Source organism: Enoplosus armatus, chromosome 1 (genome assembly GCF_043641665.1).
Source record: "Enoplosus armatus isolate fEnoArm2 chromosome 1, fEnoArm2.hap1, whole genome shotgun sequence".
NCBI classification, from domain to species: domain Eukaryota; kingdom Metazoa; phylum Chordata; class Actinopteri; order Centrarchiformes; family Enoplosidae; genus Enoplosus; species Enoplosus armatus.
In genome coordinates this window covers 26,864,716-26,994,390 of record NC_092180.1, presented here as the reverse complement: position 1 = coordinate 26,994,390, position 129,675 = coordinate 26,864,716, and the positions used below count along the sequence as shown (strand labels likewise).

The window sequence follows — 129,675 nt, the reverse complement described above, 5'->3', positions numbered from 1 at the left end:
ATCTGCCTTATCCCCTACACTGTAATTTATGGAAATGTACCCTTTTAAAAACACAGGAACCATCCTGTTTTTATCCTTTGTCATGCTTCAGTTTTATGCATAACACCTTGTTTGTGTTACAGGCTATTTATACTTCTTCATACTTTCATACTAAAAGAAAAAAAAACTCACTTACAGTTCAGTCACTGCTGTAAGCATCACATCTTTTTGGTTAGCCATCCTAATTTATGTCCTAAAATGATCATAAGTTTACTTACATGCTTTGCAAGTAATTTTCCACTAATCTAATTGGGGGTCAGGAACTCCACCCTTTACAAACATCCTTAAAGCCTTTAAGTTCAGTTTGTTCTGATCATTCTGTGCCACCTCCAACCTCCCTCTCATTTTGCTCTGTCTATATTCTGTGCCTCTTCTCTGTATGGTCGGCAGGAGTGTCGTGCCTTGGAGGAACAGCCTGATGCTTCCCAACACCGCAGTCAGCGTATGGAATATCTGCTGATTAAATCTGTGTAATTGTACTGAATGTGCTAAAACAGTGTTACGGACAGAAGCACACTGAAGGATATGTATTTAATCTTAGTTCTATTAGCAGTGTGCGCTAATAAACTCTATAGGCATTGACCACTCAGCTGCACATTCAATGTACTAGAAATATTCTAACAATTAAAAAAGAAAAACAGTTACTCACTAGCCAATCATGATCATAAGGCCATGAAAACATTTGAACAGTTTCACCCACGTTACACCTTATTTTGGCCTCTATTAGGGTGCCTTGACCAAAGGCTTCACTAAAGGTCTCATGACATCATTACCACATTACCTGTGGCAAACCACATGTGATGGAGTCACTATGTTTCTGGACTCCCATCCACCTGTTTGAGTGACTGCTGACTCTTAGGGTTTGGCATTCCTAAACAAATAATAATGCTAAACCTAATTCTTCTTTTGTTCATTCGATGACTGGAAATGATCAAACCTGTGGCTATCCTATAATAATAATAATAATAATAATAATAATAATAATAATACTGTACGTATAGTAGCCATGTGGTGGCAAATTTGTTTTCCAGTGTATTTCTCTCAAGTCCCTCAAAGTCTGAAAATGCCCTCCATCACATTTTAGCGTCATTAAGGCCATAGAACCTTGTAATGATGAATGTTTGTTACCTACAACATTGGTTTCTTTCAACCTCGACCACATTCATACTGCAGCTAACAGCGGTCTCCCATGTTAAAGTCTTTTGTGTTCCCTACACTGCACCAGTCATCTTTATCGCTAAATTATTTGAGAAATGATTGGCTATTATGTTTTTAGTCAAAGTCATCATCGGTTTTGGGAGAGAATAACGATAAAATGGTGACTGTCCATTGACAAAAATGCTTTCTTGTTGTATTAACAAAGGTTGCATGTATGCATGTAGGTTAAACATATTTAACATATTTTTTTTCCGATAAACCCTACATAAAGCCAGACATTGTTGATACAGAGTTCTAAACATATTCTCTTAGCTGCAATAGTACGGTTATAATACCATTTACCTCCTCAGACATTCCCCCCAAACTTGCTATGCACTGTAGAGTTGGGGAACGTAAGCCTAAAAATAAGTCCTTCACTGTAACGTATAAAGCCCAAAACAAATTACAGAAAATTCAACCTCCGCACAATCGCACAGTCCCAAGCCTGTGGCGGTGAAGCCAGCCTGCTGTTGTGATATCACACTGATATTTGACAAAGTCACAGACACAGAGACACATCGCTCTGCACTGTATTACTGTCATTAATATTCAGCAGAGAGACTCCTCTCTACCTCTACCTGCCACCCACCCTCTAAACTAAAACCCTTTTTATTTCCATAATAACACACTCAAAAAGCATCCCAGAGCCCTTTAGGGAATATGTGGACCCAGCAATGGACCCTTCACATAAACTCTCTCAGCCTCCCTCCAGTCTCACACACATACATTCACTCAAGCACACACCGGGGACTCCTGGTGCATTTTTTTTTTCTTTCGTGAGAGTGTTGTGTTATTACAGAACCTGCTTGTGTGTGTTTTGGTGTGTGTGTGTTTGTGTGCAAAACCCCCTGCATTATTCATTAATCTCTTTGTTTTTACAGATCCTCCCATCAGACCACCAGTCTACTTGCATTAAGATAAGACTAAGGCTCGCACACACACACACACAACTCAGCAGGTATACATCTGAATCCCGGCTTCATTAGACAATTACTAATAGTTGTGGTAAAGGCGCAGTAATTAATGGCCTCCGGTGTGAGCACTGTGTGCCTGAGGGAGGTATGCGTACTGCCTGCTTGCCATTCACTTCATTATCAGGTAAATACATAGGTAGGTGTTTATTACTGATAAAACATGAGCGTCCCAAGTCCCAATGTTAAAACCCTATACACAGTTCCCTTTTGTGTGCTGCAGGTTAATGGTTAAGTTACTTTAATTTGGAGCTTCACACCAACACAAGATGTGTGTGACAACAGCATTTTATGCAAGTCAGGTATAATATTAGTCAGTTGTACACAGGTACCAGACCATCCAAAACAGATGCAAGCCATTAATAGTAAATTAGGTTACCAATTAACCTCACATGCCTCCATCCATCACTTTGCATTAGTGCATACCTGCATGGGCCTCATTGGAAATAAGTTCGCTTTATAATCCTCAAGGGTCGATGTCGGAAGGAGCAAGTGGGATAGTTGTCCTGGACCTTAAGCCTACAGTGTCCAAGCAGAGTGCGCTATCAGTCATGGAGCAATTATATTTATAAATCATAAACAGAGCCCAAATGTTACATTCTGCTATGGCTCCTGGGAAAACTAATATCTTAGTGACAGATGGTTCCCTTCCACCTCTTGTGTGCTGTGGCATACACATCTGCCCAAGTTCCAGCCAATGTACCATATATGTGAAGCAAGGTGCTGGCTTCAAGCAACACACATGAATCAACCAGCCGACCAACCAATCAATCAAGGGGAAAACACCCCTAGAAATAAAGTCAAATGTATGCTCAGCCTGAGCTCCACCAACCATGGTGGAACTTTTGGACTTCTTGCTCCAAAAACTGACACATAAATACAATAAAATACAATTTCCTTTTTACCTTTTTACCTTTTCACGTTTTGGTTTTGCGTTATTGTCGTCCTTTAATCATTGCAACTACGTAATTCATAGGATGGTGCAGAAATATCCCACACTATTGTGTTCCGGTAGCATGTGCTTCAAATAGCTCCATCTGTTAATGAATTATACACAAGTGAGTGCAGACAGGAGCTCTGTCAGCAGGTTCAATAAGTACAGAAAAGGTGAAACCAGATAATAGAATGGAATAGAGAGTGGCTACATTGAATTGCCACATTTACATGTAAAGCCCACATAACCCTGCCTGAGTGGAATCTGTATAATATTACACTTTTAATACAGAAACAAGTCGGTTATGCTGAGGTCATATTCTGTGTATTTTGTCTGGGAAAATGTATGTTTTAGAGATGGGAGTACAGTTTACAATCCATAATCAAAAGTTTAATGTTACTGGTGTTGGGAGAAAACAGTGTATCAACAAAATAAAAATGAAAAAGAAGAGGAAGAAGTTCAGAAAAGCTGTGGTTTTCAAGCTTGATGAAACTGCATTTTTGACATAATCCAGTGGGCTTTGATAAGGCTTTATGAACCTTTTAGATGAGCATGTGGAGATACAAGATTCTTTACTAGACAGAGATAACATGTTATGTTTATTATTTCTTATATAAGGCCATAATAATACTAACAACAATTTATATAGCACCTTTAAAAACAACTGACAGACAAAGCAGGAGCAGGATACTCAATATAACAACAGAAAGCGGAACTGTAAGGCCAAAAAGACGAACACATGAAAGCAAGTCTATAAAAATAAGAAGTGATTTAAAAGAAGTCTTTGGAAGACTTTGGAATGGCCAGAAGGGCCCCACCTGAGGATCAAAGGCTGCAAACTGGCTCATATGGGGTCAACATTTCTGCTATGTAGCTTGGGGCCAGGCCCAGATGTGATCAGTCAAATCAATTCTAAATCGAACAGGGAGCCAACGGAGAGAAGCCAGGATAGGTGTGACGTGATGTCTGTTAAAACCATTAAGAAGCCTGGCTGCTGCATTCTGAACTAGTTGGAGGCAAAAGAAGGGAGTTGCAGCAGTCAAGTCTAGAGAAAATATGTGCGTGAATGACTTTTTCCAGGTGTGAGAGCATTGGTTTAATTCTGGAGATAGTTCTTATTTGAAGGCAGCAGGACTGACCAACTTTTTTGACCTGTGGTTCAAACCTTAGATCTGAATCAAATAGTACTCCCAGATTTCTGGCAGCGAGCTTCACATTAGCTAACAAGGGACCAAGGCCGCTCTCAATGGGGCTGGTTTGGCGGACTGTGAATTCTCCTCCCCTTCCGCTATCTGCGCGTTACTGCTTTGCAAGGGCAGAGCGTTTTTTACTTCTATCCCTGAATGACAATGGGTTTAGCCAGACCTTGCTCCGAAGTGTGGAGGTCTGGCTATGATAGACTCGGGGGACTGAACAATAGGATTTCTGATTTTGAGTTATTGAATTGAAGAAAATGTCGTGCCACTTAACAGTTGACATCACTGCGACAATATAAAGCGGCAGCTAGGTTTTTTGGTTAACCAGGTCTCGGGGGAACTTATATCTGTGTGTCATCTGCATGGCAATGAAAAGATAAGTTGTGACATCGGATGATTTGACCAAGTGGAAGCATGTGGATAGAAAATAAAATTGGACCTAAAATTGAACCTTATGGTACACCACAGGTAATGTGAGTTGTACAAGATAAGTAATTACCTATAGTGACCAAGGAGGTTCATGTGCAACTAAGTGCAGTGTCCTTTATGCTGACCCAGGTTTTAAAATGGTCCATTCAAATGGCATGGACTATCGTGTCAAAAGCGGCACTTAGGTTGGAAAGAATTGCGCTCTCCCCCCTGTTGGCTGCTAAAAGGAGGTCATTTGTTACCTTGGGGAGGGCCATTTCTGTGCTATGTAAAGCTCTAAAACCTGACTGAAACTTCTCAAAGATGTTATTATGATAAAGCTAAATTTTTTTTTATTAAAACCTTTGAAATAAAGGTTATCATGCATGTATGAAAAATGTCCAGGACAATCTGCCTTCAAATGAAACATTTGCTGAAAATATATTTAAAATAATTCAATTAACAAATGAAACCTAAACAAACCAAAAATCAAGATATGATCAAATTAGCACAAATACCCACTAGAGGAACATAAAACGCCGTAAATGAAGACGGACCCTGCCTTGTCATACTTAAGAAACAAACTGGGGGGATTTTATCAATGAACTCTATTGACCAGTTTTCTGGGACTCAGTTCAGTGCAGTTATTTGGTTTGGTTGTGTGCAGTGTATTTCACCAGTGTGCAAAATGCCCTACAACCTATGCTAGGTCTACATCCTGATCAGCTAATCCATCCAAGTAGCTGTTGCAACAGCACCATGCAATTGAACATCCTATATGCCATTAAAATGATTGATTTAAGGGTTTTTACTTTTTAACATAAGAGAAATAAGGACTCATTTGCATGTAGTTTGGCTTATGTTTATTGGACTTGTGGTTGTGAAAGTCAGAAGTATCGATTAGCCAATAATTATACTTCGCACACATTTTAAGAGATTGGTGTTTGTTGTAGATTTATTTCTTGTATAAAAAAGAAATACCTCTCTATTGCATTTACAGTATCATGCATCTGAGGCCATTTTATAGGTCTGCACTACTGTAGTTGCTTTGTGTTTTTTCGTAGCACTGTCACTGTCAAGGTGCACCCCTGGTTTCTTTTCAGTGAGTAGGACGCGTTTTCTCCGCACAAAAGAACAAAAACATCCAAGGTTCCCTCTCTTGACGTTAAGCCAGGTGTCGTTCATCCGTTGTTCACGTGGCTTGAGTCCCACCCCGGGGGTTGGTGCCAGTATCCATGCAGGAAAACATAGCTACGACTATGTGGTTGCGTGGCAATTGTGCAGCTCTTTCCTTTGCTGAAATATGAACCTGCAGGGACTACTTTACTGTGTGACAGCGGCGCGGTGGATGATCCATTTTATTTCTCTTCTTAAATACTGGAAATTGCATTTAAATGTTGTAAATGGCATGGTTACAACATGTGTTTTTAAATGTTTGAAAATAATGAACATTTCCACAACATACAAACAAAAGGGATGTCACAGATACATTTTTGGATGGTTGTTTGTTTAGAGTTCACACATTGATCTAGGCCAATATTAGTTATGGCTAGACATAGGTCATAAAGTGTTCATGAACTTCTTAATTTTTTTCCATGTTATGACCAAACATTTACAATGAACAGAGTGATGAAGGCTGCATGGGTTGGACACGCTGGCTGCTTGCTAAACGTGCTGCCAGTGCATCATACCCCATTGACAACAAGCACACTGTGTTAGGATTCTGATTTAAAATGCAATTTGTGTTTGTGTTTCTGTCTAGATAAGGCTCATATGGCTGCCCTAGAGTCAGGATTTCATACTATGATTACATATGATGGATACTTCTGCATGCAGATTTCAATAAGAAGCCAAGTGACAGAGAGGGAGAGAGAAAGAGGTAGAAATAGAACAGAAAGATAAATAACCCCTTTCCCTTAACCGGAGACAGGAGAGACAAGTGATAATAAACTGCTTGTTGATTAATTGATTGTGATGTTTATGATGGCATTTTGCTCAATGATTTATCATTCGTCAAGATTGTCCCCATGTTTCTCTGGCAAACAGATGCTGAGATATTTCATGCTGATGAAGCTCATTTAAATTTGAGAAACAGAGAGAGAGAGAGAGGGAGAGAGAGAGAGAGAGAGCCAAGGGTTATCCGACATCTGCAGTGTGATTTTTAAACAAACACAGATCAACAGATCAGCCAGATGAAACAAATGTGAAAAAGATTCAGTCGCTGCGCACACTTGTATGTGTGTGTGTGTGTGTGTGTGTGTGCATTTTTGTCTTCACTTATCTTGCTTACGTGCGAACCAACTCTGAGCGCGTTCTGCTGAATCCCCATTTTCCTTTAATCTTCACTCGCAGTTTATGCTGAGATGAAGCATAATGCACATCAATCAGAAACACACACACACACACACACACACACACACCAATGCATATCAAAGATAAAATTAATGATATCAAACAGAGTTATAAATATGTAGATTATGTTTTTACCCGTTGCAGCCTGGAAACAAACGCACACAACAAAACACATTTTGACACCGGCACAAACTCTGAGACAAAAATCAAATCACATAGTTTTGAGCTCTACTTGAACTAGAGTAGGGTTTTTTAAAAAGTCCAGTAAAGTCCATTCCTGCAGGATTAAAGATGTCTGTGTCTTGTTTTTTTTTTTCTTTCTCCCAGACTAGTGCTTGTAAAACTCAATGGCATTCTAAAATATCTAATATTAGGCGGTCTCTGAGCTTGCAAAAAAGAAGTATTCCTGTGAATTCTTCTCGTATCATTACAGACATGGCAGATTTATTTAGGGATGCTACTTTATCACTTTGAACAGAGAAGGCGAGACCGTTACTTAGAAATCATAGTATCATACAAAAGCTTGAAGATGTTCCCTATGCGCATTGCATGGCAATGCTGGAGCCGTTTGACTGGAGTGTATTTATAAAGTCGCACTTACACTTTCTCTTTCTCTACCACACACACACACACACACACGCACACACACTTAATATGCCTGCCTCTTACAAGGACACAGAGCACAGCAGCCTCCACTGTAAAAACCCAGAGAGCTCTTACCTTTAAATGTGCTTCATAATTTACGTTTGTGGGTTGTTGTTTTTTTGTTAAACTGAGCAGGGTCCAAAAAAATTGGTAGGGGAACAGAGCTCATAAAATCTACCAGCTTTGACACAACAGAGGATATTAAAACAGTTATTGCACTACGTCTTGGGTGTTGTATTCTCTCATATTTAAAGGCATCCTTGGACAAATACGAGACTGCTTATGTGACAACAATGCAAGATGCATGGGAATGATAAAGAAATCGCAGTGTGTGAGAAAGAGGGGTAATTTAAATACATGAGAATAACTTGTACAGTATGCTTTATGTGCGCAAACTGCAGAAATGTCTGGTTTTTACGGGTGTTTCACCTGAAAATTCGGCCAACAGGACCTGAGATCATTGATAAATCATAAGCAGTTTAGCAACAAACTGTAACACCCTTGGACAACTTTCCTGGAGTACATTCAAGTCGACATTTCAACACCATTCACAAAAGTTTAAGGCAAAACCTCCAGCGAAACATATCTGTTAACTCATTAAATTTAAATAGGTAGGTAGAGTGTTCACCTTGTTTTATCTAAAACTGAATCTAAAATGGTGCTACGTCGAATGTAACTTTCGGGGACATGTTCAGTTATTTTGTCCTGTCTCAAGGGGTTGATGGCGTAGCTTGGAGGAATTACCAAAATACCGAAGCCTACCAATATTTACACAGTGGGAAAGTGGGTTGTGTACTGTTACACACGGAGGGCGATTTCCTCTTTTTGATGGCAGATGCTTGAACCCCAAGCCAGTCGAGTTGCCCTAACCACTCGGCGTGGTCGCCAGTTACCAACTTAGGATCTGTGGAGACCACTGGATGTTCTTGCATCGCCGGCTTTGGAAGGTCATGCAGTCAGCCAAGGCTCCCTCTTCCAAGCTCAGCATGATCTTGAGAAGTACTGGTAGCAGGTAGCCCCTCTTCCAGGTACACTGTGGTGACCAGATGTCCCGGTTTGTCCGTCATTGTTGATGACTCTGATGGTGACTATTTTGAAGGGCTATTAAGTTAAGGTGAAGTAATTTGATAGCTACAAAATTACCTAAAATGGCCCATCGTCATTGAAATCCATTCTATTTTGGCAGCCATCTTGAAAAAAATTCAGAACATGTCCACACTGACAGCCATAGCCATTTAAGATGTCAAAAAATGAGTTGTGATATAATTAGATTTACAATCAAACTACATGCATTTCACACACGTCACATCCATAACGCTGGTTTTACCTCAAAAGTGGCTATGGCAATGATATTTTGGGGTGAAATAATCAGCCTGAAAAGACATGAAAGCATTACATTCTTTCTATGTGTTTTACAGTTTGCTGTCCACTGCTTCTGTGGGCACTGCCTTTGTGGGCACCATGTTGTATGGGGAACATGTATGCTAGGGTCTCCTATTGCATGTAAGTCTATCAAGGCAAGGGGTCTATCCACAATTAAAATGATCATAACTGGCTGAAATGTCCAAAGGCATGCCAGAAATATATTTATGATACAGGATACATGGTTAAATCAAATACCACAATACTGACCAAATTCTAGTAACAGTAATATTTCTATAATATAATATTTAAAATGAATTTGCCCAACATAATTAGTTTCTAAGTATGGTCGTTTTTTCTTACTGCATTGTAAAATGACTGCTATGCTATAGCTGTGTTTATAATTTTGGAAATAGATGAAGATTTAATAAACAAAAACGACACAATTACAACAAATGCTAAAGTGAAAATTATATTTCTAACAGGCTTCATAAGTTTTTAACTACATTAACAGTGAAATATTCATATTTTGCTCATAGACATATAAGGTCAGGGTTGTGCAGAATAGCAGTGAAACAGTTAGGTGAGCAGATACACAGAAATTAACTCTAAATTTGTTATTTTCATTGAATTAGATTTTTGAAAGGGTTTGTTCACAATGAAACCAGATACGGTGTGTTGTGACATAAGCGGGTTTTCCAACATGAATGCGGCATCACACTAAGATTTGTAGCCAAGATGGACTTCAGCATGGCATGACCCTTTTACTGGCATATTGAAGTGCTGTCCAACGGCATCCAATATGTCACAGGAATCTCAGAAGCCAGCTGGCTAAACAGAATGGGCACAGAACATGTAACAGCAATTAACACAAGGTAGCTAAATACTCAGTTCCATTTGTTTTGAGAGTTTTCTTGAGTCAAGTCACAGTTAAACTCAATTTACACTCAACACGTGATGTTGCCTCAGCCCACTAAATCATATGTTGGCCCTGAGAGCTTAACGCACTGCAACCTAATAAAACACAGGCAGATAGACAAAACACAAGCACATGTGCAGCACTTGCTGCAAATACAGAAACGCACTGCAAACACAGAAACATGCTGCACAGACGATAACGGAAAGTGTTTCAAGAGGACACTGAAAAGTGTTGAACGCGGCTTGGACACGCTTGTTGCCGTGTGTGAGTTGTGACTCTTGAAGTTATTGAAGTTGGTTCCGTGTATCATGCATGCATTCAATCCAGAAAACAGTAAAAGCAGGTCAAAAATCAGGTTTTTGTGGTCTTTTAAAAAGGTAATCTAACAAACAAGTTTTCTTTTGAGGGTGATCTTTTCTCTAGACAAACCGGGGGACACTTTTCTGTTGAAAATGAATAATGAATAGATAGGTGATAGATGCAACAACATAAAACATAGATACAAAGTACAGAATGCATAGTGTGTTATTAGGATTAGTGAGCTATGGAATTTAGCATGGCTAGGGGAACAAAACTTCATACATACATACAAAATACATTAACAAACAGACAAACTGATGGATGTTTGAAGATGAAGGCTTTTGCCTTGTGTGTCCATGTAAGTCTTCCCACAGGCAGACTGACGAGCTGATCCAAACTAAGAGGGTGTTCCATAAGCAGATGGTATCGGTAGCTCAGGCTTTGGCCTTCTGGGACTCAGTTTGGCCCATGATTGGACCAATTAGTCTGAGCCACAAAACATGATCATGTTGTACAAATCTGCTCACAAAGAACCCAAAATTCCAGTAGAACTGACACATAGACGCCAGAAAGTTACAGAAAGAGGGAGATGCCCACAGAGGCAGATTAGAGTTTAAGATTAAGTTTAGTTTTCCAGTTTGTATCGACACAACCATTAACCGCAGTGTCTATTCTGTGCATTAATGTCAATTATTTTCTCATATTTCTATTCCTTTATTCCTGTCCTGGGCTGGACTGGGGTGGCACACACACACACACACACACACACACACACACACTTTAATACCTAACATTACAGTATCTTATAGTTTCTTACATTCCAGTGTTTCAGAAGATAAATATTCCTACCAGTCACAACACACCACATTAGTGGCAGCGTATTAAATCCTCAAACTGAAACTATACCTCCAAAAGTAGGCTGCATGCAAAAGAAAAAAAAATGCACATTCAAAAACACAAACGCAGTATAAAGTACCAACCAAATTGAAATAAATAAGCCTTTGTGGGCAAAATATTGTATTGACAAAATAGCGCAAAACTTAAAATGTTCAATACAAATATCTTACAGAAATTGTGCCATCAATCAATCAATCATTTGGGGGAGTGATAGTCACTGGTATTCATCTACTAAGCTGTTACCATTTACCAAACAAACAGTCGCTTATTTGCACATCTGAAAGTGCTGAGCTCTGTTTTCGGTCTCCACCAACTCCTGAGGGAAACATTTGGCTCCTTAGCTGCTAAATGCTCCGCCATGTTCACCAACTCGTCGCTAAATTTGTCTGTCGGCTGTTTGATGCGTTTCTTAGCGCACAGTGGGTTTTCAGAACACATCTGAGAGCGAATCAAAACATCGAAGTAAAGTACAACCACCGCTGAGAGCTGAGACATGCTAAAAAGCTCCACAGAGCCAAGCTGGGTTAGTAATTATCTACGGGTTTGTCACTAGTGACCCCTTTCACATACAAGTAGTACTGATAGTCTTTGTAACTGCGTGGCAGAGAAGACGGTCGAATGGGTTTCTCACAGAAGATTCCTATCAATCAAAACCATGTGACCTTCATTTTTAATATTATTCAGATCTTGAGCATTTCAACTGTTTCCTGAGGTGATGTCACTCAATAACAGGAAAAGAAAATGCATCTCTTTGCATGTAAAATCACAGAGACACATGTGTCTCTGGACTGCTCTCAAATTATGAGAGGACACAAAAGTGTCAGAAAACAGTAGGTCATTTGGACTGTAATATTATTAGGGTAGACGTAAAGAAATCACACAAGATTAACATCACTGACCAGGGCGTGGAAATAGTAAAACAACCCAATCCCCCTTCTTAAAAAGAAAAACATCTGCTCTTGCGCTCCAAACAGGCCGGAACCTGACATGGCCAGGGGGAACAGAGGGAGAAAAAAGAGGAAACTGGCAGCCATTCTGAAAAACTTGCAAGTACTGTAAATCAGAACTTCAGGCAGACAAGACTCACAGGTTACAAAGAAACAAAACAAACAAGACAGACGTGCAAAACTGACAGTGGGTGGACAGAGACGCTGCTTGCAACACTCTGAAGCCTTGAGAAGCAGCTGGGATGTAATCGGGGCGATGCAGATGCAGCTGGGGTTGAGACATCTCCAGGCAGACTCAGGAACTGTCAAGTGATGCAGAGAGCATGACATGACCATAGTAAATGTGGAAAAATAACTCTTGCTCTTTCAATCTAAGGAAGTGACACCAAAAGTCTGAAGTCTGTGTCTGTCTGGAAATACAGTCCATATTTGTCTCCAGATGAATATAAAAACAACCAAATATTGCCACGTGCACGGTTAGCAGCTAGGCGCAAGTTCTTTAAACTGCAAATTAAATTGCCTGGCAAGATTTCTGAATGTTTTTGGTTTTGGGGGCTTCAGAGGGCCAGACACAATCTGAACAGACAGGGCCAGACTTTATTTAAATGTCAGCTCGGTCTATGTTTTAGTATATTCAGTTTGAGTGTTGGTGTGTGTGTGTGTGTGTGAGAGAGAGAGAGTAAGGTCATGCATTGTGTATCTAAATCTTTGTGGGAGCTGGTGTGTCCAAAGTATTTATTTTTAGGCTTCTTTCCTCTTGTTTTGTTCTGACATGATTTATTAAGGAACTGGACCCGTCAGTCTCTCATTACATATTACACTTATTTAGTTGACGTTTTTTATCCAAAGTGACTTACAATGCAAACAGTGCATTCAACCATGTGGATACAACCTGAAAAGTTGCAAGAATCATGCAAGTACATCAACTTCATCAAATATGCTGAACTGCTTCAAGAATGGTTTGACCGTGTCCTGGATGTAGGACCGGAGCCATTTGCAGCCCGTTAGGCAAGTACTGATGTCTTGAATTGGAATCTAGCAGCCAACGGTAGCCAGTGCAAGATGTGGAGGAGCGGCGTAGTACGGGAGAGCTGCTGCATTCTGGATGAGGTTGGATGGCACATGCAGACACACCAGCCAGGAATGAGTTGCAGTAGTCTGGGCATGGGATGACAAGAACCTGGACCAGAACCTGCATCGCCTCCTGGGTAAGGAACAGACGTATCTTCCTGATGAATGAATCTGCAGGCGCGGGTTGTTGCAGTACTGTTGGACACCCAGGGTCCTTGCAGTCCGAGCTGGGGAGACCACAGAGTTCTCAATGGTAATGGAGTTGTCATGGACAGAAAATGTCTTCCCTGGAAGGAAGTCTTGTCGAGGTTGAGCTTCAGGTGGTGTGCAGACATCCACTGACACATGTCAGCCAGACACGCAGAGATTCGTGCTGTCAGGGTTTCAGACCGGGGAGAAGAGAGACTTAGTTGAGTTTCATCTGCATAGCTGTGGTAGGAAAAGCCATGTGAGAATAACAAAGTTTGTTGTTTTAGATCTGATCCTACAGTCTTATTTACGAAACTAACCTCCAAACACACTGTATAAAAGTTCCCTTTTAACTCAACATTTTTCCAACAGCATCTCACTGGAATTTGTCAAGCTAGGTGTTGATTTCATTTTTAGCCTTTCGTTAAGATGTATTTCACTGAGCCAAGTCCTCATTCCAAAACAACAAAACAGGCCATTTGTTTGTGCATTCCAAACAACAACATATGAGGGTTTTTGCTCTGCCACAACTCTATGATTCACGTTTGTGCAAACACCCACCCGCCCACCCAACAACTGTACTGTCCCCACTCCTCACCCTGATGCTGGCTCATTAAATCACAAAAATAGTATTTACTTGCAAACACACTATCATACACATGCTCTCTCTTACACGCACACACACTCTTTAACCACGTAATTGAATGAAAAACTGATCAGATGGATGTTCCAAACGTAGAGCCGCTCATCACTCGCTCATCATCATCAACAAATACGCTATAATGTAGGCTAGGTATTGAATCATGAATGTTAACGTGTACAAAGAGAGAAGCAGTCATCGATAGGGACAAAGGCTGTGATGGTGTCAGACGTATAACCGCTGCTTCCCACGCAAAAAAATTGTATTTATAAAAAGAAAAGATCATGTGGTGGGAATGTCAATTAAAGAAAAATGCACCTCAGGGAGTACACATGGTTCTCTACATCCAGTCGCTCATGATATGATGAGATGCAAATGAAAAATAAGGTGCATGAGTTACGTTTTGTGTGGTCAATCATGTGTAAAGTCTATTTTGACATGATGTCTGCAGACTAAATCATTGATACCCTCTCTGATGTTTTGATGATTGAAATGTCGCGGCTGATGATTGCGGGTACATGTGATGGATTCATGATAATGTTCCTGTTCTTTTCATTTAAAAGCTGGTAGGGCGGGCAGAAGTATTGAAATGCAAACGAGTGATTGAAGGCACGTCCAAACCAGGTTTATGCACATGCACATCCAGTTCCACAATGATGATGGTTTGTAAAGCAGACCCATACATATGCACAGCTTTATACATCTGACGCAAAGAGTAATCATATTCTGTCTTCAGTGATTAGTCTATTACTGTGTTAAGCAAGTATCCAAGTATCCAAAGTATCCAACGCAGCATGATGAAAACAGTAATGAAAGAGTGAAATACACTGATCAGTATTCATGACACACTGACCACGGTATCAAACGCAAATGCACTGATTAATGAGAGCCAATTAAGAACAACATGGCCAATCCTAGTTCCATGCTAACATGCAAACCAACCGTAACTGCTGAGTAAATCACCTCCATGATGATAACAAATAGCTCGCATCGTGTTCGTTCATGCGTGCATAACGAAAGGCGTTCAGGAAAAAAAAGAAAAAAAGGTTGTGTAGCTGACCCTTTGACCTCGGTGCAGTTCCTGTAAGGCAGTGGTTCCCAACTTTTTTCTTAAGGTACCCCTATTTTACCATTGTTTATACACTGATGACCCCCACCAGCCCCCATCCACATAAAAAAGGGGAAAAAGTAGCATACTTCTTTTGTAATATCTTTGTGTATTGCATTATATCCATTGCATTTCTTTCAATGTCACTATCATACATATGTTTTAGTACGTAGTCCAAGCACCCTGGTTTTATAATACAGAAATAAAGATACAAACTTACATTTTGTTCACGGAAATGAATTAAATGCATATATATATATTATATTTATATATATATATATTCTTACACCCTTAAAATCAGGAGGGCTTCACAAGAGCTTTGGCGACCCATGACGGGGGTCGGGACCTCCAGGTTGGGAACCACTGCTGTAAGGGATCATTCAAGTCCATTTGAATTCTCTGGAGAATTTAATTAATTCAAACAGTGTGCGTTAGTGCCTAGTAAGTCACGGAATACCTCTAATTTCAATAAATGTCACAATCCATTTCCTCAGCTCTCTTTTTGGCAGAACCTAGAGCCTGCAGCTCCTTAAACGTTCAGGTTATGGGACGCTCAAGGTTGCGGGCCGTTAAATTTCCTGCAGTGGAAAAGGCCACAGTTTGAAGAAAGATCCGGCTCCATTATTTCAAGCAAGTCACACAACAAGTTCTTCTCCAGTAGAGTTGAAGAATAAATACGAGATAAAAACTGGATGAATTAGGAAAAGCTGGAGTGATGCGAAAAATGGACATTGTAAAAAGTCATTTTTCTTCTTTTCTTTGTCCCCAGTCTCCATGTAAGAATATTTCACGAACGTTGTAGTGTATTTCTTTCTTTCCACTCTGACTTTCCACAATCAATAGAAAGCCGACTACCTCATGTGGGGATAATGTTATTCTGTAACATGTAAGCCCACTCGGCTTTAGCACGGCGCAAAATAATACTTATTAAAAAGATTGGACTGCTGCTGTCCCGGCATCGCATTTTGCGAAATGTCAGGGGTCCACAGGCTAGCTCCCCATTCAAAGCCGAGCCCACGGGTCGTTAATATAGCTGCCAGTTTCCTCCTGCCAAATCCTAGTTTACACATAATTACCAAAGCATGATTAGTACACGTGCAATGTCCCTGCTGCGCCATCTCCATCTACTGCCAGTGGTTGGTGTGTGTCATCCGATTGTTTTACATGGGGGTGTAGCATGTAATCAGAGGCATGACAGCCTGAATTTATGAATTTAGCATATTGAGATCCTGAACCACCAACAAATGTAAACACACAGTTATTTAATTATAGATTTCTTATTTGAATTTGAATCCCTTGTTTTGAACAAGTGCATGAACACACCACCTTTCATCTTTAATCAACACGCTGAAAAGAGCTAAAAGGAGGTCAATGTTTTAGTAGTATCTCAGCCTTTTGTGTGTGTGTGTGTGTGTGTGTGTGTGTGTGTGTGTGTGTCTGTGACACCACTTAACCCTTAAAGATTCCTCAAATGAACAGGTGCTCTTTCTCCCCCCTTCTCTGTGTCTTCATCTGCTGGTTTCCCCAGTGAGTGATTACAGGCAGATGAGGAGGATGCGGATCACCAGTCACCTTCTCTGAGGACGATTGCCGGCTCAACTGCCCTATAACTGCATTCTCGATATCGATCAATAGCGGGGGGCTGCAGCCATCGCGCACATGGACAGCATGTGTGCATCTGTAGGCAGGAAGAGGAGGCAGAGAGGTTGGGAATAAAGTGAGCAAACGATCTGGAAGGGGATGGAAGGATTGTTTATGCCTCAGTCTGTGTGTCAGTGTGTTTGCCGGAGTTGCGCTGGATGTAATTTGCTGCAGCGTTGCAGTGGTGTGGTGGGGAGTTGCTCTGAGACCAGCCATCTCACCTCACTCATTAGAGGGAGTAATGAATCGCTGACTATAGATCAGTGTCAAGGGGCTACTCCACTCTGCCCGCTGAATCAGTGTGCATTGTAGGTGTGTGTATTATCATGTGTTTGTGTTTTGTGTCTGTCAGCAGTGTGTGACTATATGTGTGTGTGTGTGTGTGTGTGTGTGTGTGTGTGTGTACCCTCCCACTTTACCCCAGATTAGTAAAAAATGTACAAATCTTTACGCAGTCCACTCACTTGACTGGGTTGGTGCATGTTCTGAACCACACAAATATTGTGTGTATCTGTCTGAAAGCATCATCCTAAAGAGGAGTTACCTTTCTCCCCCGGATACACACACACACACACACACGCTTCAGTCAGATACACAAACCCACTTTTTGTCTGACAGTGGTATACCCCTTAATTAGCTAGATTCTTCTCCGTTCCTGCCTCCCAACAGGAGTTAGGTCAACCAATCAGCTTTCTCGATTCCACAGGTTTGCCAATGCATTGTGTGAGACTCTGGAAGTGTGCCACACGCATAACACCATTACTGTTCATACATTTAGACCGAAAGCGGACGGAAAACCTGAGCAAGGTTTCAGCTTCCTTTATTGCTGCATATTTGACTGGTGAAATGTTTATTTGCAGACAAACAGCCATTTTATAGACTGTACAGACATAAGCTGTTGTTGAGTGTGACTCAGTGTGTGTGTGTGTGTGTGTTGTTCCCCTTCACTGTGTTTCATTCCATCCCTTGTCTCTCTCTGCGAGTTGAGTAGCTCGACTGGACCTGCCAGACCTGCCATAAGATCATGTACAGATAGTCTGTCTTGCTCCACGGGGGAGACCACACAGAGTTTAAATACGATGCAGAAATGTACTACTAATATAAAGCTTCACGAATACAAACTTGAGGCAACATTCATATTCTGTCCACCACATCATCACCCTCATGGCTTGCCAGTTCACCGAGAGGTTTTAAAGATTTTTATTGCCGTATTTCAACACAGCGATCCATACAGTCCTCTCCTCCAGTCTGACAGGCCTGAGAGTTTTTACGCAGGTCTCTGTCCAGCGTCTGCTGCACCCAGCGTAACATCACCTACTGTAGACTATAATGTTCTTCAGTGACTGTCACATCCCCTCGACCGCCTCTCCTCTCACTTTATGTCAAACCGTTGCCTCTTTACCTCTGTCACTGTACAGCTCTGCTATGAGGACGCTATGAGAACATTCGGGTCCCCTATATATACGACTAAACTCGCTATCTTTTAGCCTGCTGATTTCTGACAGCAGCACTTTGAAGCGCCGTGGTGGGAAACTCTTTCTTTATACTCTCTGGTAACAAAGTTCTGAATAAGACTTGGCCACAAATGGAGCAGAACACTTAGCCCCACGCAACAATTTCAGGACTGAATCTCATGAACATGCGGCTCCCTGTGAACAGGTGGAATTCATCAGGCTGGAAATGACAGCAGACAAATTTCCAATGTCGGAATGAAGTCATGAGAGTTTTCCTGGATCTGGGGCGCGCTCCCGTCATCTCGACTGTTTGATGTAAGGTGGTCATACAACTCGGTCTTAAGTCTTTTTCTCGTCTTGATGTTCCGGACGCTGGGAGCGAGTTGAGGCAACAAAATCTTCTTCTCTTATCTTTATGGATTATATTGATGCCGAATTGACCAGAAGACTGTCGACGTACAACGCACTTTAAGTTGTGTTTCTAGGGTTGTGTGTTTTTACAGACACGTAAGGAATTGTTAATACGCCAAATTTCTTAAAGGGAGTTTGCCGTAATATTTTCTCCGGAGAGTGCAGGGAGCTTTAGTTTAATTAAATCTGCTAATATGTATATTTTTTAACGTTGTGTCGCCACTACAGAAACACTAGGTAACTGCTTAAGTATGATAAGGTTGTATAACGTTCACTGCTGTTAGTTATTGGTTTGATTAATGGTTAAATAATGTGCGTTTTGATTACCAGCGGTGGCTGGTCAGGCTCATTATTTGCTAAGTGTACTCACTTTCTATATATATGCAATAACCCTAATATAAGCATTACGTGCAATATTCTACTGTCACTCACTGCTGAAAGAAGCAGAACACGTATTGGAAAAACAAATATTTGTATATATAATAGATATATAATAATATAATAAACACTGAAAGCAGCTTTATTGGTCCTGATCATAGACTGTAGACATACACACTTATGACACGTTGTCTTTAGATGTGAGGGGGTGTCAGACTTTAGTCTTTTCAAAGTCTTTCAAAGTCTTTTCAAAGTCTTTTCAAAGTCTTCTTGTGTATGGTAGCATTAAGGTTGATGAGAACCGCTGCGTTTGCCCAGCTCTGGCAAAAAAAAAAAAAAAAAAAAAAGCTCTTGGAGCTACTTCTGCTGTAGCTCAATGCTGTGTCATCAGGCAGCACACAACGCCGGCCAGTCGAATGTAACCTTTGGGTTAGCGTCCATCTGTCTGTCTTGATGGGTGTGTGTGTGTGTGGGGGGGTTGGGGGGGGGGCTGTTTGCGCATGTTGGGAGCCCCGTGACTCAGAATGCCGGAGATTTAATTTATGATCTCGATAAAGCTTCTTTTCAAGGGCAATCGTCAGCTTCAAAGCTTCTAATAGGTCGTCTCACTTGAATTCGTGGATTTCACACGCATCTCATTGGAATGACAGCTTCAGCCGCGGAGAGAGACATGGAGCTGGAATCAAAGGCATGGATCAATTATCCACAGTTACTACAAGAACACAGCTTCAAAGGATACATATCAGATCACAATCTCCGAGGGTTATGCTTTCTCCACCTCCTCTCAGATTTCACAAACACACATGCAGAGAGGGACAATACACAGAGAGCACATGCGAGTGAGGTGTGAAAACATTTAATTTCTACATCCCTGCATTGGATATCACTAATGTCATCAGAGAAGGGGGGACTTATTTGATGGATTAATCACGCTGGTGAATACTCTCATTCATAACGGCAGATGAAGTATTAGAAGTGGTTCATTAGTTTATGAATCTGACCCACTTACAGAGGGAAGAGACAGAGGGAAACAGAAACAGAGAGAATGAGGGTGCTACTATGCTGAAGCACCCTTGAAACCAAAATTAATGAACCATGTGGAAGCGAAGACACAGTGTCACACATGCAAAACCATGGAAGAAAGCGAGGCGTACTTCTGTCTGTGATGGAAATGTAAACTTATTCCAAGAAACAACAACGACAAAATGAAAGAAAAGACATGAATGGGGCCTGAGCAGTGAGGCGTCGAACTCTGGCTCTCGCTGCTGCCTCGGTTTCAGAGGAGAATAAACGAGGTTGAGAAAAGTGGGCCTCCAGATGTGACTCCTTGTTCTTACGCCCCCCTTGGCATCATCTTCTGAAGGCTGGAATGTGTTCAATTATATTCATGAATATAGGATAGTCTCACAGCTGACAAATATAGACTGGATTTGTATTATTTAAATGCAACCTGGGAGGAAAATTACAGCGTGAATATGCAAATGGGTTAAGAAGATTAAAAAGATCAGCAAAAAAAAAAAAAAAAAAGTAGGAGTGTATATGTGGCGTGGCAAAGGCTTCAAGATAATCGGGGTAGGAGGGGAAGAGAAAGAGTGAAAGGGTAAGGTGGGGGAAAAAAAGGAGAAGAGATGGAAGAGGAGAGGAGATTACGAGAGATGGGAGGAGAGAAGGGATCAGAGGAGAGTAGGGGTGTTTGAGAAGGGATCGGGATGGGACAAAAAAAAAAGGTGAATGGAGTTGAAACAGGACGAAAAAGAGGAGATAAAGGCGAGCAGAGGTGTTATCTGTAAAGAGGTGTAAGAGCATTATGTGCAAGGAATGACACTATTCAATGGGGCTGCAAAGCCCTTTTCTTAAAGAGCAGAGTGGGCCAGGCATGAAGACTGATGCGGATCTTTATTGTCCTTCCCTTGGAAGTCTTCAGACTTCAACCACATCACTGGCATCACATACACACACACACACACACACACACACACACTGGTTCACTCTGCTCCCCCAGTTAAGTACAATTAGTCTCATACTGTCATTCTGAGAATAAAAAATAAGAGGGGAAAAAAAGTCGTTTTGAAAAATCCTCTGAATAAATCATCGTGTGAGCCTTCCCCTCTTTCATTGTTTTATGTTTTTGAAATGAACTTCCCCCCCAAAAAATTATTTACAACTATTTCCAACTCTTACACAGCTAAAAGATAAGTTGCCATGGCGACGATTAATAAAATTCTCCCCTATCTTCTCTAAGTGTGGCTCCTCATTACCATGGTAATAAACATTGCAGTATTGTCTGGTCGTTATCACAGAGACAGATCGGCGGGAACAATATCTGTTCTTTTCCAAAAAAGCGGCAGCGGCGGCGGCGGTGGTGGTGGTTGGGGGCCGGGTGGGGAGGGGCGGGAGTAGGGTCGACTGAAGAAATGAGGATAGGCGGCGAGACAAAGGCTGCGGGGAGATGAAGCAGAAGATATGTAAGAAGAGAGAGGAGCTATGATGTTCAAACTGGGGCGTTCAAAGCTTTAAACAGTTGCTACCGCTATCCAGATGTCATCCCGTCGAGTCGTTTCATTTCAAATATGTTCAGCAGGTTCTCCAATCTGCACTGTGGATTTTAACTGTCTAAAAGTCGAAAAAAAATGAAAGTCTGTGATGTTAAATCTGCATTCCATTTTTGTTTTTTTAAGTGAAAGGAACACCGTTTCACAGTGCTGCAATCCATGTTTGTAACACAGAGATGCGTCTTCCAGGCTCACTGTTGGTTCAATTGACCTCTATGGACTAATTATGGTATATTTATGTATGCCCTTGCAGTCAGTTTAGAAATAAGTTCCAAGCATTTGAAAATGATTATTTTCCACTACATTGCACGGCCTGAGTATGCAACTAGAAAAAAATATGGGTTGAAATCCGGCACAGACTCGTTTGAAAGCAAAGATCAAGCAAACAGAAAACCCCTCTTCAAGATGAAGCCTTGTGATTTTGTCAATGCATTATAGGCTAAACTCTAAAGAGGTTGCCCCCCCCCCCCCCACCCCCCCATCCCCCAATTCTCATAATAAATCAATGTGTTGCTTCTTGTAATATTGTCTCAGAAGACTAAATTACCCATAGTGCCTGAACATCAAGAGAAAATACATCTATCCAAGAAATTATAACTCTCACAGATATATGAAACAGAGCACTACTAAGCTCCTAAAGCCTGTTTTAATGCTGTGATTCATGGAATTTTATTTTAACCTAATAAAAATCTGGGGGGGGGGGGTTGCTTAAAGTATGTCTTATAAACCCCAAAAGGCTCAATCACTATGCAGGCAGGTGCTGAGGTTTCTGGCTTTCAAAACTCCAATCTTACGACCGGTAATCAGTTTCGAAACAACGTGCGTCTCTCCTTCCAATTCCCTCTCTCTTTACCTAATTGTATTTTTAACTGCTCAGTGATTGAAGATGGCGCGACGAGCCATCAAGGGAGAGTCGAAACACACTTCAACAAAACAGAAAACACCCCAAAAACTTGGTTTTCAAGCCAAAACAGCAAATAACAAGAAGTATTTTGAGTTTTGACAAATTATCCCTTTTTTTTTTTCTATTTCTGTGGGAGTTGTGCTCTAATTAGTTGGCTCATTTGTCTCTATTGTGAAGCTGTGACTGTATCATTTGTGTCAATTACAGCTGTCGCTCGAGGAGAAAAGAGCTGCATGCGTGTGCGGGGGGGTGTATGATGATGAAGGCTGCTGTCACTGGTGACAGTGGACAGACGTCAACTGAGGTCATGTAAAGACCTGATCTGTCATGCCAATAAAGCGAGTTTGAGTTTGAAAGCTCGTGTCTCTGTGTCAATTAGTTATCTCTGAGTTCCAAAACATGTTTGAGTGTTTTTGGATTGGAATTCCTTTCGTTTGATGGCTCATTCTGAACTTGGTGGATACATGTATCCAATCAAATGTGAATTGGGGTGACCAACCAGCCCTGCCCATCCCCCTGACAATGCGGGACAGGGAGGTGTGTATGGAGGCTAACAGTCTTCTATAGCTCTGTATACCATTACCACTCCTCTATAGAGAGCCAACGTTATACCAGAACTTCCAGGTTCTGTTCAAAAACTAAGGACACCTCATTCAAAATCACATTAACATTTAGTAACAGAAATTACTAAAAAAAAAAAAAAGCAATTACTGAATTTGGGGCAAAGTAAATTTGGGTAAATTTATTGTTTCACTTGACCATTGGGGTAAAAAAAAAAAACAGCCAGAGAGTCAAAAATGGAAGGAGGTATTATAGATTATTAGCCGTGTTGCAGCATCTGTTATAACTTTTAGGACATAATGTTTGAATGATCCACTCAAATCTGCAGGATTTACCTCTCATACCATGCTTATACACATTCTGCTCCACTCAGAAATATGACACATCGCGGAATCGAAGCACCCTCTGACCATTTCACTGTGACTTCAGTGTGCTCGTTGATAAACCCTCTCCTGCCTTTGATTGACAGCCTATTCCAGAAAGCGCCCACCCAAAATGACATTAATAAACTGTAGGGGCAAGAAATGCTCATGATTTCAGGAAAACACATACAAAAGTTGATCTTCTGTTATCTCCAGAAAAAAAAAAAAAACCCAGAAGCTGAGGTGCCACACTGGACCAGTGTTTGGCTAAGATTTAGCACTGCAGAACGTCTGAACGTCTTGTGGTGATTTGGGTTTAATCTGTTAATGAAGGGTATTATGCAACATCATCAGGTAGAAAATGAAAAAGTTTCTAATCCCACCCACCCAAACTTCCTCATTGAAAAGAATCCGTGGAACTGATTGGGGGAATACATTGTGGGTGAGAGAGCCAATTGAATTTCCACCCCCTCCCTCCTCCCAAGGGGCCGTGCACAACTTCCCCCCTCCTTAAATGTTGTTGCATTTACAAATCCATTAAAAAAAATGTCCTAATTTTTATCTTTTAAATCAGTAATTGGAGATGCCAACTCCACACAGTGGCTTCTGCAGCAGCAGCTAGTTGATATAATTGCAATGTATGCGTGACTTTAGTATAATACCAATTAGCTGTGTTACCTCCTTGAAGAGCAAACTGTGTCCAAATAAACACATCCTAATTATGCCCGCAGAGAATAGGAGTTGGAGAACACACAATTAAAGTGGTTAATTAATTCAGTGTTTTATCATCACAGTTTTTCTTTCTTTTTTTTTTTTTTTTTCTTTAGCCTTCTTGCTTCACGCCAAGAATCATGCAACTAAAAGATTAATAAATTGTCCGTCCTCTCCACAGGATGTTGGGTCATCCTTTGTAGTTCACTGTCCTGGCAGCTGTTAGCCTCTATGGGCTTCAGAAAAGGGGGACCAGTGAAAAATGAAAAAAAAAAAAAAAAAAAAAAAGTGCCACTCTCACTGAATGTTTGCTGCAGTGGTTTTTAGTTCAATCTTAGCACTATATGTTCACTCTTCTCTTACTCTGCCTTCTGTTCCTTCATGCAACCGTCAACTGAGTTTGCGGAGCCTCAGAAAAAACTAGCATGGACACCTCGTCTTTGGCTTCAAGCAGTCCAGCCCCATGCTCAGCCTCCACTGAATTATCAACAGCCTCGGGCACCAAAGCATGCCGGAAGACTTGTGTGACAAGGTACCGGAGTGTCACTTTAGCTTACCAGAGTCACTTTAGAGGCTGACACAGCGGTGCAGTGGTTGGCACAGTTGGCCTGTGTGGGTTTCCTCCGGGTGCTCCGGTTTCTTCCCGCAATCCACAGACGTGCAGGTTGGTCTAATTGGCTTCACTCTAAATTGTCTGTAGGTGTGAATGTGAGCGTGAATGATTGTCTGTCTCTATGTGTCCGCCCTGTGATTGACTGGACGATCTGTCCAGGGTGTTTCCCGCCTCTCGCCCCAATGTCAGCTGAGATTGGCTCCAGCCCCAGACCCCCCCCCCCCCCCCCCAAATCTTTCTCCGAAGTGTGCAGATAGGTCTGGCCATGCGAGACTAATAAAGTATTAAACATCAGTATGAGACACATGTGATTGTACAGTAACTGCAGCGTAGCATAAGTGAGACAGTAACCAGACATTCCTTCAGCAGGAAAAGCCTCAGTCTGAGACGTCAGATATCTGTGAATAGGCTTACATCAGATCAGATACACAATTCACAGTAGGCCGAGGCTCAACCAGCGCAGTACAAATGCAGGTTCAAAGTGTCAGTCCCCAGAGTGTCAGCTGCGCTCTTGACAATAAGTTGTGAAGAGAAGTGGATCACATAGTGCGTCGATGAGCCTCCATGGCTTTGTGAAATATTGTAGTGAAAAAGCTTGCATCAGAGAGAGACCGTACACTCCGTGATGCAAGCTCTTGCATTATTTTATGTCAAGCAAAAATGCAAGGACAATGCAAGGAAGCACCACAGACAAACTAAAGCTGCCTTTTTACTCTTTTACACGAGACTCTTGATCTTATTATTATTCGGTCGTAATCTTTGTCTGTAAAGACATCTGACTCCATCTGGGTATCTTATCTGAATATTGGAATGAAGGGTGTAAATGCATGCACAATACATTGCAATGGGAAGGCGATCGCATAGACCAGACCACGATCTTGAGGGCTTCTGGCTCACACAGTGATGGGATCTCAGCCACGTGTAAATGCAGCTTGTACAGTGTGACCACCCAACACGTTGAGGGGTCTCGTAACTCGGCTTCTTCCCGCCATCTCAAGCTGCTGGTCGAAAGCTTGTCATTGTTACGCGCTCCCTCACCTTTCCTCCTTTCCTCTCCCTTTTTCTCAGGTGCTCCTGGTTGGCGATCATAACTAAGTTGTTGCTGTAAGAAACAAATCGGGCCGGGTTTGTTGTTTTCTTGTGTCTGCAGATTGCATCTCAAACGCCTCTGTTTTCTAATCTGTTACAGGACCAATTAGCCTAATCTTCACGGCTCTTCAGCTGCGGTAGTATCTCAAACAGAGATGCACTAAGGAGTGTAGTTTTTATAGTTCTATAGATCCTGGGATTACAGTATTTGGTCAAAAAGAGCTATAAGTAATATTAGCTTAGCACACCGCGGTCCCCTGCGAGCATCACCTCTCTGGATCTGACACACGTTTGTTGACAAAGGTCTGTCAACTCCATCTACCTCATTTACATATTGAGATCAGATTACAATATGTGCAGAATCAAGACATCAAGAACTTATTATTACACCAGGTTGTGAATGCAATGTTCAGATTGTCATTATCGAGGTCACATCTTCAGATACGGATCGCATGTTAACACCAAATGCTAATGGGGTCAAGATGACAAGTGCAAAATGTTTTTTTTGCCCCACAGCTGTTTTCTAGTTACCTAACTAAGCCTTGTGTGGCACTGCCCAACGGAGATACAGTATCCGTATGAAACACAAGACTCATGTGTGTGAAGGAGTAATATGTAAGAGGGAAATTAGGGAAGGTCACGTCATGTCACCTCCCACTAACAATAATTACAGTCCCTGAAGGAATTTCACAGTCTCACAGTCTCACTATGTTCAACTGATTGTAGACATCAGTGTTTAATACTTGCTTATGGAACAGATTCTTTTCTGATCAATGTTTTGAACTCTTTGCCTGATGCAACCTGTATGTTCGCCATTGTTATGCGTTGTCCTTTGCCTCCTCCCAGCAGCCTGGGTCTTTGTAGTTGGTCATGGACGGACAGCGAGGCAGCCGGGCAGGGAGAGCGGGAGCCTTTATTGATATGCTAATGCTGTCGTTCATTAGCTGTCTTTAATTAGCGAGTGAGCTTCTGGCTAACTGCAGCCACCAACACCAGACCACCACAACAGACACAGAGACACCCACCATTCCCAAACAGCCTAGGACAGAGAGAGAGAGAGATAGAGAGAGAGAGGTAATCATGCCATCATGAAAATATGTTGACGCAGAGCCAAGGTGGAAGAGGAGTTGGAAAGAGTGAAAAGGGAGTAGGAACAAAAGTGAATCATTTTGCGTGGGGAAGGCAGTATAGACTGAAACACAATTCTCTCTCATTCATTAGGAAACCCAGTCACATCCTTGGCACAGTTTGATCTGCTGCACAGCAACTTCTTCATTTTTGCATATTAACCAGGGCCATATGTGATGATTGATTTCCGAAACCAGTGATTCTCCACCATATGCAGTCAAAACATTGGCGGGCCCACCTATAACCAGACAGGGAAATCAGCTCCGTGGTGATTGGCTGAAATGAAAACCTGCACCCTGGTGGGTAACGACAAGGTTGGGATCCACACTCTCAAACATGGTTTTGTATTTTGCACTGATTTATGACCTTTTCCTTGCACTCTATTGAGTTATTGACTGGCTGTCTAGTCTTATCAACCAATGTTTGTAAATGTAAATGAGTGCAAAGAAAAGATAAATGTGCCACAAACGTGTAAAAAAATGTACGTGTAACTGCAGTGCTTATCCAGTGCTGCTGTGAGGTTTTTGTCCAAACCTGTAGTGTATCACGTTAGTGAATGTGAGAGTCAAGACAGACAATTTGATTTCCATTTTAGCTCCACTAATGTACTGCCATAGTTAGCTTTAGTTGTAGCCACCACACCTTCTCAAGAGCTTCGTGGTAGGCAGGGCTGGTATAATCCTTACAGTGGCCTGGGGCAAAAATGAGCACTGGGCCTCTCTGTTGTATGCAGGCTACACAATAACCTTCAACTGCCCATCGTACACAGTACACAGGGCAAACAAAGCATCACCACATTCATTATGTTTTGCCTGGAGCCCATATGCCAATATGTCAAATTAGTTAATAATAATTTGATTAAAACATACATTTACTGAGGTCCTGCCGCAGTACAGTTGCCTGCTTTGCCTGGTTGATAATCCAGACTTGAATGGATTTCAATATATTTTTACTTGTCAGATACAGATATCAATTTATTACACTAATATTGGTGCTAATGGTAGCACCTGTGAACTTGATGTTAATATTGGTGGTGTTTATGTTAAAATTTCAGTCCTGGTTGCTTTGGTGGCGCCTGTGGACACTGGTGGCAACAGCCAGCGCAGCAAACACTCCTTAAGCAACTGCTTTGTCAGGAATGCAACATCAGAGCGACTGGTGTATCTGTTTACAGCGCAGCGAAGCAAACTCGTGTTGTTTCAATGAAGTCAGTCAATAACTGGCCTTTTCCCATGACGCCATGCATTGACAAATGCATTGCTTCCTGTTACAGCTTCACAATAAAATCCAGCCTATATTTCGCCAATTGAATGCTTTTAATGTGGACTAGCAAAGGTTTGGTTTGCATTAGTAGTCACTTAATACAGCTCTGATATGGCTCTAGGAGAGTGAACAGTAAACAGCGAGGCTGTTGATAATGACATAACATTTACATGCTGCATGGTTTCCTGTGAATACGTTGTGAAGGCAGTTTGAATCCAGCGGGAGAAATGAAGAGAAAACAAATACATAGAGTAGAATTATTAGCCAAACTTGTAAAGATCCATCAAAGCTTCCAGACTGACTTCCCAGTTTAACTCTGACTGACTGCACTTACCGTAGTTGTAGTGCACCTATGGTTCTCCTGTGCAATGTGGGATTATTAATGACATTATGGGTGTGTTTAGATAACCTGACTAATTTATAGCCGCGTCCCCGCTTTCCTCGACTGCAGTGATTACTTTGGTGAGTACAGTGTCACCATAACAGACAAGGCCGATGGCCGGAGCTACAAAAATGAAACCCAAGTTGAAATAAAGCCCAGTTTTCCTTTTAAGCTTAAAGCGCAACTGATGTTGCTCAAAGTCTGACAAAGCGTCGGCGAGGCTGACGAAAGTGGAGCTGAGTCTGACGAGCTGACCCTGAGATGTCCCGCCAGGGCCACCGTACATGGTGCTCGTCGTTTGAAAGATTCTGTCAAAACTCCCAAATATTCAAGTTCAATATTCAAGTGTATCAGCGAACACTAGGCGGTTCATGTTCTGACATAAGTTATGCATATTTGTGTGTTTGTTGTCATCTCTCTCATCCCCGCGTCACTTTTCACAGATGTACTTTCTCGTATTGCTTTTGTCTTTGTCACTCACTCTGTTGTGGACATGCTGGGAAAGCATACAGCATGTCATTTACTGAGACAGGCTTTCCTCCGTCAAGCGTCTCTTCTTTCTTCCTCCTCTCCCGTCCCCACTCCTCCTCGAGGCCACTCGGTATGCAGACGAGGCGCTCTTGATGGTTTTTAGCTGTGAGCTGAGGTATTCTGTGATTTCAGATTTGGCTTCAGACGAAGAAGCCGCCATCCTCCCTGAAGCCTGACAGCCATGTTAGGGTATGATTAGAGCCTCAAAATGCAGCAAAGACTGACATTTTTCTGTCATCCTCTCAGACACCCAAACTCCAGACAGCCTTTTCATCTCCAGCAACCTTGCTTTGTTATTCTCTCCACTGATTTCCCCCATTCTTTCCCCCCCCCCCCCACACCCTCCCTCTATTTTCAATAATATATACATTTAAACATGAGATCTGCCTGATTCATTGTGAGGTCTCACAGTAGGCCACCTATCAGTGTGATAATCAAAACATGTCACTCTGTGGCCTTGTTGCTCCATGATTGGAATTACATTTCATCACAAGCAAAACCATTGAACTCTTTATCTTTCTTCCTCTCCCCACTTGTCCTCGGCCTCACTCTCTCTTTCTCCATACGCCGTCAATTTGTCCTCACGCTGAATCCGCTTTGGAAGTTTTATAAAGGTCTTGAATGGATGCTTTTAAGGAGGTCGCTGTCTCCAGTGGCTAACAGTTGATATGCATCACAGTGGCTCACAGTGAAATGAACATTTGCAAGACGTTTAATGAGACAGACGGCAAGAAAGTGAGAGCGTCGGAGGCAGTGCCAAGGTGGTTTTGGATAAAGAAAAGAAATACATGAAAATGTTTGATATTTTCTAGAGGCCAGATTCATACCCAGATCTATCAGATTATGCACTTGATAATATATGCATCGAGACGATCTCACAGTCAGATAAAGATGGAGATGAAGTCTCCCGATATTAAATTGCAGGATATAAGCAATAAACACTGCAAATGAAATACCAATAACTGGTGTTTAATGCATTTGTGTGGAGTGCAAAGATTATGGGCTGGTACCACTGTTTGTATTTGGCATCGCCCCATGAGCAGAGTTCTTTTTCATTGGTTCATCACTCAGTAAAGTGCCACGAACTGCTTCTGTGAGACTGTTCTCGACAGATAAACTTGAACTTACAGCCCCAAATGTGTAAGTTTTATGCATCTCCTCCATCAAATCCCCAATTTGTACAGCGGCACCACCCACGTCTGTGGCAAACTCCTTACTGCTGATGACTTGGCGGTCTTTTTGCCTGCATGTCTGGCACCCTTCAAGAGGTGGTCACACCAGTAGAAGTGTGACCCGAGGCAGATGTGTGCTGAAAGACAGACTCTCCCCACACCTTGTGGTAAACTGTGACAGCTGGTAATAGACACAGATCAGGTGATGCGGCTACACGTGTGCTACCTGTAAATATGATGTATCATTGTCTTTGACCTGTTGATTGATTTGAAAACGTCCACTTTATCATTCTCTGCTCGCCACGATAACCAGCCCCACATTCCAAAGTAGCTGCTCTAAAAGAGTATGTTTGCTTAAGAGTGATGCAATAAAGTTTATTTATACAGCACTTATCAAAACCAGCGTTGTAAAGCGTTGAACAAAACAAACGGAAAAGCTGCATATCACACGTAGAATAAAGGACTAAGACAGCAAAGAGTAAAAAGACATGAATTTTGAATCAGGTAAACGGTGAGATGTTCAAGGAGAAATACATATAAGTGCCAGGAAAATATGAAAGCATTTACAATATGTGAGAATCTAGAAATATGAATACAGTGACCAAGGGACATACCATATAGATACCAGTGAGAATAACACAACATGAAATAGAACACGAAACAACACACAAAACTCAAAGTAAAACAAGTGCAATACTCAAGGTGTGGAGTCAAAAACCTTCTAGACCAGCATGCAGGTGGACCAAGGGGCTTCTGTTCAGGTTGAGATGAAGGTGCTGTGCTGTGTGTTGGCAGGATGGTGGTGATATGGCTGTGATAAGGCACGTGAACAAAACTTAATCGAGTCAATGGACCGTAACAGGTTAATTGAAAACGCCTGTGTGGGTGTGGAGGGCCTTTCATTAAGTACTTCATTACTGTAGTTAGAAGTGTATTCATAGTTTGATGTGGTTATCAGCGGTGGTGTAAAGTAACCAACTCAACTCACTTAAATACATACAATATATTTGATCAGTTTGATAAATACTATCTATTGTTCTAGATTAAACCCCGCAGCTGTACATGTAGTTTGGGTTTTGCTACTTTTACTTACGTAAAGGGTCTGAAAACCTTGAGTAGCCTATTGTTCAGGCTTTGGTAATACTGTGTTGATTAAACTTTGTGGTCATTTTTTGAGCCTCATTCGGGGGTTTTGATGCATTGTATTGAATTGTAAGGTATTTTAGTTGCATTGGAGTGGACAAAAAAAATAGTACATATTTTGAGTACATAGATTGCAGGCGTTCCTTTAATTGAGTCCACCCAGCGTACTTTGTAATATCTTTATCATGTTGTGCAATTCATCTTGAAATTCTCATTCTTAAATGTCTTCATCCTAAAAAAGTCTTGATGCTTCTGTTGTGGAAGGCAAGATTGCCAAGCCTGAAGTTAATTGACAAAGTCTGACGTTATGAATAAATAAAATGCAATTATTTTATGAACAGTCAGCATTACAATTAGAGTCACTATTGTGTTTGTAAAAGTATCTTTTATTTATTTATTAACCCTAACCCCTAACCCATGAACCAAGATTACATTACCACATAACACAATAAGGCCACTCCTTGCATAGAGGAATTCCAAGTGCACAAAATGAAACTAAAGACAAGTCAAAAATCTACATATGAACTGGATGTACTTGTAGTTGATAGCTACATGTGTAGAAATACGACAGTGCTAGTCAACCCTGTCTTCTGCATTCAGCATTTCGTTCTCATCCACTTCACACCTTGCGTCCTCTCTTGCAACACTGGGAAAGAATCTCTTTTCATGTCTGATCCATCCCTGGCAATCTTCAGCAGATGTGTCCACACATCCAGCAATCATTGCGTCCATCTCACCATGCGGCTGGTGGTCTTGAACTTTCCACCTCCACGAGGAAAATAATTCCTCTCTGGGGGTGGAGGAATGAGGAATCCACTCTGTGACTGAAAATGTTTCCTACAACTACAGAAAGTGATCATGGCAGCAGTTAGTCCATCTTTCGTCGCGACAATTGTGAGGTGAACAATAGATAAATGCAGAGTTCACGTTTACAAAGCAATCCACCAGGAATGTGCACCTGCCTGTATGTGACTGGCCAACGAAGAGCCTTGCTGGATTGCGCTGCCTCAAAAGTTGAGCATGGTTTAACTTTTTTGCCGGACGACCACGCCGGAGCCACCTGCCTTGGCACCCCTGCTGCACTGCCAGATTTTTTTTCCCACAGAGCTCCTGTCGGCCTGAATGCTACGGAGCCCCTGGAAGGTCATGGTGGGATTTTTTTTTTTGCGCCCCCTCGCAGTAAATATCGTCGCTTTGATTGTGGCTGTGTCACATTGTTTCTCCTTTTGTGTCGTATTTGCAGAGCGTCTCCCTAAATTTGTCACAGTTTGCTCATCAGTTCCCCTCGGCCCCCGTCTGCATCCCCTGCTCACTTCTCCCAGGCCGTGTTCACACCTGCCTTCCTCTAGCTGTCCACCAGGTGTCCTCGGACTTTTTTCATCACCTGACTGCCTCACCCAGTCACACACCTGTTTCCGTTTCTCATCAGCCCTGCACTCCCCTTCCCCACCTGCACGTCATTCCCTAATCGCCCTTCACTACATATACTACGTGCACTTCCTTTGTTCCTTGTCACATTGAAAGTCAATCGTGTTGTTTATTCAACTTCTGTGTCCAGTTTTCCATTGATCTTGAGACCGGTTACCTGCCTGTTTGGACTGTTCCTGTGTTTCGGGTCGTCATAGCTGCCCAGAGCCACAGACCCATCTTTTCAGAAAAGCTTTTTAATATTTGTTTTTCTCCATAATAATAATAATAATAATAATAATTTAGTAGCACAGCAGTTGGTAGTGTGGCGGTTATCATGTTAAATGATGTTACCAGGCTTCACACGTTGCATGTACATTTTAAAAGGCAGACACCTTCAAACAGCGGCAGCATTATTCATTACGCAGCAAAGAGTCCTTTTCTCCGGTTTCATCCTCACTGTCGATGTGTGTTGTCAGATAAAGGGACGCCCGTAAACCTCCTTTTGATCTTCAAGGAGACAAAATGGGCATCACACGCACCTACTGCACTCTACTTACCATCTCCTAGAACACTGAGGTGTGTGAGGAAGAGGCAGAAGGCTTAGCTTATTTATAGTACATACATATTTCACACAGTGTGCATTTCAAAGTGCGAGATCAAAACGCATGAAAATAATGTGGATAGATAAATGCAGAAATAGAGTGAACAAATAAATGAATAATAAACACATGGGCAACATTTTGTGAGAAAATGTAGCAGTGGGCATAGAATATCTCCGTCTTTATTTAAAAGTTTGCTACGACCATGTGTAACTAAACGCTCGCTCACCATGTTTTATTTTAGAAGTAACAAGCCCGCCTCTGTTGACCGAGGGGGTTCATGTTGTTGAAGAAACTGTGAGGTATTTTTTCCCTAAACCAGTGGGTAAACGAGCGGCACTATTTTCAGATCAGTTCAGTGACACAATGAAAGCACAACTGGAGGGTTGTGTTCAGCTTTCATGAGCCGTGGCTGTCTAACAGGCTTTTTTTTTTTTTTTTTTTTTTTTTGGAAGACCTGAGAAGTAGTCTAACTTTCTGGAGATAAAGGCACAAATACGTTTTTCATGGACTTATTTAGGTACGAATTCTTAAAGTCTCAATGTTTTCAAAGGTGGTGTAATTACCATCATGCCAATTCCATGAGAAGACCAAAACCAACAATCCATTTGCCTTTGGGCTCCAACACTCTAAGTGGGCGCTGTGGACTAATCTACAGCAACGCACAGGAAAGGCCACTGTAGAAGACAAAAGCAGGCAAAGCCGTAAACCTTTACGGGGACTGTATGTTGCCACTTTACAGCATATGTGTCGTTTTCTACTTGCTTCTTCCTCTTTCTTCTTTATAAATAAACTGGTTTCCTGATTATCGGTGCCTTGCTTACAATTTTGCCCAGTTCCCAAAAGGCATTTTCCCCATAGTCCACCATTATAAAAGAGACATCTGTAAAACTGTTGACAGGACGCCTCAAACTGCAGTCAAGGTCAATTATGGCTCTGTCAATTATGAATTTTTGATCCATGGAGGTTTGACATACATTTGTAAAACTTTCCTTGAGCCAAGAAAAGCGATATAAAAATCTGTCACGTCATCGCAATCTAAAGTCTATGGGCCGAGTGGGACAAACACGTACATTCGAATGTAATTTTTGGCGTATGGGTCCGGTATCCAGTTCTTAGACTACGTACATGCTCAGGGGTGCCACGGTACAATGAGCCAAATCAATAAAAAGACGCCTCAATGTTTGACATTCCAAGGGGCACAGACTGGTTCCAGGTGTGGCTGCAATTAAGGAATTGTGGAGGCTTTGTGGGTGAATGTGCCTGTTTGGAGAGGACGGCACAAGAATCATGCCAACGGTGCAAATGCCTGAACCAGAACCCCACTGCCATCAAAAAGTTAACTACAAATAAAGTCTGACCCTGTGGACGACCTGTGGACGACAGTGCGGTTATCAGAAGACAAAGTTAGCCAGTTAGTTAGTATTCAGCGTTAAGGATTATGACACACACTTTCCTCAGATCATGTCTGTTATAACTGTGGGAATGGCGTGGGTTGTTATAAAATACAGCTCAAAGGTTATACACTCCCCCTGCTGGAGCCCTCAGGTAACCTTTTTTTTTTTCTTTACTACTGCTGGTGTTGGGTGTCATAAACATAAACAACATATTAAAACACACTCACTCTCACTACGGCAGCCGCCAATAAACCACTGTGACCATAAAACATAATAAAACGAATATATATTCTGGTATATATCACGCCATGAAAGTGTGAATGGTTGGTCTATTTTCCCACTGACATTATATCACCTGTCACATAAACACTGCACCACATTCCCAACGCTCAGTGACGTTTGCTCCACATGCTGCTCGTCTCCACAGATCAAAAGCACAGTCGTGGAGTTTCAGAATAAGATGCAGTGGTCATGTAATGAAGAGATGTGTCACCCGATGCAATAATATGGCTCTTTTATGTTTTTGAATTGTTTTACTTTTGTGTGTTTGTTTTAGTTTTTGGATGAAGCCATTGCAAGCCCTACTTATATATATATATATATATATATATATATATATATATATATATATATTCATTGTTGGTTTTTGTCTCTTTGGGAGATTTATCGATTAAAAAAGTAATATTAAAAAACTGTTATGAGAAAAAGAGTCGAGGCATGCACTCACTTCAAGCCTTTCTTCAGCACCAAGCGCAATTACCGCAGGTTTGTCTTGTCTTTAATTGAACTGAAGGACATTTTTTGCACATTCAGCCACTTATCTTCTTCCTCTCTGTGACAGGTCATATGCATTTAAGTGTCATCGGCATGGGCATGGGTGGGCAACTTCGTTTCTTTGCAAAACTTGTGTTCAAGGAAATATGGAACAACATGGGTCCGGAATTCGATCTTCATACGCCACGTTAATCGATTTGGATACATCATTTGCTGCTAATGGACATGTAGAAGAGTAAAGAGAAACATGCACAAACACCAGTTTGCGTGCTGCTTTTCTGTTCAAAAACCACAACGACAAGCGAGTCTTTTCACTGTGTCTTTCAGCGGCTCGCTGCTAGTGGTACTAATGCTGAACCACTGCATTTAAACATTTAATTAGAGTCCCAACAGGAGAAAGACGGAGCAGCAGAGACACACTCCCGCTCACTTGCTCTACACACACCCACACACACACACACACACACACACACACACAAAAAAGACAGTACGTCAGGCTGACAGTCTCAAGCTGCTGGGAGTTTGAACGAAGCGTGCCTCCCTCAGATTAATTGTGGCCCACTTATTTTTAATTAAAGTTTCTTTGTGTGCCTCCATGCTGGTAACGTGGGAGTAGGTGTTAAGTAAAAGAAGTCTGTCCTTGTTCTGTCAATGCGGTTTAATCAAGACGGGCTGACAAGATTTGGTTCAGTTAACCAATAGACTATTCACCGATTCTCAACAGGTGATGGCCTGCAGCAGCAGCTTCTGTTGTGTTTTGGGGGTTTTTTTTGTCGGAGACATGAATCTTGAGAAGCAGACAAAGAATATACGATCATGAGAAATGTTTTGTCAGTTTTTATGCAGTAAGTGCTACTTCATGCATGAAAAGCACCTTAACACCTTTTGTAAGGAGGAAGGTTATTTATTTTTTTTACATTCACCCTTGTAATACTGTGTTCACAATACAATCTCTCTCTCTCTCTCTCTCTCTCTCTCTCTCTCTCTCTCTCTCTCTCACAAAAAAAAAAGTGCATTAATTTCTAAGCAAACCAGAAACTCAAGCAACTGAAGACATCAGCTGACATGCTGGCTGAAGCACAGTGGAGCCTTGGCTGCCTGTCTGGCATAGTTCTTGGGCACCCCCACCAGGACACAGCACAACACATCGCATTTCTCCTCACTACTCCCCACACTGGCACCTTCATGAGTGATTTACAACTCTTTTTCACGGGCGGCGGCCTGGAAAACAAAAGGCAAATGAGGGGGAGACCAAAGCACTCAGCATTCACTTAGGAAAAGTGTAATGTCCACCAAGGTGTCCACCAAGGTGTCCACCAAGGTGTGAGCAGGATCTGGTTTAATGTCTCAGCTCTTGTCATTCAAATTCGTCTCTGTATAGTAGGTCACTTCCAAAATATAACTGAAGACTTTTCCAACGCTCTCTGTCTTTTATCGCAATGAATAAATCATCTAAGTGTTTCTTGTTTTACATTCACACTATTTCTCTCAGGGATATCAGTATTAAAACCTGGTTTTCATGCAAATGAATCCCTTTGATATCAAGTATTATAGTACAGAGTGCCCGATTATTAAGTTTACTGATTGTAGCAAAACTCCTGACTCTTTAAAGCAAAGCAGTGCAATCAGGGTTCCTTTTAAAACAATTGAAAAATTTGTTTCACAGAAATTGCTTTGTCTTGACAAATATAAAGATATTGAACCGTTTCACCATTCGTATGTTAAGATGGAAGATTGTATTTGTTAAAGAATATTCTGAAAAGATGGCTGCAATATTATATTGTTTTGGATTCATGGTCGTTTTTATTGTGTCTTGTACATTTCTCTACCATCTGAGAGTAAATATGTCATTTCATATATGTATATATATATATCTAATAGTTATGATGAAAGTGCTGTGTTTAGTATCTGCGGTGACCTACAAGTCACATACATAAGGAAACTGGACACAAGGCAACATAGCCAAAAACATTTGGTGTGGTGTACTGGAGAAGAGTCATGTGATGTCATACTAATTATAGTTATGAAACCATTAATAAAACCAATTCATGCCTTTCTAAATATATTACTGATTTCTTTTAGTATTGGCAGTCGTCACTGACTCGGTCATATCGAGCCACATTTCTATTTACTGCTACAACGTTAACCACTCTGTACACAAGTGTGCTTTTTATTTACAATACGTTATCTCTTCCTCACTGATTCTATTACACAGAACCCTCGCAGCGGAAGTGTCAGTGTCCCAATGTTATTAATTCTTAGGTTCATTGACTACAGTTAGCCTCTCTGCCCCCTGGTGGCCTTTAGAAGGCCTACAGACAATTCACTGACCCATGTTCATTCCCTTCTCTCAGCGTACAGGGTCTACTGAACTGTGCCGGGTCGGTTCGGGACCTTGACCTCACTTCTTGCTTGATTAAATAAGACCCACCTCACACAGCAGTGCACAGTTTAAGTACAACTTTTATTAATACTGGAATCATCACAGTGCGTTTTGTTACATTAGCAGTGACTAAAGTTAACAAAAAAAAGGGTCAATTTTACAAAAAAGGAAGACAGAAAAGAAAACCTTATCATCAGCGACAGTGGCGAAACAACTTTTAGAAATCAATTCACAATAAATTAAAGAAGAAGAAGAAGAAGGAGAAGAAGAAGAAGAAGGAGACGGAGAGAAGAGAGACAGACAAGACCACAGTGCCTGCAGGGCTACTCGGGAGGAAAGAGAGGAGCAAAGGATTGGTTTGTACAGAGAGACAAAGCAAATGTTGACTCTGTCATAATGTTATCCATTAAACAAAAAAAAAAAGCCCCACAGAGATGGATATCATCGATGGTGAGTTGTGGAGAGACTTCATTATAGAGTTTCTGTGGGGGCTGTAAAGGAAGAAGAGAAAGAGAGCGAGCGAGCGAGAGACACTACCGAGAACTGGAGTATTGACAGTAAGACATTCAGTTCAGTTACAGTGGCTAATGGCACCAGGAGGCCACTTTGGCCACTCTGCTCCGCATGGCTGTATGACAGGAAGTTGCAACGCGTTTCATCATAATCCCCGGGAGTCCTTCAGCGCACCATCATGTAGTTTCTGAGAATCTACCTTTGTCGTGTTTGCTTCAGACAAATGTGTGTGTGTGTGTGTGTGTGTGTGTGTGTGTTAAATGCGTTTGTGTGAATGTGGAGTGGGTTTTTTCGTCAGTATTAGACAGCAGGAAGGATTGACAGATTGTGTGTGGGAGGTGAGAGGGGAGGAACAGTAGGGGTCTTAAACCACTTCTCCTTGTGCAACATACACACACACACACACACACGTAAAGTACATATTCAGTATAACCTGGGCAGATGGCTAAAGGAGTGGGTTGTGCATGCAGCAAATTCACAATACTTCTTTGGGTCTGATCATAAATACAACACATTCTGTCCTGTAATGGCCAGCACAGGGTCTTTCTTCAGCGTGTTCATTTCAATTATTCTACAGTGAGTGACATTTTAAAGTCTTATTTGGGAATACATATTCGAAGGGAACCAAAGATGCGGTGAGAAGCACTCCACACCACAAATATATATAAGGCTGTTGTCCACAAATGTCCCACATGGATTTCTAACGACGTGTTCGTGCTGCGAGCAATTGCTCACAGTGGAAGTCTGCCAATAAAGTCTGAGTCACCAGGGAAACAAGAAGAAATGTTACATGACGATATATGATTACTATTAAGTTAAAGAACGTCTTTAGGCTACAGAATAAACTGTATTAAATATCAACCTAATGTCCAAACCAATCAAAAGCAATGAATTCCATTTCTGTGGACGGCACTTTCCCGCCTTCCTCATTCTCTGTAACGGATAAGCCTTGAAATGTTGTCTATAGAAGGAATATCTCAAACTGTGGTTCGGAGAATAGCTGATGCATCTGGAGCCTGAGACCCTTTTACAAGCTAAAGTGATTTGCTAATGTGCAGTTTTGGCATTATGACATCTGAGATTATGATCTTTGTTTCTGACTTCTCCTTAAAGTAAGGCCATGTAACTTTAGAAAGAAGAAATAACACCATTTTCCTCCTACAAATGAAAAGTTAAATTCATGGCCGATAAAACGAACCCTTGCTCAGTTCAATACACTCAGGGGTTTTGCTGCTACAGCCTGGCCTGCAACTGACCAGTAACTAATGGCAGCTAATGGCATCAGGGTTTTTTAACTTCCCGTCTTGTGCTAATGTTACATTGCATCCTTGCAAAGTTGCCTAGTCTCCCTTTCAGCGGATCTTTACTTTAGCAACTTTACCTGAAGTTAACAAAAGTACCAATACTCTTTATTGATTGAGATGCAGTGCTTTGGTGGTCTTACCAACCATGTGCTTTACACACCAGCAGATTTCTTTGTGATGGCAACGTGGGTAAAAAAAAAGGCCCTCTGCATGTTGAATTACTGCTCGTACTCGCTTGTTTCTCTCACCAAGACACTATCAAAATAATATAAGCTGCCTGCGAGATGATGCCAAAAAGATGTCTTAAAAAAGCCTGATCAAAATGAATTAAAGTGTAATCTTGCACTGAGATGGAGCGACATCCAGCCGCTTGCCTTGAAATCAGCTCATGTTACTGCGTACCGCTGGGAGAGACGTTTACCCTAGATAATGCGTCCAGCACTTCTTCGAACAACAGGCCCAGGAACCTTGATGATGCCACCCGTTAGCCATTACCGCACAAACACATTGACATTTGAACACACATGCGTACCGACATACAATAAACAGGCACACGCATGGAGGGAGGGGAGGGAAGAGAGAGAAACGGAGCTGAGCTCATTTCCACTGTGGACTGTGGTGAAAATAAAGACTTCACCAGAATTCGTTTTCATTAGCTTCGACGATTGGGGGGCCTATCATGACAGTGTTGTTTTCTAACGTGTCAGCTAGACGGCATCCCTGGGTGTACTGTGCTGAGCAGTGAACGGAGGCTGAAAGGAGGAAGATAATAGAGAGGAAAAAGAAGAGAAGGATACATAAGTGTAAAAAAAAAAAAAAAAAAAGCCTGGGATCAGAGAGATAAGTAAATTCAGTTTTCTTTAGTCTCTCAATAAGGGAAAGGCTAAATCCATCGTCTTTTAATTGGCAGTTTCCGTACACCTCCAGGCTTTTCAGACAATGGTGTTGTTGAGCGTTCGCATCCTCAATCCTGCTGTGGATTGAGGATGTGAATCACCGAGTTTTCATTGAATGTTAAAGGAACAGCTCAACATTTTGGAAAATGAGTTTTTAGCCGGAGTTATTCGTTTTCTTTCTTGCCAGGCAACTGGCGGAGGCTACAGGAAGTCACTGCGCCGGGCCAAGAAGTAATCCTGCACATTGCCCCCCATAAAACCACAACAACTTGTCGTTTTTGGTGTGAATTAAACAAATAAGACATAGCATGTTAGTTAGTGAACTTCGGAGATGCTGGTGGGTTATTCAACCTGGACACGAGTGTGGTATCCATCCCGTCACTTCGCACTCTCACAGCAAGAAAGCGAATAAGAGTACTTCCCAAAATGCCAAACAATTCCTTTTAACATTTGACAGTCTACGTGAGCTCCTATTAGTCACAAGTACATACTGACAACTGAACAGCGCAAAAGCCTCTCGGGCTACCTGTATGTGTAGAAACACAGTGTTTTCTGAAAACGTGAAAGTATGCACTCTGCCTGTAACGTGAAAGAAACGTACCATGTTCCATTTTTGCGTGAAGCTAGATGTTGTCTAGCTCCCACGCTACCCTTGCTTGGCAACAAGACAGCTAATAGCAAAAAAGAAACGAAAGAGTGGTAATGTCACTGAAAGTTCAGATGGGATATCTTCAGCCTTTTAACTCAAATGAATCAAATTCATTTCAAAATGTTACTTTTTACAGTGCTGGTTCCTTTTGGACATGCTGTAGTTAGGACTGTGTAGTTTTGTCAGTGGAGGAACGATGGATTGTGGTATCTGCGTGTGTCCTATGATGTGTATAGGTGTGTTTTGTGTGTACGCATGCCTGCACGCATGTAAATCTGGCGTGTATGTGTCCATGTACGCTTCTACAGACTGTCTCCCGTTTTCACTGTAGCTCCCGCCTCCTCCCCCGTGCCGGTAGGCCTACTTCTACCCACATACACACACACTCATGGGCATATTGACACATCTGCAGCGGAGTAGTTATTTCAGCTTGTTCAGACAGTTAGTTCACTACACAGGTAATTCAGCATGTTAAAAAAAAAAAAAAAAGAAGACATTATCGTTTAGTTAGATAACTTTTTTGTGCTGTTAACTGGGCATTTTAAAGGAAAATAGCAGTGTCGTAGCTTAACCCTCGTCTCACACTCAGTCATCCTGTTGCGCGACAGGGTGCGTGGAGTTGGATGTGACTGTCTTGATGTCATTCAAGGTGAAAACCGTTACAATCTTAGCATCCTTGTCTTGTCCTGAGTTGTTATCCATCATTTGGAATGAAGCAGCGTGTCTCCTCTGCAGGGCACTGTAAACCCTTCGACCTGCTATAGGTAACTGGCAGTGTTTCACTTTCCGTTTGCACTGGAATCAATAAACACACAGCACATACACATTCAGACCAGTGGAATCGGCTCTAGCAGTGTCCTTGGACGTACAGTAAAGGGTCTCTAAACTCCAAATCACACATCAGAGCCATGCAATGTGGAATAGCTTCTAGACGGGGGAACACAAGTATCCTAGAGGTTACAAAACAGTGGTATTTTCCTTTAACATACCCACACTGGAACATCATTGTGAACGTACGCAACATGCACACTATCTCTGTATTGCTTTCCTACTGTTTAAACTGGCGACTTCATTCAGTTGTACGAGAACAAAGTTCTGACATTGCAAATAGTTCAAGCGAGTCAAACATGTGCAGTTGGATGTCCCCCTTCGTCTTGCAGTGCATTCGGCAGACGTATATTCGTGTACAGTGTGACCTCGACAGGCGGTCTTACACAAGCTCTTCAGATGAACATTTTCTCACCCAATTTTCTTTTTTTTTTTTGGGGGGGGGGGGGGGGGGGGTGGAGTCCAAGCCCGCTGCTCTCCCCTTCCACCCTCTCACCCAGTCAGATTCAGCTGATACAACACACAGCGTCCACATGTGACAACACACATACAGAAAAAAAAATTCAGCCCCTTGTTGAAGCACTGTTTCAAATTTCAACCAAAAACAAAAAAAAAAAGTGCGCTGGCCGAGGGTGCTCTATTCAGGGGGGGGGGGTATATCGACAAAAACAGCATGTAAGAGCACTGATGTCGCTGGCTATGTTAAGGTCACTGCTAGAGGAGCGTACGTACATGTTGATGAAGGGTTCCCTAGCCTACACACTCACTCTCGGCCCCACATATCCTACATCCATGTGTTACAGCTCAGCAGTTTGTGTTACAACTGGAGGTTGTTTTTTTTTTTCTTTTTCGTCTTTTTCCGTTAATTAAAAGTAAAGACTAAATATTCAAACAGTACTGCAGAATGAAAATGAAAAATAAAAATAAAACAGAATATTCCATGTAGTATTTTCTAACAAACCTTTTATACCAAATCTGTGCGCCTGATCCTCATTTACAAGTACAGCACATAGAGTACATATTGTATGAACAGGCAGTGAAATGCTCACTTCACACACATCTTCCTCTTTCTGTCTGCTTAAAAAGTCTAATTCAAACCCTCCTGCTTCTTTGCCATCACCTTTTCGCACACCTTATTTCTCCATAAACAATCCTTTCATGCAGCCGTGTCCTGAGCCTAAGTGGGTTATTTACGCTGAACTGAGCTGAACCATGCCGGGGGTAGTGTATGCAAAACTGTTGTGTTCACCGTCAATCAATAAAAGAGCCGGATCAGTGGAACTACATTTATTTATTTTTTTTGTGACTGAATAAATGCTAAAGTTTTTTTGTTTTTCATCATTTCTTGCCTCCTATGGTAACATTATTGCAACTGCAATCCTCTGTACTACATTTTGTACGGTACCCTTTTAAATGAAACATAAGGAAGGTTTTTTAACTGGAGCAAATCTGTGTGTGTTCAGCTATGTTCATAATGCAAAAATATACAGTATTTATAGGTAAGAATATATTTGCAGATTGTGCTGATATGTTTTTGCACAATATTGGAAATACAGTCCCACAGCGTTCAATGTTGACAGAGTACATTCATGCCACCCAAATGCATATCCAATGAACATTAACCTACATGTGCAAATACATTTCATGTCCGATGTTGATGCATGTTCGAGTGTCGTTGAACCCAAATTACAAATAAACACATTTCTCTACATGTATCTCTACAATATCTAGGCATGTTGATAGCTTTTTGGTTTTATTTGTCCAGGTTTTGAGATTTCTGCCTCCACCCTGACACAATAGAGGTGAATAGAATTTCATTGGTCGTGCCCTCACAGGACTCTTATTGCGGTTGTAAGTTGTCTAATTAAGACTGTAGATGATCCGAAGTAATGGAGCCATAGTCTCTGGGAAGACATGCAGTTGTTAACATTTTCAAATGTAACCTTTGAATGCTATGAGCGCCACAAACAACGTGGCATTCACCTCTATTGTTATGGGAAAGCAGAAATCTCTGAGACAGAGATCTTAAACCTGGACAAGTCAACTATTTCCATGGCTGGTGAGAGCACTGTTTGTTTGTCATTTGGGTGAACCGACCCTTCAAAGCCTATGTCCAAAAGTAGTCCGACCTATCTGTGCCCTGTCATTTTTGCATTATGCGTTCAGTCCATCAGATGCGAGTCTAGCCACGTCATTAAAACGCGTCAGTGTTATTCACAATCCACAGGAGGCGATGGCTTGCAGAACCCCGGAGAGGCCCGGCGTCCAATCCATTTCTAGATAAATATCTTTGCTCTACTTTCTTATCCCATCTCTCATTTGACCAATCACTCCAATTCCACCAGCCTTTATCACTTCCTCTTTGTCCCTTTACGTCGTCTTCTTCCTCTTCGACAAATCAAATCATTTCCCTCAGGACGCAGTCCTATTGGCAACCATCTCTCTCACTTTCACTCTCCCTCTCACACCGTATGACTACAGCGACGCCTAGTGGCTATTGTACATACTCTACCACCTATCAAAGTGCTTACAGTTTTTTTTTGTTTTGTTTTTCAACGTTTTTGTAATCCATTTCCTCCGCCAGAACGAGACAGGGACAGGGAGAGAGATACGCCAAAAAAAAAAAGCGGCGAGGCATGAATTCACAGTCGATGTGTAATTTAGCATTCCTGATGATTGCCTGAATGTGACAAAAGGAGAACCTACAATCCTCCATCGAGTCCTCTCCTTGGAAACAAGAAAATAAAACACATTTATTGCTCCATTTCTGATTTAACATTTTCTCTCTGGTTCTAGAAAATATATATGAATATATCTATACGCCTGGATTACTTCTCGTAACTTCTCGTACAGTGGTAACAAGGTAAATGACGTCACGATATAAACAAGAAAGTACACGCACAACACACAGGAGAAAAGCCCTGCCCTCATTGGGTAACCAGCTGTCCTGCAGCAGAGCTCTACCCACCCCCCTCGCACACACACACACACACACACAATCAATCACATGTGCGCACACACTCACATTTGCCCACATGCATACACATGAATGGGCGCACGCACTACGTACATACAGAGAGAGAGAGAGGGGAAGGGGGCACTAGCACGGTTCAATGCCAACAGTATTTTTTTAAGACTCTTTTTCGATTACCATGAACCAGAGGAGCCCTCTGGCCTGTTAGCTCCCCGTGCTAATCCCAAAGCTTCAGTTCAGTGGGCAAAGAAGTACAGTGTGTTGCTGCTGAGACAGCCTGGGTTCAAATCCAGCTGGTTGTATGGCACTCTGACCCCCCCCACCTCTCTCTCTCTGTCTCGCAACCCCCCCCCCCCACTGGCCCCTCCTTTCCGTCATCAGTCTTTCATCTGGGATTAGACAGCTGGGTTAGTCGGAGAAGATGGGGGTGTAAATTGGCAAACAGAACCCAGTCTTTCTCTCTTTCTTTGCCTTTTTTTTTTTTTTTTAATCTTATCTGATTTTTTTCCTGCGAGTCTTTCCGTCCCTGGGTGAAGGTGTAGAGAAGACAAACATGCGTCCAACACACACTAGTTATAGTGGCCGGCTAGGAGCCTGTCAATATGTAACTTTTAATTGTCAGCATGGGTTAACATTATTAATGTTATTATTATCATTATATTATATATCATTTACTCTAATGGTGTCTTTAAACTTATTTTTTGTGTTTGTTTTCATTCATCTTCTGATATATTATAGCTTTCCCTACATGGTTAAGTTTTCGTATGTACTAGGAGGTTGGGTTGCACCACACCAACACCTGACTCCCTATTGGCTGACAAGTATCATCCTCTTCCTGCTTCTCCCCCGATCACAAGATGCGCGGCGCCGAGCGGTCATTGGAGACGGTCTTGCGAAGGCGGACTCCTCTCCTGATGGTGGTCAACATGTCACCGGACCCTTCTGCCCCCTCTGTCTCTGTCTGAGTGTCGGCGGACCCAGTTGGCTGCAGGGCCGGGTCGTCGGGGAGGGCGGGGAAAGGAAACTGCCCCTCTCCAAGGGCGTGCGCACTGGCTACCAGCTCGCCGATCTTCTCCACTAGGCTGTGCCGATTGGCCGCGATCATCTGATCCTCCTCCGATCCGGCCCCTGAGCCCGTTCCCATTGCAAGGCCGCCGTGCTGCTGGGCGTACACCTCCAACGCTGCCCCCGACCCCCAGGCGGTGTTGGGCAAGCTGAGGCGCTTCGGTGATGCCTTCACATAATCAAGCGCTCCCTGTGCATCCTCGACTCCAGTAAAGAACACACACTCCTCACTGCCCACACGCACAGGCACGCCACCCGCGTGCCCCCCACCTGCGTACCCAACACCACCTGCGCCAGCTGAATACGAGTCTCCAGGAACAGTGGGTGTCTTTACAGGCACAATGGGTGGTCGGATGGGAATAGGCCCCGCGTTGGACAGTGTGCGCCTCACGCCTGGTTTGGTAGACGGGGTTCGGCGGATGGTGGCGGTGCCTGGAGTACCTGCTCCACCTCCACCAGATCCACCAGGTTGTCCTGGTATCCCATGACCCCCTGGACCAAGAACCCCACTGGGTAGACCGGCAGTGCTGGCTGGCCTCTTGGTCTGGATCATACGCCTGTAGTTCTGGGCGATGTTAGAGTGGCGAGGAATGGTGGAGGACTTGTCGAACTCTGTCTGTCCATCTGGACCCTCAGCATCCCCGTTCACTGAGTAGCAGTCATAATCTGAACCTAAAAAAAGGAGATGATTATGACCTTTTTTTGAGAATTGTACTGTGGTCACATTGTTGGATTAACACAGGGATAGCCACATTATATGGGTAGGGTCTTTGGATAAAGGAAGCCAGAAACTGACAGCCAGCACTATGACGCAGGGACACATTTAATATCATTGAATTGAATCCTTATATTGTCATCTCCAAGGAAACGGTCAGAATCCACCTGCCATATACTGGGCCTGCTGCTTGGATCAGTAAATGGATAATTCACTTTGTTTGATTTTGGTAGCACTACGCTCTAAAGATGGGGGTTCTAGTGAAGGTGATGAAGTCAAAATGCATTCCTTTGAGTTAGTTAAATGCAGACTCCTTGGAATGAACAAGGTTAAAAGCTACAGTAGTTAAGAGTCGTAGTTTATGGTGGTTTAGAGTTTCACCTTGTGAGGGAATTGTGTCCTCAGAGCAGGACGGGGTTGTGGTCTCTGTGCTGTAGCCACTGGAGTACTGCAGGGAGTCTCGGCTGCTCTTCTGCTGCTCCATGCTCAGTCCTCGGGTCAGCACCATGGCCAGGTCACTAGCTGCTGGAGAGACCTCCTCTCCATGCTGAGGACGTACGGAGATGCCACAGTGGAATGATGTTTCACCAGTCGGTCGTTAAAAAACTGAATTCAGACTTCGATTATTTTGGATGCGGGTGTTTTGACAAATGCTGTCATGTTGTCGAAACGCCACCCATTTTTATGATATATGAATATGATATATTTAGTAAACATATTCATTTATGATTCATTCATGAATGCTGTAAAAAACATACAGCATGTCATATATGGCTCCCAAACTGAGATACTATAGAATCCAAAGATGAATATCCTTAAAATGTGGCTTCTATCACAGCTCCAACGACAAAATCATTTGTTTCCATATGGGTTGGTTGACTTGCTGCTATTGTCTATTGTCTATTGTCTATTGTCTCATCCTCAAATGGAAACAAAGTAGTGAAAAAGTTGAAATCTTTACAGGCATAAACTTTAGGCTGGATTGTGCTTCCCGTTCATTTCAACATCCAACATTACCTCAGTTTTTGTTTTCTTTTTAAATATACCCTCATCCAGGTGAACCCGGTATACATGCATTACTGTAAATGCAAGCACATATTAGACCACTTTAGAGCTACTGTCACATTTAGTTTTATGTAGTTATTTTAGTGGCTGTCAACCACGCTTTGTCTCTTTACAAGTGCTTTGAATGTTGAGACACATTACTGTAGAAAATGTATGTCTCCGTGTTGTATATTCAGGTTTTTCTCAGTCGTGGTTAGTATAGTCAGTTAGTATTGAATACTTCCTTCATTAACTCTACCCTTAGTGGTCTAATATGTGCTTGCATGTATGCATTGGGTTCACCTTAGCACAGGCATGTGGAATTAAGAGTACTTGTTGGTTTGGGTTCAGTGAGGGTCAACATACACAGCTGTACATTTGCGTGCATGGATTTGGATTTGGATTATCTGTGCCACACCCTGCCCATGGATGAGGGAATGTTATTTTCCTCTTAAAAAATGCTTCTTTTCCCCACCAAGAGCACAAGTGAGTGTAGGAGACACCAGTCGTCAGCTTATCAAACTTATTGTACAGTAATTTGTAAATATACGTTCACACGCCTAGGCTGATCTATATCCTTGGTTTGTCCTAATTCTCTTATATCTTTATCCTGCTTGTCAGCATCATCCAGTGTTACCTTAGCAGCGATGGTAGCTGGGGTCATTCTGGGTCTCTGCGTGTCATCGGGGTGTGATGGCCCGGCGTATCCCTGGGAGCCCGGCGACGCCTCGCTCTCCCTCAGTCTATCGAGAGGTTCCTTTCTCCTCTGAACTGCTGCTGCAGCCACCGGCTGCTCGTACTGACCTGCTTTTGACCAATCCTGAAGAGGCGAGTCGAATTAATAAACATGCAGTAGCAGGTAGGATTTAGCACGAAAGACTTGTCCGCTATCCAGCAGTTTGAAGCCCTTCATCTGAGTGCAGAGAGAGGGGGTCTTTATAGGTGGATTGTGTCTGGGTGCTTGGAAGAAAGTGTGTGCGTGGGTGTACGTGGGCCTGGGCTCAAGTTGATGAGTTTGCTTGGTCAGCTCTCCGCACCCTGCTTGGTTTTGGCCAATCTCCAGTCGGTGAATTGCAAAACCAATGAGTGAGACAGGGAAGGCCAAAAAAATATGCATGCACACACAGCAAGTGGGGATGAACACATTAAGGAAGCAAAGCAATGTGGTTATGAATGAGTTAAACATGTGATGAAAAATTAAAAAGGAAAATAAACCCTATGCAGTAACTGAAACCTATTAAACGGAAACAGAAGAAAAGGTGCAACTGAGGAAATGGCAGCGAATTGAGAACAAACCTTCCAGATAGGAACCTTTGATGTGGGAGAGGAGGAGCTGGATCCGGGGGGGCAGTTATAGGGTGGGGACGCAGGAACAGGAAGAATGACAGAGAGAGGCCTGGTGGAGCCAGAGTGAGAGAGAGCGGGGCGGAAGGTAGCGAAGGACGTGCCAAACTGCGGGATGAGAGACATAGTCGCGTCATCAGAGAAAGAAAAGGAGAGAGAGAGGCGGCCAGCTGTGGTGGGGGACCACGGGGCCAAACACGAGAATGAAAGCAACACATGTATACACACACACACACCTACGATAGACACACACACGCACACACACACACCTCAGCGTGAAACAGAAGAGCAGGAACAGATTTGACAACAGAAAATGTCTTCAAAACACAATTAGTCACTGCTGTCCATGCATCACAATGACTCTTTATGTGAAATTAGTCTAAGAACTAAGAAAGCCTACATTTTGCAACTACTGTATATGTTGAAGTTAGAAAGGTCATGGGACGTGTTAAAGCTGGCCCATGCATGCACTTAAAATTCTGTTGGATTTGATCGGACCGTTTCTACTTCAGCACCTTGTTCCTAACATTGTCTGCATGATAGCAGTTTTTTTAGCACTGGTGTATCCCAGTTTCGGACCCGTCTCATCCAAAGTGTGGGAGACAGACTTGGATGGTCCCTATAGAAAAGCTTAGGGTGGTTAACCAGATGTGTATCTCCAAAACCGAGAAGTTAGCCCTCATCCTTGAAGTCTTTTCTTCGCTGGGAATGAGACCAGCAACCCTTTGGATGCTACTCTTGTGAATCAAGGTGCAGGGAGTAAAGTGCAGTGAAGCAAGCCATGCACTGTGTGCTGACAAAGTGGCTGTGCACTTTTATTTTTTGAGGCTGCAGGTGTAAAGTGCACCCTGGCAGCCCAATAAATACATAAAAAAAAAACGTCTTTAACTGAATGATTCTTAAGGCTGCATTCAGTTAGAGTTGGCATTGTCTACATCTGCCATTATATTTGCTCTACCATGTCACGTTGTTACAGTTACTGACACCTGACCACCTGTTGACGCTGATATGTGGAGTTTTAATTGTTGTTGTTGATTTTTTCAGGGCGCATCCAATGTGTCCAGAGGACGTCACCATCTCAAACCTCCCGGATAATTAAAATAAAAATACCCAGACAAATCACAAACAAGTTTGATGGGCAGAAGAGAAGAGAAGATTGCGTGACTGTTTTTGTGCAAGATTAAATCAAGGTAACCAGTGGATGTGAGGCACGCAATCCATCCTGACAATATGTCTCAAATTAGAGACGGATCACACTCTCGCTGCCGTCAGATGGCTGTGGAGGGTGTTAATCAACTGAAAGTGAAGGCAGTCATATATGCAAGCTGTTGTGGACGATAGATGCTGCCTAAAATCACTCAAAGACTGTATAATGAAAGTGAGAAAGACAAGCTCTCGAACATAAATACGAGGAATCTGTGATTTTGGAGAGGTTTATGAGAGTCCTCCTCCACCAATTAAAGCGGTCAAAACAGGAAGTGCAGAATTGCCGCTGACACTGGCGGCGAGCCACCAAAACACACCAAAGTACAGGTGAGGGAACTATTCCGTGTGCTCAGAGAGGAGCCACTTTGCCCTATGTGGCTGCAAAAAAAAAAGTAGATCAATTTAAGTCTAATTCTGGAAAGCGTGGAAATAGTTTGACTTGATGTTGCTCGATTTAGCGCCCCCCCCCCCCCCTCCTAAGAGTTACTACTGTCTGCTCTGTCTGTTGGAGGTTTGCCTGACCATCCAGCAGTCAAGGTCCCCCCCCCCCAGTTTTCAAAAATCCATTAAACTCTGGCGCCACCTCGGTGGATGTAACTTATCATTTTAAACAGCATGTCTTGTATCATCAAGCCACAGTCACAATGGCTCCATTTTTGTTATTGTTGATGGTGGTAGTGATGGTGTAGATTGTAGTACCATACCATCATTATTATATTATCATTGTTATCACTATTATGTGATACCTGAAACCCACAACCAACCAACTTACTATGGTAGTGATGATGATGATGATGATGACGATGATGACAATAATAATGTAACACTTTTTTTTTTTTTTCCATTTCTGTATCTTATGCTGTGTAGTGATCAAGCCCACAATGGACATAACAACAATGGTTCCATTTGAACAGAAATTAAGTTTTGTTTTTGTTCATCACTGCCACCAGAAAGCAGTATTGGAAAAAAAAATTGTAGTGTTTCAGTAGAAAATGTGATACATTGTTGAATAAAATGATATCTGCGAGCTGTTTTAATGGATTTCTGAAACCACTAAGAGAGCAATTTTGGGTAGATGAGCAGACTTACTGCAGAACAGATGGCAGCATCTTCTGACTGTGGAAAATAGATCAGCGTTTTTAATCTTTCTACGGACACTGATAGGATGGTTGAAAAAACTAAAAACTAAACTGGCATTTAACCTTTCACAAAGTGAGGCCGCAACAGAGCCTATTCATTTATTTACCAGTTTTTTGCCCGAATGACATTATGTTGCGTTTGGACCCAACCCCCCAATCAAGAGTGCAAAATCAGACCTTAAGAGTGAATAAAGTTTAGGGAGTTTAGGATGTTCTATTTTCTCTCTAAACTCTTTGCAGCATCAGTGTCACACACTGGACAGGCTGCGTACAGTTTACTGTTGTCACTTTTGGGGGATTTCTGCGTATTGAAGTCAGTTTCACAGTGATCTCCTTCTGTTGCCGATGAGTAATAAATCCCTTATGTATGTTTAGATAATGGCATCCAGACTGTTTTAAGTGGTATGAAATAAACATATATAATATAGCTCTGATTACAATTGATACATTTACAACAAAATGCACCTGTACTTGTTTATTTATGCCACTCTTGAATTGCTTTTAAGTTTTCATTTTGGTTGGAGTGTCACACTGTTGAGGACTCCATGCTGTACAGTATGAATAACGAGCACTTACAGTGGTGGGGGAGCTGCATTCACTGACTGACTGGCATGTTTCTGAGGCCTCTGACGATGCTGAACTGGATGACTTCTACAGCAGAAGAAAAGGGAGAAAACACATCATTTTTTTTACTGATTTGCCAAAACTGATCAGGAGTCCATGTGTTTGCGTGAACATTGCGTGTGTGTGTGTGTGTGTGTGTGAAGCTCAAATATCCATCATTTTTTTTACAAAAACAAGCTAAAAATGCCAGTGAGGATTTCCTAATCAAAGCAAATCTACATCAATTTTTATTTGTGTGTGTGCACATGGCATTTGTACCTGGCTAGTGATGTCCGAGGGCATGGGCGAGGGGGGCTTGGAGTAGATATTTGCATCCTGGGACACAAAGCCCGAATCGTGGGAGGAGACGCTGCTGAGGCGGTGTGCGGCGATGCCACCCGGTGGCGGGGGCTGGTGTGGCAGGCTGCTGCGGTAGCGATAGGAGGAGGAGGAGGATGAGGTGGGTGAGTGGGGCTGGGAGCCTCCACCACCGCCACAAATGCCACCACTACCGCCTCCCCCTGACGAACGGGAGGCACTACTGTGGGCGCTGTTGACGCTGCTGCAAGGGGTGGGTGGGAGGGAAAAGTACAGAGGAGCAGGGGGAGGGCGGAGTGATGGGAGGTTGAGGAGTGTGAGGGGAGGATGAAGGTGATGGTTGTCAATGCGGGGTAAGGACAGTATTTAGGGGGAGAGAGCGTGATTACAGAGATGTGTCAAAGCGATGGTTTCGATTTAGGAAGAGGAAGTTGAAACGGAATTAGTAAGATGTGAGAGGTCGGCCATTGGCGAAGATGACAAATCGATGATTGGAGGATGCATTGGAGAATTTGGTGATTGGTTAAAGCAATGGGGTGAAGTTCAGGAGTGGTTCAAAGTAGGTTGTCGGTTCATCGGGTTAACGAAAACCCACGATGCAACGACGCATTAAAGTCACACGCCAGTCACAGTTAGAAGCAGAGACCCCCAAAAATGAAAGGAAACCAGGTCAGCGAACACCCCGCGGGATTCCAGAAAGAGGGCAAATCACATGAGTGCAAACAAACAAGACACAAAAAAAGAGAAGACAGACAAGTGAAGAAAGAGACAGAGAATGATGGTTGTGGTGAGGGAAAAGGGAAGGGAGGGAGGGGGGGGCAGGAGGGGGAAGGAGGGGATAGAGAGATATGAGGATCCAGGGCGCACACACTCACGCACTAAACACTGCAGGCAAAAGGCTGTGAACTTGCATGCTTCAGAGCTTCGCCTTGAGGACGACTTTTACCACATGCATACACATACCAAGTGTTTTTGTTTTTCAGACAAAGAACTACAGAAATCCATTTTTAGTTTACAGCATTCCGTTATTGAAAACATTCTGAATTTGAGCATTGCACGCATTTATAGCTAAAGGAAGCAGAGACTGCGACATATATGATATCTACTATCTATGCCCAAAAAGTCTGTATCTTTTGTCATCTTTTGTTCAGCCGTTCATGAAGAAAATCCACACTTCTATAGGATATTTCTCTGTCTGAAGGCACTGAGGTTCCACAAAACTGAAGACGACTGGATAAACAGTAATGATGGACCGACACGGAGACACAAAGACTGACAGTCACGGTGAAACATGAACATCAGAGAAGGCTCCTCTTTCTGATACTCAGACAGTTTATAATATACAAGTTGACACGCGTGTACATGTGTTTGTGTGTGTGTGTGTGTGTGTGTGTGTGTGTGTGAGTACCTGCACATGCTGCTCTTGCGGGAGCCAGAGCTGCTTGGGGATGAAGGAGGGGTCTGGTAGGACCAGCTGTAATCTGACCCCTTCAGATCCTTAATCACCTGAGGGAGAGACAAAGAGAGTGAGGCAGAGAGATAATAAGTGTTTGTTGTTTGTTTCCTTCTTTATATGTGTTCTGCATGTTGTGTGTGTGTGTGTGTGTTTTACCTGTTCACTAGCTGGGGGCAGTTTGTGAGGATCAGTTGTCAGCACAGTGAGGTCATCAATGATGGCCTGGAGGTGGGTGATCTCTCCCAGCATGGCGATCTCTCCGTTCTTAAACAAGGTTTGCAACACAGTGGCAACACGGTCTAACACACCCGCAGCACATCAGAAATGACACAAAGGGACTATGGAGCGATGCCAGGCTAAGCCAAACCCTGATCATTTTCCTAAACCTAACCAAGCTACAAATGAAAATAAAATAGCCCCCCCCCCCCCCAACTATGACTAAAAATAATGAGTACTTTGAGCTTCCATTTTACGTGACCGACAAAGAGAAAAGTTCTTCCTTTCTGGTAAGGTTTAATATCGAGGTGCACTTCTGTGTAAGGGGACTGGCGGTGCTAGTGGCTTGTAAAAAAAACCTGACATCACGTTAATAAGCCACCTTCCATCATTGTTAGGTTCTGTGAGTGTTTACAAATATTCTGCTTTTTAAGAATTATTTTAGGACTAAGCAGAATGTGAAGGTATGAAAACACACTACGCTGTATTCAAAGCGATTCCCAGTCAACAGTCCAAAACTTGCTTGTGACAGCAGCTGCATCAAGTTGTTTGATTGGTTTGATAAAATCCAACGCAAACTTGGTGTGAGTTAAGTTTTACTATGCGTCAGCCCTAAAAGTTGTATTTCAGGAAAGTTTAATGCAATTTCAAACCACTCACCATGATATTTTTGGCCAAAACACAACATGTGATACTAACACACACCTATCGGTTACATTGCAGCATGCTGCCTCCCAGTGGCAATCAAGTGCCCCCGCCCCATCTTTCCCTCCTCCCTTCCCCCGACTCTACAACCAACCCTGCTCCTCACCACGACAGGCTGGAGGAAGCCGATGAAGGTGCAGAAGCGACCCCTCTCCTCCACGAGGGCCCGGCGCACCGCCTGCTTCTCCGTCTCCTCCATCAACAGGCACATGTCAGTCACGTCCTGCATGGCACTGTCCAGCTGAGGCTGCAGGTCCCCTCGCCCTGGGGGTGGGGAGGGTACAGTGGTGGTGGAGAGAAAGAAAAAATGAGATAGGAGAGAGTGAGATGGTCAGGGAGGTCAGGGAGAGGATGATGGTAGAAAGGTACGAAGAAGACGAGAGGTTTTCACCAGAGCAGGTGGACGAAAAGGAGGTAGGAAAGAGAGATGGTGTTGATAGTGTGCGTGAAAGGGAGAAAAAGTGTGTGTGGGTATTTACAGTAGCAGAAAAGCCTTAACATGATGTGGCCTTGATGGGATATCTCTCCAACTGCTTCCCATAATGCACTGCTCCATCAAACCACTGGCATACATTATGAAACGCAGACTGAGCGAGACAAAGTAAGCAGCCACACCTTGTTTGATGTTTTGGCCCCATACTGTAAGTGCATCACATTTCTCTCCTTTGTCCTCCGAAACTGAACAGATTTGATCATGTTTTGCAATTTTGGAGGCGATTCATATGAAATATTAGAACTTCGCAGTGGCTTAAGCTTTGAAGCTTTTGGCCACTTGGGGGCAGCAGAAACAAGCTGTGAACACAACATTGACATATTATATACCTTTTATTTTATCATGGTGAACTTGTTACCAAACCGCTGCCTATTGGCACACCCAGCTGACACGGAGCAACGTTAGCGTTCATTTGGATTCAAATATCTGACTCTTTAGCCGCCAAATGTTCCACTACGTTCACCAGTAAGTCGCTAACTGTGTCCACCCACTGTTTGGTGCTACAGTGGGTTTTTAGAGCCTCTCAATATTGAGATCACAACTATCTAGAACCTCATGCATTTATTGAACTTTTAACACTGGATTTCCTTGAACTTTAAGTGTTGCGTTGGTAGACGTCGAGGGAGCTTTACTTTTTCTTTTTTTTTTGTTCTTTTATTGTTTGGTCATAGACCACTTTGTGACTGATGATTTTCAGATGATTAAACAACTAACTAAACATGCCACATGCCTGGCTGAGAGTGAGTTTGGGCATTTTGGCTTTTAGCACCACTGTAAAGGAAAGGGGTGCGCTGGATTTATAACACAAGACAAAACGAGAGCGTCATTGCGAAACGGAACGCGGCACAATCATCGTTTCATCTCGAAATGAAATGAAATAAGACGAATTGCCCTGGCCTCCTGCCAACATTACATTGCATTCAGATTCCACTGTGAGACAGTTCAGTCTAGTGGATGCTTCCATGTAACAGCACAGTCTTTTGTTCTAGCTTTCTTACAGTTGCCACTTTTGGGGAGACACCCAATCTAGCAAAACGAATGCTTTTCGGTGGCCTGTCAAGACTTGGGCTAAATGTAAGCATAAAAAGTTGATCGCAATGTGTAATGACAGTGCAGAGCCAAAACACAAATCATGTGTTTCTGTCGTCACTGCTTGCTGTAGTTGCACAGCAGTCGCTGAGGTAAAGTGCATAAGTACGAATCTGAGCCCTCTCTACTGTTAAAAAAACGTGAAATGCAATGAATGGAGAGCAAGACATGAAATAAGTCTTTGTAGTGTTACAGCATGCAAAAAAAGGTCAACAGAGATGTCTGCAGTAACAGACACAGAGTGAAAGAGAGAGCAAGAGAGGAGGGGTGGCATGACAGCAGAACGAAAACCTGCGAAAACAAAGCTAATAGTAGCAGCTGCAAAAGTCATGCAGGAGTCAGGGAAGAAGTTAAATTACATCATGCACCGTCGAGGATGAAACCGCACGACTCCAACTTCTCAAACAACTCTGAAACTATGGAGGCTGAACTCTTATCTGTCACCGGGAGACGAAACCTTAAGTGAAGCTTCTTTGGAAGCTGTAGTGTTGCAACTAGTTTTCTAACAAGTCACGAAAGCTGCTTTCATAGGTTTTTCAATGGAAGAAAATCATTTTGATATCTATCACATGCTATCAGTTTGATGGTAGATTGACATCTACTACAAGCAAGGCTGGATTACCCCCTCTGCAAAGTGTGCAACTAACCCGGGACCCCAGATCCTCAGGGGGGCTGAAAGCTCCAAGTTCAATATGTGGCGATTAGTTTGTGGTAATATACAATTAATTGCAAATACATCCACATATCTACTACACATCCGCTTCATGATTTGCACTTACCAAACATGAATTAGTCATCAGAGTAATCGCAATCACACTGCCCACAGCTGCTTCTATGGCCAAGCTTCTGTCCTCTGAGCTACCATTGTCATACTCTGACTGATCACTTGGCACAAAAATATAATCCTCATCATCAGTTGCTTCAGGCACTTTCTTCATTTTCTGAGTGACTGTCACAAAAACCCTCCGGTATCAAAGAAAAGTGCGGTGAACCTAATAACTCTTTGTGGTGTTAAAGCATGCAACAACAAAAAGAGTCAGAGTTGTTAATTTGGTTTAGATTGTGCCGCCATTGTAGGTTAATCCAGCCCTAACTTTCATGACTGTATCATAGTGCAATTGCAATTGCTTAATATACACCAAAACCTTTCCATGACCAAGGAACCAAACAAATTTAGTAATAACCACAAAGTAATATGTCGGATAAACTGCTGGGTTTTAGTCTTCACATACATGCTTGTAGGGTAATCTGTAGGGCAAGGTTGGGAACAAGCGTAAAAGAGGAGGTGATGCGGCAGAGTTGTAGCGAGCGATAGGCTGATACTTACCCAGCATCTCTATTACAGGGGGACAAATACCACAGGGAGGGAGGGAGAGACAGAGAGACGGTGGCAGTGAGAAGGAGAGACAGCAAAAAAGGAAAGGGGGGGGGGGCAAAGAGAGAAAGAGGGGAGAGAGAGAGCAGAAATAGCAGAACTCATTGTTAAGGTTAGTACAAGGAAGCCATCACAAGACAGCCACAGTGCCACAGGTTAGAGCAAAAAACAAAACCAAAAACACAGCTGCAACCAAAACCTACATCCAGAAATAATAATACCACCAAGTATCAGCACTCACGGGGGCTAACCAGACACTCACAAACATAACAGCAAAGGACACTGAACTGTTTCGCTATCAGTTCCACCAAATGCTGTATTTTTTTGTTGTTGTTATGCTGTTTATATTAATTATTTAATTGAATGAATGTATTATATTTAATTCATTACCATTTACTACAATTATGTTTTACATAAAACAATGAGTGAAAGTCCTAGAGTGAACTTTAGTCAGAATATATATATATATATATATATTTTTTTTTTTTTTTTTTTTTTTGAGGTGTGAGGTCCTGACAATACACTGTAGGAGGAAATTTGTCCGTCACCCGTACACCCCTCTTCGGATCTGGACGACTCACACAAGTCACCCAAAGTGAAATGCAAAAAGTGCTATTCGCCGAAAAGCGAGTTTGTTTGCATCCAAATTTACTTTACAGACATCTTGCATATAAGTATTCATCTGCCAGGCGACTGCATGGAAGCTGTTCCAGAAAGAAAGCACTAATTATTGGCTGCTGCATCACTGAGTGAAGTGCTTCAGGACAAATGAGAAAACACCTGCAATACTGCTCAGCACCACTAGATGGCAATATAAACCTACAATTCTTGTGACCTAGACTGCGTAAAGTCAGGCAAAGGTTCTTGACCTCAGTGAATGAATCAATCTTCTGTATATATATCTATATATATCTATATATCTATATATAGATATATATAGCAACAGTGTTGAGATCATAGAGATAACAGAGGTAAAAATGACCTGAATATCCAAATGTATCCACGGCATTGACACACATTGATAGTGGTAGAATTGATGGTGTCTAAGTGACCTTGCAAAACACTACTTGACCTCTACATTGTGACCTTCTGTCTGTTCTGTCAAATGTGACAAGAGGAGCCTGAGCTCAACTGTTGGACTGCTGACTGCTTTTACCTTTACGAGCCTTCTTCTGTAGCTTCATGGTGTCAGATGACTTCTTCTTGATCTCGTGGCGTGACCTCTTGTACTCTTGAAACAAGACGAACAAAAATGCTTTACTAACAGGAATGTAAAGCCCTCTGTGTGAACTCATACTCTCTTGCATTTCCAATATTAACTTTAACAGAAACGCCACCAGAAGAGGATCAACCAAGAGCTCACTGATACAGACTTTACATTGATTGGAGGGGAAAAAAAGGGGTTTTCTAAGCAATCCGTAACCAAGGTCCAGTTACAACCTTGACTAATAATGTTCATAATAACTTATTTATTTGTGAGCTCTTTGTAAAAAAAAAAAGAACAAATAAACACAACAGTATCAATAAAGTGCAGCATGACTTGTGGTCAGTCAGTGGAATTGCATTTCCCTGTGTGGATTCATGTAGTGATGATGGTTTGGGATGACAGTCCCAAAACTGTCCAGTTGAATGAGTTACCTGTCAGTCCATATGACTTTATGCTTACAGCTCTTGGTTTGTTTGTTTGCTGTAAGTCAGTGTGAACATAAAATGGACCAAAACAACAACAAACTGTTTTTATCACGGTCTGGACCAACTACTGGCGTTAAGGCCCCTGTCTGGTAAGGGTCTGATAAGCCTTCAAGGTCATTGAAATACTAATCAAACTGGACTTCCTGGATCATATTTCATTGTCTCACTGCTACTTGTAGCAACATGCTCATACTAATTTAGTCCCTTGTATTTCTTTAATGCAGTACTTTTTTGAACAGGTAACATGATGCGAATGCCTCTTTGGACTGTAGTTCAGTGCTTCCGGCCATTAAGGGATCGACTCTCTGATAATACGGATCCCTTTCTTCTATCCAACGTTCACAGTGGTCACTTAGCGACAGAGCAGTAGGTACTTGTTTTAAAGCTACTTCAGCAGGGAGGACGTGGGGCTAGAACTTGGTGATGCAGCGGTTTCATGAATTAGCATCATGACCTGCGATGTGTGTGTGTACCTTTGGCATGATCCTTATCCAGCTGGTTGGCTGTCTTCTTCCAATCTTCAATCTTGTCCTGGAGAGGGTTGATCAGACTCTCCATCAAAGCACTGTAGGAGAGACAGAGATTTAAGAGGAAGGTACATAAATTAAGAGACAGCTTAGACACAATAACTACCGCTTTGTTTCGTTCAAAATAAATAATAGGACCAATATCTCCAATGTGTCGTGTCTTGACAAGAGACTGACTTAGTGTAAACAGTACTGACCCCTATATTCTGACCACCAAGCCCCACTGAAAACAAGGAGCTACAGTATATTTCTGGAATGAGATCATTACATGAATTCCCTCCACGTGTCGTTCCACTTCATAATTTTAGTATCTGGAACACCCCCCCCCCCCATTCACTCATGCATACATATGTGATACAAATGGACAAACATACAGTAAATGTAGGATTATTGGAACATGTGCACAGATGTACAGCCACAGAATTGCTCTCTCAGTTTTCAAAGAGACCCCTGCCATTACCAGGGTCATAGATCATCATCATCATTATCATCTCCATCAATGTAATAGCTTTTGCTGTGGAAAAGTCATTAGAGAGTATGGAGAATGAAAGAAAATGCAAACAATGGTTGAGAACAGACTCCAGGTTTCCAGAGTGGTCTGTGTTGCGTGCCATTGGTTGTATTCATTTACAGTCATTTAAATATGTGCAGACAGAGAAATGTTCCTAATGGAATCCATAAAACCCTCACCAAGCATTTGTCCCACCGTAACCCTAAATCAAGGTCAGCTTTAGATGAAAACACACACACATGAGGTTTGACTTCTGAGGCTACAGTGTGAGGTCAATAAAGGAAGCAAAGGAAGGAGGTCAAGAGGGATAGAAACAGTGAGAAGGAAAGGAAGGAAGGAAGGACATTTATCTTACTTGGTGAACTGGCGAAGTTTGGCCTCAATGCTGCGATGCCTCATGCACATCCTGGTCAGAGCTGAACCGATATCCCTAGTTGCCCCTGGAAACACAAAACAGCCAGGTTCATATGATGAAACACACACAGACATGCATATACAAACAGATGCTACCAAAGAGTCTCATTGCACATTTAGCTCAGAAGACCCTTTTTATTCCCTCAGAAACCACACGAAGCTGCGATCAATATTTACATTACAGCTATTAGTGTGCTGTGTAAAGCGAATGCTGGCAAAAGCGTAGCATTCTTCAAACAGATGATCAAGCTTTTGTATCCTTCTACATTCAGCCAGTATTTACAGAAGACACCGATCTGCCTCTCGTAGATAGTCTACACACTCCCCGCCTCGTCCAAATAAAGTAGCGTCCCGTGAATGTGTGTTTGTGTGAGAGCCAACCGCTCAGGGACCCGGTTTCGTGAGCGGCCAACCTGCAACTGTAAACACCAGTCTATTTTAAGGCAGGGTAGGTCCATGTGGAAAAAGCTGACCCCGGAGTTAAAGTCAGTTTAACTGATGGCACACACTGCTAACTTCCAAACAAGGTGCTCAGAGCTGCTGCCGCCGCCGTGCAGGTGGCGGGGCCAATAAGACAAACGTGATTATTGCTTCACTCTCAGGCTTTGTACTAAAGACTTTCCAGCAGAGGTAAAGCGTATACGGTATATGGTGCCTAGAGAATACCATAATCACTGTCGCCACTGAAATGTACACACTGGAAAATTCAGATTAAACAGCAGCCAAATGGGATTTCCTCGAGAGACACTGTTTATCATAGGGGCTTAGGCGGGCTTACGCAGTGAAATGCAGGGAGTGCAGAGAGAGGATGGGTGTTATTATAAAATGTTATGCACCAGATTAATATTTTCATAAAACAAAACTGTTTGGAAAAAAAAAACAAAAAAACAAAAAAAGATTCAATCCACAATTTCAGAAAGAATACGATGTAACTTTTCCAGCTACACCACACATGTACAGCGACCACACTGTCGAGGAAAGGAATCAAGCAACTAAACTGCCAGCGCTCTTTATATACGCAGACTCCAGTCCCCCCACCACCACCACCGCCACCGATTTCCTGTGGTTCTGTTTTTAAAATGAATGGTCCGGTGCCGCCTGGGTCTGATCAACCTACAATACCTTGGCCATGAGCAGTCTGCAGATTCAAACCAGCAACCTACCCACATATGTTACCACATACCCATACACTCACAGATGACAAGCCACACACACACACACACACACACACACACACACACATACTTACACTGTTTGTTGTTCACATCCAGAGAGAAGTGCTCCATTCATAATTAACAAATTCCTCCCTCACGCCTCCTGTTCTACCCGGCAACCATTCATTAAAGCAGAGCCACCCTCCCCCAAACACACGCACACACACACACACACACACACACACATACTTCAAGTATACACCATGCATGGCGATCAGTTGTACAGCCGAAGCGGTATTTTGAACTGTGCGCTGACAGGGTGATCTTATCCCAAATCAATAAGTGGATCTTGGAACTGAGGTGGGGGAGAGGGTGAAACGAAGTCACACAACTGAAAAAGCGAGGGCGCGTGATGTTTTGTATGGAGGGAGAAGGAAGATTGGGAGAGAAATGAGAGAGGATGAAGACGAGAGGGGTCGCCTTGCACATTTTAATGAGCTCACTGCTGGCGAGAGAACCATGGGACTGGGGTTACAGCCAAGTGTGTGTGCGTGTGTGTTTGATCTCTACATTTATGATGGTCCTCTTCCTGTTTTCTGTTATTGCCATGCCTCTCAGACGCCATAGGAGATCAACAACTAGATGAGGGCACAGAACACACACAACTCACACGTGGACTGTGTGTGTGTGTGTGGGTGCCTGGAAGTCAGTGTTAATTTGCTGTTGTTTCAGCAATTTATTTAAACTAAAAGAGGCCGAGCAATGGCTTAAACCACGCCTAGTCTGGCTTGTTGTTTCTTGCAAAATTACCAAAAACGAAGTTCAGTACTGTGAGTATGAGGGTTAGCTGTTGTAGTAGGGATTTGGAAAGAAGCATCCCTGCCAAAAAAAGTTCCAATGTAATATGAAACTGTATTTGCTGTGTTCTCATCATAAAAAAAAAAATATTGTATTGTATTCAAAAACCTGTGCAGTTCCATCTGGGCGGAGATCTGAAAGGAGAAAGAGTACTGGACTGGCCACATGACTTCAAATGAACGCTGATGTTGCTCTGTGTCTGCTGGATGTGTACATAAGCAACTGTTTTCTAAAAAGTTTACTCAGCTTAACAGGTAATATGTCAGTGTTGTGTTCACAGACCCCAAATTAGTGCTGGTTTCCCCAAAACAGTGTACAATATTTTATATAAAAAAAAAAGGGCAACATTCTATACTGGACACATGGCTATGGTGTACACATATAGGTAAACTGGTTTGAGGCTGGTGAGGTGTTTTATATGTCATATGCCAGCCTCAGCCAGGTTCTCTGAATTCTACATGTATCTTAAGAAAACAACAGTAAACATCTACAGTGTGTGTGTGTATTTCATTATCAGTGTATTTCATTTAGCATCCCCCAAAAAGCAAACGCATATGGCCAAACAGAGTCGTACAGACTTTTGACTATTCGGTACCCACTGGGAAATGGATGTGAACGTCATGTTCAAGGCAAAAAGGGCTGGGCCTATGCAGCCTTTTTTTTCCTCTAACAGCACAAAAATACATACATTTTTTGATATTACAGTTTTTTTTTCACTTAATCAAGTATACCAGTGTTCGGAGATAAACCCCCCTCCCCCTTTCTGTCTGCCCTCCCGGGAAATATGACTTCACTCTTTTTCCTTCCTCTCCCCCTCACTCGCTTTGCCTTTCCTGCTTTTGATCTGCTTCCTGGCTGTAAAAAAAATGCATGTGTGTATATGTTTGTGTTTGTGAGTATGACCCACCCAGACAAGGCACTGAATACTAGCCTCGTACTGTCGCTTCACAGATTCTGCCATGACTCTAATCCATCATGAAAAATGTGAAAAGCCATTATTTCGTTATAAAACACAACACATCAGTTATACTATATGCAACAAATAGGCTTTTGTCATCTGAAAAAGAAGTCTTACATATTAATAATACTGGTGAAGATAGGGGAGTACCGATCATAACACACTTGATTGTTACAAAATTAGAATGTACTGGACGGAAATTTAAAACTGACATGTGAAGACCTGTGTGTATGCAGTACATAAGGTGTAAAATAAAGTGTAAGTTCTAGATTCAATATATGACATATAACAAACATATATATGTTTCTGGTAAAAAACAGATTTCATCATGTTTAGTCAGAGACCAGGGTGTGACCAAGTGTCAGGGCCCTTTCACACCTACCTCGTTTGATTTTCTGACTTTTCAGTTTGATCCGAACCAAAATTACAGGTGTGAAACCTCCCCCGGACCAAAGAGCAGGACTTTGGTCTGACCATGGCTCGCTTCATTTCTAGTGTGAAATCATCTGTTGGATGTTTCTGACTTTCGGACCAATTACAGGAAGCTCTTCTCTGTCTCTCCATCTTCAAACCAATCAGTCGCAAGTATAGTGAGATGCATGTAGGTGATGGCGGCGGGACGTAGGTATGTCAAGTAGCGCTCTTTGGGGCGCTTGCATAACTGCAGTGTGGAATAAAAACGAACCGGATCAAATGTATACAGTGTAACAAAAAGGCGAACCTCGGTTCACACTTTCAGGTGTGAAAAGGCCCTTAGTCTGCCCAGTGCATGGTAAAATCATTGTTCTTCCTCATCACCTAGCAACTGACTTAACTGACAGGTTTGTTACGGTTTCCATGACAGCACAGATCTTGGCCCGTTGCTAAGGTGAGAATCAGAATGTTTGTTGCTAAGGTCAGAGAGAGAGAGAGGCTGAAGGACAGAGAATACCACACACACATACAGTATGCAGTCAGTCACTCACTCACACACACACACTCACACACACACACACACACACACACACACACACACACTCACATTGTAACCTCAGTGTGAAAACTGGAGGAGGGCTTAGAGCAGAGGATGGGAACAGGAACAGATAAACCAACACACACACACACACACACACGCAAACATCATACTGGAAATAATTACATAATTACATGATCAAGATTGCCATAAGTACATGTAGAAAAGTCCAGCAGCCATTCAACTGTGGATGAAAAAAGTAGGACGTATAAATGCAAGAAACATTTCTAATGGCTGTTTCCTAAGTCTTAGTCGTTCAGAAGTGTTTGTAGAGATTTTTCCATCCAATAATCTTGTAATACGCTGTCTCTTTAGCACAGAAGCAGGACTGCTCGGACCCCACCAGCCACACCTCATCGTGTTAATATCCTGGAGCCATCGTGGGTACTAAATGTTAGTAACTGTAACTGCAATCGTACACACATACATGTATATGCTGCCGTATACTGTTTCTTTCCCAGAGAATATCAATGAGCCTCTTTAAACAGTCTGCTCCCTAATGATAACAAGCTCTCTCTCTGTCTCTCTCTGTCTCTTTGCCTGGGGCATCTGTGGCCTTCCCACCGGTGCATCTCCATGGCAACCATTATCTATAATCTTGCAGAGGGATTCGTCAGCCTCTGTCTCTCCATTTGCTGCGCAATGCCAGCAAACATGCAACTGCGAAAGTGAATGGCAGTGATGACTGGACGCCCATTTGACTTGGCTAAATGCACCCAGCATGTGTGTGCATGTTTGTGTGTGTGTGTGTGTGTGTGTGTGTGTGTGTCTAAACCTCTTTTTTATGTCACATCAGATGATGGGAAAGAAGTCAATAGTCAAAAAGTCAAATATAGTCACGTGATCTAGGTTAGTTATACTGGGCAAGCTCACAAGTTGATGAACGCAGACACACACACACACACACACCATCTCCAAACTCAGGCTTTATTATACAGTATCTTAATTTCACCTCAAAGCAGAGGGGGGCCATTTGTGGGAATGTACACACACACAAGCACAAACAACTGTTCTCATATTTGATGTGCGGGTGAAATGTGCAGGTAAAATCAGAGTTCATGCTGTACAAAATGTGTGAATAATAACTATCCATAGCTAGATGGGCGGCAAACTACTAAGTCTGGGAAACGTACTGTACAAACCATGGCCTAAATAAAGAAACATGACAGTTTACTGCAGGCCGTCACACATTAGTTTATGTGTGAATGTGTTTTTTGTGAAGGATCATCTCACGGTGCACGCTGGAAAATGGGTCCCAGGGAGCTGCGAGTTTGGACGGCTACTACTAGAGACTGTCAACCACAAACACAAGCAGTGTGCGTTCATTTCAAAGCCGCGAGACAAAGTCAGCTAAGAGCAGGTACTTTGGAACCGTAAAGAGGGGCGACTCCTCAAAAATTGCAGTCACAGGTACAGCCCACTTCCAAAACAAACACCTGTCTGCTGCTCTCATTAACTACGACAACATCTGCTATGATAGCTGTGAGGATTGTAAACACATCAAAAAGGCAATCAACCTAAATGTTGATGCATGAATAGGTATATGACCTTGACTAGCATGTCGTGGCTCGGAGTTTGTACATATAGCAACCATTCAGAATTTATGACAAGGATTCAGTCGCAGGTTTGTGTGTGTGTGTGTGTGTGTGTGGGATGAGCCTATTATATTATTATATTACACTAGAGAAAGAGGTTGTATTTGTTGGGACGCACCTGTAGACTGTAAAAATGATGATATCCTAATTGATTGCATAGTTCTCAAATATCTCGTGTAACACAAAGTGATTGGATGAGGGAAGACAGGTCAGTTTAATCCAGTCACATGCTGTTGTTGGTTGTGTTGTTCCAAATCCACCAGGAGCCTCGGTGCATTAGCAGATGCTAATTGATGTTTAGCGTCATTGTAAGTGACAGTGGCACTTAACATGGAGCAAGGAGTCAACACACAAATGATCCTGATCCGGACAAGCAGTCACTGCATGCCCAATGCAGGGGCACAGGGACAGGTACCAGAAATGGAAAGATCTGTGTGTGTGGATAGATTTTATCCGATAAACACAAACACACACACACACACACACACTCACTGACTGACACCGTGACCATCGACCACCGGAAATAAGGCAGTGTTTCAAAGTAGGAGGGTTAATGCCAGAGCAGGTGAGGCTGCGGTTTCCAAGGTTACAGACGTCTGCGGCAACCGCCCGTCTGTTCCCCTGACACCAGCATCTCTGCGGTGACACGGCAACAATAAGAGGATGGGAGAGAGTTAGACCAAAAGAAAGACGGGCAGGGGAGAGAGACAAAGAGGGGGCAAAGAAGGAGGTGATGAGGAGACAGATTAAAGAGGGGGAGACAGGCAGAGCCGGGGAGACTGCAGTAGTAGCAGTGCCAGATAAAGCAGAATAATTCATGAGGCCTAGATTCTCCACTCACTATGAAACCAAGTCAAAGATTGTGCTTCCCAGACAACCAGGCAGCCAGTCACCCAGACCAAAACAAGCCATCCGCCTCTGATACAACAGCATCGACACACACACACACACACACACACACTGAAGTGTATTCCAGAGTAAACCCTGTGCAGCAAACCTCAAATACCGCACGCTGAAGGAATGCATTACAGCATGAAACGCTATACTTAAGCAAAATGCCACAAGAGGCCGTGGATTTGGAAGGATTTTGATTGAGGAGAAAACTAGCGGCAACAGTGTACAGCCTCATTAGGTTTACTAATCAATAATGTAGCTTATCAGCACGATGATATTTGGTCCTGAGTTAATAACATGAGGAAACACAAGGTAACAGAAGCAGCTTTTAAATGTGTCAGAAACTCAGGGAAGGACATCTTATAATGGTCATATCAAGCTGACCTGAAGCCTGTTGAAACGTATCATATCTCCTCAAGATCACAACTGCTCGACTTGTGCTGTGTTTTTACAGCCAGTGCATCAATTTTAAATGAGTTCACGGGGGAGCCTGTTTACCTGTCTGCCTTCTGCTTAGATCAGAAGCAGGAGGGGTGAAGGTTTTCACAAGTATCAAGGCCAGGTTGCGCTCGAAATGAAGCAGTCGTGCAATCACATCGGAAGGCACACTGTGAGTGTTTGCAGTTGCTCCCGAAAATATCATACCAGGCTGATGTACCTCTGGAACCTACTGTATGTTACAGCAGTACAGCATTTAAAAGATTTAAGTTAGCTGTTACCTCTGTTGAGCTCTATCAGCAACTAACACCAACAATCTAACGAGATGAATGGATTGTACACAGTCCACTGATCAATGTCATGTGACTCATAGATCAGCATGGATATTAAGTATAGAAAACAATGTTACTGTCGTCTTTAAAAACTATGTTAAAAAGATTGCACTTAAAAAGTCAAGTGGTTTTGTTCAAACTCAAACTGGGCATTTTGTGAACCAAAGTCCGGCTAAAATACTTAAAACTTTAACAGGACTGGAAATGAATCACAAGTTATCCCGTCAGTCAGACATCCGTCCAGGCGACAGAAATTGACGTTCACACACACACACACACACACACACACACACACACACAGACATTCACACACCAAAACATGCCAGCTTTGACCTCTGACATCCTCCCTGGACCCGTGACGTCAGAAGGTCAAGGCGAGGTCACTTCCTGTCAAAACACGTCTCTCCGCCCTAGCTGCTGTTGCCATGGTGACATGAGGATAAGATTGCCGATGACAGCTGAGCTGACAGGCGCCATCGAGGCTAAAAAATAAAGCGATAGCAGAAATGAGCTGTTTCCCTGCAACTGTCAACTGAATTTTTGTTTCTTTTGAAGGTTTTTATTTTTAATTGGAAATGTTGAAAATTAGTGTCACAGTTTGTCCCTTATTTCCCCATTGCTGTCTAAATTTCCCAGAGGGCCATGTAAAATATTTCCTCCAGTCAGTAAAAAAAAAAAAAAGAAAACAAGAATAAATCATTTGTTTTCCTATCATATTTTGCATTCAAAGTCTTGGCCATGAGCTCTGCTGCCGTTTATTGCTACTGCTGCTTATCAGACACTGTCCTCAGCGACCCACCACGCTGGAGAATGTGACCCAGATGAGTGTCCGCTGTGATGAACCCGAACAATCGATGTTCTGGTCCAGTCTGGTTGATTTCCACAGCCCGTCAGCTCTGTCCCCAGTCGCCTCAAACGGCGCACGGCATTAATCAATCATTACGAAGCGGTGTGGGCACAACAAAAAGAGCGAGAATCTCTTCATCTGTCCATAAATCTATTTTTATTCGTGGGGTGAAATCATTAAGTAGAGGGAAAATGTACAAGATTTATGGCACCTCGCTGATTTCACCCATCAAATTAGTTTCAGTCATGGGGAGGAGGAGGCAGACCATGTGAGTTGGACGTTCGCATTTCTTTCTTGGTGATGCCGTCTGACGTCTGGAATGACAGAAAACACAGCCCACAAGCTAGTGCTTTCACAGAAAATCCAAATCCTATTTTTTTTTTTTTTTTGTGAAGAAATCCAATCCAAAATGTTTGTGGAATGTAAAAAGATGTGTTTTTACTATATCACAGAATGATGGGAGATCTGAGAGGGAGGGACCTGCCTTGACCGAGACACTTTCTGTTCATTGGTCAAATAAAAGCCGTCAGTCTCAGTGAACTGTAGCTTAAACTGAGCTACTGTAAACTGTGAAGTGATTATAGCTAATTCAGCCCTGATTATCTACTATTAATGCCTCAGAGTACTCAAATTACCCTTTATGGTAATTAGCACCTCAAGCTGTTCCTTCATGTACTCTGTAATTAGGTACTTTTTCTGTTAATTGTGGTGAAAGTAACTTTCCCCAACATTGCTCACATCATCAGCTGATACTTGCCTGTCACGCTTTATACCAGTGATGGTACATGTCTTACTGATAACAGCAGCATAAGATTGCCGGAAGTAAATGACGCGTTGTAACATAGATCCAGCAGTCAGAAGGAACGCTCTCATCACTACTCATTCGGCCTAATGGCCTCTCAGGGTTAAGTGCTGCAAATCACATGATCAGAAATTGTAAATTCACCCTAGTACTGGCCATTTAGGCTGCAAGAGCTCAAACTAGCGGACAGACAGTTACAGCAGGATTTCTGATCCGATCCAATATCGGTATGGAGTGCTGATACTGATACGAACCGAATGAATGAATTAGAAATATGTAATAAGGCAATTTTAAGCCCATAGCCAAAATTGTTGTAGTACAAATGAATTCCTTAGACACTGTGTGTGCACGTACATTGTTGTTCTAAGGATAACAGCATGTTAAACTCATGTTAAACGCTTTATGTCTCAGTTTTCTATCTTCCCCATCCTCGCCGCCTCTCTTTAATACACACACAGACTCCTGTCCAAGGGAGAGATGTGTTGCTTTCCTGTCCTGTGGGAATAACCATCCGAACGACTTGACAGCTCAAAGCGCTGACTTGAAAGTGAAGAAGCCATAAAACAGCATCACAGGAATTTTTTCTGTGTACTCGCGCGGCACAGTAATTCTCACATACGGCTTAACTTATACCCACTTACCCTGTGATGCACCGCGCTTTCTGTTTTTTTATTTTTTTTATTATCGCAAATACCAACGGTCACCTCAATGTCAGCCACATGTTCATGTTGTTTCTTCTGTTTTCATCACATTCAAAATTGGGGTCCATCATCAAACCCTGAGACGTCTACGTGCACGCAAACGTCACTGCTCAGGGTTACAGAGACCGGTTGGAAAACAACATTAAGATCAGAGAGCTTGCTTTAACATCATAGAGGAAGCCCACTGCCGGACAACCTCCTTACTCGCCACACACACACACACACACACACACATGCACAGATGTTCACACACAGACATGCTCCAAAGCCCAGCAGCCTTGGACCCATTAGGATGCAGGATAATGTAGAACAGTGAGTGTTCTGGTGTAATGGTTTCGAGTGGAGTCAGCTGGGCCTGGGAAAGCATGCACATTCTCTGGCTTTGATTACGGGGGCTTTAAATCTCTCTTACACACACACAGGGATATACAAACTGAAATACAGATACACACTCTCTCCCCAGATACCAGGACAGGGCTGAACTACAGGCCTCCAGACAAGGCATATTTACTCAAAATTGGGGGGGGGGGGGGTTGGTTGTTGGCAAAGGTTTCTGACGCTAAAAATACCAGCACATGAAGTGAAACCGGCCAGACCAGCTTGCACTGTTATTACACAAGAAACTGTGGAAAAAAATGTAAAAAGAGGAAGGAACAAAATGCAAGAAAAAGGTTCAGAGGGACTTAAAAGGCTTTCCCCTGGATCTGTTACCAGTCTGTCTCTGTTTACCAGTAAGGAGAGAAATGTGTGTTGTAAAGCAAAAGGCAAGTTGATAGATATGGGAGTGCTATACACACATGTTGTAGCCTCTAGCCATGAGCACAAATCATAGGCTACTGTGTCAAGTACAATACTAGCAATTGGTTTGTGTCTTTGATGGAGGTGCTATACAGCCAGTATAGTTATTGTTTTTCGACCAGAATTGTTGCAGAATACGTGGGGCTACAATTAGCATGGGTTGCATGAACAAACAAAGTAAATAAAACATCCTTCAATCAGACATTCATTCACATTTAATTGTATTTGAATTGGCAGGAGAAGAGTACGACAGGCTCAAGCATTATCTACCGTTCAGGACTGTCCTACTGCTCAGAGGCCAAACGGTGGCCTTACTCCTCACTGGATACTCTGATGAATCAGGGGTTTCCAATGCCCCCAAGCTCCGTTCAGGGGCATAATGGAGCCCTTTTTGCACTGTCGCAGCAAAGAGAAACTCTGAGGTATCCCTTTTCTCTGCTTTCGCTTGTTGTTGTAGGGCATCGAAAGAGTCAAAACTCTGCGGTAGATTCCCCAGTGTTTCCTTCCTTGTGTTCCCAGCCCCCCCCCCCCTGCTCCATCTGTCTGTTTCTGTTTACATGTGGCTGGCTGGCATGGGCGTGGTCCAAGTTCACCTGCCTGCAATCTGCTCACCTGCCTCCCATCAACTCATCAGCCTGCAGTATATCTACCCCGGTCTTTCTTCCACTCATCACCAGATTGTTGTTTCAACCCCAGTGGTAGTAACGCTTCAGGCCGTTAACATATTCAGGAGCACCTTAAGGTGGGCCATGTACAAAAAGGAAACCCAAAATGCTGTTTAAAAGCCTAAAACATAATGTTTTTGATCTGACCTGTGACTTAAATGTGCATTTAGTAATTCCCCAACTGTCAGTTCACAGGCTGTCATCACTTGGTGCTATATGCATTTTAATGTTAAGCACATTGAGTTTACCTGTAATTAAAGATGCTACACACATTGAATGGCCTTGCCTATAAAAGCATCGTATACTATACGTAAGCATCTGAATGCACCTACAGGGAACATACAGAATTGGTTGATGCTAACAGTATTAACTTCTGGGTTTGCATGCAAGAATTAAAGTCCCAGCAGCACTCCATAAGCTTCAAGTCTCTGTGAATAAAATGAGAAACATTCAATTCTGTTTATTACATCAACAGATGACACATTCTAGAATATTTAGTCTCACAGAAACTTAGAAGGCTCTGCACTTATTCACCAGGATTTCTTGACATTATGTTGCCAGGTTTCTTAACACCTATGCTATGGATTATCGTTTTCTCCGTTTGTCGGTTGTGGAAGCTGCTCAACAAATATCACTGTGCATCGTAAGTGCTAGTAACCTCTCCACAGTGATGGCTCTCTACGGCGCGTAAAGTACCTGAGCTGAAGAAAAACTCTGCACTTATTCACCAGGAGTTCTTAACAGTATGTTGCCAGGTTTCTTAACACCTGAAGAGGTTTCTTACCACCTATCGAAGCTCCACACCAGGACCACTGCTCAGACAAACATACTCTATATGACGCGATACAAGCTGCGCCAATGGTATGAAGACGGATACACTTCCTCTCTCCTAAGTGGGCGTGGTCACCTCCGTCTAATAATATTCTTTTTTTTTCCCTCCAAAAACAGTTAAATAATAAAGATAACAGTGATATTCAGTGAAGAAACAAACGTTTCATTTTAGTGTCAACTTTTATTTCAGCGTCGGTTCAGCACCAGCAGCCAGAAGTGATATCGGTGCTGCCAGATCTCGTAAGACTGATCGGTCATACTCTGTTTTCACATTCACTCCTCCCATAGGAGTGAACAGACTCAGGACCTGCCACTAGTCTCCGAAAGGGGCTCATTTTATGCTCATTTTACATTTAACAGAAGAATCTGCTTCATATCTATTATGGTTTCATAATGAGTTGAAGGCAGAGTAAGTTGGCACACCTCTCCAAGTACAAACACCTTTCATATAATGTTGAGTTTTGAGGCTTTCACTTTGCTATAGAATTTACTTATGTGGTATAGACTGAAATGTCAATGACGATACAACATTTAATGTGGTTAAGGCTGTCTAATGATTTATGCTACGCTTGAATCATTTGGTATACAGCGGCCATCCTCAGAAATCCTGTAGTGTTCATGCACATCGTTCATACGGCAGATAAGGATGTCCCGATGTCAAAATGAGTTAAAAACTGCACAAAAGAATCACATTATGAAGGAAGACTGTTGTCAGGATCAGGGTTGTGCGCAAGCAGCCACCCTGCTGAACCTGACCTGACTAACGCATTTAAAAACATCCTGTCCTTTATCATGGAAAAGCAATATCACAACATCGTCATACAGTACATTACTGTTTTAAATGCCCTCTCTTCTAATCCAGCAGCCTGACACTGAACTAGAATCAATGAAAAGGAAAATCAATTGAAAATGCATTTGTGCACCTTAGCAGCCTGATATTGATGTGACCTGATCTGATCTTTCCTCTCATCAACATAAATATTGGAGTTTGAATTTAAGTTTGAGGCCTTATATCATGTGTACAGTACATCTTCAAATTCTACACCCAGACCTGAATTTCTTGTCCACTGATCCTACACTGATGATAATTCTGAACAGTAAACACCCCTGTTTAACCAAAGAAGTTGACGGCCAGTGCAGGCAGTGGTGCTTCTCTCAGTACCGGCTGCTGAGAGGCTGATTTTCTAAGCTGTCTGCACTTCCTGACCTCTCGAGGCTATATGACACATGTTCTGAAAGAGCTCTCACTGCTCTGGCAAATACTTAGAAAGCCACTCTGCGTTATGTTCAAGTGATTTCTCCGTAACATATTTCATATATCACTCATCATGTTGGTGTGTGTGTTGAGATGGTCAGCAGAACAATATTCCTCATTTTGCACTCACAACAGTTCAATAAGGATCTAACAGGGTCAGGGAACAGAGGGTTAATACTGGAGCCAAGTCAAGTATTCTTATCCACACACTGTTGAAATATCTGACTGTCAGTCTTGACTTTTGCCAGTAGGGTGAGATCATTTGGCTTGTTCTTTGTACAGTTTTCCCAAAGAAAATCTCCAAAAATGGTCTTGAAATAAGGGATATCACTGTATTTCTATTTATACGAACTCAAGAAAATGCCACTGAAGGAATAGTTCGACATATTTGAAACACAGACTGGAGAGTTAGAAGAAGAGACTGATGCCACTCTCACAGCGTAAATACGGTAAATATGAAGCTCAGCGGAAGTTCAATCAGGACGACTGTCTTCATGTGGTACTCTGTTTCTTTACATTCTCTCTCTCTCTCTTCCTCTTTTGGTTGAGCCAATCAGATTGTGTCACAACCTCGATGAGGCAATCATCTCGTCGCTGTCAACGTTTAAGAACTGTACCTGCCTCTGCTGCTGTCAGATCAAAGCAACCCTTCTCCACCCCATTCACCTCCAGTTCTCATCCCAACAGTCCCGCTTCACCTCACGTCCATCCAGATCCTCAGTCATTGCTCTTCACACCCCTTCACCACGACCACCAGTGTCTAGACTCCATTGGGGGGATATTCCTGTACAGCTCACAGCACCACTACACCCTTAAAAAACGAAATCCGGATGGGGTCTAAACACCTCCTCACATACTTTCCTATTGTAAATAAATGAATATAATTACTCTATAAGCCTCTTTTTCATTCAAGTTTGTGATTGAAATGTAGCTAGAGAAAACATGTTGCCCTGAGAAGGATGCAAGAACCTTTTTGGGGCAGGGGTCAGGAAACCCACCCTGGAGGTGGTAGGGAATCAGTGTCTTGCTCAAGGACACTCACAAAGGCTGATAGTCATCAAAATGAGGGCTTTGAGGGTTTGTTAGACAGCGATGAGGAAATGGTGAAGATTCAACTGTCAGGTCAACTGGTGTTTCTACTTAACACTATCAGAGAAGAGCAACTAGGAAAGAAAGTCTCTCTCACACACACATTACACGAAGCCCTCGGGGTGGCGGCTCGTCATGGCTTCCTCGCACGTTGGTTTGCACGCAGAGGACATTCAGAGGCTTGAAAACACGACTAACATACATGATCACGCGCTTCGTTGAAAGGTGTTTGGAATTCGCTGCTCATCCACACTTCATGTCACATTACCCACCGCCACACAGAGCCCCCTCGCACACCTACCGAAACATACCTTCACACATGCTCCTGTGCATGCCCCCCCCCGATATGAACACACGTTCTCACGCAGTCTTAAGAGCATTCACACGTTAGCATTCACAATGGCAGCCGCGCATTCTGCAGATGGTATCCGCTGTAACATGCAGCATGCCATCCGCATGGAGGCATCGCATGAGCTTGCTCAGGGACAAGAGAGGTTGTCTGGGCTTCTGGGTGTGTCAGGATAGCAGAAAGAGAAGATTACACACACACACACACACACACACACACACGCTTCTGAATGGATATTATTGTAATTATACTGCCTGTTTAATGGCAGGCTAATACATCCCTCCGTGTCTAACAAACCAAAGCACACACACATATGATTTACATTAACACGTGGATGGGAACCACCGTGTGCCACTGACCACAGCAACCATCCCACTTGATACTCCTTTTTATCGTGTGGTTTCCAGCAATGACGGTTGTTCTGATGCTGCTTCCGTGCCCTCGTCTTTCTGAAAATACATAAGAATTACATGGAGTGGCGGCATAGCCAGTTTGAGCTGGTGCTGTCAGACCAGAGTTAGGTTTGGCTATGCTGAGTCACACACTGCAGTGGTCTAAATATAGCATTGTGGGTAATGTAGTCTGGGCATCATGTGTGCTCCTCTGCCTCTCTGCGCACTCCTGACCCCCACAGATGAAGCGCTACAGAGAACCAGATTGGAGGAAAATTAGCAGAATGAGGGAAAAAAAAAATGATGGGTCACGACTCCAACAGTGACAAAGGTTTTTACAGATAGATGATTAAACATACTAACACACATACAGGGAAACGTCAAATAAGCTCACCCTTTCTCTCTGTTTCTCTCACTAATTCACTACAGCACACACACACACACACGGTCAGAAGGTGACAGTGTGTCTCTGAGAACACTTTAGTTTTGAGCAGACTGGCTGACAGGAGGTCAGGTAGCTGTGGGAAACGCTGTTCGGCTGTTACTGCTAACGTCTCTCTCTCACCGAGGCTCTCTCGCACAATGCTTCCATCCAGCGACTGACGTACCACAACAAATACTGAGTAGCTCAGGAGGAGCATTCCCACCAGCTGATTGAAGTGAATAAACAGGTTTCACAGAATAACATAGCAATACACATCGTCTATATTGGAATTGTGTGATAAAACGCTTAACTAGATTTTTTCCGGAGCTTTCAGCTGCATCACACAGGGTGACCTTGAGTTGCTATTTTTCTGTCAAGGTCACGGATGAAATGAATCCAAAACTATTCCAATTCCCATGGAGGAATAAGGGGTTAAACAGAGAGCCCCCAAAACATAACAAACTGGCATCGGTGTGTGCCACTGTTACCATGGAAACACACCCAGTGGCAGAGCCACAGAGCAGAGAGAAGAAAAAGGGGATGAAGGGTAGAGGGGGAAAAAATGAATGGATGAGGATGAAGTGCACACACACACGCATCGTGACGGACAAATGGAAGCAGCAGTATTTGGCACATACAAAACATACGTAAACATGACAAAAGCAGGAAGGAATATGTTGCAAACATGCCAGAATATGGCTAAAGATGCTACTTCTATGGCTTCAGGGCTTTGAGGAGGAACACAGAGGCAGTGTTGTGCTGTCCCAATAACTAGATTCATTAAAAACCCATTTATCAAGTGAAACTGCTTGAAATATTTGTGGGTTCATGCTCCTCACATGTGAGAATTTGACACTTTTCTTCAGTTTTATTTCCTTGAAACCTGAATATCTTTGGTTTTGGACTTTTAGACAAACAAAATAATACATTTGAAGACGTTACCTTAGGGCCTGACCATGTTTTGCGGACAAAACAATGATGAAAATAACCAAAAGTTACCGATTTAATTATATACCGAGTAGTATTTTGGACATTTCTATGGACGATGACTTCATGAAAAATGGCCGGCTCCTCCCTTACTGAGAAGGAAAGTACAAACTTTTTAGGCCATGTTCAAACAACTTTACAAAACACAGACCCTTCATCTGTTCGAATGGGACCACTTCATTGACCACTGGGTCGGCAATGGAAGGCAATGCAACGTCCATCCTGCAAGGCACTCCGGCGCATATTCCTGGTACTTACTTTGTAACGTGAACTGTGTGTATCTCCTGCTTACCTAAGATAAAATGATTGCTGCAGTGATAACTTTCTGGAGCAATAAAATCATTCCTCGTGAACTCGTGAATCTGTTACTCAAACTGGACTTCCTGAATCGTACGTCATCGTCTCACCGGCGTCTGGAGCGGCATGCACTGACCAACACGGCCCGCTTACAACTACCTACAGGGCGTGAGTGGCGCTCTCAAGTTAGATTTCGGGTGGAGAATCCCTTTAAGGTTAGAGAAAGGGCTGAGATTGGGCATGTAGTTCTGATCGTTACGGTCAGGGTTTACAGAATAATGTAGTCAATGGAGAAGGATAGCAGCACAAGGGTGTGTGTGTGTGTGTGTGTGTGTGTGTGTGTGTGTACAGCTGAGCCAGCAGCAGCCACACCAGTTATCACGCCTGGCTGATGGCTGTTAATGCAGCGGATTAACACCTACCTCTCACTAACTCTCTCACACACACACACACACACACACACACACACACAACAATATACCCAGGAAGAGTTACTCAATCCTACATGATAAAACCTAAATTCTAAAAAAAAAACTTCACTGATCACTGACTATCCACCATAGCACACACACATACACACACACTCTCTCTCTCCCTCTCTTACATGCATACCACTCCTCACTCCAGCCTCTTGTCTCATTAAACGGGACTTGGCCTTAGAGCAGCAAGACTCACTGAGCTCAGCTTCCCATGCTTACAGAGTGAGTGCACCGCGTATGTGTGTGTGTGTGTGTGTGTGTGTGTGTGCAACAGAGCATGTCTTGTGTTCTTGACCTCTGGGACAATACCGCACTGTGACATCAGGAAATGTCCTTAGAGAGCTGCCAGAGACGGAGAGGGATGGAGGGAAGGAGGAATAGGAATGATGGGAGGCAGGATTTGATGGGAGAAACATGTTGGGAAGTGTGAGAGAGAGAGAGAGAGAGAGAGAGAGAGAGAGAGAGCAGAGGGGAACAAGGGAGGAGGGAAGCGTTTGGGGTGAGTGATGAGGACAGAGGACGCGCTGGAGAGCTGGACGAGTGAGAGAAAAGAGAGGGAGGCAGAGAGAGCGCGATGGCTGTGGGGAGGGAAATAGATGCACACTGTGGCTGAGGCTTAATTAAAGACAATAATGTTTTTCTGTAGCCCTCCACAACAGCAGGCCTCTCAGCCATGGCCTACTTACAGAGGGGAAGAGAGAGGGTGGGAAAGAGAAAGAAAGAGAGAGACAGAAAGAAAGAAAGAAAGAAAGAAAGAAAGGAGGGATTAAGGAGTTGTAAAGAGTTCAATTCGATGACTATACTGTCACCAACAGCACTGCAAAGTAGCATACAGCATTTTATACAGTCAGACCAGATTGAAATGATTTAATATTTGCTTTTTAAGAATCACTAATGCACTAATGCATTGTACAATAAAGGATAATTGCTGTTTATTACAACTCGGATCTTACTGAAGTAAGCCCCATATTGGCGTACAGGTGACAGATAGAGCGAGACCTGTCATATAAAAACACTTGAATATCGATTTAGATTTCACGGGGACTTTAAGGTGTGTTCAGACAGAAAGCGGAGTGAGTTTGTGTTTACTCGCCCCCCAAAAAAGCCAATGGACCAACTGAACGTCAGCTGCACACGAGCTGGCAAGGTCTCTGTAAACTTCTGAGGCAGATTCAGAAAAAAAAAAAACCCCGGGATATGTGCAAATCTTTCGCTTTGCATTCTGTCTGAACACACGGTTACACCACCGGTTACTGAATGCCGTTGCTAAGTAATGCTTACTGTCCAACAATGGCACTCACTTTCTAAGTAAACTGTTGGCTTGTTTTCAACCTGTCCGATTCTCAAGACAAACTTTGAGGGGCAGGCAATTACATTGTGATTATAAGTCATAATGTATTCAGTGGGGTTAAGGCGGGATCGCTAATCCTCGTGCTAACCCAGTTATGCGTGGCATAAAAACCCCAGTTCACCGACTTTGGTTGCATGATCAACGGTTATCAGATCAAATGTATCTCCAGTTGACCGTGAATGGCATGCTATCTGCGAAATGCAATTAAGCCATCTTGCTCAGATTTCTCCTCTCCTCTTGGCAACAACAAGGCTATTTTTTTCTCTGCCACCACTTCCCTCTCTTTCTCACACGCTCTCTCTCTCTCTCTCTCTCTCTCTCTTTCTCTCTCCTTGTTGCCTGGCAACCATGCTCGTAAATGTGATCCCACTTGTCTGCGATTGGCTGAAGGGACAGCGGATCCATGTCAGAGTCAGAGCGAGGAAAGGGGGAGACACGCATGCATCACACACGGGAGGTATAAACTTAGAATAACACATAGCTGAAATGCGATGAACAGTTTTTTGGGAGTATAAACCTCGCGCTTCGTCTTCTAGGGCAGTACCTACTGCCCAGTGCATGTCATTTCAACAAGCTGAGCCATGCACGTGTGCCTGGCATGGTCTGTGCAGTGCCTCTGTGTTTACACACACATGCCTGTGAGCTAATATGCATGCATGTCAGAATTGCATGTGTAGGGGTGAGTGTGTGTGTGTGTGTGTGTGTGAGCAGTGGTATTAACTAGCAGGTGGTCCTTGCAGGGGGGGGGTACCATGCTGCAAGCTGAATAAGGGAAACCACTCTGGCTGAGTTGCATGTGTGTGTCTGTGTGTGTGTGTGTGTGTGTGTGTGTTTGTTTGTACTATGTGTGTGTGGCTGTATTAACTTAAGTGGCCTCACATGTGAGTGTTACCTCTCTTCCTCCCACCCAGGGAGTCATCAGTGCAGTCAGCATGGAGTGCTCTGCCAGGCAGCCAGCTAGTTAATGAGGGAGTGTTGAACACTTTTTTATTATATTATGAATGAACACACGCACACACGGACACACACACACACACACACTTAGCAGACACTATTTAAAGCAAAGGCAAATAAGCGGCAACTTTTGTTTCTTTTATTATGTTTAATTATAGCTAATATTCTTTTTTAATCCCATTGGTTTACAGTTTGTTTAACGTTACTTACCCCCTCTGCAAGAATATGTCACAGCATCTCCTTCCTTCTCACACACACATCACTCTTCAGGCACTCAGGCCAGTAGCTAACTGTGTGGTGGCTCTACTCATTTTTTAAAGCGGTGTCATTGCTAGTGTCTGACCTGAGCCCCGGACAGCCCCCTCCCCAATTTAACCACTGCTTGTTACACTCACAGGGACGCGCAGCAGCGCTCCTCCTCCTCAGCAGTTAAATACATTTAATATTGTGCATTTGCAGACACACCTGGCTTTTAAAGGGAATGAGAGATTGGTCTAATTTATGTTCCGCCCAAAATATACATATGATTAATTAAGAGACTAAATACAACCTTTTTGTGCCTTGCGCTTTATTTTGCACCCAGATTATGCGCCGTTTCACTGGCAAAAGGGGAGTCGGACTTGCCCTAAATACACTTGCACTTTAAACCACGCAAGGTGAAAACGAATTAGCGTGTGAGCTGAGCAGTCTAAACAGGTAGCTAAGTAACTGGTTGAAATAAGCGATGGATAAAAAGTGATAAACTGGATAAGCAGTTGAACTAGTTTGTGTAGTGACTGAACGCTAACCCACCTAAACACTGACAGTTGAATTGTATGAAAAATGTATTGCAACAATGTCCACGATAGATAAGAGTGTTTAACAACATCCAGTCCAAAATGAATACGAAGAAACGTTTGGAAGACGACTGGTGGTGTCTATGAAGGGTGACTTGAGTTCATCTGACAGGGCTGCGGTGGTGCGTCTAAAAGAAGAAAAAAAGGTTGGGAGCCACGAGCTGATGCTCGTATCCACAGCAACAGCACAGGCCTGCCGTCGAAGACTTCCTCACAATTCCCCCACAACAGTCCTCTGTCCGTTTCCTGTCCTTATTGCTCGCTACGCTCAATGTTCTCTCAAGCGTGGACCTCTCTGTCTTTTCATACAGTCATCACTCCATTCCTCTGCGGTCTGGAACAATCCTCAACTGTTACACATTATCTATCATTTCTCCACACAGCGCCACTGTGCCTCAAATCTGAGGTTCTCTATTTACCGTCAAATCAATGTGCGCTTCTTCTTTGTGTCACGTTTTAAATGAGCTGTGTGTAGCAGGTTATACATTAAAATTCCTACCTTGGTAAAATGACTGTAAACACACGAGACCACGGTCAGGATCATTGGCAGCCTCTATGTCACACCAGTGGTATTATTAGTGGTAGTGTTTCTCAAAATCAAGACCACATTTCCCATAAACTTCATTGCTTCCTGCACCCCCCCCCCACCCAGCTCCCTTCCTTTGGCTTCACTGAAGAAGACAAACATGTTGGAAATTCGGTTTACAGCCTCTTTTCTCTCCTTTCCACCGTCTGCAGCTAAAATAAACTTCAGCCCTGTTGCTGCCCACTTCTTGTTTAGTTGAAAAACAACCACTTTTTGGTCTTTGCACGTATGGTTGGATCATTTTTCCATCATCAAGTGTATGGGGGGGGGGGGGGGGGTCATCAGAAAACTATAAAGCTATGCTATTCTGTAATCTAATTTGACACTCTTTGATTTGGGCTTCCTTACATGCCAAAAACTCTGCTCTCAAGGCTGCATGAATCTAAAAATGCAATTGCAAGCCTACACTCGATGGGACAATACAGGTTTTTGTACCGTCAGTGATTTATTTAGTCAGATGACTGCAGCCACTGAGTGGTGATCCGGTCGACATCACGGTGCATCTTGCTAACAGGCAGCATTACTGAGCCACGGTCAAATCATGATTCTAAAGGTAATCAGCAGACAACAATTAGTTGTCAAGTATTAATACGTGCAACTAAATAAAAGGTTTTAATACACATTTTCTCCTTCGCCTACAGAGTAACAGTATTGTTACAGTATTGTGTTGGAAAATATACTTTCACACAGTGCCTCTTCATTGTGTTACCAACTGCCATTTTACTACTTTGCAAGTCTAAAGAATGGGGGGGGGGGTTATGTGTGTGTGTGTGTGTGTGTGTGCATCAGTAAGATTTATGATTTTCATTATGAAACCTTGTATTCAGATGCAGGCAGGCAGCCTGGCAACAAAACTGCCAGACATTATGTACCATCAGATCATCATCTCACCATCTCTCTCTCTCTCTCTCTCTCTCTCTCACACACACACACACACACACACACACACACACACACAGTCGAGCTTTACAGCTGTTCCTTGTGCCAAGTGTGCATAGAAAACGAGTCCTGGGATTGACCCAGGTTCTACTGCTGCTTCTCCAGAGAGTGCGTGGAGACAAAAAGATGGAGGGAGTAAGGTAGATAAAGAGGTGCATCGACATCATCATCATCATCATCATCATTGTCACAGTATGCTTCTCAGTCCTGCAGCCACACCCTCTCCATCGCTCCCTGTCTCCAGCCCCTGCTCACTTCTCCCAGGCCACGTTCTTCCCTCCAACTCCCCATCACCTGCCATCCTCCAGCCGTCCACCAGATGCCCTCAGACCTTTCCACCATACGTCCTCGTTCACTTGCTCACCTGTTCTCGCCCCCCTAATCAGCCCTGCAGTCACCTGACCTGCTTGGTCACCTGTTCTCACTCCCCTCATCAGCCATTCACTACAAGTACCGGCCCGCGGCCTTTGTTCCTGGCCAGTTTGTTAAATGTTATGTTGCTGTGTGCTTCATGTCTTGGGTCCCTGTTTCTGCCTGCCTTACCAGTGTTTTGGACCTGGCTCTATGGACTTTGGGTTTTCTGTCTGGTCCCTTGGATTTGTTTGCGGTTTTGACCCTTGCCTCAATAAGCCTTTGTCCCCTTGCTTTCATTAATTAAATCATTTTACTGCATCAAGCTCTGCCTCAGTTGTCTGCATTTGGGTCCTACTCCCCGCGGTCCTTGCTACCCTGCTTGCACAGGTGTGAACATCACCATCGTCATCGACAACAATACTATTATACTCATGGGAATAAAGAGAGAGGGGTTGACCAGTAAAACAGTAACAGAAACAGAAATAGTTTTTTTTTTTACTCAGAATTAAACAGCAAAAGCTCTCAAAGTCGGAACTAGTCAAACTAGAACCCGTCAGTAGCATTGCTAATATACAGCATGTAGGCTGTAGATAAACAGATACAACACTGTCCTAGAACCCTGCCTGCAAGTGTTTTATAAAACTTTTTTACATGTCTCCCCAAAACAGCGCTTAAAACAAGCACACACACACACACACACACTCCTAAGACCTGAGCATTGGCTGTCCTCTGTGCTGACTTGACTTAAAGCTAAAACATCTGACTAATATACTGAAGTAAGTGTTATCAGCGAAATTGCTTCCATGTCACAAAACCCGTATGAGGTCATGGCACTTTAGTTTGTACTGAACACATCATATAACAAGTGATCAGGGACGTTTCCTGGTGGACACTTTTTCAGCCTACTGTGTTTTATAAATTAAAAAAAATCAACATTTCTGTATTAGACCTCTGTCAGCAACTAAAAAGCCCCTACCAAAGATGAAAAAATTCATAAGACGCGACCAGCCTACATACAAATACAAACGGAGCAGCGATAGAAAATGATAAAAGGCTCACTGCCATCAGATGAAGTGAATATAATATTAGACCTCTACTTCAAGGGTTGCTGGGAGAAGTAAGGACGAAAACCGAAAGTCTATGATGATGTTGCCAAATATTCAGTAGCTCATGCATCATCAAATTGCCATGTGGTCATCGCCATGAAAGACATGCTCGACATCATTGCAATGGCACATTACATGACTGAAGAGGAAGAGGGTGGTGGCAGAAAGTGGCCGATATAATCAGCCAAAGAATGTGCAGCAGCAGATGGCCAGTGTGGCACAAATGAACGGTTCTATACAGATTTCTTTGTGGTTTCCCCGAACGTATCTTCGCCTACGCAGGCCAGATCTAAGAAACGTCTCACGGCACTTTCAACCACATATGCAGGAGTCCGCCGTCCCCTGTGCTTTGGTTACATCCCAGTTGTGTCACCTCGTCACATCAAATGAAGCTAAAAGCCGCCGAAACTGCAAGATCTCACTGTGACTGCTGTGTTCTCAAACGGTCAAACAAACTTAAAACCACAGCTAAAATGCCCCTATTTGCTTTTATTATAACTGTGCCTGTTTCAGATGACTACGAATCAGATCATCTGAGCAGAGAGACAAAACCAGAGTCTGTAAGTCAGTAAGGCCAATAAACCACGGCTGCTTAAGAACGACTGGAGCGAACAGCAGCCGAATCTGGACATGCTCCCTTTCACGCATGTTTCAGCGTGTTCAGCAGAACTTTCTCCAACTGTTTCCAGCCAGAAGGAAAGTCAGAAGAAATCGCTTATGATTAAGAAGCTACAGATGGAGCATGTAATGTTTGTAGGACTCGATTTTGGATAACACCTTCTTTCACAAATCGTGCTGTGTGTCCATGCCTGAGAGTTTGAATATGGGAACATGCCCTGTGTGTGTGTGTGTGTGTGTGTCTGTGCTAATACTGAAGCAAGGACTCACACACACACACACACACACACACATGCACAAACAGCCAGTTTGCCCATGGGGAAAGTGAATGTTTGGGTTGTGCGAGGAGGAGTGAAGAGCACATCAGAAAGTGCACTCAAATTCACCCCTCACCAGGGAATTAACAAACACTCGCACATTTCCTCCTGCTGGATTTCAACCTCTAAATCTTTCCCTCTCACACACCATCACAAACACGAGAGGAACTGTTTCTCTCACCCTCCATGCTGTCTTCTTTAACTTGAGAGGGGGGAAAACTGAATATATCTGGTGCCTAAACATTAGGGACCCAGCAGAAAACAAGGCCTGGCCATGATCCAGCAGGACAAAACCACTAGTCGCAATTTCCCGTTGGCCGTAATGCCGCATACAGCTTTGTTCGATATGTGTGACTACTTCTACAGAATTTTAAACAATCCTACGGAAAATGACACATTACTGTTGAGTTCAGGACTTGTCCCCTACTCCCTACGTTTGTCTTTATCTTAGGAGGAACCCCTCCTCTGAAAGGGGAAGATGAAAAGAAAAGAGAGACACGCTGAGCACAGACTACAGCAACCTCCATCCAAGTACCTTTTTTGCAAATTATGATGTACCAACTTATAACAAGACTAAGGCGGCATTCAGACCAAATCTGGCGTTGCGGAAGTTGAGACGGGTTCAACTTTTCGAGAAACGCAACCCAACGTCACGCTGCTGTGGCCAATCACGTAGGCCGTCGGTCAGACCGGAAGACGCCCGTGAGATTGTACGTGTACCCGGCTTGCAGTCTATGCTGCAAAACAGCAATCGCAAGAAGCTTCTTTTTGTTTGTATCCATTTGAGTTTGCGGAGAGGAAATGAAGGATAAGGCCCAGGTCAAGGGTTAAAGTTCTTCTTCTTCTTCTTCTTCTACTCTTTGGTTGTTTAGAGGCAGTTGGCAAACTGCTTTTAAGTGCATTACCCTCTGGATTGGGGGGGTAAATTCATAACATGACGTAACACAAATGAGCCTCTTAGTGTCACTCCCACACCGCGGCACAACCTTGCGTTAATCGCCACAACCGCCAGATTTGGTCTGAATGCAGCCTAAAAGTCCACACCAGCTCACCGAGGCTGTACTATACTAGCTTTGAGCTGAATGCTAATGTCAATAGCAATGCTAGCATGCTGATGTTTTGCGGGTACAGCGTTTACCATGTTCATCTTAGTTTAGCATGTTAGCTAATTAGCACTAAGTACAGTTGACACTGATAAGAATGTTTTCACATTTCAGGTATTTGGTTAGCCTGACATCAGAGAGAATTGTCAACTTGTTTCACTCCATTTCCATCTTCAGTCTGACATTGCCTCCACCCTGACCAATCACTAGAGACCAACATATCCGACTGAGTCTTGACAACGCTTGACAACCACCCGTGTTGCCGATTGGCTAATCGCTTTTTAACCGAGAAACAAATGTTTCATGTCACGATGCCAGACCAGAAGCAGTCAACTCGGTGGAGTGGGTGGATTCAGGTCTGGACCCAAGCAAGTATTTGGTCATAAGCCAAAGTATTAAGCAAATACAATTGGAACTGATGATGAATTCATCCTGAGGGGAGCATAAATGTGTGTGCCAAATATCAAGGCAATCATCCAATAGCTGTCAATGTATTTCACTCAGAATCACAAACGTCAACTTCATGGTGGCGCTACAGGATAAGTCGGGGATCACCACAAGGGAGTAGGGTTCATCCTCTGGGGACCATGCATGTCTGTACCAAATTTTCATGGCAATCCATCCAATATTTCAGTCTGGACCAAAGTGATGGACCAACTGACATTGCCATATTTAACCTGATTCAAGATCAATATTATGTGTGGTTATGCAGTGCCTTTGGACTGGCCGCCATGACTTCCAGAAATATCACATGTAAAATATTCAGGGAGCTGTTGTTTTTTTTTAATTTTTATTATCACCCAGCTGATGAAAGCACTTGGGTTCACATAAGATTTGGTTGACACGCTGAATGGAGACGGAGCCCATGCAGGCTCACAGATGGGAGCGTCGGTACAAGAGCGGAGCGCAGGATCGTCAGTACCATTTGGGCTTGATTCACACACACACACACACACACACACACACACATGCACGCTATCATAAGTGGCACATTGATATAGAGAAATGGCAGGAAGACAGAGAGCATCATTATTGATGCCGTCGTGTGCCTCCATCCATTTACCATTTAACAAATCTATTAGAGGACATCACACACTGAGAAAGAGCAGCGATTGTACAGCGATCTGACGAATGGACTCCAGCAGGAATGACTCATCAGCACAGAAAAGTACAAAGAGCCTCTGATGCGCAGTCTGCATCTTTGTGCCAACATCATTTATGTTATAGTTTTGTCTGTGTGTGTGTGTGTGTGTGTGTGTGTGTGTGTGTGTGGCATGTGTGTGTGGCATGTGTAATGAGCTGACAGAGCTCGGTGATTTCCTGTCTGGCCTGTAAAAGCAGCACGAGCGTCTTCCTGTATCCTCCTCGGTAGGATCCCACCTGGGGCCACACACACACACACACACACACACACTCACACAAACATCACCATCGCGCACACACACTGTCTGGCAGCTGCACCTAATAAGTCAGGAGGAGAAATTCCCTGTATCACAGCCTCAGTCGTCCCTCTCGTTTCCCTATTCAGATGGCCTTCAGTGGGCGGTGAGTGTTTGTCTGACCTTCTCAGCTCTCAGCCCACGCTCTATTGAAACTAGGGCCGAGCTTTAAGCCTACATCAAGAGTGTCAAGCCAGAAACACAAAATACAGTCCATTGACCATAATTCTGCACAGTTCAGTGAGTGCAGCGCAGGAACAGAGCTTTGCATTCAAAACAATCAGACAAATAGCTTCATATTGGACATTTTCAGTATTTAGAAGTAAGGTAACTTTAGAAAGTCTGGTTGAAATATTTTTTTTAAAGGTACATTAGCATGCTTGCATTTTCAACACTATTTTTTATACCACATGCCTTCTATTGGTTGTGGTTAGCTAACGTGACACATGGAATTCCAGCGAGAAACTAACTGAGACTTTACGCACATTTGTTGACCTTCCCTGATTCTCTGTGAGCATCTTAGCATGTTTCCACCGTGACAATAATGAAACTCTGATGGAAAGACAAGAATTCAGGATTTTTGACGCTTCACACGTTGTCAAATAAGGTCTAGCCGTCAACAAACAGCAGCTTCCACCCAAAAAACGCTTTTATCAGCCTCCTAAAACAGCACACAAAATGCAAAAGTGATCTTCCTACTACGTCGGGAGGTCTAACAATATATACCCTGCTGCAGACATAGCTTTTATTGACCTCTCCGAGATACTTCCACCGCTTTCTTCTCTGCAGACATGTGCAGTGCAACGCCTTTGAAGTTGAGGACAAAGTGTACCTTTAGGCTGCTGGAAACACTTTCATCAGTCAAAGGGAGACTTTAGCAGGCCGGCTGATAATATCTCAACAACATGATGCGATTTTTAACAGTGCTGCCACGTGGAAGGCACTTCAGAGGAGCAAGACAAACACGACATAGCATTGGCAGAGGGACACATGTCAACGCACACACGCACACCAATACACAAACAGCTGTTGTGTCCTACCTCTGGTGTTGGTAGCCATGTCAGCCACCTTCTGAAAGGCATCCAGGAAGGCCACAGCAGCCAGAACAGTGGTTCTAGATGAATGGAAAGCACTCATTACTGTATGAAATTGGTATTATGGTTGAGTTTAGTTTAATGAGCACCTGCTTCAGCCTGCATGTTGAAGTTTTGCACGGGTTATGCAGCGATGGCATTGTTGATTTGGTCAATGAATTTGAAAATAGGAGATCGATTTGATCTATTAATGTGTTGCTTACATCCAGCTGACATCAGTGTGTTTTTTTTTTTACAATCTGGCAAAAATAAAATAATAATAATTTAGTCTAAAAATACTGGTATCATTATAAGCAAACAAAAAATCTTGGTTATTTTTGCACTTTGGAAAGACGATTTATGTATTCATTGTCCCTATTTGATGTGTTGTCAAAGGAACTTACCGGAGCTGGGAATGCAGCTTGGTGGCCTTGGCACTGAAGTCCTCCCACACAGGATAGGAGCACTGGCAACACACAGACAACAACACACATTAATATCAATGGATATTTCATATTGATAAAACAATATCTATTCAATTCAATTCAATTTTTATTTATATAGCGCCAAATCACAACAAAAGTCATCTCATGACACTTTACAAATAGAGCAGGTCAGGACCGACTCTTTATAATGTTATTACAGAGACCCAACAGTTCCCACCATGAGCAAGCACTTTGGCGACAGCGGCAAGGAAAAACTTCCTTTTAAGAGGCAGAAACCTCGAGCAGAACCATGACTCTAGGTGGGGGGGGGGGGGGGTCATGTGCTTTGACCGGTTGGGTTTGAGAGAGAGAGAGAGAGAGAGAGAGAGACATAGAGAGGGAGGGAGAAAGAGAGAGGGAGAGAGACAGACAGAAAGAGATGTATGGCAGCACTAGCAGTAGAAATAGCAGCTACAATTATAATAATAATGGAAATATGACTGATAATAGTAGTTACATCTGTAATAGTAGCTGAGATTAATAATAGCAATAACAGCTTTAATAGTAACAGAACTACGACTAAACATGATAACTGCAGTGGTGAGAGTCAGGCAGCCCCTTGGCAGCAGCACCCAGGCGTACCAGGACCACAATATTTGCCACGCCCCAAACCGCACTCCACACTGAACAGTGCTCTTCAAATGTAAATATGTAAATGTGAAATATTGTCCTTTTTACTCCAGTGCATTGATGTGACAGTTGTAGTAATTAGTTAATTTTCAGATGCGGAAAGGTCATTTTGGGTGAATTTTTAACAAGATCGTCGAACCTTTTTGTGGAAAAACCATATCAGACACAAACAAAGCATACTGTTTGTCTGTGAGGGGGAAAAAAATGTTCCACCTTTTTAAATGTGATGATTTGTTGCTTTTCTCTGTTTTATTTCATTATCAATTGAATAGCCAAACAAGCAATTTCGTAATGTCACCCTGGGCTCTGGAAAAATGTGAATATGGATCAATTGATTAATTGAAGAATGAATCAGCAGATGAATAGCCCTAAAAATAAAATTGCTCTATCTAGCAGCAACATTTAAATGCTGCTGCCACGTTAAGGCATCAGTAATGAGAAAACAGTATTGACATATAGCAAGAAGGGACTATTTAGACAGTGTGATCTGCAGAAATGCCTGAACAGAACAACAACTTTGCGCATCTATTTCATGAGACAGTGTGTAGGAGAGGGACCAGAGTGGATCAAAAGTCGCAAACAAACTCCGGCGCACTGACAGAAAACACATTTATAAAATATAAACGTAAGACACTGAGTTCTGTGGGGCCTTGTTGTATTTTTTATGAATGTTTCTATTTATTTATTGACGCTGGCTCTTCACTTGTCATGCAGATGTATCCCTACGGGTTCGTCTATAAATGTAACCTGCATTATTTGGAAATGTATATGTATTTAGCCTTTTGGGCTTAAAGCATTCATTTTATAGCAATCTACCCATTTAATGTTATACGTTCGTGATTACTGTATGATTGCTATACATAGAGTGTTTTACATTTATATTTTTTCGAGCTCCATGTATGATAATGGAGATTGTCATACAGTAAATGTGATTGGATGCAGACCTAAAGCCACTCCCTGTTTGAGATGGCTTCCTCATTGTCACAAAGCATTTGCCTGATGAAGGTCTAGCACCAAAACGTCGCAAATAAATGTATGTTTGCTAAGTTAGACAGTGTGCGGGAGCTTGTTTGCTACTTTTGAACTTCTGCCATCAACCCAGTTCCCTGTTCTCTTTCCACAAAAGCGCACACACACAACCGATCCCACTCTCTGCTCCATAGGCACCCTGCATCTCCCCCTTTTTTCACCCTCTCTCCACCTTTTTCTTCATCCCCAAAAACAACAGCCACCCTCCTCTCCAGCCATATAATCCATCTACCAAAACACACACACATATATATGTATACATACAGAACAATTTGGCAGCCACTGGCATCTGGCAGCATCAAAGGGTTTGGCGAGAGCAGCCAGGACTGCTAACACAATCCAAAAAACTGAAGCTGTGTCTCTAATGGATGCTGCGCCCCCATCCTCCCACCCCTCCTTTAAACTGGATGACTGCTCTATCACACACACCCAGCCTCGGCACATATTACATTGTGCTTGATCCAGGTTAACCTATAACCCTGTTAAATGATTGCAAATTGTGTGCATGGGGGTTGGGTGGTTGTATTTATATCAGTATGAGGTCCAAATGTCCTCACAGGAACACAAAGATACAGAAAAAAGGGAAACTTAAGGAAACGAAGGGAGTAATTAAAAAATGGAGGAAAAGGAGGAGAGTAGGAAGGAAAATGTGTGTGTGTGTGTGTGTGTGTGTGTGTGTGTGTGTGTGTGTGTGTGTGTGTGCTGGGGGGTGGGGCATCCTGCCGTGATGTCAGACTGGCACAGACAGTAAAGGCTGTACACTCTTTGATCTGGCCTGTTTGATGTGGCTTAATTTGGTCTGAAATCACAGTCCTATTTCCCCTTGGTACCAAAAGCTACCCCCCACCGCCCCCCCCCCCCCACACACACACACACACTCACCCTGCTCCCTCACATTGCAGACTGTTTGAAGTACACTACGGAGCTTAAGTAGCGTGGATGGGAGACGTGAAGCGATGCCCTCCTCCTTGCGCGCACACACACACACACACACACATACACACACACACGCACACACACACGAGCAGCCCTGCATCTCGTTAGCATATCTCATGCATTTCAATCCAGTAAAAGAGCCGGGTGGCAAGTGACCAAGTGATGATTGAGTGTGCGATTGCTTCCTGTTCTTCAACATGCAGGCCCCCCCCCCACACACACACACACACACTGCGTCTGTACGCTGTTGGGAGGTATCGCAAGTAGCCAAGACATGGATGACTACCTGAAACAATTTTGAACTTTTCGATCAAAAGTCACCTGCTAAACCAGCCGATTTGACTGTTATCTATTGAATAGGCGTCGTCATCACACATGTCGTCCAAAATATATGGGCTAGTACGGGACTACTAAAGGTTCAGGAGGCTGTTATCTAGCATGTTCAGGTGACGTAGTACAAAGAGCGGAACAGTCTACGTAAGGACAATCGGGTGGCTACACTCACTCCAGTGTGAGGGAGTAGAGAAGATGCAGCAGTCCTGTGAACATGTACCATGTTAACAACATACTGCACAGTACTGAATGTGCATTGTCGTTGTGGTGTGTATGTTGAACGGGTAAACTAAATGTCTGGTGTGGATGTTAGCAGCACATATTGATAAAGGTCCCACAAAGACTTGTTACTCTTAAAAAAGAATCAGTAGTTTATTGTATCGCCACATCTATTGCACACTATAGAGAGCCAGCGTGAAAACAGAGGTTTCTGGTTCTGTTCCAGAAGTAAGTAAGTGACCTAATTATAACTGACATTTGTTACTGTGCAAATTACAACAAAATCCAGCAGTACACCATAACCTCGACTCTACAGCGTGTTGGCTTGCTCCTTTTGTACGGACAGAAAAGGTCGATTTAATAAAATAAATCTATGTAATGTTGTTTATTTAATTATTCTACTTTTAGCAGCCAATGACAAAGACCATTTCCTACCAGCCTAAAGGTGTATTTAGGCAGAAGGCGAAGCAGATCTCGTCTTGCATTATCACCATTTTTGTGCGGCCTGTGTTCACCTCAAACAGCCACTGAATGTGCACGACGTGCATGCGCGCGTTGCCCTTTAAACTTTGCCCGGGACTCTCAGGACCTTCATTGGTTAAGCGTCACCAGTTTGACAGACCAGAGGTCAGTCCAGTGGACAGAGAGGGTCGGCCGACAGCTGGAAAGCTGGAAAGATAGAAAAGAGTGTGAGCTGATATCAATGATGGGGGAGCAACAATTGTGATGACTTGTCACACGCACTGCTACACTGGGAAATACTACTAGTTTTGAAAATGAGGAGAAATGAAACTCAAGAGTCGAGTATGGACGGTAAACCTCAGGGAGCTTCTGACTCTCTCAGGGTGACAGACTGAAGAAGCTGCCATTGAGGGACGGCGTCTAGATACAGATGCTAGTGGAGCGGAGGCTATATACTGCAAGAGTACTCATAGAACAGAGCTTGTCGTAAATGTAAATGCTGGTTAGTGTTGCGCTCCGTGAAACAGGAACAACACAAATATAATTATTATACATTTGGTGCTTTCCTTTTCAGTATTCCTTTGATTAGATGAAACTTTAAAGATCTGCCCGGTGAAACTGAATAATCTCACAAAGACAGGCTGTCTGTCCAATGTCAAAGTCAGTTTGCACCGAAGGAGGTTACAAAGGGCTCAGGCCGGCCAGCTCCATGCTCTCTAAATGATGTCTGCGAATGTGTGTTTGTCCCAACCAGAGAGCTCAAAGACTGCGACCAGAACTGCTGCGCTCACATGACTGTAGCGGGACTGTTGGGATATCACAGTGGCCGAGGGGCAAATACATCAGAGTGTGTGTGTGTGTGTGTGTGTGTGTGTGTGTGTGTGTGTGTGAGAGAGAGAGAGAGAGAGAGAGACAGAGCAGGAGACAGTGAGTGTGTGAAAAAGCTTTTGGATTGTATACTATTACATCACCACTTCCTGTGTCAGTGAAAAACTCAGCACGGCATGCACGATTACCTCTTACACACATATACAGACACACACACACACACACACACACACACACTGCCCGATTCATCCCAGTGTAAACATATCACCACTAAAAAATGCATCCTGCCTTTCTCCCCTCCCTGCTTTTACATGCCGCTTTCAAGACTTCGCTGGATACCAGACCCTGAGCCCCTCAGTGTGTTGCATCAAAGGGTGTTCATTCATGGAATAAAAACGAGGGAAATTTCCAGCTTTGTACAATTCACCTTGATACTTCACCTTTCCCTTTTCCTTTACGCCCTCCCTATCCTTCCTCCTTCCTGCCTCTGTCAGGATAAAGCCACGCTGAGTGTGGCGAGCTTGGCGGCGTGCTGCCGCCTCCCATTCACTTTCAATGAAGGATGGCAAGTGGCTTGAAAGTAGCAAAACAGGCGGTTCAAATCAGTGATAACCAATCACGCCTGGGTTCTGCAGTGTTTTCAACATGCATAAATAAAAATGTAAACCTATGGCTTCTATTTCACTCATGAGCCTGCATTTGGATCGACAGGACGAACCCCAGAAACTGTTTAGGACTCCTTCTCCTCCCTCCTTCCTTCCTCCCTTCCTTCCTTCCTTCCTTCCAGTCACAGTCCCTGATCTTCACAGGACTATGCTGATTGATCGATTTTATTTCCTTTCCTATCAAATATCAACACTTAAAAGTCGAGATGAAACAGCATTTTGAGAGTATCAAGCTATCGCCAGCTAGCTAACTAATGAAAGTTTGCTGTGTACCGGTAAAAGTTGGAGATTGATTGATGAGTGGATATCATGTATTATTGGTTTAAATTGGTTGGTTCAAGCTTACGTAAGCACTCGCCATATTTTGTTTTACACAAAGAAAATTGAATTTTCATGTAAGAATACAAAGAAATAGATTTTTCATAATTTGTTTTGCATATATTGTTAGATGTGCACACTGACTGAGGATGTGATCTAAAAGCATTAAAAGGGCATTTTTCATTTCATCACGACTTTAAATTGGCATATTCATCTGATCTATGTGGAAAATTGGGAAAGTTAACTGCTCCTAGAAACTGCTACTGCAGAAAAAGCGATTGACAGGACGGATGTGTCACTCGCCACTGATTGTTTTGGGCAAAACAGAACAAAACAACACCTCGCCACAACGAGAAATCGGCTAACATGAGTCAGGCTGAATAAATGAAGCAACAATTTATAGCAGTCAGTATGTGTATGACGCTTGAGTTTTCTGATTCGACCGAGTTATGCCTGAGAAATAGGGCCGCAATCTCTGCAAATTGTATCAATCAGGTTCAGGATCGTGATGGAGGACTAGGAAGTAGGTAAACTTCCTCTGTGCCTCCAATAATAATCCCTCATCCCTGATACTGAGCAATATATTGACTATTTTCCCCCTTCACACTCTCATGGATTCTTCCAGTAATCCTCCATTTCATCTGGTCCTGACTCTGGACTCTGGGGTGCCGTCAACAGTCCTCTGGCCTAGTTCTCAAAGCACCCACCAGTCCACCCAGTCTGCCCAGCACTCTATTGAGAGCTCCACTCCACCACTCACCACAGTGGATGAGAAGCTTACTGTCTCCTCTCGTTCTTTTGTTCCCTTTGTTTCCCCCCACAGCAAGACAGAAAAACAGAGGAAATCCAGCAAGAGAGACAGAGGGAGAGGGAGAGAGACAGAGGGAGAGAGAGGGAGAGAGAGAGAGAGAGAGAGAGAGAGAGAGAGAGCGGGCAGAGGCAGGCAGAGAGGGATGTAAGGATTAGCCCGATTTTTATTTTTTTTTGTTTTATAATCGAGCCAATTCACGTTAAAAGAGAAATGCAAGAGCCAAACAAAAGGGGCTAATTTCACAGAGAAGGTTGGGGATGGATATAACCCACAAAGACAAAAGCTACTTATTATCTGCCTCCACTTCTCCCAGAAAGGTTGTGTCTTTTGTCTGCGTCAACTGCACCATTACATATTATTCATATTTCATATATAAGTGTAACATTGGGCTTATTGAGCGTCAACGAGCTGCGGCGCTGCATCACGCAGCAAAGGACCACATATTCAGTGAGCAAGGTGAATGTTTAACCTGTCATCTAATAACTACATGATAACGAAGTGAGGTGTCTGATTCAGCTCGGCAGGTGATGGATTGATCACATCACATGTGGGTTTTTGCGGTAATCATTTAGAGCAGAGGGCAAAAGTAGCATAAATTGAAAGCATTCGTAAAACTCATTGCATTATATGTTATTATATCATTAGGAAGGAGGTTGGGTTGGACCCCAACCTCTCCTAACGACAGTCAACATTGGTTTCTTCTGACCATGACCACAATCTCTCCCTAAAAAGTTCTTTCACTGTCCTAAATTGAACCAACCCTTCACCATAGAGGTGGTAGATTAAAATATGATCATCATTTTTGAAATGGTCATGTGCTACAGAAAGATGAACCAACATAGCCTGGGAACCAGACGAATCTGCGAGCTCATGTTTTATTGGCTCTGGCCAATCACAACCGCTTATCTAATATGGGGCGGGTTTAAGCGCCGTTGAGGCATTTGGCCAAGATGGCTGCCGCTGATGTGGAACTTTCTGAATCGCTTCAGTATTAAACGAACTGGATTTTATTGACCTAGAAGCCATATGAATTGGATGTTGGAACCAGCTACCAAGCCTAACAGCCCGCCACTACGTCACACATTTCGTTGCTCTGATTGGTTGTAGCGTCCAGAGGCATTTTGGTCTGCGCCCGAAATCGAAAAATGAACTGAGAGGTTCATGCCAGGCTAGAAATTGTGACTTGAAGCATTCTGAAAGTCGATTCAAGTCAGGTCTATTCTATTTATACATCCCAATATAAATCCAATAGGCCTCAGGGGGCTTTACAACCTGCGCAGCACACCCACTATCGTTGGACCCTCGAGTGTGAAGGTAGCATGAAGATGAGGGGAGTCATGATTTCCTCCATCATGCTGAGTGAAACACTTCTCCCAGCATATTGGCTGGCACTTTGTTTCAAAGGGAAAAAGAATCAGCATGCAGATGAGGAGACGGAGGCCGCCTCGCTGCATAATTGATGAAGTGCAGCAGCTAATTCCAATCTAAACATAGTGATGAGGGGAAAGAGGAAACCATCTGTGTGCTGTTGTGTCTCTGCACTGCAAGGCCAGAGATCATAGACGCCCTATCAGTGAAACATCTGCCCTGTGGGATGTCTGCACCATGTTTTTGGGGTGAAACAATGCTCATAAATGTCCTATAATATGCCAGACGGGGGGTATCCTTGAATGTGCACACATAATCAGTTGCTACGTCTCATGCTACTGTACCGCAGCGGGAATGAAAGATGAGAGACAAGGGGGGAAGGACAGCAGCATTAGCAGCTACAAACGTTTGGATTTTTTATATTAGTCTGGCTTAAAACCAACGTCAGCATTATTGATAGGATTATTTTCTTCCCACTTTGCCCACCCAAAGATATATGAAACTGTAACAACATCACTCAAACACAGTCAACTAAAAAATAATGACAATACATTCATTTGAAAGTCGTGTAACGTGTAAAGCAGAAAGAAAAATGACTCCATAATCTACACCGGGAAACTGGAACTGGAACCTGGCCCATCCTGCAGCTTAGAAAGGACATTTATGAGAAAGCATACTCCGGCGATTTGGCATTGCACTTCCATTAATTTGGAAAAAAGACAAAAGAAAACAACAATGGTCCAAATCAAAGCAGCACAGGCCGAGATATCCTCACTATCCTGCCTAGTACGTGCCAAGCGCCAAAAACACTGGATCCTACACTTCCCACAATGCATCTTGATATATTTTTTTTTCTTTTTGATAGACGCTGCCTGCCTCCAGTTTGTCACACAGATTGTCTCCACACCATTATACAACCGGTTAGTAGTGCTAACCATGAAAAGGAAATACAATAAACCTAAATATTCATTCATATTCAGGCATGATTCACTAAAATGTAAAGAGAGATGGAACAGACAGCACGCTGAGGAATAAGACAAGACCGAAGCGGGGGCCATCTACATTATCGTTTATTGGACAGCATGTTCGCGAGCAGCCATCAATCATCCAGGCTCTTATAGGCATAAAGACGTCGCCTCGCTCTGTCTTTCCTCTCCTTTGCTGGGCTGAAAGTCATTATCATCTGCACCGCTCCAATCGCGTCAAAGGGGCTGTCGATGCCCGCTGAAGGTGTGTCTGTCGGACCACTTAGCGTAAGTGACGGCGACCGTTACTGTGACCCTCAGATACGTGCAGAGGTAAGGACTTCGATGGCTGAGCTCGATGAAACCCAAACAGATGAGACACAATGTGAGCAGAGGTTGCGACAGTTTGTGTCGTTGGTAGGGTGTTGCTGTTGAATTTGAACGGAATTAGTTTTGTGGACTGAAATATTACAGTTTCGTAGCAGGAAGAATTCAAATAAAAGGAAAAAAAAAAACGACTTATTCATCAACCGGCACTCTGTGAAGGATTTTAGCGTCTTTCAGCTCGTTGTTTTGGATTTACAGCCTGCAGCTTAACTACTTTGGTTCAGGCTTGCCGCTTTAATCAGCCAAACGGCAATCAAATAAAGCTAGCAGCTAGCTACATAGTGGGGCATTTAGCTGCCAGTTGAAGATCAAAACAGAGCTATGGCCAGAAACGCAACTCTAGTTAAGGCTGATGTTGCGTCAATTAATACAACTTTAAGATATTCTGAATGTAGAATCAGAAGGAACACTGACGTGACATCTGGGATCATTTTGTGTAATTTAGACTATAGGCGTGCTGCTACTGGTTTGACTGATTCTAATATTGATATCTGAGTTATATTTATTTCTTACTTCAACACATCAACTATCAACCTCAACTCCTTTGAATTTTTTTTTTTTTTTTTTGGTAAGGTCTAAAGCATTTTGAAGATATGTACTGAGTGGGATATTTTGCAGTTGAAAAATAAAAATTGTTAGGGCTCTCTGGTGGTCAAACTACATAAAAACAGCACATATAGCACAAATATTGGGCATTTCTGCACTTCACATTCCTTGTTACTTATCAGCCGAGATTCACGCCGACACCGATATTGTCTAAAATAGGCTAATTGATCAATATGTCGGCCTGGCTGATCAGTCAGGCTCTAACTTGGACATGAATATCTTTCTGCTGTCTGTTCAGAACCGTTTGCAACTCACTTACTGTTGCATAATGTCATAATGTGAACACTGTGTTCATGCCTGGGTTGTCCTTGTTATCTAAACACGTGACAGGAAGCAAGGCAGGGCTGCACAGCTCCACAGTATGTCGGGAGATGCAGAGGGGCGGAGTTTCTTTATGGCTGAATGCAGATGCTGCATTGTGATTTCACTCCTCTGAATGTCTCCACAGCTGTACCATTCTACTCACTTCTGCAGCTTCTGGCATGAAAGAGGAAACAAGTATTGATTTTCATATACTGATAGATTAGCTCTTTAGTCTGTTGTCTGATACCACAATCGTGCAAGCCCCCCACCCACACACACACACACACACACACACACACACATACAGAGTTAAATCCAATACAAACATATCTTTTCTGAAGTGAAGATGTGATATATAGAGCATGAAGGGAACTTTCTGTTCATTCAGTAGTTTCTTTTTGTAATGAACAAGAGAATATTGATTTGCCACATCATGTCATTGTTATTCCCTGTCTCCGTCTCTGGCCTGTTCATAATGATCAGTGTGTTTTACAGTGAACAGCTGAGTGTGATGAGAAGGCTTTGACAGGCCTGACAAAGGGTTCAGTGAGAGAGGCCGTCTTGGCTGGCTCCCAGCGGCCTCCACGCCTCCCACGACCAGTCCTCCCCATTCATCTCCACCGGCCCTGACGGGCCCCGGGGCCCTAACAACCTCCGAGATTTTAACGAGCTCTAACGAGGGAGATGCTCCTATGATTCGGCTGGCACGTTGGCACCTTTCTGCTTATGAATTTAACTTCTGCGTGGTTGTTTTTGCAATGAGGGTCATTCCCCTTAAGCTCCGAGACGCACAAAACCTGCTCTCAACTCACTTCTTCTTCTTCTGTGACTTTAAAAATCAGCTTCTATGCAAACTAGATTGCTTCTTCACCTTGTCTTACACCTCCTTAATCCAACTTTGACCTTCAAAAAGAAGCTGCTTGAGATCATAGCAATTGCAGCAATTACAGCAATTATAGTACCGAAACGTCTGACCGAAATCAATTCATTACAATGAATGAGGGGGGTGAAGTAAATCTGTGCAGAATTTATGCACAAAGTTCAATTTTGGCTTAATTTGACTCTCATATGTGCACATTTGACCATTGCAAACTGTGTTTGAGTTGACCTTTCGAGGGAACAGAGAGAGACTGAGAGTCAAAAAAAAGGAGAACGCTATCATGTAAGCAAGCTGTGACACACCGCCCAGGTTTATATAACCCAGCTTTGCCAGAATAATGTTACAAACTGCTCTACAAAAGAGGCATGATTTGATCGGTCGAGGGTAGGCTGCCAGTACTTGAATAAACGAACAATTACGACCTCTTCAGTCACAAGACTAGTGTTGGGATTCATACTTCTTAATGATAAACTGGCGCTAACTTGTTACGTCATGTCCAATTTGTCATGTTAAAGAAAATCGCTTCGAAAAACGACTCCAGAAGTTACTGTAGTGTGTCCATATATGTACGTTATTTTCTAATCTTGTTTCTTCATCATTTTCCGACAAATGGATTCACCGGGGTCTCCGACCTGCAAGTTGCTCCGATTGGTTGGTTGATTCAGACCAGGTCCAGTTAAATACAAAGGGGCGGGTGCTCGCAGACACAAGGAGCCCTTCGATTAAATGTTGTTGAGCCGTCTCTGTCTTTTTCCTCCTTCTTTCCATTGACACACATCTCGGCCGCTGTATTAAACAAACTGCGCTGCGGTGGGAAGTCCCCCGGACCACACAGACACAAACACACCACAGATTGGACTAATGATACGCTTCCACAGAGCGTCTTCAGTTCTGCAGCATGGCCCAGAGTCATAGGACATAATTGTCACAGGCTATTAAAGGGCCGGACAACAATGGCCAGTTTACTTTCAGTTCTCCTGGTTTGCTGATGTTGTTGTTTTCCCAGTTTATTACTGTAATGAGGAGGCAGACGGGCCTCAGACACCCTTTCCACAGAACTGCATCAGTTTCCTCCCCCGGTACCGATGGGATTTTGTTCCCAAGTTGTAGAAAAACATACAAATTCAACATCAATTGAGAAATGAGGGCTTTGAATGCATTATCTATGAGTATCTAGTCGCATTTCCTACATGTTGTTTTGTTTACTTGTGTGCAAATGTAAATCAGTTCATTTTTCCAGGTGCTACTGTATAGTAAATGTATAAAAAATAGGTGCTACTCATCGCCTGGATATCCCCATCCCTATGAGGCATTGTGGCAGCTTCATGATTTTGGAACACGTTTTGCAGCAGCAAGGAAAACAAGACAGAATGCAACTGCAATGCAATGTAGAGCTGAAACGATTAGTCGATTCATCGATCAGTCGACTGGCAGAAAAATGATTGGCAACCATTTTCATAATCGTTGAATTGTTCATGTCACGTTTACAGTAAAACCTTGGGACAAAACAAGCAGTTTGAATAAGGGAAGCAGAGGGTGACTGTCCAACACGAGCCGCAGCCTCTCCCAGCGCAGAAACGAAAGCATTTAGTTTGGATCTTTTTGGCTGTGGGGAAGCCCTCTCTGTCTGCTATTTCTGAAAACTGAGAGCTTTTCAGAAAGTGCAGGCACTATTCTCATGTCTGAAACTAGGGCCGCAGCTAATCATTTTTAATTTATGAATCGGCTTTGTCTATGAATATCAAATGCTCATCACAAGTTCCCAGAGCCAAAAATAATGTCTTCAGAACTCCTTATTTCGTCTGAACAACAAAATACAAATTCTATACTGATATTTGGAGGTGCAATTCTCTGTTTTTTTTTATTGTGACAGAGATGCATACTGAGCGGGACATTCTACAGTTGTGGTATGTAATGTATTCTGTAATATGTGATGGTGACACTGTTTCCACATTTCTGTACTGCAATTTGTTTGGATACCACGGATACCAAACTGCGATAAGCTAATATTAGCAGATTTACTGGTCTAGTTCTAACATATATGGCTACTAACTTTTTACTTGTACATCTTCACATCTAAATGTTTGTGTGTGGGTATCTAGATCTGTGCTTGTATGTGCTTACATGTATTTCTAAATGTTTTTTCTCTTTTTCTTTACCTTTTTTCCCCCAATATATGTATATATTTTTTTTTTCAAGTTATTGGTTATTGTGACTCCTACTCCATTCATATTGGAGAAGATTCAACAAAATTGATTTAAATGGCATTTCCTGTCAATCTAAATGACTCTCAAAATTATTTTTCTTTCATTAGGGAAAACATTGAAGCTCCTCCTTTTTGACTATTTGACCGCTAAAAATAAAAAGATCTCAAGCAGCGACTATGAAAAACAATATGTCTGGATGGATCTACTGGAGATTTTAACAATAGCAGCCATAATAACTATTCAGTGCTGTGCTATAAAAGTGACTTCGATGAGGAAGACACTGGAGGAAGGCAATCGGCAAACTGCTCACGATCTCACGTGTCAGAGAAAGAAATGCACCAGTGTTTGTGCAGTCCGACTCTCTCAGTGATGCTGGAGTTTCTAACCCCTGAGATAAAGTATAGTACACTACAGAGGTATTAACCACATCCAAAGCACCTATTGATACTGTACGCAGCAAATTGAGGACTAAGCACAAACGCCTGCTAATAGTATGCAGACAGAGGAACAACGGACTACAGAGCCTTTAAAAGCCGTTCTCTCCTGTTCCTTAAGGAACCAGGAAATCATATTCCTCTTTATTCCATTCTTCTGCTACTGTCAACAACATATTACCCAGTAACCACTGGTCCGTAGCCAGCTGACCGCGAACATGACCTCTGTGTCTCATCCCATTACCCCTCTGTGACCTGTGTGTGTGTGTGTGTGTGTGTGTGTGTGTGTGTGTGTGCCTGCGTAATTCGCTAGAAAGTTGCGAGACATAGCAGACAACTACATAATGCCCTTACACACACACACACACACACACACACACACACACAGACAATTTGCTGTATGGGAAGGTTTCATGTATGTACGTATATTTCAAAAGAAGAATGACAACAACCACCAAACTGCAAGACTTTTCCATTATGACTGATGTTTTGTTATCCTGAGCTTCTTTGCGACTCCCGCTGTGCACCCTTATTCATTCAGGTCTACGCCCACAAAAGAGGCCGCATATCAATTTGCATATACCATGCACACACATAAAGCAGACACGAGGACTGACTGGTTGCCTTGGGTGGAGGATCTGCTGAGGAGAGAAAGAGGAAGGGAGGACCTGGGGAGGAGCAGGAAGAGGAAGAGGAAGGTGATGGGGAAAGAGGAAGAAAAAAGTGCTTTCTAAACAGCGTGGATTCAAGCTGCTGACACTGGCAGACAGCAGCGTTTAGCTTGGCCCTTGTGAACACGAGCATGCATGACACCTAAAACCACCAGCATCGGCTCCACTTGTTAAGACGAAGCCGTGAAATAATCTTTGGATGGCAGGATGTCATAGTGGCTACAGAGGTCGTCCACAAGGTGAAGGCAGAGGTGTGACTCCAGCCAAAGTGTCTACAGCATCATTTGAGCAAGACCGTTCACTTCTAAATGCTGCAAGGATGTCGCACTAGGAGGCTGACCCTGCACCCCACCTGCATGGCAAAAAGTATATCTTGATATTAGAGTGTCCATATGGGTGTCTGAAGGTTTCAGAATTTCAGACTTAAACACCTGTAATGGCATTTAAAGTCCAACGAAAGTCTGTTTACAGGTCTTGGAAAGTACTGCTGCGTAAAGCCTTTTGTGGCGCCAGAGGGAGCTGCGCAAAATCTGACAAAAACTGATGGAATTGGTTGAGACTGTGAAGTCAAGATGTGAAACAGTTCACAAAGAAAAAGGGAAACTCAAGCTTTATTTTGTTTTTCTAAAATTAAGCACTTTATTTTAAGATGCACAATTTTTCAAAAAGCTATTTTATTTATTTTCTCTGTTTTACTTCTAAATGCAGCCCTTCTTTCACTTAATGAGAGAAGGACATTATACACATCGACAGTATTATATATCTGTAGAGTTCAATGTTAAGTGACAATAAATATTTGATTTGACAGTCAGTTGTTGATCACATGCAGACGTTGATACAACTACTAGGCTACTTCAAGATATATCACACTAACTCACAACGCCAGTTAGACGTTATGATGTTCCGGACCTTTGCTTGAGGACATTTTCTCTAACTGGACCTCTTCGAATTTGAGTTGACCGTTCCACATCAGCAGCAGCAATCTTTGTTGTTTGCGAAAATGCCTCAACTGCGCTTAAAACCGCCCCATATTAGATAACCGGTTGTGATTGGCCTGCATGCGAGGGGAGGGGCTAGACATACCTGCGAGAGCAAATAAAACATGAGCTTGCAGATTTGTCTGGTTCCCAGGCTAGCAATTCAATGGAAAAAATGCAAACTATGACCAACAGCAAAATAACAGTTTGAATGATATTTGACTGTTTGATTTGACAGATATCTAAAACAGTCACATCACAAATCTGTTATTGGTGTCAAACTGTCAGTTCCACTTGTTACTTTTGTGGCCTTTAAGTGTACATAGTGCATTTGAATATGGATCATGTGGGCTGTAGCGGCTCGCGCAGAAAGCCTGCATCTGGTCTTGAAGATGTCTCCTATGCAGTTCCTGTTTGATTGCCCAAGTCTTGCATCTACTTAATAACCAAAGCTGTCAAAACCAGCCTGTTTCCGAGAACCAATGAAGAAAAACTATTAATCCATTTGTTTCTTCCGACAAGCGACTTCTTCCTCGTTGAGCTGTAAACATCGATTAAAGCCACATTGTTTCCTGTTGAGTCAAAGTGAGTTTGAGGGCTGATGACTCAGTGACTCTCATCCACTCACTGATGCTCACTCAGTGCCTCCCCGGGGGAGTCAGGAATTTCATCCATTCCAGACTAGGGCAATAGTGTTTTTTTGGCGCGACGTTGGAGTGACCCATATATATCTGGAGTGAGCTGGATAACATTAAAAAGGGGGACCATTAGAAACCAAATGAATAATAGATGAAAACGGAGACAGTGCAAGAGAGGGGGGAGCAGGGGGATGCCTTTAAAGTGGTATTCCATGAACACTTACAACCCAATTGTATTGTGTGCTGTGTTTGTGAGTACTGAAGACTACGCGCTTTCAACCGTTGTGGGAGAGTCAAAGAGTCGGCTGGAACCACAGCTTCCTTTAAACGACAATGTGACACCACGCCTCTCTGTAGCCCAGGGGACCATTCAGCAAAGTGTCCATGCAAAATCAAAAACACTACTAAAGATTACTTACTACTGAGAACATACCGTTACTGTATAGGGTACTACTATACTGCATACTCTTATGTAATTTACTGTCCCAATAGAAAATGCATCACAATACCTCTGTGTGCCACTCACTTTAAACCTACATCCTGCACTCTGTTAAGGAGAGGAGCAGTACAGATGCTGTGTCATAGGTGCTGATGTTGCTATGCAACCAACCCGAATGGTTTTCAGAGGGATGAACAGTTTTTTTTTTACAAGTCTGTTATCATCTCAAAATGGTTGTATCTGGCAGAATAATGATTTCCCATTGTACAGCTCTCAGAAGAATATCCTCCATGTTTACCAAAGTACAGATGAGTGGCCCATGTAGCTGGAACTGCTGATTTCCAATCACAGCCAAGCAATGCTGAAAATCTTTATTGCTGCCATGTCTACAGTCCAGGCCCTGGAGACGCTAAGCGTGCCACCCACGTTACCGAGCACACCCGCCATTCATTTAGACAGAGCTTTAATCTGTTTTCACACCTTCAGAAATCATTCCCATCACTTCATTTTAAGTTAAAGTGAACTGATTAATTGATGAATCATTTCAGCACCACGTTCTTGACTCAGAGACAAGCTGAGGATTTGTATTAACATTAGCTGTATCTTCAATCTAACAACACAAAACCGGATCAGTCTATTTATTTTGAAGGAGCAGAGTAATAGACACGCACTTCCTTCTACATGCCACTTTATCTGACCTGTGCTCTCGCGGATCGCCGTTGATTAATACCCAATATTTTGATTCTGATATGCTAAAAACATTCATTAACACTGCAATACTTGATATTCCCATTTCTGATTACTCTGAATGTGTACTTGACCTATCTGACCTTAAAGGCGCATTTTACACAAGGAGATTACTCACTTACTTATGAAGAGTACTACTGAGCCTGTGAAATCCGTAGTATAATGTCCTCTTTGGCCGTGGAGGGCCCTTTCTAAAGTTTGGGGGGCGTGGGGGGGGTTGACATTATGTAATAATAATGATTTTGGCTTGGGCTTGTCGACCACACATTTCCAAAAGAAAGCCTGCGTTACAAACTGGAGCAGTGGAGTTTGAAAGATGAGGGCATTTAACAGGCAGGGACGGTCTGACCAGAGATGTTATCGAGGTTCATTATGGAAGACAGTCTTGCTCTAGTCTCGTCATCCAACTTTATGGAGACGAAATACTAAATCACTGGAGCGCCCCTTTAAATTGCCCCCGTTAACGCTAACTTGGAACATTTCCCATCCAGTCATTTCACCACGCACTTGTGTAATGCTGAATTAAACTGAACAGAATTATTCAAATGAGTCTATTTGTGTCTGTCTATATTTACAATTGGAAATATTTGACTCGTGTGTCACGCATTAGCATCGACTTGATATCCAGGACCGTGCTTGTGTATCTCTGTACTCTCACATGTCTCACTGTAACAACAGAAAGTCAATAATCTCCCCTTATGGCACAGTAAGAGTGAAGCTGCGGTCACGACCTCTACCGTTTGGGGTCACACAGATGGCAATAAAACAGGACAACAAATGTCCGTCTACATTTCATCTGGAATGGGAAAAAAACCACTGGAGGTACCTCAGCATCCCCATGAATGATGCAGAGGTGCACCATCCACGGTAGAGAGACAAAGACAGAGGGGAAGACATGGAATGACGAGGCAGGCAGAGGAACGTGCGGAGCTGCATGGGCGTCTGACAGGCAGACATATTGACAGAGACTGTATCATGAGCCATTTGATGGAGGCTTTCATCCAAAGCATCGTACAGCAGCGCCAGTGAACGCAGTGCATTCAGCATGGGGGGGGGGGGGGGATACTGAGCCACTAAAGCTGTTAGTGCCATGCCGGGGCCATCAAGCTGCAGAACCACTGACAGACAGGCAGGCAGACAGGCAGGCAGACAGACAGCCAAAGCGACAGGGAGGCTGGGTGTCTGACGGCTGCACGGCTTCTCACGCCTTCATGTTTTCCTGCCAGATCAGCCTGACAGAAAATCAATGACGCTGCACTCTGTCTCACAGTAGCCTAACCATTGGGGGGGGGGGGGGGGGGGGGGGGGCGACACAGCAAGGCTGAGTAGCCTATATGCAACAGCCATGTCTGTGTCTTTTCCTCATGCAAGACGGCGGCGATTGTGATGATGATGATGATGATGATGATGTGTATGTAACGGAATGTGTCAAAGCTGTGCAGCCTAACCGTACGAATGGGTCCATTATCGGACACGGCCTCACTAACGTGCCAATTGTCTCCACAAACACATCGAGATGACCGGAGTTCCTTTGAAAGCAGCCCCCAGCACTCAGCCCAAATGATGTGCGCATCATTTGCCAGACGCATTGATGATCCTGTGTGAAAACAGCCCCGGTTGTTTTGGGGGCTGTGTGTCGTCCAGTTTCTGCAGGGGGGGGGGGGGGAAGGGAGTTGAGCGTCACGTCAAGCATGTCCGATATCGGATGCATTGACGTTTACATGCGCAGCCAATATTCTGGGGATGGAGCAGGTGGAGGGGAGGGGAGGGGGGGTGCGGGTTTCGCACCACCAACCCACCGGGCCGCAGCATCACTGTCAGTAAAACGGTGCCACCATTCCGTCTAATGTTAAATACAACCAGACTCGACACCGGCTAATCGGTAGAGGCGAGAGTCCAGACATGAAGCCGAGACAGCAGCCCCCACCATGGTTAGGCTGTGTGATCATTCTCAGGGAGGAAACACATGTGGTTTAACCACGATCACGGATCCCGTGAAACGTGAAAAAAAACAAACAAACAAACACAAAAACAAGCTTTTATTTTACCTTCATGTCGTTGACAATCGCCTGGAATAGACCCCCGAGGGCCCCGCATTCCTTCTCCACGGTCTCCATGTTTGCCAAATCCACCATTCACCGGAATTTGCAAAAGCGCGCACCGACTGCGCGCTACCAACACCCAGCAGGGAAAAACAAAAACAAAAAAATGTATTCCCACAAAATCACGACCGGGCTCTCCGGTTTCTCCTTCACTGGCAATAACGGAGGGATGCAGCAAGAACGGGAAGAGGAGGAGGAGGAGGAGGAGGAGGAGGAAGGGGGGTGGAAAAAAAGAAAAGATGCCGTAAGAAACGGCTTGCGCTGCGGTCTCTTCCAAGCGAAGGGAAGATGGGTTGTGAGAGAGGTAAGATGGTCTCTCTCTCTCTCTCTCTCTCTGTCTCTCTGTCTCCCCCTCTATCTCTCTCTCTCTCTCTCTCTCTCCCCGGCTCCGGGTCAGTCAGGCGGTGAGACGTTCAAATGGTACCGGGGCGGCCGCTCGTCTTGGCGCAGCCAGCGCTACGCGGAGTCGGCAGGGACGCATGTGAAGGCAGCGGAGAACTGAAGCGGTGGATCGCCTGTGTGTCTGTGTGTGTTTGTGTTCGTGTGTGTGTGTGTGTGTGTGTCGGGGTCCGCGTCTGTGCGTTCGTGCATGCTTGTGCGCGTAGGTAAAGGCAGGCTGTGATTGGTGCAGAGGCGGTGGGCTCAGCGGTGCAGGGAGAGCAAGCCAGTAATACGATCCATGCAACTGCAAGGGAGTCACACAAAAAAAAAAAAAAAAGGAGGCTGGACAAGTCCGGACGGCCTGTCACATGGCCACACGCGCGCACAGACACACGCGCATATGCACGCACACCGTAGACAACCATAAAAAGAAAATCAGCAGGGGGGGGGGGATGTCAAATAGATTTAGCTACCAGGAGAGCAGAAGAGTGCGTGCATGTGTGTAGGAATGTGTCCTGATGACCCTAGTTTATTTATTATTTTTTTTTCAACACATATCACTTTCATAACCCTTCAGTGACCCACAAGGACTATTATTTGAGGTACTGTTATAGGATCCCTGTTTAAAAATGTCCTGGTATTGATTTCTTACAAGGTACACAGGCTGCTGGAAACAGATCAGTAAGAATCATCCGTATGACAGTCGGCTGGAAGTCAACACAGCACACTGAGCGCTAGTTGAATTGCCGGTGTTGATGAGAACTTGACAAACCTCATTGTATGTGAAGTTAGTTCAACTCTGTCAGTAAATAGTTGGTGCAACAGTGTCAGTGTTTTTGTTGTGTCATCATGAAGATTTTTTTATTAGTGACCATATTTGGACAAGAGATGGTGGTGCTGGGGGATCTGAGAACCCGAAGGCAACATACATGCTATACCTATACCAGCAACCTGACCGCACCTGGCTCCTGGGCACGCTGCTACTTACCGGAAAAAGTTGAACAGCAGACTCCTCAGAGTGTCTTTTAGGACAACCGAGCGCCTTTATCCTGATTGACAGGTCGCCGTGGTAGCGACTTGTCAATCACAAGGTAGCCACACCCTAAAACATACCCTGCTTTATCATGTATTTTACTCTGGAAGGGACCATATTTTGAAGAAGACTTGAAACCCGGAGATTGAGACCATAAACTCATTAGGGAAATGTTTACTGAGGTAATAAATCAAGTGAGAAGCAAGGTCATTTTCTCATAGACTTCTATACAATCGGACTTCTTCTTGCAACCAGTGGAGTCGTCACAATCAGCACTTACGGAGCAACATTATCATTCATTTTGGCCAACTGGCTGAACGTAAGACCAACTCCTGAGGGAAATATCCGTCTCTTTAGCTGCTAAATGCCGTGCCATGTTCACCAGGTAGTTAACAAATGTCGCTATGAGGGAGTTCATTCAACACTGCACGCTAGTGTTGACATAAGCTGGTTAGTAGAGCGTCTGTAGAAACACTGAGTGGTGTCAGAAAGTGTGACTTTCCAGCTGCACAAAGAGTCAGTCGTGACCAGCAGAGTGTCAAATCAACACTGTGGCGTGGATCCATACAAACACCAAAGTGACGAAACTTTGATAGCGTTCATTTGTGTTAGCTGATTTTGCTATTAAGAGTTTTATGCTTCATAGAGTGGGCGACCCTGAGAAAACGTATCAAGATGGCAGTGGTCATAGTAACTACTGTTAATATCACCATGCCTGCCTGTAGCGCAGACAGTTATGTAATTCTGTAAAAGCCACAGCTAACTACAGAAATGTTTCCCGAGGCAGTTCTTGCATGTTTAGAAATCCTTTCAGTGAAGGTTTGTTGTCTGATGTGGATCTGTTTCAGTGTCCCTCCTTGCGATGAGCAGTGCTACTGCTTCAAACATCCCGGTTGAGGTAATATTCGGTTTTGGTTGTAGGTTGGAGGATGAAACTAAAATACAGACGGGTGAAGAATAGGTTGTGTATCTGCATAAATCTGGAGATACAAAATGTACTGTACTTATCAACTTATCAAGTAACGTGATCCTGTAAGCGACCGGAATGATGGTCAAAGGGTCAGAGGTCGGTATGCCCTGGATATTCCTGTAACTGCAGACGGATCACTGCAGAGGAGAAGAGGTGCTCGGAAATTGGACACCAATGGAGAGTGGTCGATGGGATCGGTTTCGGGCAGTAAGATGTTATTGTCACATGATAACCTCATGATGATTTCGGAACGTGGTGTTTTAGTATTCTGTTTCTTTTGGAAGGTGACCACAGATATGTCACGCTGTGTTGTGCAAAGCCGCTGTACGCTCGTGCCAAATTTCCTGAGAGACACCTCCATATGGATACGGGAGAGGACACGCCCATTTGAGCATCTCCAGTGTGTGTGTGTGTGTGTGTATGAATACCATATGTGCACCCTGTATGTGTACCTGTTTGTGTGAGCATTCATGCGGCTACAATGGTCCTCTACGGTGACCTTGACAGAAGGAAGGATGCAATCGATATCACATAGTCAGTGTGTTTTTTCTCTCGTCTCAGCCAAACCCTTCCTGTGTGTTTATGAGTGTCCTTAAAGTTCACGCATTGTCTTGTCTTTCCTGCATAGAGTTGGTTCACACACACACACACACACACTGGCCACCTTAACACCCAGCTGATTTACTTCGCAGAAAGAAAGCAAGAAAGAAAGAAGAGCATGTGTTCAGTCTCGACAAAATCCTCCTTCGGTTCTCATCATCTCCCACGAGGCCTTTGCTGAAAATGATCAGATCAGCGCGGAAGGTAAACATACTTCAAAGAGTCATGAAAACAGTTTGGGTTGTATTAACAGCTGCGTATGGTAAAGTGACAGATTCCAGCCAGGTTAAATCAATTTGACAAGGTTTTCACTGCATTCCTAACCGCGGACCTGGTTTCTATTTAAAGGTGTCTCACGCACAGCTACTGGAGGGCCAGACAGTCCTGTTTGTTTCCCTTCATACAAATGAAAACCCTGACATTTTCTCACCTGCTTTCCTGTTGGTATTGGAGCTAAAAAAAAAAAAAAAAAACAATCTACCAAAAACCACCAATTGTCCGTTTTGTTGTTGTTGTCACTGTCATGATTAAGCGTCCAACATTCAGTTTGATTTTTATGTTCAGACATCTGTGACCAATTTACACGATGCAATTTACACGACCCTTTTTACACAATTTATGTGCCGGTCTGCAAAAATTATGAGAGGATCATCACGCCTTTCCTTTTCTCTGACTGTTGCGCGTGCAAGCAGGGTTAGACAACAATCACAATGTCCTGCTATAAAGTGACTGTCTGTAGGTACATTTGTGGCACTCATCCCCAAACCTGTTCTACTGCACACCACACGTTGATAAGACATCTGTCAACTCTGGCTGTGGCTAACTTGACGCATGGAATTCCAGTGAGAAATTGCAGCAGTGCAGTGTATAGCTTCACTTAGAACAAACTGATATGATAAGTGTGATTGGTCGGCGAGAGACTCACACCTGTTCTGGGACTTCATTTCTTTTGAAAAGTGATCAGCGTGACGGCATGCATTTTCCCATTTCCCAAGCCGTCATCTGCATCAGCTGTCACCAAATCACACGCTGAAACTCTAAACGCACGTCATGGAAGGTGGGATAAAGAAGGACTGGATAAAGACTGTTGATCTTTGGACATAGGCAAAGACGTTGGATAATTGTCACCCTTAGTTAATGTACGCCTGTCAATGTTTCTGTTCTCGCACGTAACTGTTTACAACAAGTGGTATCACATCTGTGAAGCAACGATTTCAGACTGAGGTAGACACAAGCACCAACCTCCGGGTCTGAAAAGTGAAGCCAAAGCCGAAGTGCCTTAAACTTCTTAACCTTCTTTCTAATGGCCAGCAGGGGGCAACTGCACTGGCTGCAAAAAGAAGTCTATGAGAAAATGATCCTACTCCTCACTTGATTTAATACCTCAGTTGTTTTTGGGGTTTTTTATGAATTTACGGTCTCAATCGCGAGTTTCAAGTCTTCTTCAATACAACGTGATGTTCATTTTGTAAATTATGGTCCCATTCACAGTAAAATAGATGATAGTGCAGGGTATGCTTTGGGGCGGGGCTTCATTGTGATTGACAAGTCACTACCACAGTGACACTCTAGGAGTCGGCTGTTCATTTTTTTCCGTTAAGTACATTTACAAGCTAACTTTGTTAGCAGCTATTTCGCTCAGCGTAGCCAGGAGCCAGGTGCAGTCAGGTTGCCGGTATAGGTAGGCGTGCGTGTTGTCTTCGGGTTCTCACATGCCCAGCTCCACCCTCTCGTCCAAATATGGTCACTTCTGGTTCCAAAAAAACAAGAAGGCGATGGCCAAAATGCCAAACTGGAGGCTTTAAACCGGTAGTCCACAAACCAATGGCTGACATCACGGTGGCTACATCCACTTCTTTCATACAGTCTACAAAAGCAGGTTTCGAGCTGGTGACGGTTTGTTTCGCAAGCTTGAAGGGCAACTCTCACCGGCAGATCGAACACTGAAACAAAGAGTGTTTAATAATGTGTGGGTACACCTTAAATCGACAAACGACTGTGAAATTAATAAAATGCTTGTCATTCTTTCATATGAAAAACATGAGCCACCCACTTAATGCTTATTTGAGTGCTCCTGCGGGTCATAGCGCTGATATTCATGCTTTGTTCAGTGAGTGAGTCAGAGAATCAGAAACCTGAATGATCCTACCTCCTTCAGTGAGATGGTGATTCACCGTCATCCAGCTTCAACTGCACTCGTTGTTCTTTTAGGGCGAAAAAAAAAAACGTCTTCCATTACACCAAGTGCAGTCTTGCACTTCTTTAGATAGCCAAACTTTCAGTCTCACAACCGTTGCCAGGGCGTATGAACGTTTCTATTCTACATTTTCATCACCGTGGCATCAAAACGTTTGTCTGCTGCTATCTTCACCTGTTACACTTTTTTTTTTTGCGGTGACAACAGAGAAACTGGGACATCTGCGATAAAATAAAGCATTTTTTTCCCACTGTTTATTGTGTTTGAAATGCTTGTAAAATTGCTGAGAGGATTAGTCAGTGGGTTTTAAAATGACATTTTTTACATGCCCCAAAAAAAGAGTTAGCATATAAGATGATTCAGATGTCACAGTGAATCACATGTGACAAAGCGCAGCATATATGGAGTCAGTGTAGGAAGCGGCGCTGATGTTTCTGTTTCAAGAGCTGGACATCTAATAAAAGAGGCTGAGTCACCTCCAGCACAGAGAAAGCTTCAGCCTACCTCTTGCTGTCATTTTGAACCAGCGACTGTAGTTGCCTCACATCATTTAGAAGGAATTACTTCAACTGTTGTTGTCATAAGTGGCATTAGAGGGTTTAAAACACCACACCAAATGCAATTGTCTTTTTCTTATCTCCTTGAATATTTATGTGATGAATATTTTTTTATATTCTGGTGGGTAATTGAAGTCATAATTCTTCCACCACTACGTTACTACGGACGGTTAAATAAGGTATATTCACATACATAATGAATGATAGATGATCATAATCATAGATGAAAACAAAGTTTTCTAAATAATTAAATATAGAGGTCTGTTTTTTTTGTTTTCCAAACATTGTTGATGTAAAATATTTCTATATGTTCTATAGGTTTTTTTAGAATTCATGTCACAACTCAGTGCCTTTTGGAGTGAAAGCAGCTCTCTGTTGCTGTGGACTATGCTGATGCACACACACACATGCAAAGTAGAATCTGCTCAGACCAATGTCCCTGGTTGGGGTCAGGGGTCAGATGTCAGCTGACCATAAAATCTGACGACTAGACATTTCTTTTGAGAGGAAGCAGCAGAACTTGAGCAGCTGACGTTGCCTACTGAAAGCAGATGTGAGTAGCACAGCAACACAACAGCGCCCAGCAGTTAGTGAACTGACGCATCATCAGCCTGAAGTTCTTTCAAAGAGAGATAACTCTCTGTTTTGTTTTGGCCAAAGAGGAACTAAAACTGGCAGTGACCCTTGCTACAGCAGCATTTGTTTTCAGAATGTGAAAGAAATTACAGAGAGAAGATTTTATGTACTCTATAAAGTTGTAGAAGATGAGACTATTTCAGCGAAAAACCTAATTTAATCCCCAACAGTTGTAGATGTGATGTTTTTGTACGCGACTACTGAATAGTTACAACTCTCGATGCATAATCGGATAAAGCAAAAAAAAAAAAGGAGAGACTAAATAAATGTTACGTTTTTGTTGATTTTTGTCAGAGCGAGATGTTGATTCAACTCTTCCGGCTGGCAAATGAAAAGAAGTGGCTGGTGGTTCCATTCACAGCTCAGTATCCCAGGAGCCGCACCTCATGATTTACATCCAGTGCCAACCTTCTGTGCCAATGCGGGTGACATGCCCTTTATGTAGCCAGGTGGAGAGTCAGGATGCGGGGGTTGGGGCGGTGGAGTTTGCGTCCTGTCGCAGACCTACAGTTAATTTAGGCAACTAACCTCACCAAGCTGTAACACTTTACCGTTTGCCATGACCACAATCTTTCCCTGACCTTAACCATACCGTATATCGCCATGCGTAGATACAGCGGAAATCCACAATTTGGAAAAACTGGCATTGGACATTTAAAAAAAAAGTCAGTGTTGAACGCATTTCAGGGTTTGGCAATAAGGTCAGAGGAGACTCACACACACTTACACACACTAGCAGAGAGATTTAGCAGCTACAACGGCCGCGCCACACTGTGACTGGCTGGAGGGGGGCAGTACCAGGTGCTGCTGTTGTTGTGGTACGGACGAAACAAAGAAGTTCTCCAAATGACACAACAATATACGTTGTTTGTAACTGTCATCCAGAACGACTCATACAGTAAGTGTTTTCTGATGTGACGCCCCGTCGGCTGGACAGCATTATTCGTCAGTCCCTTCCAAAACTGTTTCAAATCACTGGGACAAAAAGCGTTTCGTGGTCTGACACCGATAAGCTCAGGTTAAGCAAGTACACAGTGCTGCGGGAGTGAGTCCTAACACCTGGAAATGAGTTAGTTTACACTACACTGGTTAACACAAGCTTAAGAGATTTTCACATTTTGTTCTCTGCCATGAAATGCGTCAGTAGACACCCCACTCGTGGTTTATGTTTCTTAAAAAAGGCGGTCGCTAACGAGTGGCTGAATGACACTGCAGCGGTTGTCGCGGACATGAAACGTCTTCGTGCTGAACGCGGAAAGTCATCTGCTCCTAAGATCGCCTTGCTGAACAAAATGTGTAAGCACCATAAACTTTTGTTTGCCCCAGAGCTCATTTTCTGCAATAATTGAAAATCCAATGGAACAATCCCATTGGCTTTTTGTCGAGGGAACCAGGGCGATGCTAACTTCCGGGTTGGCCCCCAAAAGCCATCGTCCCTGCAGCGCTCTATTTTAGAAACACTGACAATACTAGAACACTTGAGCCACAGCTTACAAACTCAATGCAACAAACTAAACACTAAAATAACCGTCTCGGAGCTGTATTCCCTATGATTAGTACCAGAGAAATAGTCTTTCCAGGAAACTTCCTCAGAAAATGCTGTGCGAGGAAATGTTGCAACTGTGAAATAAAGCATTACTGTTCTATTTCCCAACATAGATGCTGTTTCAAAGCCCTTTCTACACTCTACTGAGTCTCTGTAGAAAAATACCAATAAGCCTAAAACGTGAGTGCATTTTAACTGCAGATCTGTTACAGTGCATATCATGCACTTTAAGGCAAACGAATCTGTACTGAGACTGGTGTGAAGTTTGTCTTTCTTTATCCCTCCATCGGTGTCACTCATTTTATGCCGTCTTCCTTTCGCCCTCCCTTCTTCCTTCTCTTCTGGTCACGCTTTTCTCTCCCTTGTTTCCGGAGTCACCTCCTCCCTGTGTGCTGAGTAAGCCCCAGTGTCTGTCAAGTGTCAGGCCGGACAAAATGAGGAGATGCAGAGAGGGCAGAGGAGAGGTGGGGGGGGGGGGGGGGGGGGGGGGCAAGATTGGGAAGCTCAAGAAAATAAGGGTTGGAGGTTGCCATAGAGGAGGGGCGATAAAGGTGGGAGAGGAGTACAGGAGAGACCCCAGTTTTTATTACCCTGCTGCACCCCTCCTTCTCCTCCTCCTCCTCCTCCTCCTCTGTATGGCAGAGCAGAATGTAGGTCTGCGTTTGCCTACAGCCATCAGCAACAATCAGTTCTGCCCCAGTTACTGACGCATGCATCTCACAGACTAAACACACACACACACACACACACATACGTCAACACAACACGCCGAAGCGCACACAGAAACAGACACACTTAACAATATGCTTGCAGAAAGACACACAAACAGTCACCGCAGTCTCAGAAGAACACACGCACACACGGCGGCGTGCAGAGGCATGATCTGCAACACGCCTGCACGTATGCGTGCGAACTCTCGAAGAGGATCACGTCTTTCACACTGTACAGAGAGAGAGAGAGAGAGAGGGGATTTGGATGAACAAGTTTGATATTCCTAATTAAGAGAGGGCCACAATATTGTGTATATTACGTGTTGCACCGGTTCGGTCAAGCTCAGTAGCACCGCTGCAGATCATTGTCTTCCCAGCTGGACTGAGCCCTGCTAGAGTTTAGAAACACGTCGAGTTATTGTTAACTGCTGAAATGTGAAGAATGTGGATTCATGTTTTACAGGAAGTTCACAGTATTTGAGTGTGAAAATATAAATATAAATATTTTTAGATTACAGCCGACGTATGTATGTCAGTACCTTAAGATTTTACTGTTCCTTCGTAAATATACAACACTGAAAATCAGCAAAAAATTAGCATGAGAATACATGCATGCACACTGACTGGCTGGTTTTTAGAACATAGTCCAGAGCACAAACAGACCGACAACACCTGGTTATATTCTGCTTCTCTTGATTTCATGCAAACATAGCTTTGACATGTTTTGTCATACACAAGTCTGAGAGAACAAAACAGTATCAAACAGCATTAAGTACACGGCTGTAGTGACCTAGCCAAATCTGAGAGCTCATGTTTTATTTGCTCTGGCAGTTACGTCTGCCCCCCCCCCCACCTCCTGTTCAGACAGATTTCCATCCGGCCTGATTCAGGTCGGGCCAATCGCAACCGTCTATCTAATGTGCTGCGCGCTACGTCACACGTTCCGTAGCTCTGATTGGCTGTTGTGTCCAGAGGTATTTTGGTCTGCGCCCGTTGGAAATCAAAAGTGAACTGAGAGGTTCCAGACTGTTTTGCTTTTGCGAATTGGTCTGGTAACTAATGTTTAAGCAATTTGTAAGAGCCTGTTGCATACACCATCTAATCGTCACAGTGTCACAAGTGATCAGGGGAAAAGGAAGAGGGAATGTCTGACAGACCTTAATTGAATTGACTTTTGCCACAATGTACTGCACATTTTTCGGTGTACTTGTTTCCGTTGAGGCTCCAGGCATCTACTGTAAAAACAGTGTGTTGGTTCAGTTATTGTGCTGGTCTAATTCTCCTCGTGAGAGTGCCCCATAGGCACAAGGACCAGCTATGCACACAGTAGATTCATGACACTGAATGTATCACGGACTACACAGGGTTGTTTCTCGTGGGGTTGCGGCAGTGCTTTTATTAATCCTCAAACCGGGAAATGAACTCGGCACCGCTTCCAGGTCAGTTCTTGGACAAGAGCAAATGTAATACACGTGGTCCTCCTTAAACTTTTGACCTTTCCCTTCACATTAAAGCAAAATACAGCACACTGTAAATGCAGTTTGTCGTGCCACTTGAGACAAATTTCCTTCTGCTACATGTGGGTTTGGTTGCGCTAATGGTTCATAGGACATGCTGGGGGCAGAAAAAAACACGGTGCACTCCCACCTAAGTTATTCAGGGTACTGTTAATCAGCACATAAAAATAAAAATTAAAAAATTCTGTCACCTGTCAAATGTCCTCCTTTCTGAAACCCAACACAACTCCAAAATTTGCTTATATCACACACTCTTTCAGGAACATCCTGAGCTGCAATTAATGGTCCTCAGTGTTGGAATAAATCATTGTCAAGTGACTCATCATGATGCCCATCTGGGCTGCTTTCTCAGGGTGCCATGAGATGGCCTGTGTTTTCCCGTCATAACGCGTCCCGTCAACATGGTCTCACGTGCATTACCTTCAGTTTCTTTTATATTCTGTAAAATGACTGTGAATGTTTTTTTGAAAGTTTTTGTCTAATGAGCATGATAATGTCGTCAGTATTATTTTACATTTATCCATTTATCAGTTCATGTGCCCCCCCCCCCCCCCCCCCCCTCCTTTTTATGCATTCATTTTTGTACAAATAATAAGAATTTGTGTGTGTGTGTGTGTGTGTGTGTGTGTGAGTGAGTGCAGACAGGTGTGCTGGAGTCAGAGCAGAACCTCACGGGCTGCACCTCATCTCAATAATCAAGACCTCTACAAATACTCAACCCCCGCCACTTCCACTCTGCCAGATCGTAGACTCAGCTTCTTCGAGCCTTTAGTCGCAGTTGTTGCTTCTTGTTGTTTTTGTGATTTTTTTTTTTTTGTGATGACCCTGACAGCTCTGACTCAAGTCCCTGTCTCTGCCTCCAAATCTGGTCAAACCCTCTGTTCAGCCCTGCCCTGCTGCTCTAGATCGCTGCTCAACCAATTCCCCTGGACCTTACTCTGGACCTGCTCCCATGGACCCGATCTGCCCAGCCCCAGCCTTTAGTCCCCTTAGCTACCAGCTTCAGCCACTCCTCCCCTGCAGCCCTGCTTTCCCCCCCATCGCCTGCAGTAAACACCTCGTACCTTATTCCTGTATCCTCCTCTGGGTCTGCACTGGGGTTCACCTGTCCTGCAGCCCCATGTAACAGGGTTTCCATTGTTCTTTTGTGGTCGTAATATAATTTATATCATTAAACTTGACTGAGAACTTTTTAATCACCTAAAAAGCTAGTGTTAAGCAATGATACACTGAGAAAAATATTAGCACAAAACGGCAAATAACTAATATCCATCCGTCCATCCATCCGTCCAATCTCTCTTCCTGCTTTATCCAGCACAAGGCTGTGGCCACTGAATGAAACAATTAAGATTATTATTAATGGCACAACCCTGTTGTCATCAAATTACATGTACTAATAAGTAGGCTTCAACACAGTATAATGATGAATCTTTTTACAGGGGTGAGGCTTTTATTGACTGACTGAGATGTATAGAGTCTATTGAGAAAACCTCAGAGGTCAGGTAGAAGGACAACACAGAGAGCTAGCCTGGAACATCCTCCGAGGGTTGAAAATGTTTAATTGACATCTCTGAAAGCCGCTCAACACTTTTACAAAGATGTGACTTCAATGAAATGGCTAACTGGTGACTCTAAATTTGTGAAATCGTCAATGGCTTTCTGTCCCTGTCCCTGTCCAGGGTTAAATACCCGCTAGAGGACGAGTGGCTGAAGGATGGGTGGAAACTACAGATTCTTGAATATTAATGTTGATGACAGTGCTGAGGCTAAGTAAGCACGAGTGGGGAGGAAGACATTTACATCAGGACAACGGCGGGGGTGGGGTGGGGACAAACAGAAGAGAGGATCTGCTCTCATTAATTTTTCACTTTCATTTAGAGTAAATTATTTAAGAGCCGCGTTGCACTGCGTCTCTGATACAGCACGGGGCCCTCGTATTCATAAGACACTTGAACACCAACAAAGGGACACACACACACACACACACACACACACACACACACACACACACCAATATGCACAATCCTAGTAGCACGCGTGTACACTGTATTCATAAATTCAGAACATTGCACGTACGTATACACACTGTTATGCATAAAGACACACATGCACCGTCCCAGGGGAGCTGATTAGGGTACGATTTGTCAGGCAACCTGCCCCCCCCCCCCCGCACATATCTGCTCTATGTACACGCACACACACCCCACTGACAGCTCTTCTTATACTGATCACACAAATACTGCGCACACACACACACACACACAGACCTTCTTCCTTGCACTTGGTATTCTTTTGTATCAACCTTTTCAGTTTGTTGAATAACCCATGAACTGTAGTGGAAAGAGAGACCTGCCTGTCACAAAAACAAAAACAAAAAAAAACAGACGTATATACATTTAAAAATGCACCTTACACTCACTAGAAGCCCCAAATTCCAGAAACTTGTACTAGGATCTACACCCTTTTAAGTGTGATACAGACTTTTCACTTCAAACACACATCCTTGTACTAATTCACTAAACCCAAAGCACTAATTTTCACGGCATTTACGGCTCACAGAAAGCGCATCTTAATGGGGCCTTTTTTCATTGCAGCAGACATTTTGACAAATCATAGCATCAGAAGCACAGGCGTAATTGATATCATTAATAACAACTGCATTCCAGAGCCACGCTGGCTCACTGGTATGGCTTCCTGGGGACACTTAAACATTATTAGTTAAACACGTGATCTCGCTGTTCAGACTAGACAAAATCACTGCCCTGAAAAGGACCTATATTTTGTGTATGTGAATATGGCCTCTGTTCTGTTTTTTTTTTTTTTTTTTTATAAACATACTTCCTAAAACAAACTAATGGATAGACACTCAGTAGCTCACTCCACAGTCAGCAGTACATTGAGATTTCAGACACTTTTGAGTCTCACAACACTCCTTTTTGTCAGTTTTGCATCTATAAATTGTGACACATTGCATTCTGGGGTTGTTAGTAGACAATAATGTAACCTACATGCTGTGAAGACTAGTTTTCTGTTAGGAGGGGGTCCTATATAGAGCATATATTTCACAGTCAGGAATTGGCAGAGGGCATATGCATTAAATACTATACTAATACTAATACTCCCCGAGAGCAGGCTAGTGCATTTCTTCCATCAAATTTCACAAGGTAGCAAAAAGGTAGGAAACAGCACCCAATCTCTTCTTTGTCTCAGACACATTGTGAAGCAGTGATGTCTGCTGCTTGGCCCAGATACATCACACTGTCTGGAAACGGCATAGCAGCAAGGCATCTGATCAAAGAGTATAGAAAAGAAAGAAACGGAAGGAGGATTGTAGAGACACAGACGGAGAAAAGCGGCAGAAAACACAAACCGAGAGGGTAGGGGCTCTTCAGCGGGGGAACCAGCAGATCTGGAGAAGAACCAAAATCAAGACTAACTTCTTTTTTTCTCATTTCAATTTAAGAAATTAGCAACATCCTCTCCACATTACTGAAATAAACTGAAATACTTCTAGATACCGTCCAGTGAGCACGCAGCTACATTTCTTAGCAATCCTGGAGATTTTCAGAAGGAGCGCGCTTGGTGCCGATTACATGAACAATACGATGGCGGAATGTCTAACTTGGCGCAAAAAGCCACAAGTAATGAGACAGGAATTTATCCTCACTCCTGATATTATAGCCAGCAGTGCAGAGGAAATACCCCCAATCAACTGTTCACATTTCAACACATTCCAAAAGGGGATAAAAAAAATAAACAGTATTTTCTTCACCTCTCACCTCATTATCATTTTTTTTTTTTTTTCAATCTAAGTGATACTGAGATTTGGGGCTACATGTTTAGATAGTGCTTAATAAATGACAAGCTGATACCTTCATAAAAATATTTGTTACCCATATACAAGACTAAGACGTGAAATAACAGTAAAAATGTGTGGCAGTGGGTCATTTTTTTTCTCTCTTGCCGGTGGTTTTCCTCCGCTCTTTGTTTGGTTTGGCCCAAGAATTCATCATTTGAGACTACTGGTTCCCACTGACTCATCTCACATATCTTGGTATTATCCTGGACTTATCCTCCAAAAACTGACTTAAAAATGTTATACAAATAATCAAATACCTGGCAAACAAAAAGTGCTTATAATCACTATTTCTTGGCTATATCTTGTTGCCTGGTGTTGCTTGCATGGCTACATGCAATAGTGGATATTGTTGTTGTGCTTTTGTAATAATGTTTTGTAATGGCTTGTGTGCTGTCTTGAGAGTGCTTCTTTTGTTGCTGTTGCTGTCTCTATATGGCGTCTTGTTGTCTTCTGTCTGTACATTATCTGTATCTGTATATGCAAAACATCTCGCCAAAGGACTGAAATTGAAAATTAGCCAGGTGGCTAATACTGGCACATTTACAGAAATGTTGATTTAATGTGCGTTGTGCTCATGTAAAAATAAATGAAATGAAATGTTTCATGGTGGATCTGGAGAGAGATCAGTGAAAACCTCCAGGAGGATCACACACAGGGGGCGTGGATGCAGCTCTCCAGCCATCATCCTCCATCCATATTATCATCGAGCACAATGTTCCACATCTACAGTGGTTCGATTTTTTGACAGAAAATAGAAATCAAATTCAACAGTGGACTTCCCTGTGTACGGGCAGGTGGTGGGGGTGGTGGGACTTTTATCCACTCAGCCTGTACAGCAACTGTAACATTTTTCATGTTAAGCGGGTGCCTGTTTATGTCACAGCTGAGTACTACCCTCTAGTGGTGAATGTATGTACATGCACCTAGAAACACAGGACCACTGGCATCACAAGGGCTTCAGATTTGACTGTGGATCCAAAGAATACACAAATTTAATCCATAACTATTGTTTTTGTTTGGAAAACACGAGATAAATGGTAAATAAACGGTAATGGTAAGGATGGACACTTACACTACTACACCACTACATCCACCTGTGACAACCACCATATGCTGTGATGGAAAAATAAAATATGACTTTCATTTCATCCAGGTTACACCGGAGACGATTCTCATCCTCCACTAGAACACTACACCAGCAGTCTGTTCACTGCGCCAGAGAAACAAGTGCCACCTCTTTGATGAGATGGTGTGTTGTTAGTTTGGGTTGGCCTGGAATTTCCTCTAACCATTTCTGAAATCATATTGTTTTAGATTGACTGAAGCACTATACAATCGTGTATTCATATGAGATGTATAAGAGATTAGACCCACTAAAAATTAGTTGCATGCCCAAAACAATTGCTTAACTGCGATTCAGTCTTGGTTGTGCATGTAATACCCACATGCTATTTTCAGCCTCCAATGCTTCTGTCCACTTATGAAATGAAATCGTTCTCATTATCAACCTATTTATTATTAAAGGGTGACATGATTGATTTTTTTTTTTTTTATGTCAGTGGTTTTACTCTTGAAGATGGTACATACATAGTATTACTTTTTTCACACGTTTATGTCCTAGAAACTAGACATACCCATACATGTGGTTGATTTCTGGTCAGGGCATTTCATTGCTGTGCTTTTTAAAGCTTTAGAATTAGATTTTTGTTGTCAACAAAATGCATTAAGGGGAAACACCGTGAAAAAAATAACTCTCTAAGAAAGAGTTGACTCTTATTATAATAAATAAAGGCTAAAGGCCAGTGTTTGGACGCACACAAAAAAGATAATAATGACAGCTATTTCATAATGTTGCCAGTTCGTTGTTTACTCTGACTTAACCATTCAACCACTGGCAAGGTTGTCAGGTGCTAGTGGCTCCAGCTGGTATTGCCCAATCAGGTGCCAGTTCTCTTCCCGGGTCCGCCTTCGCATGGATGCCATTGGTTGTATTTTAATACGTCGGGGCGTTATGGGCGGAGTCTGTGGTACGACTGTGAGCTTTCTCCAGCGGTTACATGATAAACCAACACCTGGTCCAGGAGGGAAGGAGAGACGAGCCGCCTGCCTCCCCCTCCGTCCCACGTTTCAGGTATCCACGGGTGAGTGAGCTGCGGTATAATAGTGCATCTGTAACGGGATAATAGTCTGGTATAACGTGTGTGTAACGTTACGTTCATGTCCATAAGGTCGGTATGCTATTCAATTATGCACCGTTCAGGATACAAAGGATATTGGTCGTTAATTGCAGTTGTTAGTTCACGGTCATTTAAGTGCTAAAACCCAGTTTACTGAACATATATACGAAAAAGACTAAATCTGTGTCGATTCTGTAAACGTTATGCAACGGTGGGTTGTTCCCCTCCCTCGCCACATATTTCATCTGTCTGTGGGACCCGCTGCTGAGACAAGCTAAACACGGACGTGTTGGACTACACAGAGAGGCATTCAAGTACCTTTCATCCAACACGGTACAGTGGTGTTGTTCGTGTAGCTTTGCTAGCCGTTAGTTCACAGGCATTACCTTTGCCCCAGACGTGTGTGTAAGTGTGTGTGTGTGTGTGTGTGTGTGTGAGAGAGAGAGAGAGAGAGAGAGAGAAAAAAAAACATATTTGCAGTTGCAGAGAACGAAACTTTTTATTTCTGTGGAATAAATACGGTGGCATCAGTGTACCCTGCTGTACAAGCTAGCTTTATCAAGCTGACCTCCACTCAAGGCTGTGTTTGCTACCTCACATCTCCAAGGACTTGCATTTAAATTCCTCCAATTACCTCACTGTCTGCTTATCAATGCTTGGCTTGTGGAACTAAACGGCATGTTTTGACCTGTCATGACGCTGAATCTGGAAAACAAAACAGGAAGATAACTTTTCCATTTGCGTCAGTAACTGTTGCCTGTACATTTGGTGGAGGCCATTGCATGTTGCACTGTGTTAAAAGGACTGTAGTAGTGAGCAAAGTGCAGCACGCCGCATCATTACTGATCCTAACCTGATAACCTGATCCTCCATCAGAAATGAATGGTGCAGTGGCCATGGAGGCCACAAGGAGACGTACCCAGCACAGTGCCAATGGGAAGACATCTGAACAGAGAGAGCAGCCGGCACAGTGGGGGAGAGCGTGGTGAGTTGATATTATGTCAGGCCGTTCTGCCGTCTAATATAATTTAAATAAAGGTTCCAGCACACGTTCATCACAAAGTCAAGCTTGCATTGGACCTGAATATTCAAACCTAAACTCACCTAATCAAAAAAAAAAAAAAACTTGTTAAAATGTAAATTGAGATTGAAGGGAATGACTTTAGATTACTACAATTAAAGACCTGAAACGGTATTTGTCAACAACACTGTGGAACCGCTTGTTCAACAAATCCATGTAATTAAACGATTCAGCAGACTCTACCCAATATCCGCTTGTCCTGTGGGATTATGGCATAATTGCTAATTACCAGATCATCAAAACTTCTCCGTCTGTTTGTCTTCCCTACACACAAAACAAAAGCCTTTAAAAGGAAACTGAACAGAGACCGAAGTCGTTGTTTTGCTCTGCATTTCATTGTGCTTGCTTTCATAGTTTCCTTGGAGCGGGTTCAGTCTCCCAACGAAGGTGCTTTTAAGACATAGCAGACGTCTGGAAAAATAATTTTACCATACTGTCATTACATTTTATTACCAGACTGGTGTTGTTTTCACTCTGTTGATGGAAGAAGGGAAGGAGCCTTTACGCCCCATAACCCACATTCGTTTTAAGTCACGGATCACTATTAATGGTCGTTCTTAACGGATGTTTGCGCAAAATACTAAGTTAGAATGAGGGTGTGGTCAGAGCCATGAGTACTGAGTACTCTTGTAATAATGTAGTAATGAGTACTCATGGGTCGGGATATCAACAAGTTGACGGGCATCGTGGCCGATGTGATCCCATCGCAAGACGGTCTCTACTTAATCCTGTTTTTTACTAGTTGCTTGTACTTTCATGTTTCATGTTTGAGACATGAAAGTAGGCTTACCAGCTGTCAACACATACGCAAAATAGCCCCTTTTTGTGCCACCATGTCCAACTGTCCTCATACTGTATCTGTATGTATGTCTGATTCATTCTCAGGGAGGTGGACTGGTTTTCCCTGATCAGCGTGCTGGGCCTCCTTTGCTTTGCCCCTTTCATTGTCTTCTACTTCGTGATGGCCTGTGATCAGTACCAGTGCTCGGTCAGCCAGCCTCTGCTCGAGCTGTTCCGAGGAGAGACCACGCTGCTCTCCGTCTGGGCCCGGGCACCCTCCTTCACCTGGTCAGCCGCCAAGATATATGGCATCTGGGTGGCCTTCCAGGTAAGAAAAAAAAGAGGGTGGAACTCGCAGAAACTGTCCATTGTCTTCAACTTTTTTGCAAATGTAGGCACGTTAAAACAGGTTGCGTTGTCCCGTAGGTGTTCCTGTACATGTGTGTTCCTGATGTCACGCACAAGTTCATTCCTGGCTATGTTGGCGGGGTGCAGGACGGAGCACGAACTCCTGCTGGTAATTAACACACTCTCATCAGTCCACAACATTTGTTAGATTGAGAGGCACCAGTCTGACTTAAGGCTTTTGGAGAGAGAGTGAAGTTTGTCATCATACCAGTGTGTAGATAGCATCTCTTAAAATCCAACCTCCTGTCTTGTCTCCCCACCCACTACTGCAGGCCTGATCAACAAGTATGAGATCAATGGGCTGCAGTGTTGGCTGATCACTCATGCTCTGTGGTTTGCCAATGCCCACTATTTCCACTGGTTTTCTCCCACCATCATCTTCGACAACTGGATCCCCCTGATGTGGTGTGCTAACTTGCTGGGCTACGCTGTGTCCACCTTTGCTTTCATAAAGGCTTACATTTTCCCCACAAACTCTGAAGACTGGTGAGTACTGACACACACCTGACAGCGCCGATAATATCTTAAAGGTAAACTAGTTAGGTATGAGAACACGACTGTATTGACTTGTTGTTTGTGATTGTACAGTAAGTTCACAGGGAACATCTTCTACAACTACATGATGGGCATCGAATTCAACCCACGCATTGGCAAGTGGTTTGACTTCAAGCTTTTCTTCAATGGCCGGCCCGGCATCGTAGCCTGGACTCTTATCAATCTGTCCTACATGGCCAAGCAGCAAGAGCTGTACGGCCATGTGACCAACTCCATGATCCTGGTGAACGTACTGCAGGTAAGGATGTAATTTAAATCTCCCTGCCAGGTAGCTGACGCTAGCTAGCCGGCTGTCTGCAGGTATCAGGTGACGTCTTGTCAACACAAACAGTGCAGATGAATTAGCAAGCAGAGTCTCATTTTCCTCCCTGTGTGTGCTCTTAGAGATAATTAAAGTGGACGGGCTGTACTTAGTTGAAGCATCTGGTGCTGACAGACACATAGCTGCATGTGATATGTTATGTTTTAGTTGTTTTGCATTTGCCAAAGAAAATAAATCCTCGCTCCACAGTCTGTCGCTCTCTCAGGTTTTTAGGTAAATCTGGTCGTTTTTGTGTTTTCTCGTAGGCCATCTATGTGCTGGATTTCTTCTGGAATGAGGCGTGGTACCTGAAGACCATTGACATCTGCCATGACCATTTTGGATGGTATCTGGGTTGGGGAGACTGTGTCTGGCTGCCGTACCTCTACACACTACAGGTAACAAGCACATGCATGCTAACACACACACTCACACTAACACACACGGAGGAATAATGGTGTTGTAAATATGAAAGGCATGTCTTTAGTGGTCCATCTGTCCAGTTTAGTTTTCAAATTGAAGCATCTGAATGTAATAAAATTTAGAAAAATAATAGAATGTGTATATGTGTATCATAAAACTCGACATTCAAATACTAGATATATTTAAGTAACAGGAAGTCTAAATACATGTGTTTTGGCTCTCCAGGGTCTGTACCTAGTGTACCACCCAGTCCAGCTTCAAGACGCCCACGCCCTGGCCGTACTGTTGCTCGGCCTCGTTGGGTATTACATCTTCCGCTCCACCAACCACCAGAAGGATCTGTTTCGGCGCACCGAGGGCTCCTGCTCCATCTGGGGCCGGAAGCCATCGTACATCGAGTGCTCGTACCACTCCGCTGATGGCGGCCTCCACCGCAGCAAGCTCATGACCTCGGGCTTCTGGGGAGTGGCCCGGCACTTCAACTACACCGGTGACCTGATGGGTTCTCTGGCCTACTGCGCCGCCTGCGGCTTCGGCCACGTACTCCCATACTTCTACATAGTTTACATGACCATCCTGCTGGTCCACCGCTGTGTGCGCGACGAGCACCGCTGCGGCAGCAAGTATGGCAAGGACTGGAAACGCTACACAGATGCGGTGCCTTACAGGCTAATTCCTGGGGTGTTTTAGAAAAGGGAGGAGGAGTGGGGGGAGGGAGGATGGGATCCAAGATTAAGCTAGATACAACAATTGTGAAGTTGCAATGGGGTAGCAAAGTAAACATGAGTGTGTGTGTGCATGTGTGTTTTATACATATCTAAACACACATGTTTAGACTGCTGTACATGTGCATATGCAGGTACAGAGCAGTTTGATACACCAGTCTGCTGCTTTTTGTTATGCTGTGACCTTTCAACATAGTTCGACACATTTTTTTAAAAAACAATACAATGACAATATATCTGCTAGCAGCTAGTGAGACCATAACGTAAACCAGCTCAAGGCAAAATCAGGAACAGAAACAGGGTCAGTTCTATAGTAGTAGTGTGGTACTCTACACAATGCTGAGACATTCCCGCAATGCAGCTTTCTGTGGGTTATATGGTAACTTGATAAATGAATTTGTCAAATACAAAAAAAAAAGGACAATGATGAAAGTTTGACAGTTTGACAGTCGGAAAGTACCAAAACATGGCAGAGCGTTCGATGTCAGTAACGTTTCATTGAAGATGGAGCTCCTGTTGAGGGTTTTTGTCTGTTGCTCAGAAAAGTAAGCAATGTAATGATTGCCACTTAGCACTCAGGTAACGTATGATATATATTTTAAACAATATGATCATTATTATTATCATTATTAACAGTAATAATTAAAAACCGTGAATCAATATTTACTATAATAATTTGTTGCTGCCCTGCTGCCAAGTGTGAGTGTTGGTTCCACTGACAAGACCTGCCTCATAAAAAGTTATGTAATCTTTGTATAAAGGTTGTCTGAGCGTGCTCAGATTTATTAATTTTCATTTTCATATCTAACTACGCGGGGGGGGGGGGGGCGGGGCAAA

General features: G+C 43.2%; 2 protein-coding genes across 3 annotated transcripts; one reads left to right on the top strand and one right to left on the bottom strand.

The window, feature by feature from the left end:
- Positions 1-45,945: 45,945 nt before the first annotated feature.
- Positions 45,946-108,397, bottom strand: mtss1lb (MTSS I-BAR domain containing 2b). The gene is made up of 15 exons (XM_070917535.1): positions 108,329-108,397; positions 89,347-89,408; positions 88,910-88,983; positions 61,051-61,135; positions 60,131-60,222; positions 59,122-59,196; positions 57,583-57,591; positions 55,115-55,272; positions 54,244-54,351; positions 54,040-54,137; positions 52,593-52,863; positions 52,287-52,361; positions 48,659-48,841; positions 47,359-47,524; positions 45,946-46,934 (listed from the first exon to the last, which is right to left on the bottom strand). The coding sequence occupies exons 1-15, from the start codon at positions 108,395-108,397 to the stop codon at positions 46,048-46,050; spliced, it is 2,412 nt and encodes an 803-aa protein (XP_070773636.1). The 3' UTR covers positions 45,946-46,047.
- A 16,069-nt stretch (positions 108,398-124,466) lies between these two features.
- Positions 124,467-128,803, top strand: dhcr7 (7-dehydrocholesterol reductase). 2 transcript variants are annotated; one of them, XM_070904864.1, is made up of 8 exons: positions 124,467-124,529; positions 125,442-125,550; positions 126,532-126,796; positions 126,853-126,943; positions 127,107-127,320; positions 127,423-127,627; positions 127,957-128,088; positions 128,339-128,803. In XM_070904864.1, the coding sequence occupies exons 2-8, from the start codon at positions 125,444-125,446 to the stop codon at positions 128,801-128,803; spliced, it is 1,479 nt and encodes a 492-aa protein (XP_070760965.1). In that variant the 5' UTR covers positions 124,467-124,529; positions 125,442-125,443. The 2 variants fall into 2 exon arrangements, with proteins under 2 accessions (XP_070760965.1, XP_070760960.1); XM_070904859.1 differs by lacking the exon at positions 124,467-124,529 and having other exon boundaries at positions 125,485-125,550; positions 126,532-126,754.
- The last annotated feature ends 872 nt before the right edge of the window (positions 128,804-129,675 follow it).

Bases quoted from the DNA above. Each gene is read 5' to 3' on its own strand.
- mtss1lb (XM_070917535.1), bottom strand. From the start codon at position 108,397: ATGGAGACCGTGGAGAAGGAATGCGGGGCCCTCGGGGGTCTATTCCAG. The intron at 88,984-89,346 runs GTAAGTTCCTTT...CCATTCATCTAG, and splicing joins AAGCTGCATTCCCAGCTCCG to AACCACTGTTCTGGCTGCTG. The intron at 52,362-52,592 runs GTACAAATGCCA...CTTCTGCTGTAG, and splicing joins CCTCGGACATCACTAGCCAG to AAGTCATCCAGTTCAGCATC.
- dhcr7 (XM_070904864.1), top strand. From the start codon at position 125,444: ATGAATGGTGCAGTGGCCATGGAGGCCACAAGGAGACGTACCCAGCAC. The intron at 125,551-126,531 runs GTGAGTTGATAT...ATTCATTCTCAG, and splicing joins GCACAGTGGGGGAGAGCGTG to GGAGGTGGACTGGTTTTCCC. The intron at 127,321-127,422 runs GTGAGTACTGAC...GTGATTGTACAG, and splicing joins CCCACAAACTCTGAAGACTG to TAAGTTCACAGGGAACATCT.